General features: G+C 41.9%; 1 protein-coding gene across 1 annotated transcript; it reads right to left on the reverse strand.

The window, feature by feature from the left end:
- Positions 1 to 19,252: 19,252 nt before the first annotated feature.
- LOC308082035 (NACHT, LRR and PYD domains-containing protein 3-like) lies at positions 19,253 to 93,870 on the reverse strand (the record flags this gene model as incomplete). The annotated part of the gene is made up of 12 exons (XM_080423646.1): positions 93,809 to 93,870; positions 84,267 to 84,333; positions 65,507 to 65,579; positions 64,498 to 64,738; positions 63,229 to 63,266; positions 61,147 to 62,992; positions 48,217 to 48,390; positions 45,734 to 45,892; positions 42,400 to 42,443; positions 34,591 to 34,905; positions 21,427 to 22,142; positions 19,253 to 19,336 (listed from the first exon to the last, which is right to left on the reverse strand). The coding sequence occupies exons 2-12, from the start codon at positions 84,297 to 84,299 to the stop codon at positions 19,253 to 19,255; spliced, it is 3,723 nt and encodes a 1,240-aa protein (XP_080279772.1). The 5' UTR covers positions 84,300 to 84,333; positions 93,809 to 93,870.
- Between the last annotated feature and the right edge of the window lie 25,279 nt (positions 93,871 to 119,149).

The following is a 119,149-nucleotide window of genomic DNA, read 5'->3' on the forward strand; positions in this document are numbered from 1 at the left end:
AGGAAGGGATGTGCTCTGTGCCAGCAGAGTCAGACCTCAGCCACAACACAACAGACTGTGCCATCCAAACAGTGGATTTAGTGAAGATGCAGTGTGACTGTAGCTCTTATAACAAAGGCAATGTATGCAAACATGTAGCTTTAGCATGCGCTGAAGCACAGAACAGATGTGTAGATATTGATAAACTTCGTTCTGATGTTGAAAAAAACATGATCATGAACCAACAGTACCATATGGATGGTGGCTGCCTCACTGCATATCACAATAATGACAAACCAACATTTGCTTTCACTGGAGAGCCTGCATTTTGAACAGTTACGGACAAAAGTGTGTGTGTTTGCACATCAGTGACTGTTTAAAAATAAAAGACCTGTCACATGTTCCTATTGCTGAAAGTGAAAATGCAGAAAGTGAAAATGTTTGTCTGCCTACAACTGTGAAATATCATCATGAGCTTCAGTCAATGATAAGAGATCTGCATGATTGGAGTACATCAGAAAAAAAACACAGTTGTTAAGAGGGCACATACATTAGCCTTCAATACATTTGGGATTCAGTCACTTAAAAGAAAGATCTCTGCACTCCATGCTTACCGCCAGCGAATGGAAATTGCTAAGCGCAGTGAGCTTTACAAAAAGTATATTAAAAAAGTGTCTAAAAAAGCTCGTTAAAGGGGCACGCCTATATTGAACCTTGTCTATTGCTCCATCTATCTAATTGAAAACTGAGGCCAATTCTATATAATGTCTTCTAAATCAGCAGTTGTCTAACATTTTGTATGTATGTATGTATGTATGTATGTATGTATGTATGTATGTATGTATGTATGTATGTATGTATGTATGTATATATATATTTTTTAAATCTACATTAGAGCTAAAATCAGTGTTGTAAAGTAACTAAGTACATGTACTCAAGTACTGTACTTGAGTAACATTTTGATTTTTGTTTGACTTTTTACTTTGACTACTTTCAATTTACTTCTACTCCACTACACTGACAGACAAATATTGTACTTTTATTCCAGTACAATTACTTAAAGTTGTTACTACTTGGCTACTTTTAGTTACTTTGTAGATTTTGATTACACATATACATTAACCACTTCATCCCTATGTACATTTTGGTCCAATCTACAAGCTCACAATGCGTCATATTGTGATGCATTGACCTTATAGATCTGCTATATTAAAAAAATCACACCCTGTGTGAAGTGGGCGGTGTCTTCCTAGCTAACCACAATACTGAATGGAGTCGATCAATCATGTACAAAAGATAAATACATTTATTGAAACACTCTTTATGATGGACAAAACCATAACTTGAAAAAAACAAATTTATGGTTTTTTTCAAGTTATGGTTGTCCATAACTGGCCAAACTTGTAAGTTTGGCCAGATCTGTGCTTTGCCACAATTCTGTCTTTGATCTCTTCTGGAATACGCTTTGATCTTACCATTATCATTTTATCCTTTTGCTTTTCCTTTTTTGGGTTCTTCTTTACGTTTCTTACCAAGTCTTGTCTCTTATATTTATGGATTATGTTGGTAACTCTGTTCTTACAAATCTTAGGTTTGCCTGAAATTCTTCTGTAACCTTGGACAGATCTATGCTTTGTCTCAATATCGGTTTTCCCTTTTCTCATTTCAGCCATAGTGATCTTTGACTTCTACTTTACTGTTCTCACGAAATGGACAGTATCTAAGTAATATACTAGTGTTACATCACAGTGGTTTTAGATTAGTTTCGTCATATGTATCACTAGCCAATCACAACATGTGTCTTGCTAGCTAATCACAATACTGAATGCAGTCGATCAATCATGTACAAAGTACAAATAAATACATTTATTGAAACACTCTTTATGATGGACAAAACCATAACTTGAAAAAAACAAATTTATGTTTTTTTTCAAGTTATGGTTGCTTATATAGGGCTATGCACATGTGTCATGTGACACTGGCCAATCACAGTCCTGAATAGATTGTGATTGGCCAATCACAGCGCAGGATAATTGTACTAATTTCCAAACTTCACTTTTAGGGGCGGTTTCACTGGCCAAAATATTTGTACATTTTTCCAAATCTCACTTATAGGGGCGGTTTCACCGCCCAAAAAAAAAATTGTATAGAGGGTATGAACATGTATAAAGTGAATGGGAAATGGAGTGGCAAAGTGAGTTTAACATTGGTTCATGCAATCAGACTGTATTAAATCAGGGCTTTTCTGTCTGGATGTATGGGCTGTCAAGGCCAGAAAGTATTTTTTTATTTTTTATTTTTTGCCACTTAGATGTTTTCGCATAACTTCCGGGTGATAATGTCAATGAGCATACCCTGTACACTTTGATACCAATACTTTTGTACTTTTACTCAGGTAAATTCTTTAATTCCGGGCAACTTTTTCCACCGTTGCTGAACACAGATGCTTTCCCGTTTTTAAACCAGCTCTACAGTCATGTCCCCCACTGGATGAAAACATTAGGGTTCAATTAATGTAGTTTCATTATTGTTGGTTAACTAATGTACAATAAATGATTAAGAATGTGATTTGCTGTGATTTGCTGTCATCTGTCTGCTGGAATATATAAACTGAATAGCACAAAGACACAAGAGGGTACTGTACAGTATGCAATAGGCCAGGGGAGAGGCCCCCAGAGCACTAGAAGGTTACATCTCTGTAACCCGTTTTGATAGAACGCTTGTGTTGTCTAGTTAAGATTTCTTCTTGTTGCCCTGGTCAAATAATGTCCCATGGGTTTATTTTTAACTTTATCTAACGCCTATCCCCAAACAGAACCATAAAATGGTTCCCACTGAACTCATTAAAGTGGTTATTAATATACAAGCACATCTTGACAGTATTTCAGGACATGAAAAAAAAAAAAAAAGTTAAAATAATTTATCACATCTGTATTTCTCTTTGTACTAAACTTTTAAAGTGTATTGTTTTTTAACGTTATTTTTAGGACCCTAATGGGGTCTACTAAGATTTCTTCTTGTTGCACTGGTCAAATGATGTCCCAAGGTGTTCGTAAACCCTTTTTTACACCTATCCAACCCACATTGACCCAATGAATTGATTACTTAGTCATTATTATTCAGATTCAAGCACGTCTTGACTCCATTTCAGTTTCAGAAACTAAACAAAAACAAAGAAAATGTTTTAAAAAAATCTATATTTCTTATTCCCTGTTTTAGGATCCTAATGGTGTCTAGTTAAGATTTCTTCTTGTTGCCCAGGTCAACTGATGTCCCATGGGATTAATTTGGTGACGACTTTGAAATGTCCACACAAGGACGATGTTCCTATCTCCTGAACCAGACAACATACAAAGACTGAACTGACTTTTTTTCCTGCCATTGTTTCCTACCCCAAAACATTATACTGGGAAGTTTTTTCCAATAGTGTACAGAAGGTGTTAAAATTATGTTTTGTGGCCACCCACACCTGTTAAGTATAGAGGGTATGTGCGTGACATCATACCAGGAAGTTAAGCTGAAACACCTACTGTGTGGCAAAAAAAACACTTTCTAGCCCTGACAGCTCATACATACAAACAAAAAAGCCCTTATTTAATGCAGTCTGATTGCATTAAACAACATTAACTCACTTTGCCACTCGATTTACCATTGACTTTATGCATGCGCATAACCTCTATACCTGGTTTTCAGGTGGGTGGTGACCCAACTGAACTTAGCCAAAAGGGGAGCTGTACTTGTGTCATTAAAGCTGTGTCTTTTGACTCGGAGGATGAAATAATTAACTCAATGCAATAATTGAAATAATTGACTCAATGCAATGAAACCATTTTATTATGAGGAGCCTATTTACATTAGGTGATTCTACAAATGTCTTCTTCTAAATCCGTATGTTTCTATGTCAGTGGTGCTCAAATATCTTCATGCCAAGGACCTCAAAAATTATATGCATTTGGCCGCCGACCCCCACTGAAAATATGTTGTCTCCACCAGGCCGTAGGCATGAGGGGAGAGTATGTTTTGCACCCCGTTTGTCCGTGTGTGTGTCCGTCCATCCGTCCGTCCGTCATGTCCGTCTGTGAACACCTAATGTCCGGCACCGTTGGCTCGGCAGCTATGAAACTGTGCACACACACTCCCTGGATGCCAAAGACGAACTTATGCCCCACATTTTCCAGATAAGTCTGTTATAGCACCACCATGATGCCGATTTCTGCTAAACAATTTTTTTTACGTTGCACGCAAATCGGTACACAGTATCTCTATAGTCATGTGACCAACATGGATGTGTCCAATTTCCCATAATTATTCCATCCTGATTGGCTAAGATTGCTTTCCATATTTTGCAAGATTGGTCTGTTTTGACCAAAATGCTTCAAATCACGAACACAGCGTCAGATTTTCATGATATTTTGCACACACATTCCCACTAGGCCGAGGAAGAAATGCCACTAGAATTTTCATATCAGCCTCATGGTGGCGCTATAACAGGCCCATTTGTGTTTTTAAGTATAATGCACCAATCTGTGGAAAACTTTGTATGCGTACTCCCTAGAGGCCAAGGAAAAACCTTTGCCCTGCATTTTTCACATCTGCCCTTCATAGCGCCACCAGGAGGCCGGCCTGTGTAAAATATATTTTTTGATATTACTCCTTCAGATTCTATCAAAATGTCACGCAAATCAGTACACATGACCTCTATAGTCACATGATCAAGACAGATCTGTTTGATTTTTCATATTCTATCCTCTTGTTTTAAACAAAATGTCGCAAATAACAAACACACCATCCGATTGCGGTGAAACTTTGCACACACATTCCCACTAGGCCTACGAAGAAAATCTTCATATCTGCATCATGGTGGCGCTATAACAGGCCCATTAGTGTTCTTAGGTATGACTGCACCGATCTGTGTAAAACTTCTATTGAAACAACATTCAATAGAATCCTCCTTCACACTCATTATAGCAGCAACACTTTCTGCGCTCTGATGAGCACTTTTTCTAGTTTCAGTTCTTTTCTTTTCTTTTTTGGAGCTTCAGTCTTGTTTCCTTGAGAGCCTGCTGGATCATTTCGAACGTAAGGTCAGCCACTTTTGGTCCAAGACCATGTGTGACTTCATCATAAGTCTCCATGTTGATCTTGAGGACCCTTTGGATCTCCTCCAGGAAACTACTGTAAACACACAAGTTTTGACATCTGAGACCGGTTTATAATACTGTACACACAACACATCAAGGATGTCCTGGGACCACGTTGTCAATGCTGCTCTCAGAGCAGCTTAAATAATATAGATAGACCAATATCAAATTGCTGCTCTTGGGGCACTTTGTCAATGCTGCTCTCAGAGCAGCTTCGATGATATGCATAGACAATGTTAAATTGCTGCTTTGTCGATGCTGCTCTCAGAGCAGCTTAAATGATATGCATAGAGCAATATTACATTTCTGCCCTGGGAGCACGTTGTCAATGCTGCTCTTAGAGCAGCTTAAGTAATATAGACAGATCAATATCAAATTGCTGCTCTTGGGGCACTTTATCAATGCTGCTCTCAGAGCAGCTTCAATGATATGCATAGACCAATGTTAAATTGCTGCTTTGTTGATGCTGCTCTCAGAGCAGCTTTAATAATATGCATAGACCAATCTTAAATTGCTGCTCTGGGGGCATTTTTCAAGGCTGCTATCAGAGCAGCTTTGATAATATGCATAGACCAATGTTAAATTGCTGCTTTGTCGATGCTGCTCTCAGAGCAGCTTACATAATGTGCATAAACCAATATTAAATTGCTGCTTTGTCGATGCTGCTCTCAGAGCAGCTTAAATGATATGCATAGACCAATATTGAATTGCTGCTCTTAGGGCACTTTGTCAATGCTGCCCTCAGAGCAGCTTAAATGATATGCATAGACCAATGTTAAATTGCTGCTTTGTCGATGCTGCTCTCAGACCAGCTTTAATAATATGCATAGACCAATGTTAAATTGCTGCTCTGGGGGCGTTTTGTCAAGGCTGCTCTCAGAGCAGCTTAAATGATATGAATAGACCAATATTGAATTGCTGCTCTTAGGGCACTTTGTCAATGCTGCCCTCAGAGCAGCTTAAATTATATGCAAAGAGCAATATTAAATTTCTGCCCTGGGAGCACGTTGTCAATGCTGCTCTCAGAGCAGCTTAAATAATATAGACAGATCAATATCCAATTGCTGCTCTTGGGGCACTTTGTCAATGCTGCTCTCAGAGCAGAACCAATGATATGAATAGACCAATGTTAAATTGCTGCTTTGTCGATGCTGCTCTCAGAGCTGCTTTAATAATATGCATAGACCAATGTTAAATTGCTGCTCTGGGGGCATTTTGTCAAGGCTGCTCTCAGAGCAGCTTTGATAATGTGCATAGACCAATGTTAAATTGCTGCTCTGGGGGCACTTTGTCAATGCTGCTCTCAGAGCAGCTTAAATGATATGCATAGACCAATGTTAAATTGCTGCTTTGTCGATGCTGCTCTCAGAGCAGCTTAAATGATATGCATAGACCAATATTGAATTGCTGCTCTTAGGGCACTTTGCCAATGCTGCCCTCAGAGCAGCTTAAATGATATGCATAGACCAATTTTAAATTGCTGCTTTGTCGATGCTGCTCTCAGAGCAGCTTAAAAGATATGCATATAGCAATATTAAATTTCTGCCCTGGGAGCACGTTGTCAATGCTGCTCTCAGAGCAGCTTAAATAATATAGACAGATCAATATCCAATTGCTGCTCTTGGGGCACTTTGTCAATGCTGCTCTCAGAGCAGCTTCAATGATATGAATAGACCAATGTTAAATTGCTGCTTTGTCGATGCTGCTCTCAGAGCAGCTTTAATATTATGCATAGACCAATGTTAAATTGCTGCTCTGGGGGCATTTTGTCAAGGCTGCTCTCAGAACAGCTTAATTGAAATGAATAGACCAATATTGAATTGCTGCTCTTAGGGCACTTTGTCAATGCTGCCCTCAGAGCAGCTTAAATGATATGCATAGACCAATATTAAATTGCTGCTTTGTCAATGCTGCTCTTAGAGCAGCTTAAATGATATGCATAGAGCAATATTAAATTTCTGCCCTGGGAGCACGTTGTCAACGCTGCTCTCAGAGCAGCTTAAATAATATAGACAGATCTTGGGCACGGTGGCGCAGTCGGTAGCGCTGTCGCCTCACAGCTAGAAGGTCCTGGGTTCGATTCCCGCCAGGGACGCTGTGGGCGCTGGGGGCGTGTCTTCTCCTCCGCGTCATCAGCGCCCATACCCTAGGTGGGGTTGGCGAAAGGGCCTATTCTGTGTGGAGTTTGCATGTTCTCCCCGTGTCCCCTAGGGTAGTTAATACCCTCACAAAAACATGTAGTAATCCTGGTCGCTATACCGCCTCCCCCATGACAGCCGGGCGCATGATGGAGGGGAAGGGAACTGGTTGGAATAACGTGTTCCTTCCACGCGCTACGTCCAACCAGGGAAACTCACCCCTGTCAGGTGACAAGAAGGTCAGTTGGCTCTCATGCCTGAAGGAAGCATGAGCTCGGCCCTGGCCTCCCTACTGTGGGGGACTGGTGTAGTGCTGGTGTAGGGCTGGTGTAGCGCCCAGGATCACTTAGGAAATTGGCACCGGGTGAAAAAAATGGGTTACAAAAATCGTGGGATAAAAAATGTAAAGGTAAAAAAAAAAATATAGACAGATCAATATCCAATTGCTGCTCTTGGGGCACTTTGTCAATGCTGCTCTCAGAGCAGCTTCAATGATATGAAAAGACCAATGTTAAATTCTGCTTTGTCGATGCTGCTCTCAGAGCAGCTTTAATAATATGCATAGATCAATGTTAAATTGCTGCTCTGGGGGCATTTTGTCAAGGCTGCTCTCAGAGCAGCTTTGATAATATGCATAGACCAATGTTAAATTGTTGCTCTGGGGGCACTTTGTCAATGCTGCTCTCAGAGCAGCTTAAATTATACGCTTAGACCAATGTTAAATTGCTGCTTTGTCGATGCTGCTCTCAGAGCAGCTTAAATGATATGCTTAGACCAATATTGAATTGCTGCTCTTAGGGCACTTTGTCAATGCTGCCCTCAGAGCAGCTTAAATGATAGGCATAAACCAATCTTAAATTGCTGCTTTGTCGAAGCTGCTCTCAGAGCAGCTTTAATAATATGCATAGACCAATGTTAAATTGCTGCTCTGGGGGCATGTTGTCAAAGCTGCTCTCAGAGCAGCTTAAATGATATGAATAGACCAATATTGAATTGCTGCTCTTAAGGCACTCTGTCAGTGCTGCCCTCAGAGCAGCTTAAATGATATGCATAGACCAATGTTAAATTGCTGCTTTGTCGATGCTGCTCTCAGAGCAGCTTTGATAATATGCATAGACCAATGTTAAATTGTTGCTCTGGGGGCACTTTGTCAATGCTGCTCTCAGAGCAGCTTAAATTATACGCTTAGACCAATGTTAAATTGCTGCTTTGTCGATGCTGCTCTCAGAGCAGCTTAAATGATATGCTTAGACCAATATTGAATTGCTGCTCTTAGGGCACTTTGTCAATGCTGCCCTCAGAGCAGCTTAAATGATAGGCATAAACCAATCTTAAATTGCTGCTTTGTCGAAGCTGCTCTCAGAGCAGCTTTAATAATATGCATAGACCAATGTTAAATTGCTGCTCTGGGGGCATGTTGTCAAAGCTGCTCTCAGAGCAGCTTAAATGATATGAATAGACCAATATTGAATTGCTGCTCTTAAGGCACTTTGTCAATGCTGCCCTCAGAGCAGCTTAAATGATATGCATAGACCAATGTTAAATTGCTGCTTTGTCGATGCTGCTCTCAGAGCAGCTTTAATAATATGCATAGACCAATGTTAAATTGCTGCTCTGGGGGCACTTTGTCAATGCTGCTCTCAGAGCAGCTTAAATTATACGCTTAGACCAATGTTAAATTGCTGCTTTGTCGATGCTGCTCTCAGAGCAGCTTAAATGATATGCTTAGACCAATATTGAATTGCTGCTCTTAGGGCACTTTGTCAATGCTGCCCTCAGAGCAGCTTAAATGATAGGCATAAACCAATCTTAAATTGCTGCTTTGTCGAAGCTGCTCTCAGAGCAGCTTTAATAATATGCATAGACCAATGTTAAATTGCTGCTCTGGGGGCATGTTGTCAAAGCTGCTCTCAGAGCAGCTTAAATGATATGAATAGACCAATATTGAATTGCTGCTCTTAAGGCACTTTGTCAATGCTGCCCTCAGAGCAGCTTAAATGATATGCATAGACCAATGTTAAATTGCTGCTTTGTCGATGCTGCTCTCAGAGCAGCTTTAATAATATGCATAGACCAATGTTAAATTGCTGCTCTGGGGGCATTTTGTCAAGGCTGCTCTCAGAGCAGCTTTGATAATATTCATAGGCCAATGTTAAATTGCTGCTCTAGGGGCACTTTGTCAATGCTGCTCTCAGAGCAGCTTAAATGATATGCATAGACCAATGTTAAATTGCTGCTTTGTCGATGCTGCTCTCAGAGCAGCTTTGATAATATTCATAGGCCAATGTTAAATTGCTGCTCTGGGGGCATTTTGTCAAGGCTGCTCTCAGAACAGCTTAATTGAAATGAATAGACCAATATTGAATTGCTACTCTTAGGGCACTTTGTCAATGCTGCCCTCAGAGCAGCTTAAATGATATGCATAGTCCAATATTAAATTGCTGCTTTGTCAATGCTGCTCTTAGAGCAGCTTAAATGATATGCATAGAGCAATATTACATTTCTGCCCTGGGAGCACGTTGTCAACGCTGCTCTCAGAGCAGCTTAAATAATATAGACAGATCAATATCCAATTGCTGCTCTTGGGGCACTTTGTCAATGCTGCTCTCAGAGCAGCTTCAATGATATGAAAAGACCAATGTTAAATTCTGCTTTGTCGATGCTGCTCTCAGAGCAGCTTTAATAATATGCATAGATCAATGTTAAATTGCTGCTCTGGGGGCATTTTGTCAAGGCTGCTCTCAGAGCAGCTTTGATAATATGCATAGACCAATGTTAAATTGCTGCTCTGGGGGCACTTTGTCAATGCTGCTCTCAGAGCAGCTTAAATTATACGCTTAGACCAATGTTAAATTGCTGCTTTGTCGATGCTGCTCTCAGAGCAGCTTAAATGATATGCTTAGACCAATATTGAATTGCTGCTCTTAGGGCACTTTGTCAATGCTGCCCTCAGAGCAGCTTAAATGATAGGCATAAACCAATCTTAAATTGCTGCTTTGTCGAAGCTGCTCTCAGAGCAGCTTTAATAATATGCATAGACCAATGTTAAATTGCTGCTCTGGGGGCATGTTGTCAAAGCTGCTCTCAGAGCAGCTTAAATGATATGAATAGACCAATATTGAATTGCTGCTCTTAAGGCACTTTGTCAATGCTGCCCTCAGAGCAGCTTAAATGATATGCATAGACCAATGTTAAATTGCTGCTTTGTCGATGCTGCTCTCAGAGCAGCTTTAATAATATGCATAGACCAATGTTAAATTGCTGCTCTGGGGGCACTTTGTCAATGCTGCTCTCAGAGCAGCTTAAATTATACGCTTAGACCAATGTTAAATTGCTGCTTTGTCGATGCTGCTCTCAGAGCAGCTTAAATGATATGCTTAGACCAATATTGAATTGCTGCTCTTAGGGCACTTTGTCAATGCTGCCCTCAGAGCAGCTTAAATGATAGGCATAAACCAATCTTAAATTGCTGCTTTGTCGAAGCTGCTCTCAGAGCAGCTTTAATAATATGCATAGACCAATGTTAAATTGCTGCTCTGGGGGCATGTTGTCAAAGCTGCTCTCAGAGCAGCTTAAATGATATGAATAGACCAATATTGAATTGCTGCTCTTAAGGCACTTTGTCAATGCTGCCCTCAGAGCAGCTTAAATGATATGCATAGACCAATGTTAAATTGCTGCTTTGTCGATGCTGCTCTCAGAGCAGCTTTAATAATATGCATAGACCAATGTTAAATTGCTGCTCTGGGGGCATTTTGTCAAGGCTGCTCTCAGAGCAGCTTTGATAATATTCATAGGCCAATGTTAAATTGCTGCTCTAGGGGCACTTTGTCAATGCTGCTCTCAGAGCAGCTTAAATGATATGCATAGACCAATGTTAAATTGCTGCTTTGTCGATGCTGCTCTCAGAGCAGCTTTGATAATATTCATAGGCCAATGTTAAATTGCTGCTCTGGGGGCATTTTGTCAAGGCTGCTCTCAGAACAGCTTAATTGAAATGAATAGACCAATATTGAATTGCTACTCTTAGGGCACTTTGTCAATGCTGCCCTCAGAGCAGCTTAAATGATATGCATAGTCCAATATTAAATTGCTGCTTTGTCAATGCTGCTCTTAGAGCAGCTTAAATGATATGCATAGAGCAATATTACATTTCTGCCCTGGGAGCACGTTGTCAACGCTGCTCTCAGAGCAGCTTAAATAATATAGACAGATCAATATCCAATTGCTGCTCTTGGGGCACTTTGTCAATGCTGCTCTCAGAGCAGCTTCAATGATATGAAAAGACCAATGTTAAATTCTGCTTTGTCGATGCTGCTCTCAGAGCAGCTTTAATAATATGCATAGATCAATGTTAAATTGCTGCTCTGGGGGCATTTTGTCAAGGCTGCTCTCAGAGCAGCTTTGATAATATGCATAGACCAATGTTAAATTGCTGCTCTGGGGGCACTTTGTCAATGCTGCTCTCAGAGCAGCTTAAATTATACGCTTAGACCAATGTTAAATTGCTGCTTTGTCGATGCTGCTCTCAGAGCAGCTTAAATGATATGCTTAGACCAATATTGAATTGCTGCTCTTAGGGCACTTTGTCAATGCTGCCCTCAGAGCAGCTTAAATGATAGGCATAAACCAATCTTAAATTGCTGCTTTGTCGAAGCTGCTCTCAGAGCAGCTTTAATAATATGCATAGACCAATGTTAAATTGCTGCTCTGGGGGCATGTTGTCAAAGCTGCTCTCAGAGCAGCTTAAATGATATGAATAGACCAATATTGAATTGCTGCTCTTAAGGCACTTTGTCAATGCTGCCCTCAGAGCAGCTTAAATGATATGCATAAACCAATCTTAAATTGCTGCTTTGTCGAAGCTGCTCTCAGAGCAGCTTTAATAATATGCATAGACCAATGTTAAATTGCTGCTCTGGGGGCATGTTGTCAAAGCTGCTCTCAGAGCAGCTTAAATGATATGAATAGACCAATATTGAATTGCTGCTCTTAAGGCACTTTGTCAATGCTGCCCTCAGAGCAGCTTAAATGATATGCATAGACCAATGTTAAATTGCTGCTTTGTCGATGCTGCTCTCAGAGCAGCTTTAATAATATGCATAGACCAATGTTAAATTGCTGCTCTGGGGGCACTTTGTCAATGCTGCTCTCAGAGCAGCTTAAATTATACGCTTAGACCAATGTTAAATTGCTGCTTTGTCGATGCTGCTCTCAGAGCAGCTTAAATGATATGCTTAGACCAATATTGAATTGCTGCTCTTAGGGCACTTTGTCAATGCTGCCCTCAGAGCAGCTTAAATGATAGGCATAAACCAATCTTAAATTGCTGCTTTGTCGAAGCTGCTCTCAGAGCAGCTTTAATAATATGCATAGACCAATGTTAAATTGCTGCTCTGGGGGCACTTTGTCAATGCTGCTCTCAGAGCAGCTTAAATTATACGCTTAGACCAATGTTAAATTGCTGCTTTGTCGATGCTGCTCTCAGAGCAGCTTAAATGATATGCTTAGACCAATATTGAATTGCTGCTCTTAGGGCACTTTGTCAATGCTGCCCTCAGAGCAGCTTAAATGATAGGCATAAACCAATCTTAAATTGCTGCTTTGTCGAAGCTGCTCTCAGAGCAGCTTTAATAATATGCATAGACCAATGTTAAATTGCTGCTCTGGGGGCATGTTGTCAAAGCTGCTCTCAGAGCAGCTTAAATGATATGAATAGACCAATATTGAATTGCTGCTCTTAAGGCACTTTGTCAATGCTGCCCTCAGAGCAGCTTAAATGATATGCATAGACCAATGTTAAATTGCTGCTTTGTCGATGCTGCTCTCAGAGCAGCTTTAATAATATGCATAGACCAATGTTAAATTGCTGCTCTGGGGGCATTTTGTCAAGGCTGCTCTCAGAGCAGCTTTGATAATATTCATAGGCCAATGTTAAATTGCTGCTCTAGGGGCACTTTGTCAATGCTGCTCTCAGAGCAGCTTAAATGATATGCATAGACCAATGTTAAATTGCTGCTTTGTCGATGCTGCTCTCAGAGCAGCTTTGATAATATTCATAGGCCAATGTTAAATTGCTGCTCTGGGGGCATTTTGTCAAGGCTGCTCTCAGAACAGCTTAATTGAAATGAATAGACCAATATTGAATTGCTACTCTTAGGGCACTTTGTCAATGCTGCCCTCAGAGCAGCTTAAATGATATGCATAGTCCAATATTAAATTGCTGCTTTGTCAATGCTGCTCTTAGAGCAGCTTAAATGATATGCATAGAGCAATATTACATTTCTGCCCTGGGAGCACGTTGTCAACGCTGCTCTCAGAGCAGCTTAAATAATATAGACAGATCAATATCCAATTGCTGCTCTTGGGGCACTTTGTCAATGCTGCTCTCAGAGCAGCTTCAATGATATGAAAAGACCAATGTTAAATTCTGCTTTGTCGATGCTGCTCTCAGAGCAGCTTTAATAATATGCATAGATCAATGTTAAATTGCTGCTCTGGGGGCATTTTGTCAAGGCTGCTCTCAGAGCAGCTTTGATAATATGCATAGACCAATGTTAAATTGCTGCTCTGGGGGCACTTTGTCAATGCTGCTCTCAGAGCAGCTTAAATTATACGCTTAGACCAATGTTAAATTGCTGCTTTGTCGATGCTGCTCTCAGAGCAGCTTAAATGATATGCTTAGACCAATATTGAATTGCTGCTCTTAGGGCACTTTGTCAATGCTGCCCTCAGAGCAGCTTAAATGATAGGCATAAACCAATCTAAAATTGCTGCTTTGTCGAAGCTGCTCTCAGAGCAGCTTTAATAATATGCATAGACCAATGTTAAATTGCTGCTCTGGGGGCATGTTGTCAAAGCTGCTCTCAGAGCAGCTTAAATGATATGAATAGACCAATATTGAATTGCTGCTCTTAAGGCACTTTGTCAATGCTGCCCTCAGAGCAGCTTAAATGATATGCATAAACCAATCTTAAATCGCTGCTTTGTCGAAGCTGCTCTCAGAGCAGCTTTAATAATATGCATAGACCAATGTTAAATTGCTGCTCTGGGGGCATGTTGTCAAAGCTGCTCTCAGAGCAGCTTAAATGATATGAATAGACCAATATTGAATTGCTGCTCTTAAGGCACTTTGTCAATGCTGCCCTCAGAGCAGCTTAAATGATATGCATAGACCAATGTTAAATTGCTGCTTTGTCGATGCTGCTCTCAGAGCAGCTTTAATAATATGCATAGACCAATGTTAAATTGCTGCTCTGGGGGCACTTTGTCAATGCTGCTCTTAGAGCAGCTTAAATTATACGCTTAGACCAATGTTAAATTGCTGCTTTGTCGATGCTGCTCTCAGAGCAGCTTAAATGATATGCTTAGACCAATATTGAATTGCTGCTCTTAGGGCACTTTGTCAATGCTGCCCTCAGAGCAGCTTAAATGATAGGCATAAACCAATCTTAAATTGCTGCTTTGTCGAAGCTGCTCTCAGAGCAGCTTTAATAATATGCATAGACCAATGTTAAATTGCTGCTCTGGGGGCATGTTGTCAAAGCTGCTCTCAGAGCAGCTTAAATGATATGAATAGACCAATATTGAATTGCTGCTCTTAAGGCACTTTGTCAATGCTGCCCTCAGAGCAGCTTAAATGATATGCATAGACCAATGTTAAATTGCTGCTTTGTCGATGCTGCTCTCAGAGCAGCTTTAATAATATGCATAGACCAATGTTAAATTGCTGCTCTGGGGGCATTTTGTCAAGGCTGCTCTCAGAGCAGCTTTGATAATATTCATAGGCCAATGTTAAATTGCTGCTCTAGGGGCACTTTGTCAATGCTGCTCTCAGAGCAGCTTAAATGATATGCATAGACCAATGTTAAATTGCTGCTTTGTCGATGATAATATTCATAGGCCAATGTTAAATTGCTGCTCTGGGGGCATTTTGTCAAGGCTGCTCTCAGAACAGCTTAATTGAAATGAATAGACCAATATTGAATTGCTACTCTTAGGGCACTTTGTCAATGCTGCCCTCAGAGCAGCTTAAATGATATGCATAGTCCAATATTAAATTGCTGCTTTGTCAATGCTGCTCTTAGAGCAGCTTAAATGATATGCATAGAGCAATATTAAATTTCTGCCCTGGGAGCACGTTGTCAACGCTGCTCTCAGAGCATCTTAAATAATATAGACAGATCAATATCCAATTGCTGCTCTTGGGGCACTTTGTCAATGCTGCTCTCAGAGCAGCTTCAATGATATGAAAAGACCAATGTTAAATTCTGCTTTGTCGATGCTGCTCTCAGAGCAGCTTTAATAATATGCATAGATCAATGTTAAATTGCTGCTCTGGGGGCATTTTGTCAAGGCTGCTCTCAGAGCAGCTTTGATAATATGCATAGACCAATGTTAAATTGCTGCTCTGGGGGCACTTTGTCAATGCTGCTCTCAGAGCAGCTTAAATTATACGCTTAGACCAATGTTAAATTGCTGCTTTGTCGATGCTGCTCTCAGAGCAGCTTAAATGATATGCTTAGACCAATATTGAATTGCTGCTCTTAGGGCACTTTGTCAATGCTGCCCTCAGAGCAGCTTAAATGATAGGCATAAACCAATCTTAAATTGCTGCTTTGTCGAAGCTGCTCTCAGAGCAGCTTTAATAATATGCATAGACCAATGTTAAATTGCTGCTCTGGGGGCATGTTGTCAAAGCTGCTCTCAGAGCAGCTTAAATGATATGAATAGACCAATATTGAATTGCTGCTCTTAAGGCACTTTGTCAATGCTGCCCTCAGAGCAGCTTAAATGATATGCATAAACCAATCTTAAATTGCTGCTTTGTCGAAGCTGCTCTCAGAGCAGCTTTAATAATATGCATAGACCAATGTTAAATTGCTGCTCTGGGGGCATGTTGTCAAAGCTGCTCTCAGAGCAGCTTAAATGATATGAATAGACCAATATTGAATTGCTGCTCTTAAGGCACTTTGTCAATGCTGCCCTCAGAGCAGCTTAAATGATATGCATAGACCAATGTTAAATTGCTGCTTTGTCGATGCTGCTCTCAGAGCAGCTTTAATAATATGCATAGACCAATGTTAAATTGCTGCTCTGGGGGCACTTTGTCAATGCTGCTCTCAGAGCAGCTTTAATAATATGCATAGACCAATGTTAAATTGCTGCTCTGGGGGCATTTTGTCAAGGCTGCTCTCAGAGCAGCTTTGATAATATTCATAGGCCAATGTTAAATTGCTGCTCTAGGGGCACTTTGTCAATGCTGCTCTCAGAGCAGCTTAAATGATATGCATAGACCAATGTTAAATTGCTGCTTTGTCGATGCTGCTCTCAGAGCAGCTTTGATAATATTCATAGGCCAATGTTAAATTGCTGCTCTGGGGGCATTTTGTCAAGGCTGCTCTCAGAACAGCTTAATTGAAATGAATAGACCAATATTGAATTGCTACTCTTAGGGCACTTTGTCAATGCTGCCCTCAGAGCAGCTTAAATGATATGCATAGTCCAATATTAAATTGCTGCTTTGTCAATGCTGCTCTTAGAGCAGCTTAAATGATATGCATAGAGCAATATTACATTTCTGCCCTGGGAGCACGTTGTCAACGCTGCTCTCAGAGCAGCTTAAATAATATAGACAGATCAATATCCAATTGCTGCTCTTGGGGCACTTTGTCAATGCTGCTCTCAGAGCAGCTTCAATGATATGAAAAGACCAATGTTAAATTCTGCTTTGTCGATGCTGCTCTCAGAGCAGCTTTAATAATATGCATAGATCAATGTTAAATTGCTGCTCTGGGGGCATTTTGTCAAGGCTGCTCTCAGAGCAGCTTTGATAATATGCATAGACCAATGTTAAATTGCTGCTCTGGGGGCACTTTGTCAATGCTGCTCTCAGAGCAGCTTAAATTATACGCTTAGACCAATGTTAAATTGCTGCTTTGTCGATGCTGCTCTCAGAGCAGCTTAAATGATATGCTTAGACCAATATTGAATTGCTGCTCTTAGGGCACTTTGTCAATGCTGCCCTCAGAGCAGCTTAAATGATAGGCATAAACCAATCTTAAATTGCTGCTTTGTCGAAGCTGCTCTCAGAGCAGCTTTAATAATATGCATAGACCAATGTTAAATTGCTGCTCTGGGGGCATGTTGTCAAAGCTGCTCTCAGAGCAGCTTAAATGATATGAATAGACCAATATTGAATTGCTGCTCTTAAGGCACTTTGTCAATGCTGCCCTCAGAGCAGCTTAAATGATATGCATAGACCAATGTTAAATCGCTGCTTTGTCGATGCTGCTCTCAGAGCAGCTTTAATAATATGCATAGACCAATGTTAAATTGCTGCTCTGGGGGCATTTTGTCAAGGCTGCTCTCAGAGCAGCTTTGATAATATGCATAGGCCAATGTTAAATTGCTGCTCTAGGGGCACTTTGTCAATGCTGCTCTCAGAGCAGCTTAAATGATATGCATAGACCAATGTTAAATTGCTGCTTTGTCGATGCTGCTCTCAGAGCAGCTTTAATAATATGCATAGACCAATGTTAAATTGCTGCTCTGGGGGCACGTTGTCAATGCTGCTCTCAGGGCAGCTTAGATGGTATGCATAGAACAAAGTTAAATTGCTGCTCTTAGGGCACAGCATTGCCTTGTAGCAGAAGTTGCTTTATTAGCTTGCTAGCTATGTTTTAAAATGATTAAATAACATTGCATTCCAAGGCAGAGTGGCACGTGTAAAACCAACAGCTAATTTCTGTCTTTTATTGCTCTTATTTGTCTTTTTTAACTAAGCTGAAATGAGCACCTTGCTAAGTTAGTTAGCTAGAAAACCTTAGCTTAGGCTAATCAAAACAATCAGCACCTTGCTTAGTTAGTTAGCTAGCAAACCATAGCTTAATCAAACCTATTAATGTTTAAAAGATTTACCTTATGGGAGCAGGAGTTTTATTTATCAGGAGCAGAGAAGAGGACCAGTAGGCAGTTAACAGTAGCTGCAGCAGGGTGAAACAAGATGGCTGCCGCTGCACAGTTCAAAATTCCTTTGATCCCGCCTCCCACCTCTAACCCCACCCCTACCCCGCTTAGGGGACCAATGAAATTGAATAGGCACGAGGACCAATGAAATTGAATGCTGCTCTTAGAACACATTTGGGCCCTTATAAGTCCCATCTGCCATTTAATAGGTCACACAGTTCTTTCTCGAGCGTCTATGCCAACACAATTAGCACGTGTTCGGGAGAGGGAAGCCTGGCGGGGGGGGGGTGATATTGTTCTTTGTACGTAACCTTCAACAACATTCCCCAACACATATAAGCTCTCTACCTGTGCTCAAACGAGCTTGACAGCACACGATCAAAATATAAACATCTGTTGATCTGTTGTGTTGATCAGACGGAGTCTCAAAGAGCCGGCGAGTGGCTATGGTCCTATGCTTCTTGTCCAGCAAGCAGCAAGTGTAGACTGTGTACATTACCTTCCATCTCTAACTTGTTTGTCGTTCTAATTTAGTAATGGTACGACGGTGCACTCGCCTGGCAGGTACTGTATAAAAAGGGCACAGGGAGTAGCTTTGGCACTCATATTGTACTACAATGAAAGCACCACTACTCCATTCATTGCACTGATACAGTTTATATATTTGTAGGCCAAATTGAACACATGTGTGCTGTTTTGTATGTTCAAGGTTTTGTTTCTTTATTATGACATCAAAGCAAAACAAGTTGTAAGCTTACAAAATAAATCTGTGAAACTGAGGCAGTCTCTGTCCTTTTTTTCTCCTTCTTTTTAAAGTTATTTGGTGAGTGCTGTCATAAATTACATCTTGTGTACATGAGAGTAAATACTACCGGTGTAGTGTATGCGTTCAGGACACGTCATGAGTAACTGTCAATGTTGTTGTGGGCTGCTTCATTGTTTATTTACAGTGAGCATGTAAAATGGCAACCGGAACTACTTCATTCTGGGCCTGACTCCGCCTTTTGCCCGTTCCCTATAGGAACATCAGGAGCTCCGTGATTGCCCAGGCTTGGTGAATTTGCTCTGGAGGAATACTCTGGGGATACATGAGCCCTCTTTTTTGTTGATATTGTGATTGTGATTGTTCATATCACTCCTTCATTGGCCTCTTTGCACTGGCTCCCGGTTAAATACAAAATAGAGTTTAAAGTTCTCCTCCTCACATACAAGGCTCTCAATGGACAGGCACCAGTATATCTCAAAGAACTCATTGAGCCCTATAAACCAGCCAGAACACCATTGCGTCCACAGTATGAAAAAATGCTTACGGCTCCAGGAAACCCCCAAAAAGCTAGAACAGGAGGCAGAGTATTTAAGTTTCAGGCACCTCAGCTGTGGAACCTTCTCCCAGTCTCAGTCCGTGAAGCAGACACACTCTGTATATTTAAGACTAAATTACTAAATTAAAAACCTATAAACTATAAAGCCTATAGCCGAAGTGTATAGACTCAGTCACCCTATAGGGGAGAACGGGGTAAGATGAGCCACCGGGTAAGTTGAACCACCCCCTGTATCTTTAAAACTATACACATGAGTGGTCATGTGACCTTAAAATCAGGACACACCCATCATTTCTACCTGGCAGTGAAGGGGAGACACACATGGGCACTGTGGTAAGCATATTTTTACATAAAAAAGTGTTTTGTGCTGGTCAAAGTTACATTTTTACTTTTCTGGTATAATGATGTTTATTTTAAAGCAAATGTACCCAGGCCTAAACTTATATATCATGCATGTTGGTGATATTCTTATGTATGAAACCATGTGAATCATTTAACTAAAGCTTAGCCTGAAGCATTAAGCTAGCCAGATTTGTCAAAATGGTGGCCATGGGGCAAGATGAACCAAATGCCTTGGGGTAAATTGAGCCAATTATCCTAATATGAATCACCATTCATATTTTTTATTATGTCTTTTCTTCTCAAATTATGCTGTATGACCTTTCATTTGGATGAATACACTCATTTAAGAGAAGTTTTCAATATTGTATTAACAATTGCAAATATTAAAAGGTTCTGAATAACAAACATTATTTAATTAGTTTTATATTGTTTACATACCATTAAGAACATAAATAAGACCATTTGCAAAAGGGAAATGTGTTATTAAATTATTGTTGATACGTGAATACATTATTTGTTCAAGTTTAAACTACTAAAATATCATATGGGTAAATTTACCCCTTGACTAGGATCAACTTACCCCTTACCTGGGGCAAATTGAACCATATGACCACTTTTTTTTGAGAGCCCATGTTTTTACAACCATTTGTCATAGATGCACACTCATTATTTCAATTGATGGAAGACATCTTGAAGTTTTAGTAGATGCTTAGATTTTACTTCCATCTCATTTGTCCTTGCCTAGAGGTCAACATAAGTAAAAAGTGGTTCATCTTACCCCGTTCTCCCCTAGTCATCCTCTCTCCCCTCTCCCTCCCCACCCCCCACCCCCCCTTTCTCCTCTCTCCTCTCGTCCTCTCTCTTCTTGCCCTCCCTTTTGGTTGTGTGGGTTTGTGTCGCATTGGTACAATTGTAATTAACCCTGTACGGATTCACGTTCTAGTAAGGCCTGCCACTAATTCTACGCCCGGGGACCCGCTCCCCGGAGTTTCTTTTGTCTCCCACGTCGCAGTCCCATGGACTGTCACTATGGACTGTCACTATGGACCCCCAGCTGCGGCTCAAGACTGTGACTGCGGACCGGGCCTCTCCATGGAGCACGACCATGGATTTCTACTACATTACACTATACCACTACACTATACTGTATATGATCTTAACATTCTTATATTATACCATTATATACTGCATACACATTATTGCTGTACTATATTATATTATCATATACTATCTTACACTATTATATTATATTTGCTACTATTGTTATTGTTACTACTTGTACTGTATCTCTTTCTGTCTCTCCTCTGTCTCTCCCTCTCTCTCTCTTCTTTCCCCCGACACGGTCGAGGCAGAAGGCCGCCACCCTAGAGCCAAGGGTCTGCCTGACGTTTCTTCCAGTTAAGAGGGAGTTTTTCGTTGCCTCTGTCGCAAAATTGCTTGCTCAGGGTGGGATTGTCGGGTCTCTTCTCCACATGTAAAGTGTCTTGAGACAACTTGTTGTGATTTGACACTTTAATAAAATTGAATTGAATTGATGGTTTCTCTGAGGACATAGTCATTGACCACACAGTTGAAGCCCGCCACCTCAAACAACCCAGCCAGGAGCTCTTTAGAGAAGAAGTAGGACCTAGTACCGTCCTGTCGGACATAGAAGTTGTCGCCCAGCTTGCTGCCAGCTTTAAAGCGAAGCATGGTGTGATCATTAAGGCCATAGTCTCTGAACAGGACAATACCTCCTGGCTTTAACACCTTGCAGACGTTCTCCAGAGCCTGCTTCATCTTCTCAGGGTGGATGGCTGACAGGACAAAGATAAGTGTAACCACGTCCACGCCGCCCTCTGGCACATTGTCCCACAAATCATTGTGGGTCAGGTCACACTGGAAGGCACAGCACCGCTCAGGGCTGTACAATGGATTTTGCTTGACAAAGTCCACAGCTCGTGGTGAGAAGTCACAGGCGTAAACAAATACATTGAGATCCTCTCCCAGGAGGGGGAAGATACAGTTTCCTACCCCACAGCCTGCTTCCAGCAACACCAGCCGCTGGGACTCAAACTGTCGACAGGCCTTGAGCTCTTCAAACTCCCTGGTGGTGCAGTGTCTGTCCTTGAAGAAATTTGTGGCGTTTCGCTTGTAGAACAAATCCCAGTTTTTCAGCGAGTCTTTCTCCAGCTTCAGCTGTTTGAAGTCACACACCAGACCTCTGTCAGTTGTTGAGGGTTTCTCCGACTCGTCTTCGGTCAATGTTCTATCTATGATGCCAGTGTTGACAATTTGATCAATGTATATTCTATAGTGAACAAAATTGTTTCTCTCAGAGGGCGATGACCTCACCCGATACTATCCATCTGATGACCCAATCAGAGACAGAAAGAGGGGAGGAAGGGGGGACAGACCAACAATACTCAGAAACTGAACAATAGTTCAAGTACCTGCAAGTCTTAACAAAACAAATCCACCCCCATCTCATACCAAGTACAAAATAGTTACCAGAGCTACAAATAGATAATTGAATACTTCACCTATATACTTCAGAACAGAGATTTTTTTTCAATATCCATCAAGTACAAATTGGTCTTTGATCACCTGTCAAGTCACAGTTTTAGCTGTACAGAGTGTGGCCAACATTTTAGTCAAAAGGGAAATCTGAAGGTGCACACAATGATTCATATGGGAGATAAACCATTTACTTGCAAGTTTGTGGTAAAGGCTTTGTTCAAAGATGTCATCTAGAACAACACATGAAGATTCATACTGGGGAAAAGCCATTTACTTGTACTGTGTTTAACAAAGGCTTTGGTCAAAGTGGTGTTCTAAAACGACACATGAAGATTCATACTGGGGAAAAGCCCTTTACTTGTACAGTGTGTAACAAAGGCTTTGGTCAAACGGTTGAACTTAAAATACACGCGTTGAGTCATATAGGGAAAAAGCTATTTACTTGCAAAGTGGTAAAGGCTTTGTTCAAAATTGTAATCTCAAACAACACATGATGAGTCATACAGGGGAAAATCAATTTACTTGCAAAGTTTGTCGTAAAGGCTTTGTTCAAATTTGTAATCTAAAACAACACATGATGAGTCATACAGGGGAAAAGCCATTTACTTGTAGAGTTTGTGGAAAAGCCAAAAGGGTGCACCCTTTAGCCTTTTGGCTAAAGGGTGGACTAAAAATACACATGATGACTCATACAGGGAATAAGCCATTTACTTGTGCAGTTTGTGACAAAGGCTTTAGTCAAAAGGTTGTACTAAAAAAGGCACATGAGGACTGTTAGAATCTGCAGGTTGAAAAGTATTGTGTTATTCGGGGAAGCTATCTGAGTTGACACATATCACACAAAGACAAATGATATGAATTTATACCTTTTTCCTTTCCTGACACTTCTGTCCGGTTGATGCTAGAGACTGACCTAGATATGACATGCACAGGCCTTGGTTATTGTCTCCGCCAGGCCGAAGGCATGGCGAGAGAGTATGTTTTACCCCCCGTCCGTGTGTTAGTCCGTCCGTGTGTCCGTCTGTGAACAGCTAATCTCCGACACCGTTGGCCCGCTCGCTCCGAAACTGTGCACACACACTGGATGCCAATTCAGAACCTCTACCCCAAATTTTTCACATAGCGCCACCAGGAGGCCAATTTGTGCAAAACCCATTTACTCCTACAGATTTTATCCAAACGTCATGCAAATCGGTACACATTATCTCTATAGTCATGTGATCAACACGGATCTGTCCCATTTTCCATATTCCATCCTCATTGGCTAAGGTTGCCTTCCAAAGTTTGCAGGATTGGTCCGTTTTGAACAAAATGCCTCAAATCATGAACGCAGCTTGCGATTTCCGTGAAATTTCACACGCACATTCCCACTAGGCCGAGGAAGAAATGGCGCCCTTTTCACATTGGCATGTTATAGAGACACACGGCCGGAAGCGGAAGGCCTACAAATCCACTCCCACTTTTGACACTCGGGTCCGTTAGAACGATGAACTGCAGCTCTCAATGCAATCTCTATGAGAGGCATTGTAAAATACCGTCATTTCACTGGTTAACTACTGAGGCTGTAGCGATTTTTGTTGTGTTCTAATAATCTGTCCCATTTGTTTAATTTGTCCTTTTTAATGTCCCATATCTTTCATCTCGATATACTACCCACAATATACTATAATATACTCCATCAGTATGTCAAAACCGCTAGCATCGGAGATCCAGAGTTTAAGTGGTCGCATGGTATATACGTCACGGACGCATCCCTTGAGGTTTTCAATACCCAGAAAACTGGCGAAAGTGCAGAGCTTGTTGGATGCGTGACTTTGAGGACATTAAGCACGCAATGACACATTTTCGGGGTTTTTTTTTTTTTTTTTGGGGAGGCGAGATCTTAGTTGGGCAGGCGACCGCCTCTCCTGCCTCTACAGTGGGTACGCCACTGGTCGGCACTCGGCGCTCGTAAAGACAGTGATGTCACTGAAATGCCCGTCTGCTGTCTACCCTCTGCTGCGTTAGCATTATGGGTAACTCGTTAAAGTGGCAAATTAAATGTGAAACACATCAACTATTAAGAAAACAAGAAGATATGTTGACAAAGACACTCCATACATTTGGAAACATATTTTTATTTAAATCAATATCGTCTTCAGTTAATGCAGGATAATTTTAAAAGTAGGCTAACTTTCATATCCTCTCATAGGGAATGCATTGGCAGCTGCTGTTCATCGTTCTAACGGACCTCGAGTAGCGGCGCTGTCTCAAAAGTGGGCGTGAAATTTGTAGTCCCCGTGTGTCTCTATAGTGCCACCAGCAGGTCTAATCTTAGCAAACACACACTTTTGGAACAAAAGCCTCAAATCATGAATGCAGTGTCTGATTGCCCGTGAAAAGCCTAAGAAGAAATGACACCCCTTTCACATTGGCCTATTATAGCACCACCAGGAGGCCAAAATAACGTACCTGACCTGGCGGAGACCTTTGCTCCGAGGAGCACTTTTTCTAGTTTGTCTCATGTTTTTGTTACTTAGGCTTTTTTTTTCCTTGAACACAATTTTAAATTTGGAAACATAATCTAGGTTCATTGTTGATCTGATATCCTAGAGTTTCAATGTATAGATTATTATTATTGACAGGATATTGTAGACTGATGCTAGGATACAGGGGTTATCTTTTCAAAGAGTTGAATCATATAACCCTGTCATTTTTTTCTCCAATGAATTTGAATGCATACATTTATTATGATGGACTTTATATATATATTTTTTTGTATTGATTTATGCCTTGTTATTACCTGCAGTTCATAGGTCACTGGAAGAACAATATGAACAACTGTGGTGTTGACATATGATACCGTGGCTTTGTCGAGCGTCTATGCGAACACAATTGTCCCGTGTTCGGGAGAGGGAAGCCGGGCGCGGGGGGGGGGGGGGGGGTGATATTGTTCATTGTACGTACTCTGTACACCTGTCAGCGGGGAGTGTTGGGCGGGAGGAGTAGGACGAGTACATCCTCCCGGTGGGGCTCCTCACTGGCAGGTGATACATCAGTAGGATACAACAGCAGTGATAACACACTGTGGGGGGGCATAAAGACTAAATTGGGGAGAAAAAGGGGTGAAACATAAATTCGCTACTCTAAATTTTAAGGAAAACAACGATCATGATACATATTTGATCGAGTAGTTATATCCATGGCCCGATTCTACATAATTGCTGTGTCTTCATTGAGGTGTTTTGTACGTAAATGTTTTGTTCTTTCAAATAAAAGTTTCTCAACTATTATACTTCATGTGTGCTATATCATTTCAGAAAAGTTTTCAAATTACTTCAGGAATATTTACATCTGTGATTAATACAGGAACAAGCACAGCTTCATTTTACAATATAGTACCTAAACTGTAACTACATGTAAAGCTATAGGGGGATAAGCAATGGTTACTTTGATGTCAAAAGCAAACAAATGCAGGTTAATGGTATATCTCATTATTCTAATTTCTATAGTGTTGTTTGAGGAATAAGTGCTTTGACATTTGGTTGTTGACACTGCCAGTGTGAATTAAAACATGTAATGTTTGTGCCATAATCAGGGGTCAGGCACTCTACCGACTGATAGGGAAAAGACTGTGTTATCAAAAGCTTCCTTTGGCAATTCATTAGATGGATCAATGTTCCAAATATCAATACATGAGTATCCCCACCAATAATCAGACATCCACCCATACTGTCAACATAGACATGACAAATGAATTATAGACAATTTGATCACTGTATATTCTATAGTGATCACATTGTCTCTCTCAGAAGGTGATGACCTCACCCCGATACTATCAATCTGATGACCCAGTCAGAGAGAGAAAGAGAGGGAGCGGGGACAGACCAACAATAGTCAGAAACTGAACAATAGTTCAAGTACCTGCAAGTCTTAACAAGACAAACCCCCTCACCCCTATCATATCAAGTACAAAATAATTACCAGAGCAACAAATACATAATTGAATTCTTCACCTATACTTCAGAAGAGAAACTTTTCCCCCCCAAAGATGCATAAAATACACTTCTCTTGTTGCTTGTAGCTTTGAGGAATGGCTTTACTACAAATGTCCTGCCAATGAATAGATTTTCATCAGATTATGTGATTGAAATGTATCCACTATGTAACACCTGGCTGTTTCACATAAAAAAATATTGATCTCTTCTCCATTTCTCACAGCAACACCAAATCACCTCATACACTTTTCATATCATATATCATCATATCATATTGTCGCAGTCAGGCAGACACCGGGTATGTCTAAAGCATGTTTATGTTTTGTTGTACAATAATGCCCAGCTTCCTCATACAAGAGTGTCACACAAAAGTACTATGTAACATCACGCTGTTTCATGTAAAATGATTTATCTCTTCTCTATGTCTCACAGCAACATCAATTTATCACCTCATACACTTTTCATATGATATTGTAGCTGTCAGGCAGAAACCAGGTATGTCTATATTACGATTTTATGTTTTGTTGTAAAATAATGCCCTGCTTCCTCATACAAGAGTGTCACACAAAAGTAGTGAAAATAGCAGAGCTGCAATCTCTGACCAATTTCAATTTGAGACTTTTATTAATTCCAAAACAGAATTATACAGAGCAATTACAATGAATGAATGCAACATTTGCAAAAAATGGGAAAGTTCACATTGTGTCAATATCTCTGCATTGACCCTCACAACAGGCTTCTAATTGCCCTTTGTAGCCTGGACACAAGATAGGTGTTTTTCATTACCAAATAGCTAAATATTGATGTGATAATGGTTCAGTTAGCATTGAAAGGGTTTATGAGCAGTAACAGCCTAAAAGTTATATTTGCATTGCCATTGAGCAGTGTGTACAGGTGTGATCTGAATTAGCATTGATGGAATATGGGCTCGGATGAGACAATTGTTTTGAGAGTGTCATAGCCTACATTCTAGCCTTTTGTTGATATAGTATAGTTGATAATGAGGCTTGTATTTGTTGGATTTGTCTTTGGTATGTCAGGCTTTAATATATTTTTCAATCACCACCTGTGGTGAACAGAATGTTCCAGGATTGGGCTTTGTTCATTCATTTCAATCTTATTTCAATATTATTTGTACTTGTTCATCTTCCCTGTGTGAATGGTTTATATTCACACAGTTCCACAACCCTTGCTCACTTTGCTAGGGTTGGATGCTCAGGGTTGAAGACAGAGTACAGAAACTTGCTATGGGCCTGGTCTACAAGATTCGGCACAACATTGGGATCCCCCTGTATTTGTCAAAATACTTCCAAAACGTAAATGAAGTCCACGATCATAACACCAGAGGTAGCTCCACGGATCACGTTCAACCCAGATTTGGCTCAACAAAGGAAATGAACTTGTTCTCATGCTATTCAACAAAAATGTGGAATGCCCTACCAAAAGGAGTGTAAACCCCTTCTCACTTTCAAAACTGCCCTAAAGATACACCTTCAGGAGGCTGAAATTCGAAAATGGCCCCTGTCAAAGTCTTAACCTACCCCCCCCCCACCACCAAACGTTTCATTTTTTTCCTCTTTTACATATGTTTCACTTTTCATACCAGTAACCTGTAAGCTGATTGTATGACGTTCAGTATAGTAGTGTGTATATATGTCTCTTACTGTATGAGTGGGGATCTCATTTTAAACTTTATGAGCCTTCCAGTTTAGTAGACGTTGTATTGTGATTTTGTACTTCCATGTACTGTTGTTCTCATGTCTTACTAAATAAAGTACATCAATCAATCATCTCCCTGTCAGAGAGTAGAGTTATGATTGTGTCATTGTGTTATCAATTCCATCCCACAACAAGTCAGATGTGCCAGAGTATAAAATACAGTATAGGGTTATGGAAGAACACAACATTATGCAGAGGTTATGGCCTGCCCATAAACATCAGTCCAGCAGCAGAAACTAACTCCATCTGGTTGTGGATTAATGATCATGATACATATTTAATCAATTAGTTTGATCCATGGTTCATAGAGGTGTTTTGTAAATACATGTGTTGTTCTATCAAATAAAAGTTTCTCAACTACAGATACATTATGCGTGCTATATCATTAGAAAACACTTTAAAACAAATTACTTGTTTATCTCCTTTAATTCTGGAATATTGTACTTAACCCATTATGACTGTGAACAATACAGGAACAAGCACAGCTTCATTTCACATACTAGTAACTTGACTGTAACTACATGTACAACTACTGTAACTTCATGTAAAGAGGGATAAGCAAAGGTTACTTTGGTGACTAAAATCAAGTGGGGAAAAAAACAAAATAGCCTTAATGGTATAGCTCATTATTCGAATAGTACACATTGCTATAATGTTGTTTGGGGAATAAGTGCTTTGGCATTTGGTTGTTGACACTGCCAGTGTGAATTAATACATGTAATGTTTGTGCCATAATCAGGGGTCAGGCACTCTACCAACTGATCGGCAAAAGACTGAGTTATCAAAAAGCGTATTTTAGAAAATATTTAGATTGACTTTCCAAAAATGGTTTATCATTGCACAATGTCATTAAATCTACCTGTGGTTTTCAACCACCAAAGCCTAATGGTGTAGACAACCATTATTATATGTACATGGATCTTTATGTGTTGTTGCTTTATACATTATTTTGTGCTTTGCATGAGAGGGGGTGGACTTACATTCAGACCTGCAGAGACTTGAAGGGCTTATGTTTAGGCAGTTAACCAGCTATTGTCGATGTTCTGTCTTATGTTAATATGACCCCCCTCCCACCCTTCTCTCTCTCTGATTGGGCCAGCAGAAACACCTTCAGTGAGTATTTAACAGGGCTCTTGTATTGTTTGGTGACACTTGAATATCTGCAAGTTGTTGAAAGCTGAACTTCTCTCTTCTCTTGTTGCTTGTAGCTTTGAGGAATGGCTTTACTACAAATGCTGAAGTCCTTGGTCAATCAACGAATAACTGCAGCAGCTGAAGAGATATTTGGGAGTGTTGGAAGAATTCTAACAGAGTATGAGGACGAAGCTTTGGGTTTGAAGCAAGACATTGACCGCAAACGCTGTGTATGCAGAAGGCACACACGGTATGTTTTTTGTTATGTGTTATCTTTGTGTAAAATGTCATCATTGTTGTTGTATTGGATGTGTTTATGTTTATGTGAAAATGGACATTTCATTGTGAATATGGACAAACAATTAATTCATCAACACGGACAATTCATTCATGGACATTTAAAAAGACAGTATGATTGTCAACATGGACATTTATATTTCATGATGTTTATAATTTATTGTTTAAAAATATATTATTTGTTTTATGTTGCAGTTTTTCACGTTGTTGTCTACATGGGGTTACAATAAAGAGCCCTCGTGAACTACACCAGTGAAGCATGGTTTATTCTGCCTCAGAACAATATAATTTAGGAACGGTTATACAGTCATTGAGTCACAACATGACAACAATGCAACACATTAGTACACACACACACACACACACACACACACACACACACACACACACACACACACACACACACACACAGTGTACAACATAAGCAGCAGCAGCAGCAAAGACAAAAGGTTCCTACCTTGAGCCGTCCGTCTTCTACTTCACTTCATCAGTGTGTCAGTGATACCAGGGTCAAACTGACTTCATCAGTGTGTCTATTTCTGTCTAATGTTCCCCTCAGAATATGGATGCTGGGGCTGAAGGGGTTAATGCTAAGCGGCTAGCTGCAGGTATGCTAACTCACCCGAATGGAGAATCCATCAGTTGGAAACAAAACACTTCTCTTCCATCTGTCACTCATGTGACTCAGCAGTTTTCACTCCCTGACAACTCTACTCTACCTCCATGAGGGGAAAGTTATGTTATAAGTTGTTATTTTCACTGTTTTACTTCCAGACATGAAGGAGTTTGTATCAAACACCTGTGTGTCTGTTTGGAACAGGTGTGGGGGGGAGGGGGCGGGGTTACCTGGGGATTTTAAAGAGCCCGCCTCCAGCCTGATTAGGGAGTGTCTGACAATAACCTGTATTCACTCACTGTCTACTTTCTATAGGGAGTGTCTGACATTAACCTGCATTCACTCACTGTCTACTTTCTATAGGGACTGTCTGACAATAACCTGTATTAACTCACTGTCTACTTTCTATAGGGACTGTCTGACAATAACCTGTATTCACTCACTGTCTACTTTCTATAGAGACTGTCTGACAATAACCTGCATTCACACACTGTCTACTTTCTATAGAGACTGTCTGACAATAACCTTATTTCATTCACTGTCTACTTTCTATAGAGACTGTCTGACAATAACCTTTATTCACTCACTGTCTACTTTCTATAGAGACTGTCTGACAATAACCTGCATTCACTCACTGTCTACTTTCTATAGATACTGTCTGACAATAACCTGCATTCACTCACTGTCTACTTTCTATAGAGACTGTCTGACAATAACCTGCATTCACTCACTGTCTACTTTCTATAGAGACTGTCTGACAATAACCTGCATTCACTCACTGTCTACTTTCTATAGAGACTGTCTGACAATAACCTGCATTCACTCACTGTCTACTTTCTATAGAGACTGTCTGACAATAACCTGTATTCAGGATGTTTCCCCCAGGTATTAAACGGATAGTTCACACACAAAAAAAAATACTTTTTTCCTATGGATTAGTCTCACAATGGACACTTGAATTCATGGATATGTTTTAGTTTTTGTCTCATTCCTAAGACAATAATTTGATGACCAGCAGACCGGTAGGCAGCGGTTCCGGTAGGAGACACAAAGGAGACTCTTTGTGTCTCCTACCGGAACCGCTGCTGGTCATCAAATTATTGTTTAAGGAATGAGACAAAAACTACAACATATCCATGAATTCAAGTCTCCATGGTGAGACTAATACATAGAAAACTAGAAAAAGTGCTCCTCGGAGCACAGGTCTCCACCAGGTCAGGTGAGTTATTTTGGCCTCCTGGTGGCGCTATAATAGGCCAATGTGAAAAGGGTGCCATTTCTTCTTAGGCCTTTCACGGCAATCGGACACTGCATTCATGATTTGAGGCATTTTGTTCCAAAAATGTGTGTTGCTAAATTAGACCTGCTGGTGGCGCTATAACAGGCCAATGTGAAAAGGGTGGCATTTCTTCCTCGGCCTAGTGGGAATGTGCGTGCGAAATTTCAAGGAAATTGCATGCTGTGTTCATGATTTGAGGCATTTTGTTCAAAACAAAGCAATCCTGCAAACTTTGGAAGGCAATCTTAGCCAATTAGGATGGAATATGGAAAATCGGACAGATCCGTGTTGATCACATGACTATAGAGATAATGTGTACCGATTTGTACTGTTGTATTTGTAATGTTTTGCACAAATCGGCCTCCTGGTGGCGCTATAACAGGCCCATGTGAAATATTTGGGGCAGAGGTTCTGAATTGGCATCCAGGGAGTGTGTGTGCACAGTTTAGCTGCGATCAAGCCAACGGTGCGGGAGATTAGCTGTTCACAGACGGACACACACACACACACACACAGACGGACGGACGGACGGACGGGGGATACAACATACTCTCTCACCATGCCTTCGGCCTGGCGGAGACAAAAAGTCATTTTGGGGTGAACTATCCCTTTAATCAAGCTCACTTTAGATGAATACATAACTATAGAGAAAGACTTCTGTTTGAATTCTATGTTTATTTAACACAGACTAAATAATACATCACATTATAGCATGGGTCTTCAACAAGGGGGCCCAGGACCCCTAGGGGGTCCTCAGGGGGTCCGAGATCCCTAGGGGGTCCTCAGAGTCAGAGTTACTACAGGGGGTCCATGACCCCTAGGGGGTCCTCAGAGTTACTACAGGGGTCCATGACCCCTAGGGGGTCCTCAGAGTTACTACAGGGGGTCCGCCAAATCTATGTGTGATTTTTTTTACATGAACCACTTGAACCCTAGCATCCATATACCATATTCTGGGTTGAACGTTAGCAGATCTACAAGCTCACAATGCGTCAGTGTGTTGTGAGCTGGTAGATCAGATATTTTTGCCAACGGTTTAGAAGGTAAAAAAGAGCAGACCAAGTACAGAGTCAGATGGTTTCAGGAGTAAAAGTACAATATTTGCCCAGTGATGGAAGAAGTACTCACACGTTTTACTTAAGTAAAAAGTAGAAATACTCTGTAAGTAAAAGTTTGGTATTCAAAATTTACTATTGGCATCAAAATGCACTTAAAGTACCGAAAGTAAAAGTACTCATTATGCTGAAGGTCCCGTTTCACAAGTTTTCAAACGTATAAAATCCTTTGAAAATAGCAGATCTACAAGCTCACAACTTTGCGACACGTTGTGAGCTTGTAGATCTGCTATTTTCAAATTGCCAAAGTATATATATATATATAGGTCTGAAGTGGTTGTGTTATAATAAACAAAATCTACAAAGTAAATAGTAACTAAAGTGTTCAAATAATAGTGGAGTAAAAATATCTGCCTTTGAGATGTAGAGGAGAAGAAGTAAAACTGTAAAAAATATATACAGTACTTGAGTATATGTACTTAGTTACTTTCCACCACTGCATGCAACAGAAATAATGTCCTAATATTATTACGCAGGAACAACGACAGACTTTCAAAAACATTTATTAAACAATTACAGTTTACTTCTACAAATGACCTTACAATAATCTCTCTCTCTGAGAAGATGATGTAATCTTTAATGATTGTACAATAACACATGAAATGAAACATTATGAAGGTTCCAGGGGGTCCCCAGCTAAAGTAGTTAACATAGCATCACAATCATTTTAACCACTTTATAATGTTATGCGTTGGCTACTCAAAAACAGCAGATCTACAAGCTCACAGCGCGGCACAAAGTGCCAAAAAAAAATAAAAGTTTGGAACATTTAGAATAATTGTGATTTTTTTGGAAAACAAATCTTCTCTTCTGGGGGTCCCTGGCACAACACATTTTCAGATAGGGGTCCCTGGCACAACACATTTTCAGATGGGGTCCCTGGCACAACACATTTTCAGATGGGGGTCCCTGGTACAACACATTTTCAGATAGGGGTCCCTGGTACAACACATTTTCAGATGGGGGTCCCTGGCACAACACATTTTCAGATGGGGGTCCCTGGCACAACACATTTTCAGATAGGGGTCCCTGGCACAACACATTTTCAGATGGGGGTCCCTGGCACAACACATTTTCAGATAGGGGTCCCTGGCACAACACATTTTCAGATGGGGGTCCCTGGTACAACACATTTTCAGATAGGGGTCCCTGGTACAACACATTTTCAGATGGGGGTCCCTGGCACAACACATTTTCAGATGGGGGTCCCTGGCACAACACATTTTCAGATAGGGGTCCCTGGCACAACACATTTTCAGATGGGGGTCCCTGGCACAACACATTTTCAGATAGGGGTCCCTGGCACAACACATTTTCAGATGGGGGTCCCTGGCAAAACACATTTTCAGATAGGGGTCCCTGGCACAACACATTTTCAGATGGGGGTCCCTGGCACAACACATTTTCAGATAGGGGTCCCTGGCACAACACATTTTCAGATGGGGGTCCGCAGCCCAAATACATATTAATCTGGGGGTCCTTGACTTGAAAAGGTTTGAGAACCTGTAAGGGTCCATATGGACCCATAGTGGGCCCCGGACCTGATGTTGAGAAACAGTGTCTAGATCAGTGGTTCTCAAAGTGTGGTCTGGGGACCCCCAGGGGTTCCAGGGGGTCCCAATCAGTTGATGCAGTTGCAGATCTACAAGCTGCGACGCGTTGTGAGCTTGTAGATCTGCTATTTTTCTTATTATTAAAATGTGATTTTAAGATGTGAAACACTGATTTACAGATTGAAGTACTTGTGGTAACCTGACAACCTGGACTCACTCAGACATGTTGAGTAACCATGACGACCTGATGTCACCCTCACATAGAGACTCTATCTCTGCTCACACAGAAACACTGAGGAGGAGGAGGAGGGGAAAACCCAGAACCCAGCATAGAGCGGTTCAGGGAATGTGTCCCTGAAGGTGTACAGGTGTGTCAGACTGTCCTCTGATATTTTATAGAATGACAGAGTCCCTGCAGAACAGTCTAGATACACTGCTACTCTGTTGGAGCCAGAGGGACTGACAGGGAGGTCAGTGTGCTTACTATTGTGTCTGAAAGTGTAAATGTTACCTAACTGTTCTCCACTACAGAACAGACTCCAGGACATGTCATTGTATCCAAGCTGACAGTCACCACCACGTCCTTTCCTGCTGATTCCTCTGTCAGTCACTGCTATAGAAACCCCTTCACGCCCCCCCCACTCTACCTCCCAGTAACAGCGTCCAGTCAGACCCTCTGAACACAGAACCTGTGGCTGTCCATCAAACCTATCAGGATGAGGAGGATGCTGATGAACCTGTCCATCATATGTCACCTTCCCGTTGTTCTCAGACAGAGAGAGGTCACTGTATGCTGTGTTTGTGTCCAGTGTGAGAGGATGGAAATCTGATGAGAAAAACAACACAGTAAACATTAAAAACATCATTCACTTAATGGCACACACACACACAAAGACACAAGCACACAAACATGCACAAACGTACACACGCACACACCTGCACACACACACACACACACAAACAGACAAGCACAAATGTACACACGCACACACACATTGTGAGCTTGTAGATCTGCTATTTTCAAATGGCTGAAATGTATATAGGGCTGGAGGGGGTTAATGTATGTTTTGTAATAATAATCTAAATCTACAAAGTAACTTAAGTTTTCATATAATTGTAGTGCAGTAAAAGTACAATATTTGCCTCTGAGGTGTAGTGGAGTAGAAGTAAAAGTATAGAAAATTGGAAATACTTTCCACCACTGACATGTACGCACGCACACACACACACACACACACACACACACACACACACACACGTGAAGTGAAACTGGTTGTTGAGGCCGTAGAAGAAACGTTCTTTAAAGGGGTAGTTCACCCCCAAAATAACTTTTTTTCTATTGATTACTGACCATCTGGAGCCTTGAATTCATAGATATTTTTTTGTTTTTGTCACATTCCTAAGCCAATAATTTGATTATAATAAATGTGTCCCCATTGATTCCGGTAGGAGACACAAATGCATTTGTGTCTCCTACCGGAATCAATGGGGCTACATTTATTATAATCAAATAATAAAGGAAGGAATGCGACAAAAACAAAAAAATATCCATGAATTCAAGGCTCCATGGGGTGAGTAATCAATAGAAAAAAAGTTATTTGGGGGGTGAACTACCCCTTTAAATAATCATTATTTAACTATTTTAATGCTTTTATAAAGCAGTAATTCTAGCTTTTAGTGTCAAGGTGCCAGGGACCCCCAGAAGAGAAGATTTGTTAAAAAACTCATCACAATTATTGTTGTTTCCAAACATTTTCAAGATTTTTCAAAACTTAACAAAAATAGCAGATCTACAAGCTCACAGCGTAACACGAAGTGATGCGCTGTGAACTTGTAGATCTGCTATATTTAAATAGCCAACATATAAAATATGGATACACAAATTGTGAGCTTGTAGATTGCCTATTCATGTTGTTCAAAATATAGGAGATCTACAAGCTCACAACGTGGCGAGCCTTGACGCGTTGTGAGCTTGTAGGTCTGCTATTTTCGGCTCACAAATATACCTTAAATCGGGCCTCAAGGTACGTGGATAACTCCAAAACAGAAGGAGTAGTAGTAATACAAAGCATGGCGTACGTGAGAGAAGGACAGGTGGATTTTGAAAGCAACATGGAGGAGAATGAGGAGAATACTAGATGAAAATGAGAGGGATGAAAATGTCAACTTAAGAGGGAAGTTCGATTTGAAGTTCAAACCAGCAGTGGTGAAATATGCGGAACAGCGCTCTGGAGAAGCAGCTGCCAGACAGTTTAACATGGATCTGAAGCGCTTTAGAGACAAATTAAATGACTTTTCAGGCTGACGCGAATGTCTTTGAATGGCATCGCTTTTCAGGTGGAGGGATGAAGAAAGTGAGTGAGGAGCAAGGTTCAAGGTTCAAGGTTGTCCCAGAAGGGCAATTAGGTTTACAGCCAGAGTAGTGGTTTAAAACATACAGACAGTACAGGACAACAGCAGACATGAAACACCATAGCATAAAAACATAGGTCTGGGCGCATCTAGTGCAAGAGATAAAATAGGAATTATAAAGTGCCGGCATAAAGTGCTTGTTTCATCATCATCATCATCATCACAGTAAAGTGCAAGAGATAATAAAGGGCTACATTCAGAAATATAAGGTGCCTGCATAAAGTGCTTGTTTCATCATCACCATCAGTAACATTATCCTCTATCGGTCCCTGGCAACATTGATTGCCCGAATTGAGGCGGAACAAATGAGTGCTTGTATCTATTGTTTTTGACACCAGGGGCACTCAGACAACGGCCAGATGGCAACAGCCTATACTCTGGCTCGAGTGGGTGTGCACTATCTTGTCGAATGGACCTGGTCTTCAAGAGCAGTTGTCTGCTATAGAAGGGGTCGAGGCTCTCCAGTTGAATGCCAGTGATTTTGGAGGCAGTTTTCACTATCCTTCCTAAAGAATTTGTATCCTTAATGGCGAGGTTACCATACCAACAGATGATAGAGAAGGAGATAACAGAGTGTACATAAGCACTGTAAAACAGTTTCATCAAGTCTCTGTCAACATTAAATCTGGCTAATTTCCTTAGGCAGAAAAGGCGTTGCTGTCCCTTCTTACACAGCATGTCAGTGTTTACATCAAATTTCAGTTTGCTGTCAATAATCGTGCCCAGGTATTTGTAACTGGGTACGATTTCCACCGGCTGGCCACAGATATCGGTGTTCTGGGTGGGATGGGGACCACGTCTGAAGTCAATACAGAGCTCTTTTGTTTTTGAGATGTTCAATTCAAGGAACGTGTCACTACAGCAGGACAAGAAGTCACATGTCCGACCTCGTCATTGTCGAGAAGGCTGACAATGACTGAGTCATCCGCGTATTTTATGATAAAACAGTTGTCGTGATTACTGCGACAGTCATCCGTGTACAAAATAAACAAGAAAGCGGAAAGAACACAGCCCTGTGGCGAACCAGTTGAAGTGGACAGAAGGCTAGACATTGTCTCATTCACCCTTACACATTGGGATCTGTTAGTTAGGAAGTCAAGGATCCAGCCCACCAGGCATGGGTCTACCCTGATTAATTTCTCAGCCAGAACATGGGGCTGGATCGTATTGAACGCTGAAGAGAAATCAACAAAAAGCAACCTGGCATGCTTTTTACTGCCCTCGAGATGCTTAAGAACTAGGTTGAGAAGAGTGGCAGTTGCGTCCTGGACACCTCTGCTTTCCCTATAAGCAAACTGAAAAGGGTCTAGAAGGCTCTAAGTTTTAGCCACAAGCTCTGACTTGATGAGCCTCTCGAACTGTTTCATGACCAGGGAAGTAAGAGCCACGGGTCTGAAATCGTTAAGTGTTTTAGGTTTGCTGTTCTTGGCTACGGGTACAACAGTGGACCGTTTCCAAAGGGAGGGTACTCTCTGCTGGCTAAGAGATAGTTTAAAAATATAATTAAAAATGGGACCTAATTGTTCAGCACAGGTATTTAGCAAGCGGCCACCGATGTGGTCCGGGCCTGAACTTTTACGAGGGTTGCATTTTTTGAAGCAGTTGATCACATCCTGCTCGTCAAAGAAAGATCTGGAGGGGGGGGGGGGCAGACAGAAGTCTATTCCTATTGTCGAATCTAACATAGAAATCATTGAGGCTCTGATCCAGTTGCTGGTCACAGTTGTAATTGGCTAATATGACCTTTTTCCTGCCATTTTCTTTCAGCCCTGTTATGGTTTTCATACCATCCCAGGCAGAGCCCAGGTTATTTGTTCTAAGTTGGCTCGATTTTTTCCTTGTAGATCGTTTTACTAGCCCATACCTCTCTTTTAATTTCTTTTTGTATACTTCTCAGTTCTACTGTGTTTCCCTCCTTAAAGGCCTTATTCTTCTTCTGCAAAAGAGATCTAAGGGAGTTAGATACCCATGGTTTAGAGTTTGGGTACACTTTGATGGTTTTCTCAGGAATAACAATGTTCTCACAATACAAAGACCAGCTAGTAACAACATCCGTCAGTTCATTGATGTCGGCAGAGGACTCAGAGAACATGTCCCAGTCTGTGCTCTCAAGGAGGCCCCGGAGGGTCTCACAGGAGTTGTTATCATTCCAGTTCTTAATGCGGATGCTCTGCACTTTACCACGTTTTAGAGCAGTGCGGTAAACGGGAAAAAGGTGCACACAGTAATGCACGAAAGCCCGCAGGGGCGGGAGGGGTACAGATTTGTATGCGTCCTTGACATTACCAAAACACATGTCTAAGGTTTTGTTACGTCTAATGTTACGTATTGATGGAAGTCTCTGAGAGTCTTTTTCAGGGACACATGGTTCATGTCACCAAGGATGAGATTTGGTGCGTCAGGGGAGATTAGTTGTAGTTTCTGTACAACCCTGAAAATCTGCTCACAGGCGCTAGCCTCATTAGCTTTTGGATGTTTATAAACGACTGTAATAAATATCTGTGGGAACTCCCTCGGCATATACGCTGGCCGCAGAGAGACAGAGAGCAGTTCAACGTCAGGGGTACACAAACTCTCTCTAACAATGACAGATTTAACATTGCACCAACGCTCATTAACATACAAACATACCCCCCCACCAGTTGACTTGCCCGTAACTGAGGCGTCCCGGTCCAAACGAAAGGGTGTTCCGAAGCCATCGATCTCCAGATCGGTGGCCAAGTCACGTTCGGATAGCCAAGATTCCGTGAAGGCTAGAATGCAGGAATCCCTGAAGTCGTGGTTGCAGCGGGTTAGGGCGTGCAGTTCATCGGTTTTATTCCGGAGGGACTGCGCGTTGGAGAGGATGATGGAAGGTAGCGGAATGCGGGAAAGGGGCTGTGTCTTCCTCAGGCGAGTGCCTCCTCTTCTTCCACGCTTTCTGACCCGTTTTCCCGTCCAATGGGCTCCGGAAGGGTCGCAGGGTGTCAGTAGTTCAGCAGGGTTCGGCCGGATCAGGTCCACGGGTGACTCCTGAATGTTGCTCCAGCGAAGTAGCTGTTCTGTGGTGTATTGGGTTCGAGCTGGCCGATTGGGAGACAGCAGTGAGTGTCCCAGGCTCCATGTAAGCTGAAACACCAGTAACGCCGAAAGCAGGGCGAGTAGATCCATGGCTCTATCCAGGCCAGGTCCGATCCGACAGAGTGTTCCTGCTCTAGGGCTAGAGAGTTCAGGCTCTGTGAGAAGAAAGTTCCCTCTGTTAGCCTAGCTCCGACTAGTTTAGCGGCTAGCCGTTAGCCGTTAGCAGGTCTCTGTATCTCCTGTCGGCGACCGTGTCCCCCAGATCTAGGCTAAATACGAGCCACACTGGGGGGAAGTTGTCAGAAAGTTGACTCAATTATGTACTTAATGATGCACCACAGGCTCCGTTGTCAGCATGGACAAAAAAGACATAGAACGACAGAAAAACACACAACAACAAACCAAACTACACTCGCGCTGCTGGTCGCTGCGTGCGCATGCGCCCTCTCTAAAAGTAAACCTCAGAGCCTCCTGGACAAGGATTCGAGGGAAGGTGAAGGAGTTGTACTCCACGGCGAGTGACAAGAGAGATAGTTTGGGTCGCCTACCGGGTGGCTTATTAGATTGCTCTGACGTTACAATTTTACTCTCAGGAGGAGAACAACTGTTGCTCAGAAAGACGCTCCCATTGAGAAGATTGTAAACTTATCATCTTCCCCGGTCGCCAGATAGAGAGCAAGAAGATCAATGCAAAGAATATCATCGCATGGATGAAACAGCTGTCTGGTTTGACATGGTGGATGCCAGTACAGTCAACGCACCGTCTCACTCAAGACCAGCGGTCACGAGAAAGCGTGCATCATGGTGGCTCTGGCAGCCAAAGCGGACGGGATAAAGCTGATGCCTTTCATCGTGTTTAAGGCGGCCGTCCGTGATGTAAAGGCTAAGCAGAGCATCCCCGGGCCGTGATAACTTCCTCAAAGAATGGATGGTTCAACAACAACCTGAAGAAGGAATGGTCCAGAAGGTGGTTGGACGAAGGCTGCTCGCATGGGACTCGTACCGCTGCCATATCAGCGTGGCCACGAAGGCAGAGCTGAAGAAGGAGTACAACGTTACAATGGCTTTAATACCTGGAGGTTGAACCAAGTACCTTCAGCCCCCTGACGAGGTGAGGAACGGTCCCTTCAAAGTTCACCTCCATGACGTCTACGACACCTGGATGGTGATACAGACATAGTCCTTCAACAAGTCAGGGAACCTGAGAACCTCTTCTCACGCCTCCTGGTCCACTGGGTCCTGAGAACCTGGGACGCCCTGGATCAGGACCCTCTGATCAGGACCCTCTTTATCAACTAATTTAAGGTAGGGGTGTATCGTAGCTTTGATTTATAGTTTATTTATTTATTACAGTATTACCGTATACAACATTTGCACTACATGTTGATCTTTTTACCTCTTGTTTACAGACAGTATCTTGTAACTACTGGCATGTTGATGCCTTGGCTACCGTACCTCTTGTTTAAAGTACTACAGTATAAGTTGTTGTTTAGTTATATGCTTGTAATATGTTTACATTACCGGTATGCCTTATAAAGTAATGTTGCACTAAACAACATGCTGGACAGGAACTGTAACCAAATAATGGTATAAATAAATAAGTAAATAAAAGCCTGTTGCAAATAGCCGCCTGGTTCTTTTAAACGCCTGGGGTCCAAATCGCCCGGGCTACTATTTGGAAAGATATGGATCAGCATTTTATTAAGTATAGCTGACGCAGAAGCTCAGGTGTCATGATGTGAGGGGTTTTGAGCTTGTAGATCGGCTAATGTTGCCATGTTTGAAATATAGGCAATTTACAAGCTCACAACTCGTCACTATGCAACACATTGTGAGTTTGTAGATTGGCTATTTTTACTATTTTGAAATAGACGATCTACAAGCTCACAATGTGTGAACAAGTGAATGAGTGGGTTTCTGTCATTCTAAACTCCCACATAATTCTATTGACTGACTTAAGCTCTCAGCCAGGGGCGTCGCTACGGTGTATGACCACCTTTTTTGACCAACACACACGCAAATCAAGCGTTGTGACTGTGAACGCATAGTGTGTCACTTCAATAAAACAGACAACAGTTAGGCCGAACTGTTTTAGTTTGATTGCTGAAAAGCAAAAAGAGTTTAACACCACTGCCATATACAAAATGTAATCCTGTTATTAAACTCAATTAGATGAATGATTAAGTGTTGCATATGTAATGACGAGCAGTGAGAAAGAAGCAAATTATAACCCGTTGTTATCATTAATTTGTTTCATATCTTAGGCTACAACAAATAACCTTCAATCAATCTCTGCTTGTAGGACGACATGGATACAAAAGCACAATGAAATGTCTTTGATCCACAGCTCAGCAAGCTGACAGAGATAACTCTCTCCCTCTATTGGCTGTTAACTGTACTGCGCACCGAGCTCCACAGTAATCCAAAGAGAATTGATTGGTCAGTAGACGGTAGTATGTGTTGATCTGTTGCATGCAGCATGTTACCATGGTGATGTACCCGGTAAGAAGTGAACGACTAACTTGTAACTGAAACAGGGCTTCACCTGAAGTTACCTCATTAACCCCTAAATCCAGCTTCATAGTTACTGTCCCATGGAAGACAAGACAATGACGGTGAGTTTCTTGATGTCCAATAAACAAGGTCCCATTTCAACTATGTGACATTTGTTAGCAATGTTTGGTGTGCTTGACAAAGTACAATGTGAAAGAAAACCAAATGAAAAAAAAAATGCAACAATGTTGCAACTACACCCCTGAATCGCACAGAGTCTACCAAACTATACAGTAGGTGTGAATCTGCCCTAAAAAAAACTATGTATAAAATGTTAATATTGACAGATACTCACATCCTTTAATGAGATGAGAATTGAACCGATCTTCTCCACCAACTCTGTAGGAAGTAGAACAACAACAATGCATCAATGTCTGTCTAACACAACGTCTCCACTACCTGACACTATTATTATTATCATTATTATCATTATTATTATTATTATTATTATTATTATTATGATGATGTACACTACAGTGTTTCTCCTAACATTATCCTGACCAGGCAGCTCATCCTGACAAACTCACTGCCACCCCCTGGAGGACCTCTCGTTTGTAGCTCATAACTGAGGACCTCTCGTTATGTATTTGTAGCTCATAACTGAGGACCTCTCGTTATGTCTTTGTAGCTCATATATAACTGAGGACATCCCGTTATGTCTTTGTAGCTCATATATAACTGAGGACATCCCGTTATGTCTTTGTAGCTCATAACTGAGGACCTCTCGTTATGTCTTTGTAGCTCATAACTGAGGACCTCTCGTTATGTCTTTGTAGCTCATATATAACTGAGGACATCCCGTTATGTCTTTGTAGCTCATATATAACTGAGGACATCCCGTTATGTCTTTGTAGCTCATAACTGAGGACCTCCCTTTATGTCTTTGTAGCTCATAACTGAGGACATCCCGTTATGTCTTTGTAGCTCATATATAACTGAGAACCTCCCGTTATGTCTTTGTAGCTCATATATAACTGAGAACCTCCCGTTATGTCTTTGTAGCTCATAACTGAGGACCTCCCGTTGTCTTTGTAGCTCATAACTGAGGACCTCCCGTTATGTCTTTGTAGCTCATAACTGAGAACCTCCTGTTATGTCTTTGTAGCTCATAACTGAGGATCTCCCGTTATGTCTTTGTAGCTCATAACTGAGAACCTCCTGTTATGTCTTTGTAGCTCATAACTGAGGACCTCCCGTTATGTCTTTGTAGCTCATAACTGAGAACCTCCTGTTATGTCTTTGTAGCTCATAACTGAGGATCTCCCGTTATGTCTTTGTAGCTCATATATAACTGAGAACCTCCCGTTATGTCTTTGTAGCTCATAACTGAGAACCTCCTGTTATGTCTTTGTAGCTCATAACTGAGGACCTCTCATTATGTCTTTGTAGCTCATAACTGAGGACCTCTCGTTATGTACTCAAGTACTGTAATTCAGTCATTTTTCTTTTGAGCTTTTTACTTGACTGGAGTATTTTCAATTTGCAATACTTTTACTTCTACTTCACTACACCTCAAAGGCAAATAAAGTACTTTTACTAGACTACAATTATTTGAAAACTTTCGTAGTTCGTTACTTTCTAGGTTTTGAGTATCATTACAAAACATACATTAACCACTTCAGACCTATATATACTCAAGCTATTTGAAAATAGCCAATCTACAATCTCACAACACGTCGCAATAGGACACATTGTGAGCTTGTAGATCAGCTATTTTTGAAAAAGATACTTTAACTTTTGTTACTTTAAGTATATTTTGATGCCAATACCTTTGTACTTTTACTCAATAGAATGTTGAATACCAGACTATATTTACTTTAAATTAAATTAAAATACCAGTACTTCTTCTACCGCTGGTGTGTGGTGAATTCAGTTTCAACTAGAAAAGGTGCTCCTCGGAGCACAGGTCTCAGCCAGGTCAGGTAGGTTATTGTGGCCTCCTGGTGGCACTATAATAAGCCAATGTGAAAAGGGTGCCATTTCTTCCTAGGCCGTGCATGGCAATCGGACACTGCATTCATGATTTGAGGCATTTTGTTCTAAAAATGTGTTTTGCTAAATTTGACCTGCTGGTGGCGCTATAACAGGCCAATGTTAAAAGGGTGACATTTGTTCCTCAACATAGTGTGAATGTGCGTGGAAAGTTTCACCGCAATCAGACGCTGCGTTCATGATTTGCGGCATTTTGTTCAAAACAAGCCACTACTGCAAACTTTAGATGTTAATCTTAGCCAATCAGGATGGAATATGAAAAATCAAACAGATCCGTCTTGATCACATGAATACAGAGATCATGTGTACCGATTTGTGTGAAATTTGGATGAAATGGGAAGGAGTAATATAAAAAAAAATGTTTTACATAAGTCGGCCTCTTGGTGGCGCTATAAAAGGCAGATGTGAAAACTGCAGGGCAAAAGTTTTTCCTTGGCCTCTAAGGAGTGTGCATACAAAGTTTTATACAGATCGGTGCAGTTATAGGTAAAAACACGAATCGGCCTGTTATAGCGCCACCATGAGGCTGATTTGAAAATTTTGAAGTGGCATTTCTTCCTCGGCATAGTGGGAATGTGCGTGCACATTTTCAGGGAAATTGCATGCTGTGATCATGATTTGAGGCATTTTGATCAAAACGGAGCACTCCTGCAAACTTTGGAAGCCATTTTTAGCCAATCAGGATGAAATATGAAACATCTGAAATACCGGTTTCATTTAATGACTATAGAGATACTGTATACCGATTTGCGTGATGTTTGGACAAAATCTGTAGGAGTACTGTCAAAAAATGTGTTTTTAGAAAAATCGGGCTCCTGGTGGCGCTATAACAGGCCCATGTGAATAATTTGCTGCAAAGGTTCTGAATTGGCATCCAGGAAGTGTGTGTGCACAGTTTTGCTGCAATCAAGCCAACGGTGTCGGAGATTAGCTATTCACAGACGGACACACACACACGGACGGACGGACAGGGTGCAAAACATACTCTCTCGCCATGCCTTTCGGCATAATCCATACCAGACGAAATTCTGAACCAATTGCTGCGCAGAGACATAGAGAGAGGGGGGAGGGGGGGGATTTATTTGTGTACATCGCAGAGAGATGTTGGACATGAGACATGATTAGACAGAGGCTACAGTGATTGTGACGGCTATGCACTGTGTTGGATATCTCTCCTTTCAATGTGATGTTTCTGTGCTCTCTTTATCTAGTCACTTAAATGCATACACAGAGCATAGCACTGTGTTTTGCGCAAAGCACGACCTTGGTCATAAAGAGAATGACAACCGATACTCTGGTTTAAATGTAACAAAATAACTAGTCTTCATGAGACAAAGTGTGTGCGGCCACCTTTATGTCTCTTGAAGAATAGTTAATTGGATTCTTCTGCCGTGGGTCGACACCACTACAAAGACTTGTGTGCGTAGCATTCCTGTGCATAGTGGTTGATTAATGTAACGCCCAAACCACATCTGTGAATAATCTAGCGTGTAGCGCAGGTGTTTAGAGGCAGCGCTGCGTGTTGCACATGACTGAACATAGTAAAATAGCGATGGGTGACGGCCCCACATGCAAACATTACCCACAAATAGCGGGTAACAGGTTCTCCTGGAAAACAGTGCCCCAAGTCTACTTACTTGAGATTCTTCAGCCCAGCAGAGAGCAGCGTCTTCATTCCTGACTCAGTCACCATGTTTAGACTCACGTCCAATTCTCTCAGATGGAGGGAGGGATTAGAAGTTAGAGCTGAGGCCAGAACTTCACAGCATCTCTCTGACAACGCGCAGTTCTTCAGTCTAAATGAAGAATCCAATCAGATGAAGAGAGAAAGGGAGAGAGAGAGAGAGAGAGAGAGAGAGAGAGAGAGAGAGAGAGAGAGAGAGAGAGGAATGATTACAAATTAATAAAATACAGTATTCCTGGATAGAGTACAAATTAATAAAATACAGTATTCCTGGATAGAGAACCATCTATTAGAGGAGCTGGTCTTGATCGACTGTCAAGGTTTTGGACTAGTGACCCAAGAGTTGGAAAGAAAATATCTAATGTAAATATTGTTTAGTCAATCAATAAATAACATATTTTAATGGCTATCACGTCACCTTCTGTTTAGCATCAAACACGTTACGTAATATAGTCGTTTTGGATTAAATAACACTGTTTATCCAGACATGCATAGTGTGAACACACAAGGCTATCAGTTGAGTTGTGCATTTTATAGTAATTGGTACTCTTACAGTCCCTCAGTAAACTATTATTGTATTAATTGGTACTCTTACAGTCCCTCAGTAAACTGTTATTGTATTAATTGGTACTCTTACAGTCCCTCAGTAAACAGTTATTGTATTAATTGGTACTCTTACCGTCTGTCAGTAAACTGTTATTGTATTAATTGGTACTCTTACACTCCCTCGGAAAACATATTGTATTGTACTTCAAAATGTTTCTTGTTAATGGTTAAGAGATGCAGTTCAGAACACACAAGACCTCCAGAGTTTGAAGATATTGTTTGGCAGAATTATGATGTGTAAGTCAAAAAGAATGAGATGAACAGACACAGTATGAAGTCCCTGCTCTTTAGAATTAGACGAACAGACACAGTATGGAGTCCCTGCTCTTTAGTTCCAAACTTTTAAAGTTCACACACATGTGCTACCGTCACCCATTAAATCACTTCATAACACCCTCCCACCCCTTTCTATTCTGAGGTGAGATACTCCCTCTAGTGTCCATTACAATGAACTGCTTTAAGATGAATAACTGGTTCATTACATGAAACATTAGTTGAACCTGTATTGTACGCTGAAACAGCTCTCAAAGTCACTCTTTTAGCACAAACAAACAAAGTTGATTCGGACAATATAAAACATCACAAAACCCAGTACTAGTAAATGTTAACATCCTGCTGATTTTGCCATTTTTATTAGGAAGAAAACCCGGACTGGATCCGTGGATCCAGATCTTCATATAGTAAAATCAACAGGAAGTTAACATTTTTTTTATAAAAAAAAAGAAAAAACAGTACTGGGTTTTGCGATACTGTCTGAATCATTTTTGTTTGTGTTCGTTTATGTGCTGAAAGAGTGACTTTGAGATCTGTTTCACCGTACAATGTAAGTCAATGAGGAGCATATTTTTAATTATCAATTTCTAATCATGGCAAGGTAACTACATAACCCAAACCCCCCAAAAATGTGTGAGTTATTTTACTTTGGTACTTGAAGTATATTTTGACGCCAATACTTTTGTACTTTAACTATACTTTGGTACTTTGGGGCGGCAGTGGTTCAGGGGTAGAGCGGCCGCTCGGCAACCGGAAGGTTCCCAGTTCGATCCCGGGCTCCCCCAGAGTCAGTGTAGAAGTGTCCTTGAGCAAGACGCTGAACCCCTAATTGCTCCCGATGAGCAGGTTGGTGCCTTAAATGGTTTCCTACACCATCAGTGTATGAATGAATGAATGGGTGAATGTAATGCACAATCATTATAAAGTGCCTTGGATAAAGGCACTATATAAATGCACAATAACGCAAGTGATATTTTGAATACAGGCCGTTTACGTATTTTTATATGGTGGTATTGCTACTTTAACTTAATAATAATAATAATAATAATAATAATAATAACATGGGTACTTCTTCCACCACTGATTCAGAGCTACATAGTCCAGAATGATATTTCATGTAGGAAGGAGATAAACACACTCACTCATAATGGACACAGAGGAAAACTTACTACTTAATTGCTTACTTACTTTCTACCTGAACAACCTTTCAAGGATGGCCATCTAGGTGAGAACTGTATTACTGCAATGAATACTCACACTAATTAAGAATTAACATTAATATAAATACCATTCAAAACTAGGGGATGACAGTCTGACAAAACACATTCAACCACTCAGTGTAACCAGAGGTGTTTAGGTTTTAAATGTGGTATCTCAGCAAAAAGACTACATACATTAGTCACTATATCTTATCAATAATTATGGTCAGTGTGGATTACCATGATTTCAACCTTAACCACACCCTTCAAATAAAGTACAACCATCATAACTACATTATAATCACTTACTATAACAGAACTGATACAAATCAAAATACAAATTGAAAATTAATCTGACCTGAGAATGTCCAGACAACAATGTGGACTCTTCAGTCCAGCACAGATGAGCTCTAGTCCGGAAACATCCAAGACGTTTCCGCTCAGGTCCAGTTCTCTCAAATGGGAAGGATTAGAGTTGAGAGCTGAAGCCACAACCTCAATGTGATCCTCTCTGAGGCCACAGCCAACAAGTCTGTAATTACAGATTAAATGTGTGACAAATGCACATTATATTATTATATTTATCTGCTTGATCTATGGGTGTTATTATATACGAGTGATATGTAACATCTGATTTACTTGTGCATGTTATTATATACGAGTGATATGTAACATGTTGGACTCTGTGAGCAATATGGACATTTCCAATTCACCGTGGGGATTCGAGTGCTGGTTTTATGACTGAAACGCCGAGGTGCGGAAGTATTCTGACGGAGCCGCCACGGTGAGATAAACCCAAGCTTTCTGTTCTGTGGATTACAATTTACGGGGTACCCCAAACTTAAGTTATTAATTGGATCGCCGGTGCGGAAGACCGCTTACGTTTCGTTTTGGATTAAAGGACATTGATAACTTAGGAATTTATGCAAAATCTGCAATAATGAGCCCAAGCCATCAGTCGGAAACCAGGACCTTGACGAAGTATATGTTATAAAAGGTGATCGTTATAAAAAGGTATATTTCAAGAGAAGACACAACACGACTTTCCAAAGAAGGGGTTCTTATTACAATTAACGTTGAACTGACAATTATTAAGTTTGCACAAAACAGTTTAGACGTGAGGCTTTACAAACGGAGATCAACACGGTCTTTAGTCTGCAATGAAAATGTCACAACTGCTGCTGTAAGGCAGATCTCAATATATTAAAGGGGTTGTTTAGTAGAACTGTTATCACAAGGAGTATGTTGACGTCTGGTGACTTCAGACCCCCACCATCGGAGGGTCCAGGCAGGCACGCCGGAAGGGGTTAAATAGTGGGGGGACAGTGGTGACGTCACGACTCCCCCCGCCCCCCCACCCACTGCATCGCGGGCATGTACGTGCGCGAAGCGCGCGCGATTTCTTTTGCTTAATTAATTCATTAAATTACCATAAAACAGTTAACAGTGCTTGTGTGTGTCAAATGGGGTGGGCCTTCTCTGTATCTACGTGACGGTTAAACACCATACAATATGTCCTATACAATAAAATCATTAACAACCAGACAATTTTTTTTTCCTATCAAACATAATATACATTCGAGACCGCGGTGTGAAGAAACCGTGCGGACTATAACGTGAGACTGTTTGTTATTGTTTGTAAAGCGGGTAACCGACCGTCCGTGCAGCGCTCTGACTAAGTAACTTTTGTTGTACCTTTGTTTATTGTTTACTGGGGAAGCTGTGATTTGGGTGGGAGGGAGTTTGTGAAAGAAGTAAGTACTGTTTTGTTTATCTGTTTGTTTATTTATTTTGTTTATTAGGGAAAGAGTTAGGGACAGAAAAGCCAGAACTGTATTATTTATTACCCTTTGTTTTGTCAATTTTAATTTGTGGCTAAATATATAAAGTAATTTAAGTTCAAAACCTGCCGATCCCGTTGTTATTCCTTTTAGTTAATAGTTATCCTTTCAAGGTAAAGGCCGATTGTTACAAATGTAAAATCAGAGATGAACAAAACAGATCAGTCATGTTCAGTCAAGGAGGTTCCCTGTGGTGTTGCCTGAAATGTTTTTTAAGTAAATAAGCGGCCGTGATTAACACATATTTAATAGAAATGAGTAGTCCAGCAGCTTAGCTCCCAAATATAAAGGAATCATTCAGTTTGCGATAAAAGCATGACATTTGGTACACTCATAGCCAAAGGCATTCCCAGAAGATTTGGATATGGAGGCATCGTGCATTTTCAACATGGCGCCCATGGCAGCTATTTTTCAAAATGGCCACCAGCAACAACTGTTTTCTAATGAGTGATGGATATAATATGATACTGCATACAACATTTGTAGAATTTATTTACCTTATGTGCTTGGTAATGTGTTTTTTGGATAATTGAACATTTTCATTAAATTCAAAATGGCTGCCATTTTTTCAGACTGGTTAGATATGGATGATCTCTGTGTCAAATTATACATTTTTCTTGATGCAGAATTTTAATTAGGAACTTTAGAATTTCTAAGAAGCTTCCTTCTATCTCACAATACTCATATCAAGTGAGGTCAAACCTAGGGTCTATCACAGGGAACTGAGGGAAGACTATTCACACTCGCCTTCACAGAAACAGAGGGCTGTGCTTTTTTTGTAACTGAGATTTTTTGCATTTGCACAACCCCAACACAACCCTTCTTACATTTGCAAAAGACAAGTTCATAACTGGACTAGCCTGCATCTGGTAGGCATGTCCAGAAGGGTTCATAGTCTCCCTCAGATGTCTTTGACCAGCCCCATTTGCACAGTGAAGGTAGTTCTGGTTTTGACACCAGCACTTGACCCCACACGTGGCCTCCTTGGTATACAGCTCTCTTGACATGCTCTTCTAGGGCAGCCTTGGTCGGAGGGATTGATTGTACATTGTGCCTCTTTGCAAATGTGTGAGACCTTGATATAGCTAGCAACAAGGGGGACTTCAGTGTTGTATGCTGGCAAGCGGTCAATGGTCTTGGAACATCCTCCCTAAGGCCCACTGAGTACAAGAAGGCTTCGATCAGTCCCTTCACCAACAAAACACGGGATGTTGGATCATAGAGATTGATGTGCCATGGAAAGAATCCCTAGCTGTTATTGAACTGGGATTATGATCAATATTGTCAACAGCAGCAGTGGTAAACACATGACTGCACAACTGTGGATGGCATACCACTTGTTCTCTATGAAACTGCTGGCAGACGTGGTTCCTCATCTGAATTGAGAGCTGAAAAACACGATCATAGGATACGCTCAAGCCCAGATGTGCCATTTTATCTACAAGTTCCCTTTTACGTGTGTGGGCATGCAACATCAGTCCTATGTATAATGGAACTGGTGTCTCCTGTGCAGTACTGTGTCTGACAAAATCTGCTGTGTCTGGTGCCCGCTTGAGCTTAACACTGTTGAATTTGAGCAACTGAGCAATCGTAAGTGCTGCAGGAGATGTTGGTTCTTCCATCTAGTCTTTGATGCTGGGTCCCTCTAGGACCATGTTCACAAGGGTAAGCAACAGCTGTGGCACAGAGTCCTCTTGGCATTGTTAGGGAAAACCATTAAATGGTTTGGCCTCACCAATATGTGACGGCGGACAATCTGTGCAGCACGTGCAATGTGCACAGCATCTTTGTTGTTATGCTGCTCACAGGCTTTGGCAAAAGCAGTGCCGATGTCGTGTTCAAAGGCCATCAAGACATCTCTTCCCTTGTTGTAAGCTTGCATATCAGGGAACTCGGCAAGAAGTCCCTCTTTCAGCCGTGTAGAGTTAACTCTGTTATCAATTATCAACCTCTACGCCTAGCTGTTCCATTCGTGACTTGTAGAGCTGGGAAAGTTCAGCTAGTTTGAATACAGGTGCTGACCCATCATGTTGTCTGGGCTCTTTTATGTAAAGCACCAACTCAGCAAACACAACACCAGAGGTTGATGCTGCATGTCCCTGGCCATCATCTTCAAGACCTTCTTAGTTAGCCTTTCTGGCACTATTATAGAGACCTTCTACTTTTAGCACCTTTTACTACAGGGAAACACATTCAAGCATGGGATACAACTAGGTTCGGATAAGAAAATTGCCCTACACCTAGCCCGATCGTTCATCCAGTACAATTCCTGTGCAATCTGTACACCATCCGGGTAACTATATGAAAGTCATATAAAGCCCTGTTACCCTTGGCTCGGCTGTCCCGCACTGGCACCGCATCCTGTCCATTCAGGTGTGGCTATCTAACTACATCTTAATATGTAAACTATTAAGTAGATGTGGGGCTAACATTAGATAGCATTTAGGACACTAAACTACACTACTAAACTATCACCACAACCAGCACATTAATTACAGAAAATATGGCATTATTAAGCAGAGTGTATTTAGCTGGCACTGAACCCGCATCAGTGGTGTCACCAGTGTGCCCTGGCTGTGCTTCAACATCCACGCTTACATTTCTATTCATCGAATGGTTCAGTTGTTTTCATTTTGCAGATATAAGGATTTTTGAGTTTATTGGATCAACATTTTAATTCCAATAAAATAGATAATAGCTCTATTTTCTTCGCAATTTAGATTTTGGCCATATGGCTGCCATCTTGAAAGAAACAGTGGTCATATTCAGTTGTGAGGTAGAAGGAAGCTTCTGGCCAATTCCAAAGTTCCAAATTTGAATTCTGCATCATAAAAAAATATTTGACACAGAGATCACCCATATCAGACAGTCGTACAAGTGACGGTTGCCATCTTGAAAAATGGAGGCCATCTTGAATATTCAATGACAATTTTCAATTACCCAAAAGACATTTACCAAGTACTATGTACGGTAAATAAGTCTGAAATATCATATTATATCCATCACTCATAAGAAAACAGTGGTTGCTGGTGGTATATCCAATTCTTTTTGGAATGCTTTTGGCTATAAGTGTACCAAATGTCATGCTTTTATCACAAACTGAACGATTGTTTTGGTTATCTGCTGCACTAGTGCTCATAACTTTACACTGTTCTCATTTGATTAGAATACAAACATTAAATAATAAAAACGATCACAACACGCTGCTGTTGCTCCACTCGATGGCAGCGAAGTGAAGAAATGTTCTGTCAATAGATGAACAGCTTGTACGACCGCATGTCATTTGTTTACATACTTTGGTTCCCTTAACAAAGGTCCTTGGTCCTTGATCTGAACCTTTTAAGCAAACCTTAGGTGTGAAAGGCACCTAAAATATCTGGTTCTTCATACATTAACAGGATGTCAGCAAGAACAGATGGAAAGTTGTCTCTAAACTACAGCATGGAAATTGCATTGATGTATTAAGTATCTTGAAAACCTAAGTTATGACGAAGCTCATTGTTTAAAAGACCATCCTCTAGTAGTCACACACACACACACACACACACACACACACACACACACACACACACACACACACACACACACACACACACACACACACACACTTTACTGACAGTACATTTTGCAGTTTGGGTGCAGTTGGGTCAATCAAAGACAAATAGCCTATAATTGTCTCCACCGGAGGCGGAGAGTATGTTTTCGCTTCGTCCCGCCGTGTGTTAGCTTGGCCCCTAGCCAAGCTAACATTGGTCAAGCTCCACGTGACACGTGACAATATGTTGACACCAATGCTTTTGATTGGCTAGAGGGACGCATGACGAAATAAAATCCTATAAATAGGTGTGTCACTTCAAAAAGCCATTATGTTTTTGAAGTGAGGTAAGACAGGATCAATCAGTCTTGATTGGAACAGTACCTTCCAGTACAAATCACCCGTCCGTGCGTGTGTGTGTCCCTCTGAGAACACCTAACATTGGTCAGTTTCACGTGACATCACAATATGTAATATAAATATATAAATAGCTTAGACAGGAGAGGCTACTTTAACAACAGGACGCATTAAATACATTGCACTCACGGCTGGGGAAGCTAAAACTGCTAATCATTGACGAAGTTTCCATGGTGGGTGCAGATCTTCTACATCACATTCACAAACGCCTTCAAGACATCACAGGCATACACAGCTCAGAGTCCCGTTTTGGCAATGTCAGTATCCTCGCAGTCGGTGACCTGTACCAACTACCACCAGTCATGGTAAGTATTCGATACCCCTTCTGATGCCTATGTCAGACTACATGGTTCATTGTGGAAAGAAAACTTCCAACTATTTGAACTAACAGAAACGATGCGCCAGAAAGATCAACCCTTTGCAAAACTGCTTATGAGAGTTCGTACAAACACATGCTGTGCAGAAGACATTGCACTGCTACACACCAGAATCGTCTCTAAAACAGATCCCTCATACCCAAGTGACGCATTGCATGTCTTCAGAACAAATGCAGCCACAGATTCACACAATGGCGAAAAGCTAATAAAGTTGCCAACAGAAATATCCAACATCACCGCAATTGATTCACAAAAAGATTGTAAGACAGGACTAGTTAATGTTACACTATCAAGCAACCCATCGCATACAGGAGGCTTACGGGAGGTCGTGTCTGTAGCAGTTGGGGCCAGAGTCATGTTGACAACCAACATCAATGTCTCTGACATTGTTCCTCATCTCAGGGGTACATACATTACTTTAACATTCACCTTTTAACAAAGAACTTTTTGTTTAACTAAAAGATATATCTTTTACCCTACTGTATCTCATTAGTTATTGTTATAATATAATTGCTATGATATAGCATGTTCTATTTTAAGTAAGAATTAGAACATTCCTAGAGAACTATGGTTAAAGATAGGGTAAGTGATTTCATTTGATTAAAATAGCACGGGTCTGCCGGCGGACATTTTCTAGTTATATTAATTATTAATGAATATTGGATAAACTGTGGGTGAAATGATGCAGGAAAGGAAATACATTAATGGCATTTATCTATAGGCCTATTAGGCCTATAATCTTGACGTGTCTGTGTTTGTTTTGTAGTATTTTAATATTACGTCATTTTCCATCAGGCACAGTTTAGCCATCTACTACAGTACACATGCAGTGTTGCCAGATTCTGTGAGAGAAACAAGCAACCAGGTCTAGGAAAACCAGCCCAAAATCAGCCCAAAAGAAGCGACTATGGGCCACATGAGCACTTTAACATATACATCAGCTATTTGTAAATAGTAGATCTACAAGCTCACAACACGTCGCGTTGTGAGCTTGTAGATCTGCTATTTTCAAATAAAATCTTGCGGGGAAATGATAATAAGCAGATCTGGCAACCCTGTACACGTGTTTTTATTTTGTTTTTGCAAAGGGGTCCTTGGTAAAAAAAATAAAAAAAAGAGGCTACAACACAGTGGAATAAAGGCATCTCTTTAAGCTTGTATGTATATATATATATATATATATATATATAGCAGAAAGAAACTTATGGTGGAAAAAAATAAGGAAGGAATTCAAGTTTGGTGGGAGTGATTTAAAGTTAAAAGTTATTAAACCTGCGGACGAATGGAAAAGTGGCGACGTGAGAAAGTGATGGATTACGCAGAGACTTTATTGCTGTTACCATGGATAAAGTATACAGTCACAAGTCACTTCACTACAGTACATCATGATCGGTGTGATCATGATTCGACAGTGGCGAGTGACTTTCATGTTTACAAGTACGTATATCTCGCTGGCTGGTGCTACTGTTGTTGTCTCCGCCGTAGGTGGAGAATATGTTTTCGCTTCGTCCCGCCGTGTGTGAGCAAACATTGTTAGCCAAGCTAACATTGGTCAAGCTCCACGTGACACGTGTCAATATGTTGACACCAATGCCTTTGATTGGCTAGAGGGACGCATTACGAAATAAAATTCTATAAATAGGTGTGTCACTTCAAAAAGCATCTACTTTTTGAAGTGAGGTAAGACAGGATCAATCAGTCTTGATTGGAACAGTACCTTCCAGTCCAAATCACCCGTCCCGTCCGTGCGTGTGTGTGTCCCTCTGAGAACACCTAACATTGGTCAAGCAAAGGCGCAGAAGGCCAAAGCTAAGAAAGCATACTCATCTACAACAGGGACATCAGGCAGTCTCCTCCACAGTTGCCCCTGTCAGCCTCACAGCTGAAGAGCTGGAGGAGGAACAGCAGAAGGTTCAAGAAGAAGAAGAATCGTATCCAGAAGGCTTTCCGTCGTACGTCGCTCGTTCCTCTGGGCAGAGACAGAATCTACAAACAATACTGGTTTTTCCCTTCCACCTGTGCTCTGTTTGTGGAGGATGATTACTTTGGGCTGACGGAGGACATGCTGGAACCCCACCCTGCATCTCTACAGGATGAACAGATGGAGGATGAAGGACAGCAGGACACACAGATGGACACCATACATAGCCCCACCTGTATCCCTGCCAGTTGCCTGCCAGTCATACGCCCCAACCAATGGGCCTTCTACAGCTCGGTGGAGGAGGTGGAGCAGCTGATGGAGGCATTGAACCCGCGAGGTCACAGAGAGAGCAGCCTCAAGGAGACGCTACACCAGGAGAAAGACAGAATCACACAGATACTGAACAACACTGCTACTGTCAAATATAATTATAAAACCAAGGCCCCAGAATCCCTTGCTACAGCTGAGAGTTTCGTGGAGAGCCGACTCAGAGATATGCTGTTGGACATTGAGGAAAGAATCTACGAAGGAAATCTGGAAACGCTGAAGATAACGGAGAGAGAGACATGGAGATCAGCATTGGAGAGAGGACAATATGAACTGCTGGCTGCTGATGGCAGAAAGAACGGAGAGATGAATGGTGGAGAGGAGATGGAGGTGGATGACTCTCAGCCAGTGAACAGTACCGTCCACTGCCTTGCTCATGCCCTGTTTCAGATAGAACAGGAAATCGAACGCAGGTTCCTCCAAGTTCCTCTGGGCGGCGAGGAGTCCAAGAAAGACAAGAAGAACGGTAAAAACAGGAAGAAAAAATGACGACCCGTCCAGTGACAGTGACAATGGCAGTGCCAGTGGTAAGATGGTTTTGGAACGTTGGAGAGAATCTCTGCAGTCCTGCTCCAGTCTTTTCCAAGTGTTTGTCCATCTGTCCACTTTGGAAAAGAGCATCATTTGGGCAAAGTCTCTCCTCAACGCTCGCTGTAAACTGTGCAGACGGAAAGGAGACGCAGAGACTATGTTACTGTGTGACGGATGTGACCGAGGACATCATTTGCAGTGTTTGAGACCCAGACTGAAGTCTGTCCCGGAAGGAGACTGGTTCTGTCCAAGCTGTCGTCCCAAGCAGCGCTCTGTCCGTCCCGTGTCTGTTTTCGCTTCGTCCCGCCGTGTGTGAGCATGGCCCCTAGCCAAGCTAACACTGGTCAAGCTCCACGTGACACGTGTCAATATGTTGACACCAATGCCTTTGATTGGCTAGAGGGACGCATGACGAAATACAATTCTATAAATAGGTGTGTCACTTCAAAAAGACGTTTACGTTTCTTGAAGTGAGGTAAGACAGGATCAATCAGTCTTGATTGGAACGGTACCTTCCAGTCCAAATCACCCGTCCGTGCGTGTGTGTGTCCCTCTGAGAACACCTAACATTGGTCAAGCAAAGGCGCAGAAGGCCAAAGCTAAGAAAGCATACTCATCTACAACAGGGACATCAGGCAGTCTCCTCCACAGTTGCCCCTGTCAGCCTCACAGCTGAAGAGCTGGAGGAGGAACAGCAGAAGGTTCAAGAAGAAGAAGAATCGTATCCAGAAGGCTTTCCGTCGTACGTCGCTCGTTCCTCTGGGCAGAGACAGAATCTACAAACAATACTGGTTTTTCCCTTCCACCTGTGCTCTGTTTGTGGAGGATGATTACTTTGGGCTGACGGAGGACATGCTGGAACCCCACCCTGCATCTCTACAGGATGAACAGATGGAGGATGAAGGACAGCAGGACACACAGATGGACACCATACATAGCCCCACCTGTATCCCTGCCAGTTGCCTGCCAGTCATACGCCCCAACCAATGGGCCTTCTACAGCTCGGTGGAGGAGGTGGAGCAGCTGATGGAGGCATTGAACCCGCGAGGTCACAGAGAGAGCAGCCTCAAGGAGACGCTACACCAGGAGAAAGACAGAATCACACAGATACTGAACAACACTGCTACTGTCAAATATAATTATAAAACCAAGGCCCCAGAATCCCTTGCTACAGCTGAGAGTTTCGTGGAGAGCCGACTCAGAGATATGCTGTTGGACATTGAGGAAAGAATCTACGAAGGAAATCTGGAAACGCTGAAGATAACGGAGAGAGAGACATGGAGATCAGCATTGGAGAGAGGACAATATGAACTGCTGGCTGCTGATGGCAGAAAGAACGGAGAGATGAATGGTGGAGAGGAGATGGAGGTGGATGACTCTCAGCCAGTGAACAGTACCGTCCACTGCCTTGCTCATGCCCTGTTTCAGATAGAACAGGAAATCGAACGCAGGTTCCTCCAAGTTCCTCTGGGCGGCGAGGAGTCCAAGAAAGACAAGAAGAACGGTAAAAACAGGAAGAAAAAATGACGACCCGTCCAGTGACAGTGACAATGGCAGTGCCAGTGGTAAGATGGTTTTGGAACGTTGGAGAGAATCTCTGCAGTCCTGCTCCAGTCTTTTCCAAGTGTTTGTCCATCTGTCCACTTTGGAAAAGAGCATCATTTGGGCAAAGTCTCTCCTCAACGCTCGCTGTAAACTGTGCAGACGGAAAGGAGACGCAGAGACTATGTTACTGTGTGACGGATGTGACCGAGGACATCATTTGCAGTGTTTGAGACCCAGACTGAAGTCTGTCCCGGAAGGAGACTGGTTCTGTCCAAGCTGTCGTCCCAAGCAGCGCTCTGTCCGTCCCGTGTCTGTTTTCGCTTCGTCCCGCCGTGTGTGAGCATGGCCCCTAGCCAAGCTAACACTGGTCAAGCTCCACGTGACACGTGTCAATATGTTGACACCAATGCCTTTGATTGGCTAGAGGGACGCATGACGAAATACAATTCTATAAATAGGTGTGTCACTTCAAAAAGACGTTTACGTTTCTTGAAGTGAGGTAAGACAGGATCAATCAGTCTTGATTGGAACGGTACCTTCCAGTCCAAATCACCCGTCCGTGCGTGTGTGTGTCCCTCTGAGAACACCTAACATTGGTCAAGCAAAGGCGCAGAAGGCCAAAGCTAAGAAAGCATACTCATCTACAACAGGGACATCAGGCAGTCTCCTCCACAGTTTCCCCTGTCAGCCTCACAGCTGAAGAGCTGGAGGAACAACAGCAGAAGGTTCAAGAGCTGCAGAATCGTATCCAGAAGGCTTCCCGTCGTACGTCGCTCGTTCCTCTGGGCAGAGACAGAATCTACAAACAATACTGGCTTTTCCCTTCCACCTGTGCTCTGTTTGTGGAGGATGATTACTTTGGGCTGACGGAGGACATGCTGGAACCCCACCCTGCATCTCTACAGGATGAACAGATGGACCTAACATTACAATAAATATGAAAATTAGTATTATTGTCTGTTCACCTGCCGGAGGTTGTATCTCATTACTTATTGTATCTCATTACTTATTGTTATGATAATATAATTGCTATAATATAGTAACATGTTCTATTTTACGTAAATTAGAACATTCCTAAAGAACTATGGTTAGAGATAAGGTAGGTGATTTCATTTGATTAAAATAGCACGGGTCCGCTGGCGGAGACTTGTGCTCCGAGGAGCACATTTTCTAGTTGTTATTGTTATTAGGTTTAAAGTGAGTACTGAGCACAGTGAGCAGCACCACCTCTCCTCCTGGCTTGTGGATTGTAGTTTTTAAAAGCAAATTGAATAACTTTGGGGACTTCTGTTGCTGTTGCCATTGTTGTTTTTCCTGCTGCTGTGGCGCACGCACTGATCAGGGTTGCCAGATCTGCTTATTATAATTTCGCCGAAAGATTTTATTTGAAAATAGACGATCTACAAGCTCACATCTAATAGCCAATCTACAAGCTCACAACGCGTCGCGATGCGACGCGTTGTGAGCTTGTAGATCTGCTATTTTCAAATAGCTGATGTATATGTATGTATGATGTATAGGAGACCTGGTTCTGCCAGACCCCTAGTGGTTGAAATGTATGGGCACAAAAGGGGGCATGCCCATATATGGGCATATAGTGATGACATCAAGGATCTCTATATATATGGGTATTAAAGGGACAAGGACTGACCGATATGAGCATACAGATATTGAAATCTGAATGGCTGGGTAGGAAAAGAGGGACAGACCGTCCGACCGACCGACCGACTCCTGTAGGCCGACCCCCTGGGTCTGGCAAACAAGTTAATTTTGGGGGTCTTTGACATGAAGAAGTTTGAGAACCACTGCTATAGAGTATATATCTATCAGTGTATTGTCTAAATAGTTACAGTGAGCATGATGTAAAATCCTTAAGCAAGGAGATGTGTTTTCCTCCAATCACAAAGCAGAACCAACATGAGAAACATATTCCACCAATCACACAGTACAATCCTCAGTATTAATGTAACTCTGAGAGTGTACCCATGGAACCAAATGGACCCTTACAGGTCTGTAACTCTGAGAGTGTACACATGGAACCAAATGGACCCTTACAGGTCTGTAACTCTGAGAGTGTACACATGGAACCACATGGACCCTTACAGGTCTGTAACTCTGAGAGTGTACACATGGAACCAAATGGGCCCTTACAGGTCTGTAACTCTGAGAGTGTACACATGGAACCAAATGGACCCTTACAGGTCTGTAACTCTGAGAGTGTACACATGGAACCACATGGACCCTTACAGGTCTGTAACTCTGAGAGTGTACACATGGAACCACATGGACCCTTACAGGTCTGTAACTCTGAGAGTGTACAAATGGAACCAAATGGACCCTTACACTCCATCCAAACTGCCAGTGAGTGATCTGACGACGATATCACACAAGAAACTGTCCTGATATGGAGCGTCGGCCATGAAGTAGAGACATTATCTGAACCAAATTAACGAATAAGGAAATGAGAGAAGCTACAGGCACAAGAAAAACACAGCATGCATGCGCGTGTACGTACACACACACACACACACACACACACACACACACACACACTATGATGCTATCACTGTACTGTTTGAACCATTCATACGTAAGTCAAGTGAGAGTCTCACTGTACTGAACTGATGACGGTCATTTTAACTATAATGATGTTCTCATTCCTCTCTCTCTCTCTTCCCTCCCACCCTCTTTCTCTCCCTCTCTCTCATATATGCGTGTGTTTATTTCTTTTATTTTGAATGAATGAAAGGAGTATATGAGTGAATGGTGCTCTAACATTCACATGACTACTAACCTGGCTGTTGTGCAGGTCTTCACAGCTGGGACCAGGTTCCATCGCCCCTGCCCTGATGTGTTGCATTTTTGCAGGTCCAACACCTCCAGAACCTCCTCTGACATCTGCAGCATTCTGAACAGAGCTGAACACTGGATCTCAGAGAGTTTCTTTCCTGACTCCAGGTACCGTTCGATTCCCTGACTTACTGAGTGGGCCTTCATCTCCATCAAACATTGGAAGATGTTGATACATCTGTCAGGAGAGCCACTGCAGGGATCCATCTCCTTCAGGTTGGCAATGGCTCTCTGGATCTCCTCTGGACTGTTCTCTGTCTGACCCAGCAGGCCTCCTAACCCTCTTTGGTTGGACTTCAGTGAGATTCCATGAAGGAAACGGACAAAGAGGTCCAGGTGGCCACTCTCACTCTGCAGGGTTTTTTCAATTGCAGCTTTCAGGAAGTCAGACAGGGAACTGTTGCTGTTGAAATCATCATTGTTCAGGAATGCCTTCAGTACCTCCATGTTCTTCTGTGTGAAACAGTCAAACAGGTAAACTGCAGCTAGAAACTCCTGGATGCTTAGATGAACAAAGCAGTAGACTGTTTCCTGGAAGAAATTACTCTCTGGTTTGAAGATCTCTGTGCACAGTCCTGAGTCCACTGGACCCTCTTTAATATCAAGGTGACATTTCTTCAGGTCTTCTTCGTAGAAAATGAGGTGGCCTTCCTGCAGATGTTCAAACGCCAGCCTGCCCAGCTTAAGAAGAACTGCTTTATCAGCCTCTGTGAGTTTCTGTTGTTTCTCACCATACTTTAACCACTTCCTCTTTGTCTGGACAAAGATGAAGTGGCTGTAAATCTCAGCCAGGGTCTTGGGAAGCTCTCCTCTCTCATGTGTCTGCAACATGTCCTGCAGAACGGTGGCAATGATTGAACAGAAGACTGGGGTTTCACTCATGATGTGGAGGTTCTTTGATGCTTTGATGTGTGAGCTGATTTTGTTGGATTGATTCTCGTCACTGAATCTCTTCTTGATGTACTTCACCATCATTTCATCTGTGAACCCTTTCACCTCTGTCATCACATCAATTAAGCCATCAGGGATCTGTTTGGCTGCTGCAGGGCGTGTGGTTATCCAGATATGAGAAGAGCGAAGCAGTTTCCCTTTGATGAGGTTGACCAGTAGAATCTCCAGAGGGGCAGCCGTGGATAAATCATCAGAACAGTCATGGTCAGTCTTGAAGTCCAGCGTCAAGTGACATTCATCTAAACCTTCCAGGACAAGCAGAACTTTGAAAGGACTCTGGTCGTAGTTGGGGTTTCCTGACATCTGTAGCTTAGTGAAGATGTAATCAAGAGCTTCTTTTGGGATGCATTTGGATGCCTCGATGCATTTATGGATTAGCTGTGCCAAACTAAACTTTCGTTCCCCCAGCAAATTGAGCTGGCGGAATTGGAGCACGAATGTGAGATGGGGATCTTGATCTTTTTGATTTGCCCAGTCTGAGACAAACTTGTGTACGAGAAAGGTTTTGCCAACTCCTGCTTCGCCAATGGACATCACTGTTCTCATGCGTTTGTTTTGTCTAGAAGGGTGTTTAAAGATTTCACTGAGTTGGATCTCCTGCCCTGCTTTATTCCTCTCTATCTGTGTGACCTTATGTGCACTGCTGATCTTTGTTTCATCCACATGTACAACAAGGAGACGTGTGTAGCATTCTTCAAAATCCTTCTTATCCGCCCTTTGGACTGACCCGTCAGGTACACACGTAAATGGATCCTTAACGTTTGTTTTAAGCTCGTCTTGGTAGTGTGTAATATGATATGTTGATATGATATGTATATCTTCTTTTATTATCACAAATCCTTTAGATATTGAGGGAAATGATTAGATCGGCATGATGTGTTAACATAATGAATAACAAAATGTTTTCACTTGACATTATTATTACTATATCTTTGTCCAAATCTTTTATACTTTACTTTGCTTACTTTACATTACTTTACTCCAGCTGGTTTCTACAAACCAGTGTAAGTGTAATGTAAGTTTAATGTCCATTGAAAACATAGCAGATTTAAACCATCATGAAATGAGCACTGACCTGGGCCATATGTAGATGGAGGAGAAGGCTGAGAACACCTGTTTTGAAATTGATTGATTGATTGAATACTTTATTAGCAGTTTGCAAAAAAAAGCACAAGAAAGTACAGTTCAATACAAGGTCTGCTAAGAGGATTTTAAACCCAAGAAAGCCTATGGCTTGTTTCCATTGGGGTCCTTTGTACTCAATTCATCGAAACATTTAATGACAGACAAATATACACTACTATGCAAAACATCATATAAACAAAAATATGTACAGTAAACAGTTCGTGGGGGTGGGGGTGGGGGTGGGGGGGGTCTAGGCTGTGACTTTTACAGGGGCCAGTTTTGAGTTGCAGCCACCTGCAAGTGCTCTTTCAGGGCGGTTTTGAAGGCGAGTAGGGTTTTACACTCCGTTACGCCTGTTGGTAGATAGTTCCACATTTGTGTGGCATAGCAGGAGAACAAATTCAACCCGTTGTTAGAGACAAATCTGGGTTGGACGTGATTTGTGGAGCTTCCTCAAATGTACAAAATGTTTTACTAACCGTATATAAATCTAACATTTCTATATAAATACTATAGGCTCTATAGGACTGTATATAAATCTAATAATTCTATATAAATACTATAGGCTCTAAAGGACTGTATATAAATCTAACAAATCTATATAAATACTATAGGCTCTATAGGACTGTACATAAATCTAACAATTCTATATAAATACTATAGGCTCTATAGGACTGTACATAAATCTAACAATTCTATATAAATACTATAGGCTCTATAGGACTGTACATAAATCTAACAATTCTATATAAATACTATAGGCTCTATAGGACCGTATATAAATTTAACAATTCTATATAAATACTATAGGCTCTATAGGACCGTATATAAATCTAACAATTCTATATAAATACTATAGGCTCTATAGAACCGTATATAAATCTAATAATTCTATATAAATACTATAGGCTCTATAGGACCGTATATAAATCTAACAATATAATTGGAGTAACCTCTGTCTGTCTTGGGTGGTGGGTGGTCGACCGGGTATGGGCTAGTTCTATATAAATACTATAGGCTCTATAGGACCAAACATGTGTCAACAACTGGAAATAAATGTAGTATTAGAGAAGAATAAATGTGTTTGTCTCTTAAGCGTAAAGTTAGCAAAAAACACACCATGGCCTGAAAAGCTACATTCATTTGTACACAATGTTGTGTAGAGAGACATTGTCCTCCAAGACTTTTGGAGAAAACAATTTAAAGGACAATTGCTTACAGATCAGCTAGGAGACACTTCTCATGTTCTTCTAGACCTTTGTAGAAAATGTGTTTGGATGTGCTGGAGTTCAGGAGTGTATAGAGTTGCCTCATCTTATTCTGACTGGTATCCTTAGACGTCACATTATTGTAGCCCTCTTGGGTGATAACCTTCTCTTGAAGGAGCATATCCAGGATGGGATCGACCATGATCACTCTCTCAATCAGTTTAGACCGGTGTTGATCAACAAAGAGGCCCACTGAAGATATTTAAATGGAATGAAAATTTGTATTGTTGGTTAAACTTTATCTCTGTGGTCAAAACTTATTTAAACATGCTTCTGAACATTATATGATTTAACCACTTAAACGCTAGCCTGGGAAGCAAAGCTTTTCGGGTCTATGATCCGGTCGGGAGCGGAAGTAGCCCTACATCACCAGGCGCGCCATTTGCGTCATCAGGCGACCGGATCGCGACAATCCGGAAAGACGTCACCCCAAAATAGGTCCGTCCTAATAAAATCCTTGATGCGGCGTAGTTTAGCTTATTTTTTAAATATAAATGTGAGTGTACTTTCCGGAGACTATTTAGCGTCTGTATTATCCGTATTATCCCACAGGGAAATTCTATTCCATTTAAATAGGGATTGGGGAACCAAAACAAAGCGGCACCGCAAAACTAGACCGGATCATATGGGTCTTTAGTAACGCATACCAGGCTTTCCTCCGTGGTGGAAAGACTGGTGACGCGAGGTTACTTAAACGCTATACTTTGTCGTCGGGGGTCCCCGACGACAAAGTATATACGGAAGTATATACGGACATACGGATTTCAGTTGGAAAGTTATCTTATACATGGAATGTTAGATCTATTTTAATAGTATGTAGGATATGCATCTGACACTGTTTTAACACAGCACTGTATGTGAATCACTTAAAGGAATACTACAGTCTACAGGTAAATAGTGTGAACAGACCAGACAGTTTCATCAGTTTATTGAAGACATCTATTCTTAGTGTCAGCTTACCTTCATCTTTAGAGAGGCCTCTTCTTGTTGACCTTGAACTTGACATTGGAGGGTCAGCGTCTGTGGCTTCATGCTGGTCATGACAGGATATTATATAAACATTTTATAATGAACAATATTGCTCAACTTTGATGAGGTAAAACAAAAAAAGGATGAAAAAAATGAAAAATAGTGCTCCTAGGAGCACAGGTCTCCGCCAGGTCAGGTAGGTTATTGTGGGCCAGCAATGTTGGGGATTCGCCAATCATGATGGAAAAATCTGACATATCGGACGGATCGGACGGATCCGACTTGATCACTTGACTAAAGAGATAATGTGTACCGATTTGCATGATGTTTGGACAACATTTGTTGGAGTAATAATAAAGAAATGTGCAAAAATCGGCCTCCTGCCAGTAGCTACAGAGCTACCTTGTATTTATGCTGCCAGTAGCTACAGAGCTACCTTGTATGCATGCTGCCAGTAGCTACAGAGCTACCTTGTATGCTGCCAGTAGCTACAGAGCTACCTTGAATGCATGCTGCCAGTAGCTACAGAGCTACCTTGAATGCATGCTGCCAGTAGCTACAGAGCTACCTTGAATGCATGCTGCCAGTAGCTACAGAGCTACCTTGTATGTATGCTGTCAGTAGCTACAGAGCTACATTGTATGCTGCCAGTAGCTACAGAGCTACCTTGTATGCTGCCAGTAGCTACAGAGCTACCTTGTATGCTGCCAGTAGCTATAGAGCTACCTTGTATGCTGCAAGGTGTATGTAAAGAAGGCAGGGTCATCTACGTCATTTTCGCTATCATGCGATTCCAGCCGGCAGATTCGCGCATCAGGGAGCCAGACAGCAGCCTTGAGTTCAGTGGGATGCATTGGAGTTAATGAGAGCCCAGTGGATCAGTCATGAACAAAATATATTTCTGAATGACTGAGACCTTTGTAAAGTAATTGCTTCTGGAAAATAAAAGAAGACATATCACACATTGTTTTCTGCTGTGTTGCTTTTCGATGTGTCCACTGTATACGTTTATTGAGCTATCTAAAGTGCACAAAGTACGTGATACTGCAGAGCCAGAAACCAGTGTTGCCACGTCAACTTATTATAAGCGACTTTGGGCTTATCTTTCTGTGAAGTTGCTTGTAAATATTGGTAGTTGGCGGTTACGGTTTTTGGGGCTTTTTTCTAAAGTATAGTTGATTATTTGGGCTTGCTTCACAATTTTAAATGTATTTTAACCAGTGGTTCTCAATCATTTTTACGTCATGGCCCGCCAAATTAATGTGTAAATATCCCTAACCCCCATCTGAAAATGTTTTGCGCCAGGGAGCCCTGTACCAGATTTGTGTTGTTAAAGTGTTTAAAAAATCCTCAAATATTTCACATTTTTAAATATTTTTTAAAAATAGCAAATCTACAAGCTCACAACGCGTTGCATCACGACACGTTGTGAGCTTGCAGATCGGCTATTTTCAATGTATAAAGGTTTAGAGTGCTCATAATGGCCTAGTGCAGGTCTTCAACATTAACCTAACATTACCTGCTGCTGATTGGCCGTTTTAGGCTCTTGATCTCCAGGTGAAGCAAAGACTGGAACTCTGCAAAAACTTCCTTTTGCTTTGGAAACTTTTCTATGTCATAATAGACATCAGAGCAGAACTATTCGACGTATGACTGGAAAGGACTCAAAAGGGCCTTGGATGCATTGGAGACCATATGAACTGTGTCTCCACTGATGTCGAGCAATGCAGGGTTCTCTCTTCTTGCTAGTGTCTCCACTCCAGCCTTCTTCCCTCTCATCACAGCACAGTTGTCCAGGAGAATACTGACGACTTGATTCCAGTTAAGGCTGTAGGACTCCAGTATATCAGTCAACTCGTTTGTGAGGGTTAGTGCATCTGCAACGTTTGCTTTTCTAGAGGCCAAGTGATGTGTCACAACTTTCCGCACCAGAACATTGAGCAGTCTGTCCATGTTCTCATTGGTGGCCTCATCAGCATTTAAATTTAAAAAAAATCTTCTCTCCATCTTCCTAGACAACTCTTTTTTTATGTGAGAGGAAATGCCATGTGTGCACATATAAGACGCTTGTGTGTTTGACACACTTAATCTGGACAGTGCATTCTTGTCCTGTGCAACACTCTTTATCAAATCAACAAGGGGCTGTGCGACGGTGAATGAAAGATCATGTTCTGCAATAAATGTGCAGATACGCACCTTAAGATTGCAAACACGATCGGTCATTGATTCACGTGCATCCTCGCATGTTGTTGTTGCACCCGGTAGCACTGTAGTGTGTTGCAGTGCACTAACAGCAGCTCTGTGACCCGGTTCATTATTATGTCGGAAAAGGGCCTTTTTTCCATTGGAGCCGTACAGCAGCTTTTTATTACACACACTACAGAAACATGCTCCCGGTTCCCTCAGCTTTTTACACCAGGACCTGAACGGCTTTCCCGTCCCAACTTTTTCGTTCAGCCAAGCCCACCTCCATTTATTTTTTACTGTGCTGTCAATGACAGTCACATCAGAGCCTTCATTCACAACCAACGCCTCCATGATTTATGCTCGACTGACCGGTACGGCGCTACCACAGGTGGGAGTATAAACACAACAGTGCAATGCATGGTGGATAAACCTCCCCGCCTCCTGCCTTGAAAACCAATCATGATACCGTCACAAATGAAACACCGCCCAGAGTATTTGCATTGACACCTGTATGGGTGACTTTTGTGAGTGACAAATAAATCCTCTCTGATTGGCAAACATAGCAATTGTTCCGCTGCTTATTTTAATGCAAGTGAACGTAAGCTAAGCATACGTTTATTGTCAATTACTGCTCCCTTCCCTGCAACAAATAATTATATCCTACCTGTTACGTGGTGTAATCCACTTTCGATTTAAAACTACAGTGTATTCCATTGTTCCTGTGATTTCATCGTTTGGACACTGCCACCATCCATACAGAGTAAAATCCATAACTTCAGCGGTAAATCCGTGCTACTTTAAGTCAGAATGACAGGGGGAACGGAGCACAACAAACATTGCATGCCGTAAAAATAGCAAATCTACAAGCTCACAACGCGTCTCGTTCGTGACGCGTTGTGAGCGTTGGGAATGGAGCACTTACTATGCATGCCGTAAAAATAGCAGATCTACAAGCTCACAACGCGTCCCGTTCGTGATGCGTTGGGAATGGAGCACTTAATGCATGCCGTAAAAATAGCAGATCTACAAGCTCACAACGCGTACCGTTCGTGACCTGTTGTAAGCTTGTAGGTCTGCTATTTACCGCGCACGACACCGCCACACAGCTAAGTATATGTGACGCAGCACCAGCGCAGCACTCTGAGCAGCTGATATTTTATCGCTGGTGATGGATTATTTTATAATTCTATGGGATGGTGGATGCTTTGTAATTTGGAGATCATTTTGAATAGCAGGTAGGCTACATTTTGACGACTTCGCGGTCATGTCATTGACACCGCGGGCATATACACATACCCCCCCAGATCTGGCAGATCTGCACAGATCTCATAAATGACCCCTAAAAAATCCTCACGACGACGCCGCACGAGACGACGCAACCGCAGCGGGCCCTTCTGGGGCCCTCAATGGTAAGTTTCTCCCCTGCCAGTCCAGTATACTGTCCGGGTTGGAAGTGGATCAACGCTGTCACAACGCTGTTGCAACACTGCGGGCTCTGAAAGGAGCCCGTGCGTGTAAGTTTCTCTCCCGGCTATTCAGCTGTCCTACAACCGCTAGTTCCTTGCTGCTCTGTACCTGTTTCTTGGCCGTTCGCTGGTTGTGGTCTTCTTATTTTAACAGAAACAAGCACCTCTTTTGGAGGTAGCTGAACTAGAAGGTAGCTGCGATCCATTGAGCAGCAGATCGAGGGGCTCCTGATACGGAAGGCGGCACTCTACTCCCGCCTGGCCAGAGTCGAGCCTGGAGGTAGCCAGCATTCCTCGTCCGCCACCGCAACTACTATCCAGCCTGGCTCGGTTGATGGATCCTCACCTAGCCCCCTATTCTGGGCTACTGTTGTCAGGAAAGGCCGCCGCAGGAAAGGCGTAGTTCCAGCTCTTCCCCTCTTTGACGCAAGTTTGAACCTATCCTTTCCAGTCTCCAACATCTTCTCCCCTCTGTCAAATATTCCCAATAAGTCTGTCCCCTCGCCGATTACTCCTCTAGCTCAGCGAGTGGACCCTATCGGGGGTCAATCAATAGGAAAAGCTCCACACCCGCCTCTCAGCGGTCTGTCGGTAGAAAACGCCCCGCAAGTCCTTCTCTGTCCATGGGCTCTCCACCGTCGTCCTCGGCTCCTCCAGGGGATAAACGGCCGTGTCTTTCCACTCTGCAGCCTGTGGCTGACATTCCGCTCATTTCCAGCTCTACCGTTGAAAATGTTGCAAATCACGTATTTGTTGTTGCACCGATAGAATCCATGGAATTCCAAATCGCCAATACTAATGCAGGTACCTCCACTGCTAATGTTGTAGATGTTGATGCTAACGCTAATGCTAATGCTACTGCTAACACAAATGCCGCTACTGGGGCTAATGTTATTTCTAGGGGCTCCAGTGCTATCGCTAACCATGATAGCGTGTTAGCCCGCTTCTCCAAAAAGCTGGCTTGCTATAATAACACCAAGCTCAACGGCAAGCCCAAAATTTTAATAATAGGAGATTCTTTGGTTAGGCATTTAATCCTCCCAGGTGCTGTCACCTACTGTCTCTCTGGGGGAAAGATAACTGATCTGATTGCGCTAATCCCAGCTGTTATTGATTTGCATCCCACGGTCACTATCGCTCACGTGGCTACGAATGACGTCATGGCTAGCCAGTCAACAAAGATGAGGACTGACATGGAGCTGCTGTGCTCCACAGTGGAGGGAAAGCGATGCATTGTTTCTGGACCCATTCCAACGCTTTCCATGAAATCTGAACACTTTAGCCGTCTTTTTAGTTTCCATCTGTGGCTTAAACATGTTTGCGATGCTTTAGGTTATGATTTCATCTCCAACTATGATCACTTTTGGCGTATTGCTAATCTTTAAGAAAGATGGCGTGCACCTAAACATTAAGGGCACTATACAATTGCGAGACAATTGTATAAAATACATTGCTTTTGCTTTTAATTGATATGTAGCACGGCACGATCCAACCTATATACCTCCCTCTGCAGTTTCTAGTCCCAACCATGGGGATCCTGCCGTTTTATGTCACATCTCTGCCCCCCCGAAATCCACCTGTCTATCACACTCTCAATCTCCATCCTGCCCCATGTCCATTCATTAGTTATTACTACTAGACAACCATCTAGTCACAGTAATCTTCACAGTGTGGTCTTCAATCTAATTGAAATTCCCCCTCAGCCATCTATCAACATTTCCATTCCCATTCCAGTCACACCATTTACCAAATTGACTTTCAAGAATCGAAAAGGGCTTGGGATAATACTAAATATTAGGAGTCTAGTTCACAACTTTGATTTTATAGTTTTACTGGTCAAACAGACTAAACCTGACATCCTGGTTCTAAGTGAGACTTGGCTCAAAAAGAGTACTTGTGACTCCAAAGTGGCTCTCTTAAATTATAATTTATTTAGAGCCGACAGACTAGGTAGATGCGGTGGGGTGTGTATCTACATAAAATCGAATCTCTCTTCCACTGTTTTAAAAGCTGTCTCTCATCCCAGGTGTTTTGAATGGTTTTCTTTAAAGGTTCAGTTTGGAACATCATCACTCATTGTTGTGAGTATCTACAGACCCCCGTCTGCAGACCCAGGTACCATTGACACCCTTGCCAGCATGCTCTCCATGCACTATGATGAGGAGCTTCTGGTTTTGGGGGACATAAACCAGGACTGGCTGGATATAGCTTCTGAGCACCTCAAGGAGGTTGCCAGTGACTTAAATTTATCACAGCTAATCTTCTTGATAGCTCAAAATCTACCCTGATTGACCTTATTTTTACTAATAGAGCTGACAAGTTCTCTACTTGTGGGGTCTTCGAGCTGGGTGTTAGCGACCACTGCCCAGTTGGATGCATAAGAGATGCCCGTTTGCAACGAACTAAATCTCAGGTGATCTTAAAGAGAAATGTTAAGCATTTTAATGAGGACGCATTCTTATCAGACATTTTAAATAGCAACCTGTTTTTAACTTCCACTTTTACAGATGTTGATTTGGCACTAGAATTTTTCTCAGACACCTTTGTCTCTATTGTGGATGCTCATGCTCCATTTAAGAGGATGAGAATTAAGGATAAAGTTACCCCCTGGTTCTCACCTGCTCTAGCTGCTCTTTTTAATGAGAGGAACAGAGCATGGTCGCGTGCTATGCGCTCTGGACACCAAGCTCATTGGGCCTGCTTTCGCCAAATTAGGAATAAGTGCACCTCCTCTCTGAGAAAGGCTAAGTGAAATTATTTTTTAAATTGAATTACATGTTCACAGGGAAATCCAGTGAAATTCTGGAAAGCAGTGAATTCCCTCAATAATAACTCCTCTTCCACGCTTCCCCCTCAAATCACTGTCAATAACGGTTTAATCTCAGAGTCCTTGGGAGTTTGTTCTGCTTTTAATTAGCATTTTGCAAGATTTTGGGCACTTATTTAACAACACTTACAATGGACCTCCACTCTCCACTAATTATAGCAATTCTAGAAATAACACGACAGATCAGTTTTCCATTCAGCCCTTCTCTACCTCCGTTGTTTTGGAAGCTCTGCTTAGAATTAATCTTAAGACCTCGACTGGAGAGGATATATTAGACCCCTTCTTTTTATTGACAGCAGCACCTTTTATAGTACCACACATTACACATATCTTTAATCTTTCTGTCAGAACCAGTTGCTTCCCGTATACCTGGAAACTAGCTCATATCCTGCCACTACACAAAGGTGGAGATAAACAAGATCTAAGTAATTACAGACCAATATCTAAATTACCCTGTCTTGCGAAAATCTTGGAATCCCTCGTAAATCTCTCAGCTTAAATCATTTCTCTCACACTTCTCAATTTTAAATATAAATCAATCTGGTTTCAGAGCCAACCATAGCACAATAACAGCCGTTACTCTAGTCACCAACAACATTTTAACTGCACTGGACAATAAACTGCATTGCACCGGGCTCTTTGTAGATTTATCCAAAGCTTTTGACACCGTCAACCACAATATTCTACTACAGAAACTGCACAACATTGGTTCTAGCGAGTTAGCCTCCAGCTGGTTTCAAAATTATTTACTGAATAGACACCAATCTGTAAAGTCTGGGAGCACTCAGTCTGAGTTCCGTCCGGTCTCCATGGGTGTCCCCCAAGGCTCCATCTTAGGCCCCGTCCTTTTTACTTTATATATCAATAATATTATTTCTTCTCTTTTTGAATACAAATAAAACTAAGTTTATTATATTCACTAGGGCTAGAACCTCCAACTACAGTATGATAACTTAGACATAATCTCTTCGAGTGGCTCTTCAATTGAGTCTCAGAATATAAGTACCTTGGAATATGGCTCGATGAGAAATTATCATTTAAATTTCATGTAGACAACCTTGTCACTAAACTTAGACAAAAAATGGGCTTTCTTTATAGAAATAAAGCATGTTTTACTGTATCGTGTAAAAAAAAATTTATTACACACACTACAGAAACATGCTCCCGGTTCCCTCAGCTTTTTACACCAGGACCTGAACGGCTTTCCCGTCCCAACTTTTTCGTTCAGCCAAGCCCACCTCCATTTATTTTTTACTGTGCTGTCAATGACAGTCACATCAGAGCCTTCATTCACAACCAACGCCTCCATGATTTATGCTCGACTGACCGGTACGGCGCTACCACAGGTGGGAGTATAAACACAACAGTGCAATGCATGGTGGATAAACCTCCCCGCCTCCTGCCTTGAAAACCAATCATGATACCGTCACAAATGAAACACCGCCCAGAGTATTTGCATTGACACCTGTATGGGTGACTTTTGTGAGTGACAAATAAATCCTCTCTGATTGGCAAACATAGCAATTGTTCCGCTGCTTATTTTAATGCAAGTGAACGTAAGCTAAGCATACGTTTATTGTCAATTACTGCTCCCTTCCCTGCAACAAATAATTATATCCTACCTGTTACGTGGTGTAATCCACTTTCGATTTAAAACTACAGTGTATTCCATTGTTCCTGTGATTTCATCGTTTGGACACTGCCACCATCCATACAGAGTAAAATCCATAACTTCAGCGGTAAATCCGTGCTACTTTAAGTCAGAATGACAGGGGGAACGGAGCACAACAAACATTGCATGCCGTAAAAATAGCAAATCTACAAGCTCACAACGCGTCTCGTTCGTGACGCGTTGTGAGCGTTGGGAATGGAGCACTTACTATGCATGCCGTAAAAATAGCAGATCTACAAGCTCACAACGCGTCCCGTTCGTGATGCGTTGGGAATGGAGCACTTAATGCATGCCGTAAAAATAGCAGATCTACAAGCTCACAACGCGTACCGTTCGTGACCTGTTGTAAGCTTGTAGGTCTGCTATTTACCGCGCACGACACCGCCACACAGCTAAGTATATGTGACGCAGCACCAGCGCAGCACTCTGAGCAGCTGATATTTTATCGCTGGTGATGGATTATTTTATAATTCTATGGGATGGTGGATGCTTTGTAATTTGGAGATCATTTTGAATAGCAGGTAGGCTACATTTTGACGACTTCGCGGTCATGTCATTGACACCGCGGGCATATACACATACCCCCCCAGATCTGGCAGATCTGCACAGATCTCATAAATGACCCCTAAAAAATCCTCACGACGACGCCGCACGAGACGACGCAACCGCAGCGGGCCCTTCTGGGGCCCTCAATGGTAAGTTTCTCCCCTGCCAGTCCAGTATACTGTCCGGGTTGGAAGTGGATCAACGCTGTCACAACGCTGTTGCAACACTGCGGGCTCTGAAAGGAGCCCGTGCGTGTAAGTTTCTCTCCCGGCTATTCAGCTGTCCTACAACCGCTAGTTCCTTGCTGCTCTGTACCTGTTTCTTGGCCGTTCGCTGGTTGTGGTCTTCTTATTTTAACAGAAACAAGCACCTCTTTTGGAGGTAGCTGAACTAGAAGGTAGCTGCGATCCATTGAGCAGCAGATCGAGGGGCTCCTGATACGGAAGGCGGCACTCTACTCCCGCCTGGCCAGAGTCGAGCCTGGAGGTAGCCAGCATTCCTCGTCCGCCACCGCAACTACTATCCAGCCTGGCTCGGTTGATGGATCCTCACCTAGCCCCCTATTCTGGGCTACTGTTGTCAGGAAAGGCCGCCGCAGGAAAGGCGTAGTTCCAGCTCTTCCCCTCTTTGACGCAAGTTTGAACCTATCCTTTCCAGTCTCCAACATCTTCTCCCCTCTGTCAAATATTCCCAATAAGTCTGTCCCCTCGCCGATTACTCCTCTAGCTCAGCGAGTGGACCCTATCGGGGGTCAATCAATAGGAAAAGCTCCACACCCGCCTCTCAGCGGTCTGTCGGTAGAAAACGCCCCGCAAGTCCTTCTCTGTCCATGGGCTCTCCACCGTCGTCCTCGGCTCCTCCAGGGGATAAACGGCCGTGTCTTTCCACTCTGCAGCCTGTGGCTGACATTCCGCTCATTTCCAGCTCTACCGTTGAAAATGTTGCAAATCACGTATTTGTTGTTGCACCGATAGAATCCATGGAATTCCAAATCGCCAATACTAATGCAGGTACCTCCACTGCTAATGTTGTAGATGTTGATGCTAACGCTAATGCTAATGCTACTGCTAACACAAATGCCGCTACTGGGGCTAATGTTATTTCTAGGGGCTCCAGTGCTATCGCTAACCATGATAGCGTGTTAGCCCGCTTCTCCAAAAAGCTGGCTTGCTATAATAACACCAAGCTCAACGGCAAGCCCAAAATTTTAATAATAGGAGATTCTTTGGTTAGGCATTTAATCCTCCCAGGTGCTGTCACCTACTGTCTCTCTGGGGGAAAGATAACTGATCTGATTGCGCTAATCCCAGCTGTTATTGATTTGCATCCCACGGTCACTATCGCTCACGTGGCTACGAATGACGTCATGGCTAGCCAGTCAACAAAGATGAGGACTGACATGGAGCTGCTGTGCTCCACAGTGGAGGGAAAGCGATGCATTGTTTCTGGACCCATTCCAACGCTTTCCATGAAATCTGAACACTTTAGCCGTCTTTTTAGTTTCCATCTGTGGCTTAAACATGTTTGCGATGCTTTAGGTTATGATTTCATCTCCAACTATGATCACTTTTGGCGTATTGCTAATCTTTAAGAAAGATGGCGTGCACCTAAACATTAAGGGCACTATACAATTGCGAGACAATTGTATAAAATACATTGCTTTTGCTTTTAATTGATATGTAGCACGGCACGATCCAACCTATATACCTCCCTCTGCAGTTTCTAGTCCCAACCATGGGGATCCTGCCGTTTTATGTCACATCTCTGCCCCCCCGAAATCCACCTGTCTATCACACTCTCAATCTCCATCCTGCCCCATGTCCATTCATTAGTTATTACTACTAGACAACCATCTAGTCACAGTAATCTTCACAGTGTGGTCTTCAATCTAATTGAAATTCCCCCTCAGCCATCTATCAACATTTCCATTCCCATTCCAGTCACACCATTTACCAAATTGACTTTCAAGAATCGAAAAGGGCTTGGGATAATACTAAATATTAGGAGTCTAGTTCACAACTTTGATTTTATAGTTTTACTGGTCAAACAGACTAAACCTGACATCCTGGTTCTAAGTGAGACTTGGCTCAAAAAGAGTACTTGTGACTCCAAAGTGGCTCTCTTAAATTATAATTTATTTAGAGCCGACAGACTAGGTAGATGCGGTGGGGTGTGTATCTACATAAAATCGAATCTCTCTTCCACTGTTTTAAAAGCTGTCTCTCATCCCAGGTGTTTTGAATGGTTTTCTTTAAAGGTTCAGTTTGGAACATCATCACTCATTGTTGTGAGTATCTACAGACCCCCGTCTGCAGACCCAGGTACCATTGACACCCTTGCCAGCATGCTCTCCATGCACTATGATGAGGAGCTTCTGGTTTTGGGGGACATAAACCAGGACTGGCTGGATATAGCTTCTGAGCACCTCAAGGAGGTTGCCAGTGACTTAAATTTATCACAGCTAATCTTCTTGATAGCTCAAAATCTACCCTGATTGACCTTATTTTTACTAATAGAGCTGACAAGTTCTCTACTTGTGGGGTCTTCGAGCTGGGTGTTAGCGACCACTGCCCAGTTGGATGCATAAGAGATGCCCGTTTGCAACGAACTAAATCTCAGGTGATCTTAAAGAGAAATGTTAAGCATTTTAATGAGGACGCATTCTTATCAGACATTTTAAATAGCAACCTGTTTTTAACTTCCACTTTTACAGATGTTGATTTGGCACTAGAATTTTTCTCAGACACCTTTGTCTCTATTGTGGATGCTCATGCTCCATTTAAGAGGATGAGAATTAAGGATAAAGTTACCCCCTGGTTCTCACCTGCTCTAGCTGCTCTTTTTAATGAGAGGAACAGAGCATGGTCGCGTGCTATGCGCTCTGGACACCAAGCTCATTGGGCCTGCTTTCGCCAAATTAGGAATAAGTGCACCTCCTCTCTGAGAAAGGCTAAGTGAAATTATTTTTTAAATTGAATTACATGTTCACAGGGAAATCCAGTGAAATTCTGGAAAGCAGTGAATTCCCTCAATAATAACTCCTCTTCCACGCTTCCCCCTCAAATCACTGTCAATAACGGTTTAATCTCAGAGTCCTTGGGAGTTTGTTCTGCTTTTAATTAGCATTTTGCAAGATTTTGGGCACTTATTTAACAACACTTACAATGGACCTCCACTCTCCACTAATTATAGCAATTCTAGAAATAACACGACAGATCAGTTTTCCATTCAGCCCTTCTCTACCTCCGTTGTTTTGGAAGCTCTGCTTAGAATTAATCTTAAGACCTCGACTGGAGAGGATATATTAGACCCCTTCTTTTTATTGACAGCAGCACCTTTTATAGTACCACACATTACACATATCTTTAATCTTTCTGTCAGAACCAGTTGCTTCCCGTATACCTGGAAACTAGCTCATATCCTGCCACTACACAAAGGTGGAGATAAACAAGATCTAAGTAATTACAGACCAATATCTAAATTACCCTGTCTTGCGAAAATCTTGGAATCCCTCGTAAATCTCTCAGCTTAAATCATTTCTCTCACACTTCTCAATTTTAAATATAAATCAATCTGGTTTCAGAGCCAACCATAGCACAATAACAGCCGTTACTCTAGTCACCAACAACATTTTAACTGCACTGGACAATAAACTGCATTGCACCGGGCTCTTTGTAGATTTATCCAAAGCTTTTGACACCGTCAACCACAATATTCTACTACAGAAACTGCACAACATTGGTTCTAGCGAGTTAGCCTCCAGCTGGTTTCAAAATTATTTACTGAATAGACACCAATCTGTAAAGTCTGGGAGCACTCAGTCTGAGTTCCGTCCGGTCTCCATGGGTGTCCCCCAAGGCTCCATCTTAGGCCCCGTCCTTTTTACTTTATATATCAATAATATTATTTCTTCTCTTTTTGAATACAAATAAAACTAAGTTTATTATATTCACTAGGGCTAGAACCTCCAACTACAGTATGATAACTTAGACATAATCTCTTCGAGTGGCTCTTCAATTGAGTCTCAGAATATAAGTACCTTGGAATATGGCTCGATGAGAAATTATCATTTAAATTTCATGTAGACAACCTTGTCACTAAACTTAGACAAAAAATGGGCTTTCTTTATAGAAATAAAGCATGTTTTACTGTATCGTGTAAAAAAAAACATTATTGTAGCCACTTTTTCTTTCAGTCCTAGATTATGGTGACACTATTTATAGGATTGCTGCTCCATCAATTTTAAAGCACCTTGATACAGTATACCACTCTGCCTTAAGATGGGTAACTGTACCCTTTATGGGAACGCTAGCTTATCCTCTCTCTGTGAGAGGCGTGATAAGCACTGGTATCTCTTCATTTTTTTTTATTTAAAATTTTATCCCGCAATTTTTGTAACAAATTTTTCTTCACCCGGTGCCAATTTCCTAAGTGATCCTGGGCGCTACACCAGCGCTACACCAGTCCCCCACAGCCTAGGGAGGTATCTCTTCATTTTTAAAGCCATCTCAGGTATGCTCCCGCCTTATATTTGTGGTATGTTGGAGCAGAACCCTAGCTCCTACCAGACCCGCTCAAGTGATTTCCTAACGCTCAAGGTTCCATTTGCTCATACAGAGCTAGGCAAAGCAGCATTTTCTGTTAGTGCTCCATCTACTTGGAATGAGCCCCAGAAGTCCCTAAAAATTAGATCACTGCCTTCCTTGGGTCAATTTAGGGCAATGGTTTCCAACACTGTTATTTCAGACTGTAAATGCTTTAATTAATTTTCTTATGTATCTATTTTAGTTCTGGAAAATATTTTGAGTATTCTTTGTCTTCTGATTATTTGATATTGAATTGTATATATGTATCTCTGTTGATATTATTGTTGTATCTCGGCTACATTGAAAATGAGGGCCTGCCCCTCAACTGTATTCCGAGTTGAAATAAAGGTTATGATGATGATGATGATGATGATGATATTATCTGACAAAGGACACAAACACAATGGTTCAGAAATAGTGTTTGTTCACAAGCTGGTCCAGCTGGCTGCCATAGACTTCAATGTGTTTCACCAAACTTCCGGTTCCAGTTTTGGCTACCATAAGCATCAATGGCGTCTGCCATGCAAGCAATGGCGTCGGCCCGCCCCCTAGGCTGACCCTACCTTCTTTTCTAATTTCCTTGGTATGCTGCCAGTTAGAGCTACCTTGTATGCACGCTGCATACAAGATAGCCAGTAGCCTACAGAGCTACCTTGTATGTATGCTGCCAGTAGCTAAAGAGCTACATTGTATGTATGCTGCCAGTAGCTACAGAACTACCTTGTATGTATGCTGCCAGTAGCCTACAGAGCTACCTTGTATGCATGCTGCCAGTAGCTATAGAGCTACCTTGTATGCATGCTGCCAGTAGCTACAGAGCTACCGTGTATGCATGCTGCCAGTAGATACAGAGCTACCGTGTATGCATGCTGCCAGTAGCTACAGAGCTGACTTATATGCATGCTGCCAGTATCTACAGAGCTACCTTGTATGCATGCTGCCAGTAGCCTACAGAGCTACATTGTAAGTATGCTGCCAGTAGCTACAGAGCTACCTTGTATGCATGCGTCCAGTAGCTACAGAGCTACCTTGTATGTATGCTGCCAGTAGCTACAGAGCTACTTTGTATGCATGCTGCCAGTAGCTGCAGAGCTACCTTGTATGCATGCTGCCAGTAGCTACAGAGCTACCTTGTATGCATGCTGCCAGTAGTTACAGAGCTACCTTGTATGCATGCTGCCAGTAGCTACAGAGCTACCTTGTATGCATGCTGCCAGTAGCTACAGAGCTACCTTGTATGTATGCTGCCAGTAGCTACAGAGCTACTTTGTATGCATGCTGCCAGTAGCTACAGACCTACCTTGTATGCATGCTGCCAGTAGCCTACAGAGCTACCTTGTATGTATGCTGCCAGTAGCTACAGAGCTACCTTGTATGCATGCTGCCAGTAGCTACAGAGCTACCTTGTATGCATGCTGCCAGTAGCTACAGAGCTACCTTGGTATGCAAGCTGCCAGTAGCTACAGAGCTACCTTGTATGTAGCAAGGAAGTTTTTGAAAGGAAAGGACATAAAACCGTCCGTTCTCTAGATATATGACGTGACACTCACGGGTGGCAAACTCGCACCGGAAGTTCGATGAATTACATTGCAGTGGATGGAGCCGGCTGGAGCAGCTCATGAACAAACATTATTTCTGAATGATTGAGACCATTGTAAAATAATCGCTTCAGGAAAATAAAAGAAAACATATCACACATTTTTTTCCTGCTCTCTTGTTTTTCCATGTACACTCTACATCATTTTATCTAGGTATCCAAAGAGCAGAGAGAGTAAGATTCTCACTGGGCAGCCAGACTGATTGACAGTCACTGATTGACAGCTGTCTGCCAATCAATCAGTCAACACCTGTTGACAGCTCACACAAGTTTTTCAAATAATTGTAGTGGAGTAAAAGTACAATATTTGCCTCTGAGATGTAGTGGAGTAGAAGTAAAAGTATTGGAAATACTTGAGTAAAGTACAAATGCCTCAAAATTGTACTTAAATACAGTACTTGAGTACATGTACACAGTACAGTGTTGGGTAACGTAACGCCGTTACGTAACATATTATCGAATGGCGGTAACGGGTAATTAACGCATTACTACAAGGAGAAGCTGTAGCCTAATATATTATTAAAATGACACTACGTTACTATGTTACTTTGTGCGTTACCCACGTTTTTTATCATCCACCTTTGTGCAATAATCCCGAACAGAGCTACAATAGTGTGACAACTGCCAGCTATAATCTAGTAGGCTACTGTAAGTGTACATCAATCATAGCCTCTCAAACCAAGATACATTGCTACTGTGCGTAATGTGCCGTCGCCTACCTACCCAAAATAACAGACATACAAGCTATCAACGCGCTGCGTCATGGCGTGTCGACAGCTTACAGATCTGATCTTTTGGGCACATAAACAATGAGGCGCGACGGAGTATACAACACTACGCATTATGGAAACCAAATAAGCCTGTGAGGTCTGTAATATTACATTACGTCGTCGACAACATAGACATGTAACTTGCTTGTAGTCAGTGGTTCTCAACCTGTGGGTCGGGACCACAACGGAGCTCACAATGCCTCGCAAGCTTGTAGATCTGCTATTTTCCCAATATTTATCTGTGGAACCGAGTCAAACTAAATGTGGATCCCCAGTTCAAATATGATTCTTTTGGGGGGTGACGGCCTGAAAAGGTTTGAGAACCACAGCTTTAATGCAGTGAACATAACATGAGCGTAGCGTTTACCGTGGTGAAGTGTTGAATATTCACCCAGCTGGGTTTAACGAGACAGCGGCGCAAAATGAAAATCTGATGTTTCCTAAACGTGCTGTCACAGATGATCCGACCATCTTATAAAAAATGTAAGCATATGCCAAGATAACTGAGGTTAAATAGCTGATTCTGAGCTAAACATATGTTTAATTTCGAAGTTTTTATATTTAAACTTTATGATGAAAGGCCGCGGCGGCCACACACATAGCAGCTGTTGTGCTCGCCTCTCCATGTTTACGTTAATGAGCAGCACGAAACAGCTTGACTGAAGCCGGCTCCGTGCAGCGCGCACTGGAGCGGAGGTTTCTTTGCGGGAGGGGACAGGGGAGTGGAAGTTTTTTGGGCATTTCATTCATTTATTTGTCAAAAAAAAAAAAACATAAAATAAAGATTGTCCACAAGTCTTTGAGCTCGAGTCCGAGTCAAGTCTCAAGTCTTTGAGGGGCAAGTCGAGTCTGGAGTCTCATTTGTGGCGACTCGAGTACGAGTCCCCGACTCCAGTCCCCATCTCTGCTACTAAACTGGAAGACTCATAAAGCACTAAGCTTGTTTAAAATGAGATCCCCATGCACACAAATCAATGATGACATATAAGAGACAGACAGATATACACACTACTATACAGAACGTCATACAATCAATGGAAATTAACTAAGTACATTTACTCAAGTACTGTACTTAAGTACACTTTTTAGGTATGTTTAATACTTTATTGGAGTAAAGAAAGCACCTTAAACTGTTTACAGCACTTTCATTTGTATTGTATGCTGCTCATGCAGTCCTTGTTCTGTGGACTTTAATTGAATAAAAAGTATAGAAAGAGGCTTGTGTCTTGTCATGTCACTTGTGTGAGCTGTCAACAGGTGTTGACTGATTGATTGGCAGACAGCTGTCAATCAGTGACTGTCAATCAGTCTGGCTGCCCAGTGAGAATCTTACTCTCTCTGCTCTTTGGATACCTAAATAAAATTATGTAGAGTGTACATGGAAAAACAAGAGAGCAGAAAAAAATGTGTGATATGTTTTATTTTATTTTCCTGAAGCGATTATTTTACAATGGTCTCAATCATTCAGAAATAATGTTTGTTCATGAGCTGCTCCAGCCGGCTCCATCCACTGCAATGTAATTCATCGAACTTCCGGTGTGTGTGTCACGTCATATATCTAGAGAACGGACGGGTTCATGTCCTTTCCTTTCTAAATCTTCCTTGGTATGTATGCTGTCAGTAGCTACAGAGCTACCTTGGTATGCAAGCTGCCAGTAGCTACAGAGCTAACTTGTATGTATGCTGCCAGTAACTACAGAACTACCTTGTATGCATGCTGCCAGTAGCTACAGGGCTACCTTGTATGCATGCTGCCAGTAGCTACAGAGCTACCTTGTATGCATGCTGCCAATAGCTACAGAGCTACCTTGTATGTATGCTGCCAGTAGCTACAGAGCTACCTTTTATGCATGCTGCCAGTAGCTGCAGAGCTACCTTGTATGAATGCTGCCAGTAGCTACAGAGCTACCTTGTATGCATGCTGTCAGTAGCTACAGAGCTACCTTGTATGCATGCTGTCAGTAAGCTACAGAGCTACCTTGTATGAATGCTGCCAGTAGCTACAGAGCTACCTTGTATGAATGCTGCCAGTAGCTACCTTGTATGAATGCTGGCAGTAGCTACAGAGCTACCTTGTATGTATGCTGCCAGTAGCTACAGAGCTACCTTGTATGCATGCTGCCAGTAGCTACAGAGCTACCTTGTATGAATGCTGCCAGTAGCTACAGAGCTACCTTGTATGAATGCTGCCAGTAGCTACCTTGTATGAATGCTGCCAGTAGCTACAGAGCTACCTTGTATGTATGCTGCCAGTAGCTACAGAGCTACCTTGTATGCATGCTGTCAGTAGGCTACAGAGCTACCTTGTATGCATGCTGCCAGTAGGCTACAGAGCTACCTTGTATGCATACTGCCAGTAGCTACAGAGATACCTTGTATGCATACTGCCAGTAGGCTACAGAGCTACCTTGTATGCATACTGCCAGTAGCTACAGAGCTACCTTGTATGCATGCTGCCAGTAGCTACCGTGTATGCTCCCAGTAGCTACAGAGCTACATTGTATGCATGCTGCCAGTAGGCTACAGAGCTACCTCTGATTTTTACAAACACACCGTTTGCTACCACTCCTGGAGATTCTGTCCAAAACTCATTGGTACACCATATCTCTGTAGTCAATAGATAGGGTGTGATCAAGATGTATCTGTCCTATTTTTCTGATTCCATTCCGATTGGCTTTCATAGTTTACGGGAGGGGTCCGTTTTGCACAAAATGACAAATACTGAATGCAGTGTTCTACTGCGTGAAACTTTGCACGCACATTCCAAGTAGGCCAAGGAAGAACTTACATCCTATTTTTTTAAATCAGCCTGGCGACTCTTAAACCGTACAGCATGGGTAGGCAACCCATTCTGGCAGGGATTTGAGCTCGAGGATCACATTTTTCTATTTATTAATTTTTTTGGGGGGGGGAAATATTTATTTGCTGTACAAATGTTTCAGCAAAATTTAAGTAAATTAAAACAATTTCAAATACAATGCATTTTGTGATTAACAACTGTATTTGAATACCTACAGTATTGTCTATTGTGGATGTCTACAATGCATTTAAACACCCTGGACTCCGGTCTGCAGTTAGTTTGGTGTGTAAATAAACATACCTTTTGTTGTTTCCGTGATTGATTTTTCCCCATTTTTACTTCTTCTTTGCTGCTTCTTCAATTGGTTCTGGTGACAACAACAACAGTGGCATTTATTATAACTTCATGTGCAGTAAGTCATAGATAGATAGATGACATCAGCACAATAGATTGGATGATACAATAGTCACACAACGTCATTATGCTACAGTCACAGAGAGTCAGTTACTGCTGCTCTATATGCAGTGGCGAGCCGTCAGGGCCAGCAAAGCCTTCTCTGCTGGCCCTGCTGCACTTAACTGATTCAGAAATGTATATTTCATAATATATATTTATTTTTCACGAACATATTGTATTTATTTCGCTGCCGTCATTGCACTGTCTCTCAGTCAGACTGGACGTGCAGACGCGTTTTTAAACCAATCAGATGTTTTTCTTGTGTTGTCTCCGGGTAAAAATCTCCACCGTGAGGCCTTCAGAAGCTCAACTGAATCCACCTGCTGTTGAAGTAAATGGGGCAGATATTTAGATTGGCAGGTTCTTTAACCAATCAGATTTCGAGTTTGCCCTGCTGGGCGTATTCTTTCAGGAATCAGGGCCTTCTAGCTGGTCTACCTGATGACGTTAACTAGGGGTCTTCAACCTTTTCAGGCCAAGGACCCCTCAGCTGAGAGAGAGATGAAGTAGGGTCCCACTCTATATTGTATAAAATTGTGTTTCAGATGAACCTTTTTTTTTTACTTGGTCTGCTCTTTTTTCCCTCTACACCTATACCTCTTTGCCAAAAATAGCCGATCTACAATGTGAGCTTGTAGATCTGCAATTTTTGGCTAAAGCTTTGTGTTGAATCAGGTTATTCCACTATGTGTTGTTGCCTGGTTATGTCGCGCTGGGAACACATGGGATCGCACTGGGAACGCGCTGGGAACACATGGGATCGCACTGGGAACACATGGGATCGCGTTGGGAACACATGGGAACGCGCTGGGAACACATGGGATCGCGCTGGGAACACATGGGATCACGCTGGGAACACATGGGATCACGCTGGGAACACATGGGATCGCACTGGGAACGCGCTGGGAACACATGGGATCATGCTGGGAACACATGGGATCGCGCTGGGAACACATGGGAACGCGCTGGGAACGCATGCAGGAGCAGCGCGCATGCGTTCAATAGACCCTTCGGTTCTATTGAACTGACAACTGACAAAGCCGCTCCAGCCTCATCCTAGGGTAGGAATAATCTCCTATCGCTCATTTGTTCTTCAATCTCCATCTGGAGGAGATGGGAGTGGTTGGTCCTGATGACCTCCTCTGTACCTTAACACTTGGTTTTCTTTAGTTTTTTTTTTGCTCTTTTGTTTCCTTTTCTTTTGTGACAATACATTTTATTTAAATATTAATAAGGTGGGCATAATAAGCTTCGGCTTCAGCCCAAACCTTTTCGGCCAAAATTATCTTGTTGACATTATTCTGTATGTTCAACTGTTTGTTTTTCTAAATCATGACCGAAATAAATAAATAAACTAACTACCTACCTACCTACCTACCTACCTTCACTACATCCTCCACCCTGTCCAGTGTAGCCCCGCCCCCAACAACGCCTTCCCCACATCCTCCATTCCAGTGTAGCCCCAATGCCCCCCCCCTCCCCCGTCATGTCATTGGCCTTCTCTCTGGTCCCTGTCACTGCAGCACAGCAGAAAGTAAGAACTTTGGAATCAATGCTGGGGAAGATTGCCAATTACTGCCTCATTATTTCTTGTAGTACTTTGGTGATACATTCAACATCACTAGAGTTTATATGACAAACATTAAGGCAGCATTTTGGTTTTCATGCCACTGGTGCACATTTTATTGACTTTAATGACATTCATCTGGAAGGTGATGAGCACCCAGAGGACTTTCATCAACGGCTTCTAGCCTTTGTAGAGGATTCATTGTTGTGTGGCAACGGCCTTAGCCTTAGGAAGAGGAGCTCTCACATTTTACATATGGTGTTCCTCACATGGCTCAGACTCATTCATCCTGGTCTGCCAAGTCTCGTCAAACAGCGGTATGGCATGGAGCTGAGATCACGTACCTTTCATTGTTGTCACTGTTGGATGAGATTTGTGCCTCTGACGACACAAAGAGCTTCCACATGGCAGTGCCTCACAAGCCTTGCTAGCCAAAGGGCTGCATTCAGAGCACGTCATTCGTTGGCCCAGACGGCTACGCCAGGAAAAAGTGTGCCCTCTGTGCCAGCAGGCGGGGTGCCAGGAGACCCGCCATTTACTGAGTGATTGCAGTTACCTCCCTGAGAAGGACTGTTGATACGTTGTCAGGGCGAGGCAGATCGTAGAAGTCTTGGAGGGCGAGTTTGATGCCGACAGTGATGTGTGTGACAGCTCACCGACTGACCTGGAGACTGGTGCCGGCACCCGCAGCCTCTCAGCCCATCGGGTTGGTCTTCAGTCAATCAGGTTCGGACAAGTGACTTTCCATAACTGGACGTGTTCTCTGGCCACCATGTCGTCTGGATCACGCTCGACAGCGGGGCACAGGTGACATGATGCACCACTCCACAGCAGCACGGCTCGGGGCTCGGGTCGTAGCCATCTCACAGTCGGCCTGATGGAGCCTCACGGCTGCAGGTGGTTGGCCAGACGCAAATCTCCTTTACTCGGGATGACAAGGAGTTACAGTTTACCGGCCTCATTGTGGATGATCTTGATGATGAGGTGCTTGCTAGCACCCCCTTTCACAGAGTTGAATTACATTGCTTTCCGCCCTGCCAAGAGAGAGAGGTGAGGCTCGCCGTGTCCGGTGCAGCGGCTGTACTTCGCGCTCCGACTCCCTCAAGGACTGTATGCTTGGGAGAGTTTATTGAGGTGCTGTTTCCAGACGGATGCCCACCACAGGACCCTGTGAAACATGCACCAAATAAGACTGATGTGCAGGTTGACTCGGACAGCCCCCTCCCGCCGGAGGTGTGTGTGCAGTTTGGAGCAGTACTTAACATGAAGTTGTCTTCAGCCCGGGAATTAAAGGATACAATGGTGCCGCTGGGTCATTTGAGGCCAAGATCAACTTGGAGCCATTCGAGCCTCCACAGCAAAAAGAGACCCTTCCTCTTTATGCACGAGGCAAGCTTGAGGAGCTTCAGGATAAGATTGACCAGCTGGAGGACGTCAGCGTCTTCAAGCGCCCGGAGGATGTCGGGTGGTGGTGGATTATCTAAACCCGTCTTTTCTTGTGAATAAGCAGAGTGGGGTGGTCACAGTTGGTAATGGCATTCATGGATGTTGGCCGCTACAATAAGCCCGTCCCTCATTACTTCCCGACGTTGACTCCTTGTTGACGTTGACTCCTCTTCGCCTCATTGCGCGGTGGAGACACATCGTGGTCTAGGACTTGGCGAATGCATTTTAGAAAATACCGCTTGCACCTGAGTCTATGGAGTACTGCGCCGTTGCCACGACCTTTAAGAGAGTGCGAGTGGGTGCGAATGGGGTTCCGCAGGGGTCTGTCCTCTCATCGATGCTGTTCAACATCTACATCTACGACCTACCGTAGACAACATCCAGAATATACGGTTACGCAGCTGACCTGGCCATTATGATGTGACGACCAACATGGAGGGTGATGGAAGATGGCCTCAACCAGGACATCTAGGCAGCCTACCTTTGTAGGTGGTGCCTGCAGCTCAGCATCGGCAAGACGTAAGCGTGTCACCTCAACAACAGCGAAGCAAAAAGGTAACTGGACGTGTTTGTCGATAACAACCAGTAGGCCCCAAAGTACCTCGGCATAAGCCTTGATAGGATACTGTCCTAAACAACACCTAGAGGAAGTGAAGGCCAAAGTGTCTTCAAGGGTCTCGCTAATCCGCCGTCTCACTGGCACGTCCTGGAATGCCTCTGGCAAGGGACCAAATACTCTCCACGCAAGCCCTGGTTTTCACTGGAGCCAAATATTGTGCCCCAGCCTGGTGTAGAAGTCCATATTTCTCCGGCCGGCCTACGACGAGAGGCTGCTACCCTCACACTATCAAGGAAAGCCCAGAAATATGACACCACTACGACAGTGTTGTCTCCAAACAGACTCAAGTCTCGCCACCGATACAACAAGAACAAGATGCTCAGTTCTATCTCTGAGGGCCTGTCTACAAAGGCATCCTGGAAGCAGGAGTGGGAGTCAGCTGGGCCCACACGTTGTCACCACTACATCTGGGACCCGGGAGACGAACACATAATCAATCATAAGCAAGCACGATGATATAGTAAGCTCCACTTGGTCGGAGGCGCCTCCTTCCGCGTTCGCAACCACCTGTCCCCTGTACAGACTACCTTCACAACACATAGACCACCTGTCCTCTGTTCAGACCACCTTCACAACATATAATCAACACCTGTCCCCTGTACAGACCACCTTCACAACACATAATCAACACCCGTCCTCTGTACAGAGCACCTTCACAACACATAGACCACCTGTCCCCTGTACAGACTACCTTCACAACACATAGACCACCTGTCCTCTGTACAGACCACCTTCACAACATATAATCAACACCTGTCCCCTGTACAGACCACCTTCACAACACATAATGAACACCTGTCCTCTGTACAGAGCACCTTCACAACACATAGACCACCTGTCCTCTGTACAGACCACCTTCACAACACATAATCAACACCTGTCCTCTGTACAGACCACCTTCACAACACATAATCACCAGCTGTGCCCTGTATAGACCACCATTGATGTGAGACCTGAGATGAGGGCATGGCTACACAACATTGAGCTGGACATCTTCTGATGATGATGATGATGATACACAAAAGAAGAACATACGCGAGCATTTTTGGCCGTCATCTTAAACTTCTTCCATTTTCTAATAATTGTGCCAACAGTTGTTGCCTTCTCACCAAGCTGCTTGCCTATTGTCCTGTAGCCCATCCCAGCCTTGTGCAGGTCTACAATTTTGTCCCTGATGTCCTTAGACAGCTCTTTGGTCTTGCCCATTGTGGAGTCGAGGTTAAAGTGTGTGCAGAGGTGTCTTTTATACAGGTAACAAGTTGAAACAGGTACAGTTAATACAGGTAATGAGTGGAGAATAGGAGGGCTTCTTAAAGAACAAGAAACAGGTCTGCGAGAGCCGGAGTTCTTACTGGTTGGTAGGTAATCAAATACTTATTTCATGCAATAAGATGCAAATTAATTACTTAAACATCATACAATGTGATTTTCTGGATTTTTTTCTGGATTCTGTCTCTCACAGTTGAAGTGTACTGTACCTATGATAAAAAATACAGACCACTACATTCTCTGTTAGTGGGAAAACCTGCAAAATCGGAAGTGTATCACATACTTTTTCTCCCCACTGTATATATAAGATTTAATTATAAGATCAGATATAATTATTATCTACCTCAATCTTCAAAATACATATATAATATATATAATACATATAATGGAACCAAATGGACCCTTACATTTCATCATGATTGTCTTACATTTCTGTAACTCAGTGTACAAATAGAGCAAACTGGACAATAACAGATCTACAAGCTCACAACGCTTCATGTCTACTGTGAAACTGAACATTAATAACAGCTCTACAAGCTCACAACGCATCATGTCTACTGTCAAACTGAACAATAATAACAGATCTACAAGCTGAAGCTCACAACGCATCATGTCTACTGTCAAACTGAACAATAATAACAGATCTACAAGCTCACAACGGATCATGTCTACTGTCAAACTGAACAATAATAACCGATCAACTCACAAGCTCACAATGCATCAGACACATCATGACCCTGACACGTCGACAATGTGAGCTTGTAGATCTGCTGTTTCTGAAAACTTTTCAAATTGTAGATTGTGAGACTGTCAGATGTTTAATCTCAACCACAACATTCACTTTACCGCCACCTGTTGGACACAATGAGAAGTGCATCCAACCTGCTAAGAGCTGTAGAGGAGATAAAGTATCAAAGTTTATAATGTTTAACTATATCTATATATAAGATTTAATTAATATTAATGTCAGATATAATTATATATTATACAACACAGCAATAGATCAACAATGTTATAATACATATAAAACAAATATACAAACATACAAACGAAAAAGTGCATAGCAGAAAATAGTGAGGCAGGATCAGTGGTCGTGGAGAATGGGATTAGCTGTGCTCAAAGGCAAGAGAAAGGAAATAGGTCTTCGGTAATGATTTAAAAATGTTTATGGACTGAGTGGCTCTTATATTAAATGGAAGGCTGTTCCAGAGCCTCAGCAGCCGCGGCAAAAGCTTGGTCGCCTCTAGAACTTTTATTGGTCGAGAGCTCAGTCAATAGGAGCTGATTGGCCGACCTTAGGGGTCTGGATGGAGTGTAATCATTGATGAGGTCAGTGAGAAATGAGGTCAGTCAAAGAGAAAAGCCCATTACGTGCTTTGAAAGCAAACATTAAAACCTTAAAATCGATTCTCAAGCGGACCGGGAGCCAATGGAGAGGCCAGAACAGGAGTGATGTGCTTGCACTTCTTAGCACCAGTGAGGAGGCAGGCAGTGGCGTTTTGGATGAGCTGCAGACGTCTAAGCAGTGATAGGTCCATGCCAATGTAAATGTGAATTACAATAATCCAGCCTGGATGAGATGAAGGCGTGGATTACTCTCTCGAGGTTGCTGGGAGAGAGGTATTGCTTGACCTTTGCCAATAGGCACAGCTGGAAGAAGCTGGAACTAACCATTGAGCTGACCTGATTGTCAAATTTTAAATTAGTGTCAAAGGTGACACCATAAGGGTGAATGTTGGAGCTTAGGGGGCCTAGGGTGCGCCATCATGTCTACTGTCATATTGAACAAAAATAACAGATTTACAAGCTCACAACGCATCAGATGCATTATGACCCTGATACTTCGACAATGTGTGCTTGTAGATCTGCTGTTTTTGAAAACTTTTCAAATTGTAGATTGTGAGACTGTCAGATGTTTGGTCTCAACCACATCATTCACTATACTGTCACCTGTTGGACACAATGAGAAGTGTATCCAATATAATTATCCAATATATATTATATCAGATATAATTATATCTACCTCAATGTTCATAATACATAATAAAATGTGAATATAATGGAACCAAATGGACCCTTACATTTCATCATGATTGTCTTACATTTCTGTAACTCAGTGTAGAAACAGAGCAGATATGAACACAGGTGTGTGTTGACATTTTAACTTGTACTCGGGTCCAACTTGGAGACAAAAAGTTTAACCCCTTGAGCCTCTGTGTTCTGGTTAGAACTTTAGCAGAAAATATCCGATCTACAAGCTCACAATGTGTCACAATGCAACTCTTATGTAGAGCAAACCTTTTACATCTGTAAACCTGTGATGTGAAGATAAAGTTGATTCTGATTCAGCTTCAAACAGACGTACGCTGAGATCACCGATATTGTCTTTATCAATCTATTGTGACTTTGACTTGAGCGTACGGCTCAAATCTCACGTCTGGTCTCAGGTGGTGTAGGTTTAGGTTTATCATAGACCTGTGGTGAAGCATTGTGGCATTCTGACAGACATTTAAACATTATGCAGCAGACAATATTCACTTAAAATGATGTAACCCAACATCTTAAGAACTACCTAAGTATCCCTAACATAAATAGGTAGTTGTAATTACGGGGTTAACAGGTGACATAATTACAAGCATTTAAAAGTGAGGTATTAAAAACAATCAATTAGGTCGGATTAGAGGTCTTCACAGGTCAAATATAAATACCCGAATCCAAATGGACCCGTGATTTTTTTACCCGGAACCGAATGGACCCGGCCTATGGTCCAATATGAAGGACCGATACCCGAATGGACCCGCGAAAAATATACCTGTAACCGAATGGACCCGGGCCATTATTAGAAATTGAGATCCGGACCCGAACAGCACCGAGAGCTGTCGGAAACCGACCCGTATAGAACCGTGCCATAGAAGAACCGAACCCGTACATAACCTGAGCCTCCGAAAAACCCGAACGCAAAATTGTTTGCCAACGTCATTAGTACAAGTTGTCCAGCGTTAAATAAGACTTGTTTCATACTTTCTTACCTAAATGTATAGCCTCCATGACTATGATGTATAATCCCAGTCAATGCTCATTGGACAGCTATACAAAAATAAATCCACGTTCTAGATGTTTGTAATCCTTCTTCATTGCCAACTATAATCCACGTTAATTTCTAATGTTAAACCACATTTAATGTTGTTTAACATTATAATTGGCTTTGGAGTTTCCATTGTGCTTTGAGTATACCGGTAACAACATGTTGATATTAACTCGATTATTTTACCATTTTTAACCATTAACCAAAGCGTTACGTTAATCGACAACATTTGATATAACTGGTGTATATAAATGAGAGGGTAAAATATGTCCAAGGATTCGTCGGTGATGTCAAATCCTTGCTATCTTTAAAACAACTTCGAACATGGCGTAGCAGCCGTCGCTACTTCCTTGTTGCATAGTGACATCACTGTCGAATCCTTGGTATCTTTGTCCTAGTCTTTCAACGTGTGTGTTGATCAGCGCCGTTAATATGCGCTGTAGTCTTTGCTCGTGGTAGTGAAACACTAAACAGGATTATTATTTCATGTCAACATTCAAGTACAAGTATCAGAAGATGTAACTCAGGTAAAGTAATGCGCCTCTCTGCAAGTTTAACTAAAGTTTTCCACCTGTCCAAAGTTGTTCCTAATACAGACAGAGCCTTCGGTCAAGAAAGACGATCATCAAGGCTAATACAGACATAAATATGTTTTAATCATCCTATCCTTGTTAATATATCGCCATTTAGGTCAATGATATAACATTATGTAGTGATATGATAATATAAATAGCAGCCAGTCATTGACTGCGTCACTGCCAGTCTGTCTTCTGAGCGACCGACCTCCCTCCCTCCACCCGGGTATTAATGGAACCGTCCATTTCACAGTCTGAGCCCCGAGACCCCCCGCTCGCCGGGTCCACTGACTCCACTCGGGTATTAGTGGAACCGTGCATTTCACAGTCTGAGCCCCGAGAAACCCGCTCGCCGAGTCAACTCGGGTATTAGTGGAACCGTCCATTTCACAGTCGGAGAACAGAGACCCGAGACGGACTGTACCGGCTCCGACCCGGACCCGGAGTCACTTCTTGTGAATGGACCCGTGACCGAGCCGGGTACGGGTCGGAACCCGGGTATTTCGGGTTACATGCCTAACCCGACGAGCTTTAGGTCGGATGCTTAATCAGTCATCCATTTAAACAAGAGCTTTAACAGTCATTCAGATCAGATCTGGCTCAGACCTAGGCTATGAGGTGAGTTATTTAAATGACCATCGGTTGCAGCCGCCAGATTTATCAACACAGCGTCCATTCTCACGCTAAGATTGGCAGGATGCAACCCTTTGATAAATCACACCTGAGCCTCGTCTTAAGATGATTCCTGGGCTCGAATTGAAGCTGGTTTCTACGTTCAAATTGATGAATCAGGGTCAATGTGAGGGTTGTGACCCGGTAGCTCACCTGGTACAGAACGTACCACAGCTGGTCGTGGTTAGAATCCCACCTGAAGATCCATGTTGTAGGTCGTCCTCTCCGTCTTTCCTGTCTCTCTACTCACTGTCAAAATACAGCAGAAAATGAGTGTGTGTGTGCGTGTGCGTGTGTGTGCGTGCGTGCGTGCGTGCGTGTTCACACAACCCACGTTGAATATAAATATGAATCCATTTATGATTTTATTCCATAAGTCTTACAGTACCTGTGTTGTTGTGGTTCAGTCTAAGAAGACGTCTCTAGTGCTCTAGATGTCTTCATAGCTCTCACAGGACTTGAACAGGACCTGACCATAAAAGGAAACACATTCTCAGGTGAGAGTTTGATTGGTTTAGAACAGCGGTCAGATGTGTCGATACATTCAGGTAAACATGACCTTAGAAAACCTTGGAGTAAAGAGAAAGGGGCGTGGCATAGTGGAGTTTGTTGGTTTACTGAAGAGAAGTTTAGTAATAACTCTAAAAAGATACTGTAAATACAAATAAAACAACCCATAATTAATATCTCCGCCAGGCCAGACAGCCAAAGGCCGGAGATGATGTTTGCACCCTTGTTTGTTTCAAATTAGCCTCATGGTGCGCTATAGCCGGCTGCTTCACATTTTGGCCCATAACTCTTGAACCGTAGGTCATACGGTATAATCACATGTTTTAATTCCTTGGATCATGCTGCAACTAATCATAAAGACTAGATTTTCCAGTATTTTGTGTTTTCTTCAAAATACACTTTTTGTCTAAAACTCACACACATCTGTACACATGATATGTGGAGTCATTGCGAACGCGGGAGGAGGCGCGGCGAAGCCGCGCCTCCGACCAAGTGGAGCTTACTATGGGTGCGTTCGGAAATTACGCACCGGAGCACACTCGCCTATTAGTTTGTATTGGCCAGTGCGCTCAGTGCTGTATTTTCGAACGCGCCCTATGTAACCCTGCTTGGGTTGTGTCTCTCTCTCTCTCTCTCTCTGTGTCTCTGTGTCTCTGTGTGCACTGCCTGTGTGCAGCTCCTCTGAGATAAGTAAATGTCCAATATAGACGTACCATACATCAAATGAAAGGTCTTTGAAAACTGAACACACCTGTCAAGGTTGCGTTTAAGCCCGCCCCTTCCCCCGGAAGCCACGCCCCGGAGAAGGCTCCTAAAAACTCCCCATTGAAACCCCATGTTAAATGAAAAGTGCCCGAATCGCTCCCAAACTTTTTCTACCCCCCCTAAGTGGGGGTCTACGAACAAATACTTCGGGCTCGGATTTTGGCTCCGCCCCCCGGAAGTGGGTGAAACAGGCACTTCAAACACTTTGTTGAATTGTTCAAAAACATTCCAAGTTTTTTTTTGGGGAATTTGTATTTTTCTAAGATGCTCCTTTTAACGCAGATTTTTTTTTTTTTTTTAATTATTTTTTTTATTGGTTACTTTTTTTTAAATATTTTTTTTCATTCTTTTTTTTCTTTTTTTGCGTTCGCTTACCGCGTTCGCGCGTCTTACTTGTGTGATCAATGTGTATCAGTCAGATCATGAATATTCAATTATGATTGCCTATGATTGTAAATTGTTGTACCATATAATAATAATCCCTATGCCCTAACTATGTTATATCACATATTATGATATATTTCACCTCATCTATAAATTAACTCTTACTGAGCAGAAGTTGGTCTCAACAAAATCCACCAAAAAAACACACCAACCCCGCCCAGCCTCAAGCCAGATTTCCGCCCCTGTCCGGGGGTCCTCATGGACCCCATCAGACCCCGGCCACGGACCACCACCACCTCCTACTTTATATTTAGGAATGTGTTGAATGGATGAAGTGTCTTCTAGTCGAACTGAACGATTGGTTTGATTGTTTTGAACGATGTCAGGCGGTCAATGGGAACGCCGTGGCAACGTGACACCTGTCAATCTCAAAGACACCTGATTTAATATTTTAGGGAATTTAAGGCAAAAATAAGAATTAATACATAAATTATAAAATGTCATTGTGTGGCCCACCCATTGTTGGCCAGGCCCACCCACTACTTCATTTCTGCCTATGCCACTGTGTGTGTGTAAATGCAGACATATTAAACAGAAGCCACACGCTAAAAAAGGAAGTATCACATGACCTCACATGACTTACTGTCAACGGCTGACACACACACACACACACACACACACACACACACACACACACACACACACACACACACACACACACACACACACACACACACACACACACACACACACACACACACACACACACACACACACACACACACACACACACAAAAGAGGAAAGTTTAAATAAAATCCTTGAGCCTCTGTGTTCTGAAGGAGAACTTTATCAGAAAATAGCCGATCTACAAGCTCACAATGTGTCACAATGCAACTGTAATGTAGAGAAAACCTTTTATATCTGTAAACGTTGATTCTGATTCAGCTTCAAATGGCCGTACGCTGAGATCACCACAATGGTGACATTTATCAGCTTTATTCATCTTCATTCTTCACATTTAAATACAAGATGTCAGAAAACTAAAAGTGTCCACAAAGGCTATCAATGGGTCCATTTGGATCATTTAGTTACATTACAACAAGACTATCAATGGGTCCATTTGGTTCATTTATTTACATTAGAACAAGACTGAATCCATTTATGATTTTATTCCATAAGTCTTACAGTACCTGTGTTGTTGTGGTTCAGTCTAAGAAGACGTCTCTAGTGCTCTAGATGTCTTCATAGCTCTCACAGGACTTGAACAGGACCTGACCATAAAAGGAAACACATTCTCAGGTGAGAGTTTGATTGGTTTAGAACAGCGGTCAGATGTGTCGATACATTCAGGTAAACATGACCTTAGAAAACCTTGGAGTAAAGAGAAAGGGGCGTGGCATAGTGGAGTTTGTTGGTTTACTGAAGAGAAGTTTAGTAATAACTCTAAAAAGATACTGTAAATACAAATAAAACAACCCATAATTAATATCTCCGCCAGGCCAGACAGCCAAAGGCCGGAGATGATGTTTGCACCCTTGTTTGTTTCAAATTAGCCTCATGGTGCGCTATAGCCGGCTGCTTCACATTTTGGCCCATAACTCTTGAACCGTAGGTCATACGGTATAATCACATGTTTTAATTCCTTGGATCATGCTGCAACTAATCATAAAGACTAGATTTTCCAGTATTTTGTGTTTTCTTCAAAACACACTTTTTGTCTAAAACTCACACACATCTGTACACATGATATGTGGAGTCATTGCGAACGCGGGAGGAGGCGCGGCGAAGCCGCGCCTCCGACCAAGTGGAGCTTACTATGGGTGCGTTCGGAAATTACGCACCGGAGCACACTCGCCTATTAGTTTGTATTGGCCAGTGCGCTCAGTGCTGTATTTTCGAACGCGCCCTATGTAACCCTGCTTGGGTTGTGTCTCTCTCTCTCTCTCTCTCTGTGTCTCTGTGTCTCTGTGTGCACTGCCTGTGTGCAGCTCCTCTGAGATAAGTAAATGTCCAATATAGACGTACCATACATCAAATGAAAGGTCTTTGAAAACTGAACACACCTGTCAATGTTGCGTTTAAGCCCGCCCCTTCCCCCGGAAGCCACGCCCCGGAGAAGGCTCCTAAAAACTCCCCATTGAAACCCCATGTTAAATGAAAAGTGCCCGAATCGCTCCCAAACTTTTTCTACCCCCCCTAAGTGGGGGTCTACGAACAAATACTTCGGGCTCGGATTTTGGCTCCGCCCCCCGGAAGTGGGTGAAACAGGCACTTCAAACACTTTGTTGAATTGTTCAAAAACATTCCAAGTTTTTTTTTGGGGAATTTGTATTTTTCTAAGATGCTCCTTTTAACGTCGAACTGAACGATTGGTTTGATTGTTTTGAACGATGTCAGGCGGTCAATGGGAACGCCGTGGCAACGTGACACCTGTCAATCTCAAAGACACCTGATTTAATATTTTAGGGAATTTAAGGCAAAAATAAGAATTAATACATAAATTATAAAATGTCATTGTGTGGCCCACCCATTGTTGGCCAGGCCCACCCACTACTTCATTTCTGCCTATGCCACTGTGTGTGTGTAAATGCAGACATATTAAACAGAAGCCACACGCTAAAAAAGGAAGTATCACATGACCTCACATGACTTACTGTCAACGGCTGACACACACACACACACACACACACACACACACACACACACACACACACACACACACACACACACACACACACACACACACACACACACACACACACACACACACACACACACACACACACACACACACACACACACACACACACACACACACACACACACACACACACACAAAAAGAGGAAAGTTTAAATAAAATCCTTGAGCCTCTGTGTTCTGAAGGAGAACTTTATCAGAAAATAGCCGATCTACAAGCTCACAATGTGTCACAATGCAACTGTAATGTAGAGAAAACCTTTTATATCTGTAAACGTTGATTCTGATTCAGCTTCAAATGGCCGTACGCTGAGATCACCACAATGGTGACATTTATCAGCTTTATTCATCTTCATTCTTCACATTTAAATACAAGATGTCAGAAAACTAAAAGTGTCCACAAAGGCTATCAATGGGTCCATTTGGATCATTTAGTTACATTACAACAAGACTATCAATGGGTCCATTTGGTTCATTTATTTACATTAGAACAAGACTATCAATAGGTCCATTTAGTTACATTAGAACAAGACTATCAATGGGTCCATTTGGTTAGAACAAGACTATCAATGGGTCCATTTGGTTCATTTAGTTACATTAGAACAAGACTATCTATGGGTCCATTTGGTTTAGCTGCTTGCTAAATAAATTATTTATTTATTATGTTGGTGGTGACCAGTGTTGAGAGTAATCCGTTACTTTAAACTCTATTACTTTTCAGGTGATTACTGTAGTAGTGTAATTAATTACTTTTCAACTTCAATAACACACTTAAAATGACTGATATTTATTCCTTACTTTATGTGAAAATGGATCCACAAGTTCATTACTTTATGTGAAAATAGATCTACAACTTAATTGCACGCAAGCGCGCGTGTGACACACACACACACACACACACACACACACACACACACACACACACACACACACACACACACACACACACACACACACACACACACACACACACACACACACACACACACACACACACACACACACACACACACACACACACAAATATAGCATCAAAATCAGTACCTCTTACACTATATACATCGGCTATTTGAAAGTAGCTGATTTACAACTTCACAATGGAACACATTGTGAGCTTTAGAAACAAGCAGGCCACATGAGCATCAGCTGTTTACATCATCATATGCATTGACTATTTGAAAATCACAGATCTACAAGTTCACAATGTGTCGAGATGTGACACGTTTTGAGCTTGTAGATCTGCTATTAAAAGAAATAAAAACAATCTTGAAAAAAATTAAAAATATATAAATGGAATATTACTGAAATATTTTAACAACACAAATCTTGTATGGGGGTCCATGGTACAACATATTTTCAGATGGGGGTCCGCAGATATATAGATTAAAATGTGGGGGTCCTTGACATAAAAATGTTTGAGAATCACTGTTTTACACAACATTAGGAAGGAAGTTCAAATAATAAATAAATAAAGAACTAAGACCAAATAAACAACTACACTTTAGAAACAAGACCAAATAAACAACTACACTTTAGAAACAAGACCAAATAAACAACTACACTTTAGAAACAAACCCAGCTCACCCCTGACCTCAACCAACAACTACCGATACCAATATTAAACTTTACAGAAAAACAAGCCCTATGCTGCTTATAATAAGCAGACATGGCAACACTGACAGCAATAGTTTATAGAGCATCGCAGTTCCCGCCCACTTCCTGGTTTTTCCTGGTGCCGGAAGGAAAAACTCAATGCATTTTTCCCATTGACATTTCCAAAAATATTTATATCAATTAATTTAAGCCTAGAATTTTGCGGTGGAACCCGGAAGGGGCGGGAACTGCGATGCTCTATTGATAGAATCAAGCCATCCAGGGTCCTGGTGAATCATGACCATAAAACGTTTGATTCTGTGATTATTTTTTTTGAAAACGGCAAAACAAAAGGGTATTTATTAAATATAGTATATCATATAATTAAATATAAAATAAAATAAAAATCACAGAAAAAAACCTTTTATGGTCATGATTCACCAGGACCCTGGATGGCTTGATTCTAGGCTTAAATTAATTGATATAAATATTTTTGGAAATGTCAATGGGAAAAATGCATTGAGTTTTTCCTTCCGGCACCAGGAAAAAACAGGAAGTGGGCGGGAACTGCGATGCTCTATAATGGCAGAGACATGACTGGCCCTATTCTGCTTCTGATTGGTTTAGGTTTAAACAAGAGCAGTGATGATTGGTTAAGGTTTAAACAAGAGCAGTGATTATTGGTTAATGTTTAAACATGGGTGGGTCTTGCCTTCGCGGGGCGAACACACACACTATAGCCTACACTTTTTAACTTTCCCCACACAATACCAACACAACATGGACATCAAAGCGAACCACAGTCACAAAAAGCTCATATAATTTGATTGTTTTTTTCTTATTTTTATATTTGTTTCGCATAGATTTCACAATGATAGCTTACGCATTTGTTTGATAAAACACTGTATCTGAAAATACATTCATGCTGACATCATTCTATCGTTGGGTTGTGTTCAAAACAACTAAACTAAACGTGACCTCACTGACACGGCAGCCCCTCGTCTAAACATACTGGTCACCTGACCTGACCTCATTTGTAGTCTAAAGACTGTTACACAACATTAACCTCACAACACCAGAATAAACACTGTTACACAACATTAACCAAATCATGTTCAACCCAGATTTGGCTCAACAAAGGGAATGAACTCTTTCTCATGCTATTCATCAAAAATGTGGAATGCCCTACCAAAAGGAGTAAAGGAGTGTAAAACCCTACTCACTTTCAAAACTGCCCTAAAGATACACCTTCAGGAGGCTGCAATTCGAAAATGGCCCCTGTCTAAGTCTTAACCTACCCCCCCCCCCTCCTTCATTTTCCTCTTTTGTATATATATTTTTTTTTCTCTCTTCATACCAGTAACCTGAAAGCTGATTGTATGACATTCTGTATAGTAGTGTGTATATCTGTCTGCCTCTTATATGTCGTCATGATTTGTGTGCATGGGGTTCTCATCTTAAACAAGCTGCGTGCTTAATGAGAGTTCCAGTTTAGTAGACCTTGTATTGTGAATTTGTACTTCCGTACTGTCATGTACTATTCTCATGTCTTACTAAATAAACTACATCAATCAATCAATCAAACCTTCAACCCCTGAATAAAGGGAGTTATTATAGTAAATATGGAATAAAAAGACCTACATTTATCAAAGAATAAATACACACCTCACTGGAAGAGTTTGTTCAGATCTGCGTCGTCTCTGATCTCTGTGTCAAAATGGAGAATCAGCTGTTCACTTCCTGTTGTGAGTCAAAATGGAGGCGTGTGTGTGTGTGTGTGTGTGTGTGTGTGTGTGTGTGTGTGCGTGCGTGCGTGCGTGCGTGCGTGCGTGCGTGCGTGCGTGCGTGCGTGAGTGTGTGTGTGTGTGTGTGTGTGTGTGTGTGTGTGTGTGTGTGATAACCGCAGAAGTCAGGAGAACCAGACCCTATTGGAGAGTCAGACGTACGTTGTTTCTCAGCTCCAGGTAATGGGCGTGAACAATGGGTAATTTATTCAACCTAGCCACTCCTCTAATCACTCCCCCATTTTCGGATTTTTACTGTGGAAAGTAACTAAGTACATTTACTCAAGTACTGTACTTAAGTACATTTTTTAGGTATTTTATACATAGGCTATTTGAAAATAGCCGATCTACAAGCTCACAATGCGCATTGCAAGGTGTTGTGAGCTTGTAGATCAGCTATTTTCAAACATTTGAGTACTTTTACTTTAGGTACTTTAAGTATATTTTGATGCCAATACTTTTGTACTTTTACTTTGATTGAACTCAAGTAACATTTTGAGCACAGGCCTTTTACTTTTTATATTGTGGTATTGCTACCACCAAGTGCTTCTGTAACCCTAGTTACGGAACTAGTAATAGAGAAAACAGGTATAGGGGCCGGGCAAAAGGCGTGGCCAAGCTTAGGCGGAAGTATTTCCGTTGGCCATATTAGGTGAGCTCCATAACAGTGTAATATCAGTGTTGCCATATTTTGCGAGAGAAATAAGCAACTAGGTCTATGAAAACAAGCCCAAAAGAAGTGGCTTAGTGACATCGGCTACTTGAAAATAGCCGATCTACAAGCTCACGTGAGCTTGTACATAGGCTATTAAAAAAACCTCTTGCAATAAAATAAAGAATATTTGGAATATTTTTTTAAACATTCTAACACAAATGCTCCCTGGCACAAAACGTTTTCATTAAAAGATTTGAGAACCACTGGTTTAATTATTATTTTTATTTTTTTAAAGCCTAAATAAGCAAGTACCTAAATAAGCCTAATAAGCAAGTACACTTTATAAATAAGCCACACAAAACTACACATTTTACAAGCAACTTTACAGAAAAAGAAGCCCAAAGTCGCTTATAATAAGCCGACATGGCAACGCAAAGCAAAGCAAAGTTTGTTGTTTACCCAGGGTGTTGGACTAAGTTAACACTTATTTACAGCCAGGCCCTGCATGGAAGCCTTGCTCAAGGGCTATTCAGCGGTGATTCATGATTGATGTGATGAATTGGGGAATCGAACTAGGGATCTTCCGGTATCATTCCGCCCCTCTAACCACTAGGCCACCGCTGCCACAAGGCTGATGCTCGCCTTGCCCTAGCCTCCAACAGATATTAGTTTATATTTTTGATTGTGTGCTGTCATGCTCGTTTGAGCTTATATGTGTTTGGGAATGTTGTTGAAGGTTATGTTATTTCGTCAGCTGACACCCAAGCCATACTACATTTATTTGATATCTCCGACGTCTGAACACTTGCTGACAGACAGACAAGAGTCCCTTGTTTACTCAGCCACCGTGACTGTGAGCCACCCACGTTAGACAAAGTTTCTCAGACTGGACACATAGAGAAACAATTTAGCTGTTAGCTCAATCTCATTGTATTTAAGATACCCAAGCCAAGCCATACGACGTTTCTTTGATATCTCCGACATCTGATCTCCAAAGCTTTTCTTCCAGGCTGGAAATGTATGCAATTTAACTTTTTTAATTTAACGTCTGAAACCTTGGCATTGCATCCGATAATGCAGCACTGTCCTACCATTGCTAAATTAGAGCAACAGACAAGTTGGAGATAGATAATAATGTACACTGTCTACTTGCTGGACAACAAACACAGGACTACAGACTAAACTACACTACTCTACACTTGTGGCAGCTGTCAATCTACTCACTCACTATGGCGGCGAAAGTGGGCTGATTTAACGGCGTCTCGACCCTGCGACGTCGCTATGCCCGGCCCCTATTGCTATCATTCCGTTCATGCTGTTTTCATGCTGTGTACAGAGATGAGCTGAATTTACATCCAAATGCTGTCAAAACTAAAAGAGAAAAACCCTTGCTAAAAAACAAAATTCTACCCCAAATTACTGAGCTGTTGATTCGCACGGGACTAATATATTTCACAGGACCACCGTGTTTGCTGAAATATGGTAGGTAATTTGGCCTGTAATAATTACTTTACAAATTACGGACATGGTCGATTCGCACGGGATAAAAAACGTCTTCTGTAATTATTACAAATCACCTGAGGTCCCTACATAATACTAAACTAGTTGCACAGCGGAAATAGTCGATCTACAAGCTCAGGTTGTGATGTGATGAGTGCAAATATTGGGCCTCATGCAGCAACCGTTCCTAAGAGGACATTTTTTCTTAGACCCACTTAAGAAGTTTTTGAGAAGATTTTGGTATACTCCAATGTTTTCTTAAGCTGTGATCTGTTCTCAGGTAAGAACAGAATCTACACACACTGAAGAGCACTCTTAGGGTGGCCTTTTAGTTCTTAAGTGTGACATGTTTGTGCAAAAATAATTAATTCTCAAAGTTTCTTCAATTCTACAGTTGTATAATATAGGATTTAAATTACAATAATATTTTTATCATATCTTTAGAGCAGTGGTTCTCAAAGTGTGGTCTGGGGACCCCCAGGGGTCCTTGAGGGAGTTTCAGGGGGTCCACAGCAAACGAGGAACAGTTTAATCACTTTAACCCTATTTTATACTTTGTTTGAAAATAGCCGATCTACAAGCTCACAACGCGTCCCATTACTGGCCATTTTGAGCTTGTAGATCGGCTATTTTTGAGACATTTTGATAAATCTTGAAAAAAATTCCCTGGCAGAAAATATTTTCAGGTGGGGGTCTGCAGCCAAATGCATGTCAATTTGGGGGTCCTTGACATAAAAATGTTTGAGACGGGTCTGAAATTACAATCTAACCCAAACGGACCAGGTTGAGTTGAAGCCCAAGCCCCATACCCACCCCATAACCCCCCACCCAACCCACCCTCATCGCCCCCCATACCCCCACCCCCATATCCCCGACATTCGCCACACCCCCTTATGGAGTCCATTTGTGTGCAAACAAATGCACACATCATATACATACATGCATATGTGTACGTTGGCACATACTGTACAGTACACAATCTACATATGCATATTCTGTTGGGCTGTCTTTTATTCATCATAATGCCTGTCACTTCTCAGCCAGGGCTAACCTTCTTTAGACAATAATAGACATATTGTCAATGTATGTCAATATCAGTATGTCAATGCATTGTTATTTTGGAGTCTCAGGATTATCACTTTAGCTCTTTATGTAAGGCATAAACAATTTAAAATGTGTGTGTGAACACACAATAAACATTTATTCCTCTATACATAGGAGGAATGAATCACATATAATACTGAATAATAATAATAATGCTTGTCATTATCTAAGGGCTCGACTGGTGGTGTCAAGGTGGCCATAGTGTACCCAGTGTGCACGTCAGATGTTGCTCAGTAGTTGCTGAAGTACCGCTCAGGGGTACTTCATGGTACCCATAGGGGGCACCATGAATGTGAACAGTTTCACCGTGTGTCATACAAGCTCTATATTTGGGTCCAGTTGAAAGAATCCCTGACCAAGACTGTAAGTACACTGGCCAAATGTACCGATGCAGTGTGTTGCTGCTTACGGCATGTTGTATGTCTATCCAACGCAGCAAGACTTTATCTTAGATACTTTAATTAGAGTGTGACCGCAATTGGCAAATGTAGTTGTTTTCCCTGCCATCCAACCTCTACCAGTGCATATTAGTTTTCTTCCTCATGCCTTCATTATTAGTTTCCCTGAAAGAACTCTGGGTGTGATTCATTTAGCAGTGCCAGTTTCCTCGTTCACACCAGTTATATAACACATCTATTGTGTTTTATTTTATGAAGGTACAGGACAACTGGTAAAAAAAGAAAAAAATGGTAAATTTTGCGTTGGTTAAAACATTAACCACTTTAGCCCTATTTTATACCTCGGCTATTTGAAAATAGCCGATCTACAAGCTCACAACGCGTCACAACGCGCATTGTGAGGTTGTAGATCTGCTATTTTCAAACATTTTTGTACTTTTACTTGTGGTACTTTAAGTACATTTTGATACCAATACTCTGAATTCCAGACTTTTACTTGTAACAGAGTACTTTTACATTGCAGTATTGATACTTTTACTTAAGTAAAACATTTAAGTACTTTTTCCTCCACTGTCCTTAGGACAAACTAGAGGGGAGGGAAGTAAAAGAAGTTTGTTCTGCTACTGAGGAGAGTCCAGCCCTTTAAATTCTTCTCCAACATCAAAACATGCATAGACTCTTAGGCCTATAATAGCACTACCAATTTTAGCCAGTGGGACCAATCTTAGGCCCCTGTCTGACCTAATTGGAGTTAAATGAACACTTTTTTCTTTTCTTTTCTAAACCAAAGCTTTTTCATAAAGGGTAGGCAAAATAAGCCTCGGCTTCAGCCTACACCTTTTCGGTGCCACTTGTATAAGTGGACTCTAATGTATGTATGTATTTTAGCTTTTTTTAAATGGACCGAAACAAAGATTTACTACTACTACTACTACTACTACTACTACTACTACTACTACTACTACTACTACTACTACTACTACTGCCACCTAGTGGAGAGGAATGTTAATTTACATTGAATCGAGGGGTTATTGTTTCGGCCTGGCGAGAGTATGTTTTACCCCCTGTCCGTCTGTGTGTGTGTGTGTGTGTGTGTGTGTGTGTGTGTGTGTGTGTGTGTGTGTGTGCGTGTGCGCGTGCGCGTCCGTTGCCCCCTTCGTCTGTGTACAGCTAATCTCTGGCAATGCATCAGCAAACATTTTCCATTAAACTCTTCATATAGGTGCAGCAGGGCTCAGGGGTAGAGTGGCCAGTAGAGCGGCCGGATGGAAGCCGTGAGGTTTCCAGTTCGATCCCGGCCTCCCCCAGAAGAGTTACTGTCGAAATGTCTTTGAGCAAGACGCTGAGCAGGTTGGTGCCTTGCATGGTTTCCTCGCCGTGTGTGTGAATGGGTGAATGTAACGCACAATCTATGTAAAGCGCTTTGGATAAAAGCGCTATATAAATGCACCATTTACCATTTATATAGTTGATGCTTCATTCATGCCTTTAATTTGTGTAGAATATCTTTCCTCGTTCCGAATGAAAATTATGTGAAATATTCACTTTCTGTGTGGATTAATCGACATAAATAACTGTTCAAAAAAGGGTTCAGGTAAAAAAAAAGAATAAAAACGCCCCCAGTGCATAAGGACCTTCATACAGATACTATCTGCACACACTTTATCTGTTTACACCGTTGATCACTTTTAGTATGCCAATAATCACTTGAACCCTAGCATTCCTATTCTGGGACAAACATTTGGAGAAAATAGCATATCTACAAGCTCAGAACGTGTCGCAGTGTGATGCATTGTGAGCTTCTAGATCTGTTTTTGGTATAAGATATTCGGTGTATAAAGTGGATACAGGAGGGTCCCTAGTATATAGTATAGAGCCCTGGGGGTCTCCGGCAGAGCTGCTGGATCGATGAACAGGCCTGTTGGGCCCAGGCCCAGAGGCCCAAAGGTCAGGGGGCCCTCTAGAAAACTGGGCCAGCTTCCTCAGAGACTGTGAATTTCAGAAGCCGAACCAAAAAGTCCCCACATTCATGCATATATACAGAGGTACATTTTATGAGCAGTAGGCTCTGTGCATAACTGCATTCCCACTTTTTATTGTGTTTTCGGTTCAACTCTGTTGCCAAGCCAATCAAACAAAGCTATTGGGCAAAATGAACGTGAACACAAAATGGGTATAGACTTCAGGAGACTGGGACTACATTTATGCACAGAGTCAAAGCTCATTCAAGATGGCCAGAATAGGGCACTATGGGATTTTCTGCCCATGGTCCCAACAGTCACAAGAATGGCCTCTGCTCACAAATGGCTGAATATTTAGTTTTGCTGTCCTTTCTGGTTGTCCAAAGCCGAGCCACAGCGATACGGACATACGGACAAGAGGGATGCTGCCAGCTAGTATCGGCAGTCCAGAGGCTTGGTTCTTGAATGAGAAGTGGCGAAATATGCTGGCAAATCCTGTGTTTCGTGAAAACCTCAAGGGGATAGACAAGGTACACATCGCTTACAAATGGTAAATATAAACAAATTGTATTTGTAGATCTCCTGTTACTTTTTAAAGTTATGATTATTTGTGTTGTAGTAGACTACCAGGGCTAGTCATAATGTAGGCCCAATGTTATCTGTGAACACAAGCTACAATGTGCACAAGTAAGACGCGCGAACGCGGGAAGCGAACGCAAAAATAATGAAAAAAATGTATTTAAAAAAAAGTAACCAATAAAAGAAAATACAAAAATACAAAAAAGGAGCATCTTAGAAAAATACAAATTCACCAAAAAAAAACTTAGTATTTGTTCGTAGACCCCCACTTAGGGGGGGTAGAAAAAGTTTCGGAGCGATTCGGGCACTTTTCATTTAACATGGGGTTTCAATGGGGAGTTTCTAGGAGCCTTCTCCGGGGCGTGGCTTCCGGGGGAAGGGGCGGGCTTAAACGCAACCTTGACAGGTGTGTTCAGTTTTCAAAGACCTTTCATTTGATGTATGGTACGTCTATATTGGACATTTACTTGGCTGCACACAGGCAGTGCACACAATAGTGCACACGGACACACAGACAGACAGACACACAAGCCGAGCACGGTGTCATAGTAAGCTCCACTTGCGCGGAGGCGCACCTTCCTTCCGCTGCGTTCGCAACAAGCTATTTAAAACACTGTCTGCCTTATTATTATCATCAGGGGACAGGGTGCAAAAGGAAAGCTTGCCTTCAGAAAGAGCTTTGCAAAGCAAAACTTCGATCCATTGTAAAACAAGGTGAGTAAAATTGGCCCTGTAACTGTAGTGATGTAAATAATGCATAAGTAAATAATATAAGTAAGTACATGGGCTTGGTGATGTTTGCCTTTTCTATTGGTTTTGATCTCATCTGGTAGCATGGTAAACCAGCTGGTCACGTGAACTCACATTCTGGTTTACCAGGCTAATCATCTGGTAATTAATAAAAATGTATATCTATGTTTATATCTTGTAATTTTTCATTGCACAATTCTGCAATAAATAGCACTTGTCATTTGTGACATAAGTTATGATTAATAAAATAAACATGTCATGTATTATATTCCTATGTCTTGTTCAGACACACACGTGTTGGCTCTGACAGCATTAGCAGACATGGAGTCCAGAGACAGAGTCACCAAACTTCTACACATGGAGAATGCAAAACAGGTGACTGTGAGCCCCAACAGAAGCAACATCCAACTAGGACTGGCCTCAACACCACAACTAGAACAAGTACAATGCCTGGACTGGATAGTGGATGATGTTCGAGCCAATTAAGGCAACATTGATGGCACCGATCATTATCTACTGCTGTGCAATAAAGGCAGTAGAAGAGGTGTTCTGCTACCTGAAAGCAGAACAAGGTGAGGATGCCTGGTTAGACAGGGACCCAGAGCACAGGCAGACACTCAACTGATTTGCATTTTCCATTCAAAGACATTACAACAACACAACAAGAACAGAGTTATTGGTTCACTGAATGGACAGGGGAATTGCAGAATTGTGGTTGCTACAACTGCACTTGGGATGGGCCTCGACTTTCCCAATATCTCTCATGTGGTGATCTTTGGTCCACCAGACAACACATAAGCGATAGTCCAACAGGTACTGTAGGCAGAGCTAGGAAAAATGGACTGCAATCACACACAGTGCTATACAACACAAAACAGCCAATTCATGTGGATAAGGCAGTAAAATAAGTTCTTAAGACAGGCAAAACCAGCTGCTTCAGAAAAGCCCTGTATAATAAATTTGAAGAGAATACCCAAAGTCTTGAGCTAGGGCATCTCTGCTGTAGATTTTGCCATAAGTCATGTTCATGTGATGCATCAGGTGTTTGTGTGGAGCCTCTGCCCATTTATGAGCTGCAGGAAAAGATTTGTGTACCTGTGAAGTCAAGGGAGATTAAAACCTTAATCAAGGGAAAGTTACAGAAGTACAACGATTATTTGGTTGTCAACAAGCCATACCTCTTCACTAGCCAGGCAGCTTGTACAGGATTTAGCAGTGAGTTGATAGTTGCCGTTTTGGAAAACTGCACACATCTTCGACTTAGATTACATTGTTAACCACCTTCCTGTCTTCAGCCGCCAACATGCAAGGGACATGTGATTGATGACGTTTTTCATGACATTGAAGATATGCCTGCCTCCCCCAGGAGGATAGCTTTTGTGAGCCAGATATATATTTCCGTGGTTATTTTGACAAGGAAGATGAAGATACAGAGCGTGAATCCATTTAGGATTCAAATTCCAGCTCAAATGATGACATTTGATGTTGGCCTGACCACGTAATTTAGTTACCTTTGTTTTGAGTCACACTTTTGTGCTTTTCTGAACGCAACTGAATAAAGATTTCATTGTTGGATACTCGATTTTATTATGTCCGCAGTTTGTTCCAAGGCCCTTCAAGAAAGACTTGTTCAGATGTTTCAGATGTAAGTCCAGGCTGAGGTTCTTTCCTTTCCCCATGCTGTTCCGGAATTGGTTCCATGTGAGGCTGTGGGCCAACTTGGGTGGAAGAGTGTTCACTTGGACCGATAGCAGGAAGGTGCTGTAGGCATGCTGAGTGTGGCCATAGGTTTTATAGATCATAAGGGCCACTTCGTACAGCCTCAGTAGCCTCTCGCCATCTCCTTCCTTCACAGCATCCTGGAGGTTCAGCAAAAAAAAAAGCCAAAGCTTAATCTTGCCACTGAATATTCTTTGTTGTGGTCCCTGGTGGAGGTGGGTACATCTGGTTGTAGCTGAAGGTTGTGGGCTTTGAGCTCATGTGTGCTTGCTGTACTTGTAGACCTTTGGGCAGCCTTCCATGCGGCACCTAAGCTGTGTCTGTGGAGACAACAGTGTGAGACTTAAAAGAAAACAGTGAAATACAGTGTGCTATGCCTAAGCCAGCTGGTGCGACAAACGTGGTACAGTCAAACTGCGTGTTTTCCTTTAATCGTGTCATATAAAAATAAGGACGGATGCTTAAAGGAGTAGTTCACCCAAAAAATGACTTATTTTCTATTAATTGCACACCCCATGAAGCCTTGAATCCATGGATTTATTTGTGTTTTTGTTGCATTCCTAAGCTAATAATTTGATTCCTGTCTCCTACCGGCTAATGTATCCGGTAGGAGACACAAAGTAGATTATTTGTGTCTCCTACCGGAAATACACCCAGGCATCAAATTATTGGCTTAGGAATGCGACAAAAACTAAAATAAATCCATGTATTCAAGGCTTCATGGGGTGTGCAATTGATAAAAAATAAATACTTTTTTGGGTGAACTCCTCCTTTAAATATGTTAACAATATTATCTTACAATTTGGTTCACATATTTTTCTTGCTGGTTTACATACACACATACTGTACATACTGACCCTTTTAGTCTACCCGGTCTGTTACTGCACGTAATTCTGAACGTAATTTTGTTAAGGTTATTATAGTTAACTAAAACTAATAAAATAACAAAAACTCAAATTGAAAAAACATTTTTACTAAATAAAAAATAGAATAAAACAATTAATGATAACTAACTGAAACTGTATTGTGTGTTTACAAAACTAACTAAAACAAACTGAAATTATAGACAAAAAGCCCTTAGTTGTTTATGGTTTAGGTTTTTGGGATGATATGAATTTATTGATTTCGCAAATGTATAAATAAATGCTGTATTTTGTTAAGTTTTTATTACACAATACTTACATTTTCAATCCTGCACCTGACAAATAACCAAAAGTATAAAATAAATAAAACTAACACTAAAACTATTTTTTTTTAAAGAACTAAAACTATTAGCATTTTCAAAAATATAAACTTTTAAAAACTAGCAAATCCGCTAAAGACTAAACTGAATAAGGAACAAAAAATCATAACAAACTAAACTATTACTAAAATAAAAAATTCAAAACTATTATAACCTTGGTTCAAACTATTACTGTAATCATCAAAGTCTGATTATTAATTCCTTGTTATCATCAGCCAATAATCAAATTGTACAACTTCAAATGTACAGTAGCCTACATTTACTTCTGTGCTGTTTGTACAGTATGTTTATTTTCCTTCTTCTTCTCACGGAGCCCATTCTAATGCATTAAGGTACATCTCTCAAAAAAGATCTCTGGGGGAAACATTCACCAAAAATAGAACATCTGCAAGCTCACAACCCATTAGAACGTAATGCGTTGTGAGCTTGTAGATTGGCTATTTTTATTTATTTATTATTTTTAAGACATTCATTGGTGTGGATGGAAAAAAAAGCAGTCTGATTACAGTAACTCAAGTTTGTTTCTAAGACAAGAGGGTTTAAGTGGATTAATTAATTAATTTGATCTGGATTTCACATTTTTGCTAATGTGATTGCATTATGTTTGCATATACAGTCTGATTGATTGATTGATTGAATACTTTATTAACAGTTTGCAGAGATAAGCACTTGGAAGTACATTTCAATACAAGGTCTGTTAAGCCTATGGCTTTTTTCCATTGTTTCCATTGATTGTCCCATGATAGTGTTACATTACAACAAAGGAACCGACCTGCAGCGATATGATTGCGGGAATTATATTACGGCCTAATTAACTACTGTACTCAGCATTCCTATATGGGATGGTTAGATTGAGGACACTCCTCTTGGAATGTAGCTCACCTCATCTGTGTCCCTTCCCCATAAAAGTCACATTTGTACTCAGTGTTGTCAAACCCCTGAGGAAGACTGTCCTGTCGAAACGTTGGTTTCTAGATTTAAAAATTAAATAGTATTGCACTGTGTCTACGAGCTGTGCAACCTCCTTCTTTTAATTAGTTGTGTGTGTATCGTGGTCAGCGCCTCCCTCATACTGGTGTGCACTCCTCTCCTGTGTTTGCCTCACTCATTCACTCATTGGACTGATAGCTCACAGACAACATGGATCAAAATGTAAGTTACCTAATTTATTGCACAATGTTGTATAATCAGGCACCGATCCCATGGGTGCCCGGTAGATCGAGTACCCACGGTAGACAGCGAGCACCCACTGGGAATGCACCAGTCATATGGTTTAAAGGAGTAGTTCACCCCAAAAATTTCTTATTTTCTATCAATTTTCAATCTATTTTTGTGGCATTCCTAAGACAATAATTTGATTCCCGTCTCCTACCGGCTAATGTATCCGGTAGGAGACAAAAAGTAGATTATTTGTGTCTCCTACCGGATACACTACACACCCGCTCATCAAATTATTGGCTTAGGAATGCCACAAAAACAAAAATAAATCCATCAATTCAAGGCTTCATGTGGTGTGCAATTGATAGAAAATAAGTAATTTTTGGGGTGAACTCCTCCTTTAAATGCTTTGTAGCATGTGCACTGCGCAGGATGGATGATGTACCCGGTCTGATACTGCACGTAATTCTGAACGTAATTCTGTTGTTCACTAAAATTAATAAAATAACTCAAACTAAAATTGAAAAAACATTTTCGTTAATTGAACTAGATGAAAACTAGAATAAAAAAACTTAAACGATAACGAACTGAAACTGTATTGTGTGTTTACAAAACTAACTAAAACAAACTGAAATTATAGACAAAAAGCCCTTAGTTTCCGTTTATTTATAAGAATATAATATGAATTTATTGATTTCGCTGTACCAAATGTATAAATAAATGCTATCTTTTGTTAACCTTTTATTACACAATAAGTATACCTTTTCAATCCTGCACCTGATAAATAACCCAAAGTGTAAAAAAACTAAAACTAAAATTAAAACTAATAGAATAACTAACAAAAATAAAAACTAATAAAAACTAGCAAATCCGCTCTAAAATTGAATTAAAACTAACTGAATTAGAAAACAATTATCAAAACAAACTAAAACTATAACTAAAATGAAAAATCCAAAACTATTATTACCTTGATTCAAACTCTTTCTGTAATCACCTGTCTGATTATTAATTTCTTGTTATCATCAGCCAATAATCAAATTGTACAACTACAAATGTACAGTACATTTACTTCTGTGCTAGGGGCACGGTGGCGCAGTCGGTAGCGCTGTCGCCTCACAGCTAGAAGGTCCTGGGTTCGATTCCCGCCGGGGACGCTGTGGGCACTGGGGGCGTGTCTTCTCCTCCGCGTCATCAGCGCCCATACCCTAGGTGGGGTTGGCGAAAGGGCCTACTCTGTGTGGAGTTTGCATGTTCTCCCCGTGTCTCCTAGGGTAGTTAATACCCTCACAAAAACATGTAGTAATCCTGGTCACTATACCGCCTCCCCCATGACAGCCGGGGCGCCTGATGGAGGGGAAGGGAACTGGTTGGAATAACGTGTTCCTTCCACGCGCTACGTCCAACCAGGGAAACTCCCCCCTGTCAGGTGACAAGAAGGTCAGTTGGCTCTCATGCCTGAAGGAAGCATGAGCTCGGCCCTGGCCTCCCTACTGTGGGGTGACAGGTGTAATACTGGTGTAGGGCTGGTGTAGTGCCCAGGATCACTTAGGAAATTGGCACCGGGTGAAAAAAAAAATGGGTTACAAAAATCGCGGGATAAAAATTTAAAAGTAAAAAAAAACATTTACTTCTGTGCTGTTTGTATGTCGTTTTGTTTTTCTTTTGTTTTCAATGAGCCCGTGAATTAAGGTACATCTCTCAAAAAAGACCTCTGGGGGAAACATTCACCAAAAATAGCTTGTAGATTGGCAATTTTTTTGGCAAAGACATTCATTGGTATGCACTTATACTGTATTTTGGTTTGTTTACTGTTTACTGCACTTTAAGCTAATCATCTGGGGACCCCCCAAAATAATTTGCGGACCCCCCTGTGGGTTCCGACCCCCATTTTGGGAAACACTGCTCTAAGTGATGCTTTGATTTGGTTCACGGCTGACTGTAGTTGTGTGTTTACAGCCCCAGAAGCCCCACCAGTTCAAATTCTACACCTACACTGTAGATTCCACGTACTGTACTTCCACGTACTGTACTTTCTGTACGGGTCTGCTCGAGGGCGTGTACGAGCAGGGCCTGAAATGTGAAGGTGAGTCCGCACCATGCATAGTTCTCTGGTTTGTTATTGATCATAACTTCCTCTCACTGTTTTTTGCCGATTCTGTGGGTCTTCCCCTCTTATTTCCCCCCCAACTCTTTTTATAAATATTTTATTTGTATTTGTATTTTTTTTAAGATGTCCCAAATCTATCTCCCCCACCCTCAACCCTCACCCAGCTCAGGCTGCCTGGAACCCGCTGAGGGTAGACAAAAACAATCAAAGACAAAAACAAGCTAATAAAATAACATGGCAATAAAAAAGAAAAAACGTATATATTTTAAGACAGAAGACAGTGGGAAAGGAAGGGCCAGGGGGTGGCTATCTATTTCCTCCTTTCCCCTATTATTTTCTGCTACGCCACCAACCTTCCACCTTTTTCATGTATTCGATTACTGTTGTCCCTCTTTGTCTGACCTGTCTTTCACTTCCTGTCATCAGACTGTGGCATTAATGTCCATGAGGACTGTCAGACGAGCGTGGTCGATCCGTGCCGCAACCAGGTACGTTCCGGGAACACAGCGGGGTATATCAGACAGCAATGGTTCCTAAACTGGGGGTCGGGACCCCAGATGATTTGCAACACTGATGTGCATGGGGGTTGTGTTGTGTTACGGGGGTTCATAAATGCTCTCTCTACGTGTGGATGGGTGGGGATATAAAGGCTGTGTGCGTGGGAGAATGGGGGGTGACTGTAATTTACGTTAGTCAATTTCATATTTTAAAATTAATTGCGACAAAGTGGGTGCAGTCTCACCATGTTGTCCCTATATTACAACTGTTGCTTTTACAACATCTGAATTCCCCCCCAAGGATTGATAAAGTTTTATCTAGTAAGATCTGCTTTTTTCGCCAAATTTCCGTTTGTACCAGAATAGGGAGGCTAAGGTTCGAGGGGTTATTGGCATACTAACCTTGATCTCCAGGCTTTTTTTCCTTTTTGATTGATTGATTGATTGAATACTTGTAAACAGCACATGGTACAGTCAGTGAAAAAAGGTCCCCAATAATTATTTATTTTAACTGTCACATACCCAATAAAGTATATAACCATATCACATATAATTGTTATGATTTTTGTCTTCTTTTTTTTTTTTTACATCCAGGTCCGTATCGGTCATACACTAAATGACGCAGAGAAAGAGCATGTCACCAAAAGAAAACTCACAGTTCAACAATCGCTGAAGAAACGCTTCATCCCTTGTAAAACTCCGGTAGGAGCAATAAGGAGCATTTCCCCTGTTTTACTTAGTCTTCTTGTCTCCGCCAGGCCGAAAGGCACGTCCTTGTGTCGGTCCGTGTGTGTGTCCGTCCGTCTGTCTATGAGCAGCTAATCTCCAGCACCGTTGGCCCGGTTGCTGTGAAACTGTGTCTCTGCCCCGAATTTTTCAGATTGGCCTGTTATACCACCACCAGGAGGCCGATTTTTGCAAAAAACAATTTTTGATATTACTCCTACAGTTGTGTACAAACATCAAACAAATCGGTACACAGTATCACAGTATAGTCATGTGATCAACACGAATCTGTCCGATTTCCAATATTCCATCCTGATTGCCTAAGACTGGCTTCCAAAGTTTGCAGGATTGGTTTGTTTTGAACAAAATACCTCAAATCATGAACACTGCATGCAATTTCCGTGACATTTTTAACGCACATTCCCACTTGGCCGAGGAACAAATGCCACTTAACATTTTTCAGATCAGCCTCATGGTGTCGCTATAACAGGCCGTTTCACGTTTTTCCTACAGTATAACTGCACCAATCTGCGTGAAACTGTGCACGCACACTCCCTAGAGGCCAAGGAAAAACCTTTGCCCTGCATTTTTCTGCAAGTCTTTCCACCTACAAACTTTTCCCCAGCATTTTTTTTTAGATATTGGTCCAAAGTTTGTGTCTAAAAATGTTCGTCCAAATTGCTCAAATCCCCCAGGAGGATATAGAACGGTTTATTTTTTTGTTTTTTTTTAATAATTTTTATCCCTCGATTTTGTAACCCTTTTTTCACCCGCCAATTTGCTAAGTGATCCTGGGCACTACACTCCCCCCACCAGCCTAGGGAGGCCAGGGCCGAGCTCATGCCTCCTTCAATGCATGAGGGCCAACTGACCTTCTTGTCACCTGACAGGGGGGAGTTTCCCTGGTTGGACGTAGCGCGTGGAAGGAACACGTTATTCCAACCAGCACTATGTGTAATTATTATGCACTCCCAATGCAGGACATCCCCGAAATTCACAGAATTGCATAGAATTAACATAATTTAATAAAAATAATCAAGAGGATTATTCAGGATTTAAGATAACGCAAAATAACGATACATTTGTTTTATGTTTCTCTTAAAAGGACAATGCTCCCATCATTGCTTTGATTGGTTCTGGAGGAGGAGAGAGAGCCATGGTGGGACTGCTGGGATCTCTGCTTCAACTGGATAAAGAAGGTCTACTGGACTGCATGATGTACCTGAGTGGAGTGTCTGGATCTACCTGGTACAAACACACACACACACACGCACGCACGCACGCACACACACACACACACACACACACACACACACACACACACACACACACACACACACACACACACACACACACACACACACACAGAGAGAGAGAGAGAGAGAGTCACAATATGGCCTTATGTGAGGTATTGATTTAATGTTAACATATCACCATATAAATCCGATGCATCCTCGTTATTAAACCAGTTTCATTGAGCGAAAGTAGTGACCACAGGAAGTGCCATCAATGTGGTTCATAATAAAGTATCACTACTGACTTTACAACATCATTACGATACACTGGACTTATTAAAATTAAGTAGGCTTGACATACGTGACTTGCTACAGTAGTTAAATCCTGAGTGGTAATTGTATTAACCATGTAATAATTTCCACAAATGTGTTCACATATGCAAATTGTCTCATTAAATATGCACAATACCAACATTTCCTCAGCATAAATGGATTCTACTGGTAAAATCACCTTGGGGCAAACTGTTTATTAGACCATTGGTTTCCAAAAAGTATTATCTAGAAGTCATATAAATGATTCACACACATCACGGTTTCATATGGGGTAGGTTTGTTTAGAGAGTGATATAATTGCCATTAAGCTACAGGGTTATCATACCAAAATATAAACTAGAGACATGTAGGAAGACAAAAATAATCTATAAAATATCTGTGTTGGCCCCTGGACTAATATGGGTTCTAAACAATTACAATGTAGGCTCATAGCTTATCTCATCCAGAGCGACTTATAAGTGTGAGATGGGAATAAGCAGAGTAACTATGAGCAATAAGTCTAGTCACAGAGTAGTAGAGTGCAGAGAGAACAGTGTATAGTGCCTCAAATAATAGCTAATATACAGTACATGTAAACTGTTTTGATAGTTACATAGTAAATATTTAACAGGCAAACCTTCTGTTCTACTGCTTGGTATGATATTATTGTATTGTGATAGTGTTACTAAACCTTGGCCAATCACAATTCAAGCTACGCATTTGTATAATGTAACAAGATGGGGGTCTAATTACAGTCTGGCTTCCATGTGAATGTGGTCCTTCTATGACATCATGAAAATAGGAAAACAACATGCACATCCTCAACCCAAACTTGGGCAGGTGCTGAGCGACGAACAACGAGCAAATAAATAAATGCTCGTTAACTGAGGGCCCAATGCTTTATTGCACCAAGCTGTGACGTTTCGAGCTAAACGCTCTTCTTCAGACTCTGTCTATCACATCAGTCAAGTATGACATGTCTGTTACATATTACTAGTTCAGCCTGACCGGAGCTTCATTGTCAATGATAACATAACATGTGAAAGGCTCTCTTATTAAAAAAACACACCGTAAAAAAACAAAGTATTAAGTCAAGTGAATGAACTTCATGATGAACTATTTTTCTGCCGCTGGGAATACATTTAATTTTGTATTTTCTCTCTTCTCCTCTACAGGGCCATGGCCTCCTTATACAAAGGGACCAACTGGTCCTCCGAACTGGAGCGTGTGACGAGGAAATAGTTCAAAGGCTGGGTTGTGGCAGAGCGTTCGTGCGTGAGGATCATGAGAAAAAGAAGAAATACAAACTCAACGACAACTACACTCTAACACACACGTGGGCTGCACATTTCGTCTCCGCCTTCGTGAAAGAGGTCAGCCAATCATTTACACAGTAAACCATCTTTGGTTCTGAGGCATTCTTAATGGACAGCGACAAACTGCAGCATGCTAGCTGAAAACTTCTACAATAATCATTGTTGTTATAGGTTTTGCCATAAATTAAGGGAAACTTGTGACATTGGGGGCAAAACATTTCCCTTCTTCACAAGGCAGGACATTGATTTCCTGGTGAGCCAGGTAAGCTGAGCTGAGCAAGAAAATGACTGTACATATAGTACAGAAAGACATCAACACCATCAATAATTGGGGGAAAAACACTATACACAAGAGAATGCACAGTAAGCATGTCCAATAGTGTTCATAGTGTACTGAACTGTTGTTTTCTGAGCAATTAGTCTATTGCCTGTGCTTCCTAGTCCGTGCGTAATAACCCACGCAGTGATCCAGAAATTTCTGTAATACATTCTTGATGAA

Source organism: Gymnoscopelus braueri, assembly GCF_963280865.1.
Source record: "Gymnoscopelus braueri genome assembly, chromosome: 3".
Classification (NCBI taxonomy): Eukaryota; Metazoa; Chordata; class Actinopteri; order Myctophiformes; family Myctophidae; genus Gymnoscopelus; species Gymnoscopelus braueri.